Below are 144,179 nucleotides of genomic sequence, written 5' to 3' on the forward strand. Positions count from 1 at the left end.
ACGGTGCACGATGTGACTATGTCATGTATGTGTGGGGGCTTCCCATTTGGTTGATGTTGGAGCACCCTCAAAAGCTGCAGCTGTTGCAGCAACCAACATGTGTCTGTGTGTAGATTGACATCGCACACTGTTCCGCACACCATGCCACATGTGGTTTTGGATGTGAGGTGCGCATGTATGCATGGGACACGGAGTAGCGTGACAAGGACATGTCTGCATCCTCTCAATGAATGTGTGGTGAGTCATGACATGTGCACCTTCATGGCAAGGTGTGTGGGCTGTCCTAGTGTAATGTCATGTGACCTGTGGCTCTAGTGTTCCGCTACCAGTCTCTGCAATCGGCCTCCTACTTCTGCTGATGTGTGGGTGTATGTCACTCCTGTCTTGCGTCTGGCTGTTCACTTGCACTGGGACACAGCTAATCCCATGGCATGGCATGGGGAGGTTCTCAATCTCTGTGTGTAGCTGGGTCTTGGTAGGAGTGTCACCTGGCAGGCATACGTGTCCAGGGCATGTGGCACAGACCTCACTCTGTATGTAGCATATGTGTATAGACAGAATAACATGTGCTCGGTACAAATGATTTGTTGTTGTGGTGCACACACTCTTCCTTGTCACTTCCAAATTACTGCAGAGCGCCGCCTCTTCCCCGAGCAATGCCGGACTTGGCTGCCATGCGGGAGAATAATCGGATCCGGTGCTACCGCTTCCCACGACGGTTGATTCTGGAGTTGACGGCGAGACTGGCACCACACCTGCAACCGCTGCACAGGTATCCTACGGCACTGACACCCAAGCTGAAGGTAATGGCAGCCCTACATTTTCTAGCCACGGGTACCTTTCAAAATACCATAGCTCATGTTGGTGGCATGTCCCAGAGCATGTTCTGCCGTGTGCTGCATGATTTCTTAGAGGCCATGTTGCTTCACCTGGATGACTTCATCAAGTTCCCAACCCCTGAACAGATGACTGGGGTCAAGCGTGGATTCTATGCCCTGGGAGGGATGCCACATGTCATTGGGTCCATAGATGGGACACATGTAGCTTTGGTACCACCACACGCACGGGAGGTAGCGTACCGCAATCGGAAGCACTACCACTCCATCAATGCCCTTGTGGTGTGTCTGTCCAACATGGTGATTTCACATGTCTGTGCTCGTTTTCCAGGATCAGCACACGATGCCTACATCATGAGGCGTAGCAGGATGCCTGAAATGATGATGCAGCTGCGCAACGAACGAGCATGTGTTGTTGGTGGGTACAGTCTGTCTGTCCTGTATTTTGCATTGCCTACCAGCACGACCGCTTCACCACTTCTAACGATGTCCATGTGCTTCCCATGTAGGGGACGCTGGCTATCCCAACATGCCATGGCTGCTCACACCTCTCCGCAACCCCATCGCGCCGGCCCAGCTCCGCTACAACACCACCCATGGCCGGACAAGGCGAGTGATAGAGAGGACGTTTGGCCTGCTGAAGAGCCGATTTCGGTGCCTCCACAAGACCGGCGGCGCACTCCCATATGCCCCTGCGAAGGTCTGCAAAATCTTCATGGTCTGCTGCATGCTGCACAACATGGCAGTTGAGAAAGCTGTGCCACTCATCCTGGATCAAGATGACGAGTACCATCCACCCGTGGAGGACGAAGGGCTTGGCAATGGGGCTAGTGATGTGGAGGATGTGGAGCCGCAAGAGGACATCCGGACTCGGCTCATACGCGACTTCTTTGCTTAGTGGTGAGTACCAGTGTCTGAGTGTGCACGCATTGGTCCCCGTGTGGCATGTGTTGTGATGTGTGTCTCCACCTGCATGTATGGCACGTGAGTCAGAGGTGTGTGGGTGTGTCACTGGAGTGATGGTGCCAGTGATGGTTGTATTTCCCCAGTCATAATTGTGACCTAGCATGTTGTCATCCATACATGTGTCGAGTACATGCACATGCAAGTGGCTGTGCTTTTTGTGGCTGACTTCTTGTGTGTCTCTCTTCCCCAGGAACTTGCGCATGCCGTCTGCTGCTTGCATTGTTGTGGCACTGCTATTCCTCATGGACACGTCATCGTGGGCTGACTCAGCGTTACAGGCACGGACACGTTTGGAAGTCTCCTTAGGGTAAGGGATGCATCAGGGGTGTTTTGGGTGTGGCAGTTGTTCACGATGTATGCACACTGCCCCTGTTGATGTTTGGTTCCTCTGCAGCCATGTTGCATCACCATGGGACACGACATGCAGCTGTGTACACCTGAATAGATGGTCTGACTGGTTGACAGTCATCAGTGATGGGATAGTGGATTGTGATGATGGCATCAATGTGTGTGACACTGCCCTCGGACACATACGGTTAGCATTGGCTTGACATGGTGTGGGACTTCCACATCAGCGGATCAATGGTGTATGGCAGTCTCTCCGTGAGCAGCTGTGGGTGTTTAGCTGTTAGCCGACAATTGTGTGCCAGTTCCATGGCTAACACGCATTTGTGCTGCAGAAGGGGGGTGCCAGTGTTGGACCCACATGTTACTCCACAAGAAGTGTTCATGTGTACTTCAAGTTGCCTCTGCTATCCCGAAAACATGACTAATAAAGGTGTCCCTATGCCTCCAAGGTGTCTCTTCTGAGTCAATGCTGGTGTGTTGCCACGGTGCATCCAGCATGTCTGGCATGGTTTTCCCGGATAGTGGCTATGTGTCGATGTGTCGAGTAGCAAGATGCAAGCTGTGTGTGTGGGCTGAGACTGTGTATTGGGCATGATGTCCATGACTGTATGGGTATTGTGACATGTGCCATCCCCATGCATCCAATGTTGGCCAGGCCCCCATTCTCTGCATCCACCGGACTCAAGCTTGCAGGACATGGTTCTGCCACCTGTCTACACATACCTGGGTGCCCCCCAGGACCCTCCACATGATCCCTGACCTCTGCGCATGACTGTTGCTGTACTCAATGTGTCTGTCAGCACGGTTGTGCGGCCACCCCCTCAGCTGGTTGGGCCCATCATGGGTGTGTATGGTGCTCCATGTCAGTCTTGCCTAATACACTGTGACCCATGTGTCCTGTGCCAGACTCAGGCCCCAGGGTGTGGATGGTTGAAGTCAAAAGAGAACTCAGGCATGTTTAGACTTTACAACACACATGTAAGGTAATAATGCAACCAGCAGGCATCTTCTCTTCATGGTGTGATGGGGGGGTATAAAGTGAGGGGCTTTCCGGGAGTTTGGAATCCAAAGTTCAGTAGGGGAGTTGGTGTCCTTGCCATTGGAAATCCTCATTGTCCATGCCACAGTCTTTGTCAACATTGGTCAGACAGTGACCAGCAGGGCCATGTGGCAGAGAATGTCTCTTGATGCTGTGATGCTGTTGCTCCAGTGGGCCAGGTGCCAGGCCAGGTGTCCTGGGAGATGGTGATGTAGCGCCGACCCTCACGGTCTTTTCCGTGGACGACCGGCTCTCCTGCGGGGACCCTCAGAAGCAGGCCGTGACGACATCTGGGATGCTCCATCGGATGTTTCCTCTTCCTCCTCCTGATCCCTCCCTGTGGGTGGTGATGTTCTCCGCCTTCTGGCACAGGGAGGGTCGGCCATGTTGTCGGCCATCCGATGGAGTGTATCGTGAATTCCCGTGTACGCCGTCACGAGCTCAGCCTGTCCGTCCTCCATCCTCCGTTGGTGTTGCAGTAGACAGGCATGTAGCTCCGCATGTTGCTGGGCCTGCTGGGTATTGATCCCCTCGAGGACGGACACAACCTGGGCCAGGCCCGTGGTGTCCTGCCGGTATGTGTCCAGGATGTTACGGACATGGGAATATACCGGTTCCCCAGCCAACTGGTCAGGCTCGCGCCTCCGCCGTCCTCCACTCCCACCACCCCTGCCCACTTGCACCTGGCCTGCCCTTGTGGGTACATCGGGTCTCCGGGACCCCTGAGGGGTGGCATTGGCGTTGTCGCCTGCCTCCTCCTGGGTGCCCGGGACACCGTGTCCCTCCTGGCCAGCCTGGCTGCATTGTGGTGGTGGGGCAGGGATCCTGGGTGTCTCCTGGGATGTGGCAGGAGTGGGGGTGGTGGTTGGCACAGTTGTACCTGACGCAGGTGCTGCAGGTGGTTGGACACCAGAGGGGCCAGGTCGGTGGGGTCGTCCACAGAGTGGTGAGAGTCGTCGCTGCCGGTGGGATCGGGCTCCCGCAGATCCGGGTCCTGTGAGTCTTCCCCCCCAGTGTTGGGGGGTGAACCACGACGTTGACCTGTGTGTGAGAGAGACAATGTTAATATTGGTCCATGCAACATCCATGTTTCATCAGTTTCAAAGTTGGCACTTTTCCTCTTGGAATTAGGATCTGTCTTGCATTCCACTCACAGTGCACTTGTGCATGGGTGTGTCCCTTGGGCACCACTTTGGCCCCTTTAACTATGTGTGGCACAGTCTTACTTGCTGCGTCAAGTGTGACTGCAGTCAGCAGTGGAGTGGGCAGGTGTGGCGAGCCATGCATTGGCGCCTTCCGTGTAGCACTGTACATGTGCACATGGAGTGGATCCACACACTTATATAATGCAGGTAGCTGTCGTTGTGCTCGTGAACAGGTTGTGACATGGCCCTGTGTTTTGCCATGGAGAAGAGGGGGGGTTCTGGCACTGGCCACCCTTGGCTACATGCACGCAGTCTACCTGCTGACGAGCAGACATTCCCACACACCACACGGCTGATTTGCTCTCCCTGTGTCTCCCTCCCTCTCTGTCCCCCTCTCCCTCCCTCTGTGTGTCAGCCTCCTCCCTCTGTCCGTGTCCCTGTGTCTCCCTCCCTCTCTGTCCCCCTCTCCCTCCCTCTCTGTCCCCCTCTCCCTCCCTCCGTGTGTCAGCCTCCTCCCTCTGTCCGTGTCCCTGTGTCTCCCTCCCTCTCTGTTCCCCTCTCCCTCCCTCCGTGTGTCAGCCTCCTCCCTCTGTCCGTGTCCCTGTGTCTCCCTCCCTCTCTGTCCCCATCTCCCTCCCTCCGTGTGTCAGCCTCCTCCCTCTGTCCGTGTCCCTGTGTCTCCCTCCCTCTCTGTCCCCCTCTCCCTCCCTCTGTGTCCCCCTGTCCCTCCCTCTGTGTGTCACCCTCTGTCACCTCAGCCCAGCTTCCTGGGCACACACTGTTAGCAGATCTTTGAATGGCCCTTGGCTTGTTGATGTGAGTTTGTTTCTGATCTCCAGGCACCCATTGGGTGTAGTGTCTGTCTCTGCGCTGCTGCTGTGGTGGTGTGTGCTGCCACTCTTTCACAATGTTGGCTGTTCATTAGCTGCTGTCATGTGCAAAACAGTGCCTTCACCCCCATGTGTTGATGCAAGGCGCCCGCCATTTGCTGGCGAGTCTTTCCTGTGTGGGGACACAGTGTTTGTATGGCTGTGACCTAGGCCATATGGGCAGAGGGCATTGTTGTCTGCTTCTGAGTTGCACTATGTGAATTTTGGGGCCCACCCTCCCGCCATCCGGGTTACCGTGTCATGTGTTGGTGTCTTCTGTGGCCTGTGACTTGACATTGTCCAGCTGGGTGCATGGGGCATGGTGGCGGCAGTGGCATGGGCGTGTTCATGGAGTGTGGTTGAGTCATGCGATAGCTTGGGGTGGTTGCGTGCCTGTTAGTGATTTTGGTTGTGGATGACGTTCCCCCCAGGTGAGGTGCGTTGTTTGTGTACTCACCCGGGTCTCGGAGTCCTCCTAATCCTTCGACTGCCTCCACCGGCTGTATGGCCATCACCCTCTCCTCCCAGGGCTGGTAGTGTACGGGTCTGCGGGAGGGCCCTCCTCCAGTGGCGTTGGCCTGGTTGTGTTCCTCCAGCATCTTGGCTCGGACCCTCCTCCGCAGATCGTACCACCTGGCTTGGCATTCCTGCCTGGTCCTTCTGGTGTCCGCAACAGCATTCACAGCATCGACGATGGTCTGCCACATGGCTGTTTTTGCTGCCATGCTGGTCTGTCTGACCAATGTTCCAAAGAGCTGTGGCTCGACTCTGAGGATTTCATCAACAAGGACCTCCAACTCTCGGTTACTGAACTTTGGATTCTTGTTAGTGGGCATGGTGAGGGGTGTGGGTGTGGATGGTGGGGGGGGGGTGTGGATGGTTGTGGGTGTGTGGGTGTGGTTGTGCAGGTGTGTGTGTGTGAATGTGATGAGGGGGTGTTTGTGAAGGTGGTTGTGTGAAGGTGTGCAAGTGTAAGGTGTGGTGAAGCTTGTAGTATGGTTCTGTGGTGTCTGGCAGCAGTGAGTCTGTTGCAAAGGCTCATGGTTTGTGTGTGTGGGCCCTTTTTATTGATCCATTGGTGGGTGTGGCTGTGTTTGAAGTTTGGGTGGGTGTGTTATAAGGAGTGGTGGTGTTTTGGTCCTCTGTTTGTTTTTGGCAGTTGCAGGTCAGTGAAGGTGTTTTTTTAGTGTTTGTTGGCCATGTTTTGTGGCTTTGTGCCATTCGAATAGTGTATTCTTGTGTTGTTTTGTTTTGTCCTGGTTGTGTACGTGCGTTTGGAGCGTGTGTACGGTGTGTACATGGGCCATTTGGTTGTACGGTGCTGTCCTTGTGTGTGGCTTGGTACGACTCGTACATGCGGTTGTGATGTTGGGGCCTGGGGTGCGCTACGTACTTAGGAGGTTGTGGTGGGGGTGCGACTCTGACGTACTGGGGTGTACATACACGGTGGTACGACACGTACAGGGGTGGGGGTACGACGCAAACGTACTAGGGTGTACATGCACGGGTGGGGGTTCGACACGTACAGGGGTGGGGGTACGACGCGAACGTACAGGGGTGTACATACACGGTGGTACGACACGTACAGGGGTGGGGGTACGACGCGGACGTACAGGGGTGTACATACACGGTGGTACGACACGTACAGGGGTGGGGGTACGACGCGGACGTACAGGGGTGTACATACACGGTGGTACGACACGTACAGGGGTGGGGGTACGACACGGACATACTGGGGTGTACATACACGGTGGTACGACACGTACAGGGGTGGGGGTACGACGCGGACGTACTGGGGTGTACATACACGGTGGTACGACACGTACAGGGGTGGGGGTATGACGCGGACGTACTGGGGTGTACATACATGGTGGTACGACACGTACAGGGGTGGGGGTACGACTCGGACGTACTGGGGTGTACATACACAGTGGTACGACACGTACAGGGGTGGGGGTACGACGCGAACGTACTGGGGTGTACATACACGGTGGTACGACACGTACAGGGGTGGGGGTACGACGCAAACGTACTGGGGTGTACATGCACGGGTGGGGGTTCGACACGTACAGGGGTGGGGGTACGACGCGAACGTACAGGGGTGTACATACACGGTGGTACGACACATACAGGGGTGGGGGTACGACGCGGACGTACTGGGGTGTACATACACGGTGGTACGACACGTACAGGGGTGGGGGTACGACCCGGACATATCCTGGGGTGTACATGCACGGTGGTACGACACGTACAGGGGTGGGGGTACGACGCGGACATACTGGGGTGTACATACACGGTGGTACGACACGTACAGGGGTGGGGGTACGACGCGAACGTACTGGGGTGTACATGCACGGGTGGGGGTTCGACAGGTACACGGGTGTACATACAGGGGGGGGTGTACATTAACGGGGAGTGCGACTCGAACGTATGGGTGCTGGGGGGAGTGTTGGGCGCGTATGCGGGGACATGTCTCCATGGTTGCAATGGGAGTTCGGTGCGGACGGTGTTTTTACCATACGGTTGTGAGATCGGACGCACGGGTTGGATCGTGATTCCTCGGTCGGACTTGACTTTTCACATTTGTACGGTAAATCGTCCGAGGACGTGTCGGACACATTTTCCGACCCGAGGACGTGTGGGAAATCATTCCCGATGCGGTTCGTATGGACTTTTTACCATGCGAATCGTGATTGCCAGTTCGTACGGCAATTGTACGATTCGTACGGTAAAAAGACCGTATACGAGTCGCACGGGGAATTTTTTTACCGGATCGTAATTGGCACCTTAGTAGCTGCTACAACATATAATTCAATAATAGGAGGTGGAGGTGCAATTGAAATGTAGGTACACAACAACATGTGTTAATATGCGTAAAGTGATCTAACCCTTTTCCAACTAGACTAAGGGAAAAAGTTTGGTGGATGGAACTTCATCCTTCAAGGTAGCAGAGGACATTACATCTGTAAACTTGATGGATTGCAATCTGTCTCTAAAATTTAAAGATCCCCACTGGCCCCTGTCAAGATATAAAATCTTTGGTGTACAGCCACCATCAGTTTTAATGGATGCCCACCAAACCTTTATAAAGTTTTGGTTTTTCAAAAACAAACAATTTGTTATTGAGCTTATTCCTTAGGTGGGGGAGTGGTTCACAGTTTTTTTGTCATCACTGCCAGGATGTATCTGTCAGGCCATTGGAGGAAGCTTTCCATCAACAGTGCCATTGGGGGCTCCATTGAAAGGAAGGCGGCAGCCCTTCCAACCTTATTAGGGCAGGTAGGCCATAATTTTGGCTAAGAAGGCTTTCAGTCACATATGCAATGGAGTACCCTATCTGCCAAACTTTAAATTAGGCCTTAAATCAGGTTTGAGTTTATGGACACATTATGCAGACTTTCTTATCATTTGCATTTTCGTGATTGCATGTGATGAAGGGGTTCAGTTTGACATACATTTTTACTATATCAATCACAGAAAAGATGAAGGTGTTGGTTAAATTATGCATAATCACCCAATATTCTCGCAAAAAAACTGGGTAATTTAATAATTGAGAAATGATAGCTGAAAATAACTAAATAAAGCCCACTTAATCACAAAGGAAGTCCCTATTTTTGTCAAAAGAACGAAACCTCATGACAGATTCGACATCCATTGTCTGTTATCTTCTTGCCCTGCAAGAATTCATACTGAATAAAAGCTTAGACCTGGCCACCTTTGCTAAACAAAGAATAACGCATCAGCTGATCACATTGATGAAGTCTACCTATGTGAGTGTTTTCACTAAGTCACCCGATCATTGGTAGATTCATTTTGTCCCGCCCCTCCACTCCTCTCCTTCCTACCTCTTTTCCTCGTAGTCTGACACCAGGGCTTAAGGATTCTGTGCGCAGTCAGATGCAATAAGCACGGAAAGGTCAGGTGGGATAAGTGAGATCTGATTCTGATTAGTAGTTAAAAGGGGGAAGCCGACAGGAGATTGTAGCTGCTTCGCATCTCTGGCTTCAGAAAAGCCCTCCAAGAGACATCTTGCTATTTCCAGGCTCTTTAGCACGTGAAAGATAAGACTTTTAATGGCTTTATAATTCTTTTCTGGGTCTGCGCACTTTGGCTGCGGCTGTTCAAAAACGCTGTCATTATTTGTGCTTTTCTTTCAGCTCCAATGCACTGCCAGCGCCGCGCTGAGGGATGCGGAGTGCGTGGCCCTGGTAATTATCAGCGTCGCCATGAAAGCGGGCACGGTGCGGTGCGCAGGGGGGACTGGAGACAATCCCGGGGTCACGCTTTCTGGAGAGCGAGAAGTCAACAGTAAGAGCGAATAGCATACTAAATCATCTTTTTTTCCTCTGGCTCCTTCTGCACTCTTATGCTTTAAGAGCTGGGTGTGGGGCCGTCTGTGCTTCGGCTAGGGCAACCCCCTCACTCCTGGCACAGCATACATTTTGACCCTACCTTTACACCTCACGAATACACAACCTAAACATATTTCCTGTGTGGCCTAATGACATTAATATGAAATCAGGCACTTGATATTATTATTGAAGTGCATTCCCTGTTGAAATTGAGAATTCATACGTAATTGTGAGCCTTAACTCATCAAACAAGATTTCCTGAATAGAAACCACTCACATATGTAGAATGTGAATATTCTAGAAACAATAATAGATGTATGTAATGTGTGCAATAATTGTACACGATTACTTCCTTTGAAATGTAGTTCTTAGCCATACTTACACATGATTATTAAAAGATTTACTGTATGCCACATACAATATAAATTGAATGTACTGACAAAAGTTATTTTCATTTGTGTTTAAACATGTACACGCATATTAAATGTGCACCATTGTTTTAATAGTTTAACTTGCCCTTACTAGCCCTATGTTTTCAATCTGCATAAAATACTGTTTTCTATTTCTGCTAACATGACTTTCCCTTGCGGGTAGTCACGCGCACTGTTAGTTTGTGAATAGATACAACACTGTATTAGTGACAGAGAGACCCTGAAAAGAAGATCTTGACAAAAGAACATGGAGAGGCAGAGCGTTAACTGAAGAGTCCTATTCAGTAATATTACCACATGGGTTGGTGGAACAAGGAAAATGCCGTTCCCATGTTAAGTGTGGGATAGTTTGCTGATGTTTCTGTTTACAACATGAGAATGGAAAAGGACAATGGAACCCCTGATGATATGAACAGAGGGGTGTTACCTGAACAAGTTTAGTGTGAATAACTAGAGTCTACACTGTCTGATGCTGGAGCACTTTTCCTTGGACTTTGGTAGGTTTATTCCCTTTGATTCTTGGTGGGTGGAGTTTAGGCTAATACTCAACATTCCCCTGACCAAAGAAACCTCTTGACCTAGCTTCTGCAGTTCTGACACCGTCCCTTACTTCCTATACTTTATTTTTATCACTTCCCGTACCTCCTCAGAATTTCCTATTTTTCTGCAGTTCTCTGATTTCTTGACATTCCTTAGACTAATTAGCGGGCCTCTTAGTTTTAACTTTAACTTAGACGATTCTAGATTTACTCATGTATAGAAGAGAGGACTGAAAACTCTTCTCTGAGCATGAGATTTTAATGTTAATCTTTTGAATTGCTGTGACTGAGCATCTTGTTTGTTTAATGCTGGTACCCCAAAACTTCTTTAGGATGTTAGGTTTCACAGTTTTTGTTCTGTATCTCTATAGCATGGTACTAAGATTTGTGTACCTTAACTTAATTGATAACTCGTGAATAATCTTCTTAACCTTATTTACCAATTCCTGGTCTCACTGTGTAGCCAGATAGGTCACACAGGTAATTGAAATCGATTGATGAAATGTTAACTTTCCTCACCTCGCAGTCAGATAAAAAGTTCCACTGGAGGACAAATGGTAAGAGGGTAGGCCCAATACGCTGCATCAACTTGGTAGCTTGTAGGATGGGTCTCCACTGATGTGAGAGAGTTAGGGCGTTCTATTTAAAAATTACCCAAGCAGTCCAAACCCGAAAAAGCCAATGGTTTGTTCGAAGGATCGATGAAGTTCCAGCAGTTTAAAAACGAGCTGTAGCATTGGAGGAGTGTGAGTGTTTTAGGGTTGCATGCTGCAATGGCTTATGCTTGGATTGCAGTCTTGGTGAAAAATGCAAAAGCAACAATTGATGGACAGAATGCAGAACAATGTCATACATTCACCCCAGTACAGAGATCTAAATCTATCATTTTTTTGCTCACTATGCCATTCCAGTTTGGACCCAGCCATATGCAAATCAGTCTTGACCCTGCGCCCAATGGGAACAGTCCAGCCCGAACTGCTGGATTGCAGTCTTTTGCAGTGACTGTGTGGTGTTCTGCAGAAATGATTTAAGTTGTTGTGTGAAGTGGTGCTTGATGCAGAGAAGTTGAAGTGGTTATCGGGTCAGTTGAGCTCTAAGATTCTGGGGTAAATAGACAAAAGTAAAAGTTTCAGTGCAGAAGACACTGGGTACAGTTGGGTGCTGTGTTGTGGTGCTCATTGTGAGATGCTATCGACAGCATTATTGAGATAGAGATTTTATACTTGTGTGATTGGGAGGTGTGGTTTAAATAGTTGATCTCAATGTACAGGGAGGAACTTTATCAATCCAGGTGAGATCCCACAGGTCGGGGTTTCATTTGAAGTGAATGTCAGAGTAGGTCGGAAAGCATTGCTCCAAACTGATTCATGAGTGTATGAAAAAATTTAATTTCTTTAGAGGAGCATACAGTTAGTTTTGTAAATTGCTTGCATTTTATTGTACATAAATTGCTGGGAGAAAACACGCTCTTGAAATTGCAATGGAGAGTGAGCTGCTGTAAAGAGCGAGATTGACATCACAGTGCGCTACACAGGTATTGGTTGGTTGGTGTAAAGCAGCGCTGGCATTGGTTGGATACGTCATAGAGAGCACACTAATTTTGCTTGTAATCGCAAACAGAGGATTCTGGGAGAAAAATAATTTCCTCATTTAAATGAAAAGTAATTTCTGAATGTTGTATATTTTGATTGAAAATGACATTTTTCAAAGCCCTGCTAAGGCTAATGAAAGGAGATTTGACTGTACCCATTAGAAAGAGGGAAGAGGCACCATTCAATGGTATGCCAGGTCATAGTATGGGAATAGACGTGGGTCTTCACACATGTATTTCACTAATACAATGGCATAAGATCACTGAGAAAGATGGTCCTTTGACATTTCCACATTATGGGACATTTAATTTAAGAATCATTGAACATTTAAGGAGGACGTTGTATGACATGAAACCACCTCCTAGACATTCACAATATGAAATACTTAATGCCTGAGAACATACAGCCCATCTCAAGCAGAGAGAGAGATTTCAAGGAAGAGGCTAGAAAGCCATATGCACTTTGGATAACTGATATGATCGAGGGAGCTAGATTATACCCTGCATTAATGAGTAAGGAAAAAGGGAAAGGTAAACAGAAGGATAAGAAAAAGAAGAAAGCAACAGATGACACAGGGAATGCTCCTTCGAATTCTAATGCTCTACATGTTCCAGATGCACAGACAGGTCCTGTTACAATTGGCCCTGTAGTTCCTTGGTATAATCCTGTAGCGGTGGGAAATACTACTCATACTTTGGCTGTTGCTACTGAAATGAGTACCTTAGGTAGGAATCCTGTGGGCTCGGCAATTAGGGCAATTCCTCAAACACCTTTGGTCCCAATACAAGGTAATACCCCAGGTGCTGCAAGTGCAGACCATACATTGAATCAGACAGGATTTTACCCAAATAGAAGGTTTTCTCACAGATCTCCACCCTTTTTCATGCCTAACACGAATGTGCCTCCAAGTGCCAATAACAGTATCCACAAGACACAAATGCCTATGGGTTTGCTAAATTCTGACATGTACCTTTTGAATTCACCACCAGATGTAAATAGTGGATCCTTTGGCGGAGAGATAATTCATAATACACCAGAAGAACAACCAGGTCTTCCTGCCCGGGAACTTGATGATTGGTTAAGAGGTATAGATACTTCGATTATTAGCGGAAACCCCAGAACAAGTGGTGGGATACTCAGGTCCCAGAGAGGGAATGAACATTAAATATGGCTAGACTGAAAATATAATTTGAGGAGATGATACTGGAAATTCTGGGTCTTAACATGTCCCACTTAAATGTTTATCGGGAGGACAAGCTACTTTTCATGTGTAAAGATATCACTAGACATGCTGGACAAGCTCAGGAAAGGTTGTCTGAATTGGCTCATAGGGATTACATTGACTTACAGAAATCTATAGCACTACAGAGAAGTTACCGTTTAAGCTTTAATGACTGAGATATTACTAACAAGAGACCAATGAAGTTACAGATCAAATAATTAATTGCCTTTGTTTGAAAATTGAGTGAATTGGATATATGGGATGGTAAATAGGCAAATAAAAAGGAACCAAAGAAAGTTAGAATACAACTTCCTCCGTCTGGAGCTGAGGAAGATTAGGATGTACATATTACACATATGAGAGAAGTGCTTGGTGGAGATTATGTACTGGAGCAGGGCTGACCTTGCGTCATTCACAAATGGTTTTCAGACGTGGAGGGAGAACCCAGTAGAATGGTACAGACAGCTTGATTGATTTGTAAAGATATCAAAAGGTACTATTGAATGATTTGAATACCTTTTTTGGAATTGCAGTTGCAGGTGACTTGAGGGTCGATTGCAAAGTTGCTGTGGATTGGCCTGAAGAGGAGCAATTGAGGCATCCCACATCATATGTTCTGTCACCAGTGGTGATGAAAAAGTATAACCAGGTTATTACATTTTTTAAATCGAACATATCTCCTAAAGATATTGATTGGGTCATGAGTGACAGAATAACCCAAGAGTCAACAGAAACAATACATGCTTATTATGAGAGATTGTTGCAGGCATTTAAGCAGTATAGTGGAACAGAAACGATCTAGTTTAAAGGCCTGGGACATTTTGTGTACAGGTTTGTGCACGGATTGAAACATGAGATTGATTTGATGATTTAACAGCACTTGATTTGTTGGCAGAGTAAGCCCATTGAGAAGATACTGAGATAGGCTAAATATTGCTGTGACAAATTGGAAATGAAACATAAGAAATTGAAGGAGAAGTTAATAGTAGTAAAATGAAAGCTGCACAGTGAGGTCTGAATCATTAGTTTGTTGGGAACACTAGTCCCATGCAGGGAGTGTATGAACAGGGAGCTCCTGTGATGCAAGTTGGTAATGGGTTTCAACCAAAAGGTAGAGGTTGTGGCATTCCAATGCACCTGAGTACAGGGATTGATGTGCTGACTTTAGAGAAGTCCAATCCTTGCCACGTCTGCGGTAAGTTGGGACATTGGAAGCAGGAATGTTAATTTAATGCTGGTAACATGGCAAATGGGAATCATGTTCATAATGGTGTATTTGTGCAATCTCAAGGTAATATTATGGCTCCATCACAGCAAGTACAGAAACAGCGAGTGCCCCAGTACAATATTCCCCAAGCTCAGGTAATGCAGGTTCCACAAGTCCCGATGCCACAACAAAATGAAAATGTTCAGAGATATAATTTGAATCAAATTCCCAATGTAAAAACAAATCCTTTTGTGAATCATGGTGCGTCACAACAGTAAAAAAGCAAAACCAAAGGAGATGATGGACGGAGTGTTGAACATTGCAAGCACTCACCCCCAGTCAACTGATCTGGGTTTAATCCATCATTATTCTTTAGCTCACTCCGCCACCCCAGTTCAGACATGGCCATATGCAAATCAGCCTGACCCTGTGCCTCATGGGAACAGTCCAGCCTGAACTGCCAGGCCATGTCTTTCCTGGACCGGAAACAAGCATCCTGGGACCGGTTTCGGGTTCATAACAACAGTACCCATTATACAGAAAGATGAGGATTACAGCCCAGACCTGTTACAATGACAGGCCTGAGAGGGAAGGAGGATTGCGTACTTGGTGTAACCTTAGAGGTAAACCAGAGTGGTCAATTTGTGGATGGTGAGGTAAATAGTTACCCCATATCATTCCTTATTGACACTGGTGCTACCCACTCTACTGTGAAAGCAGCATAAGTTCCGAAGGTTCCTCTGCAAAAAGAATCCAAGTTGCAGGAGTTGCAAACAAACAAATGACAAGCCCTGTTCTAGAAGCAGTACCTGTCAAAATAGGGTCCTTCGAGGAGAATCACAGATTTTGGTGTGTGATTAGAGTTCTGAATATCTACTTGGACGAGACCTATTGTGCAAACTAAACTTTTCAATTTTCTGTACCCCAAATGTTATACAGTTCCAATCTAATGATGAGGACTTTGTCTTTAAAATTATTAATCAGTAGACGAGGATTGAACTTTACTTCATGTTGACAGAAGGTGATTTGCCATCAGAGCTAAGAGACACAGGGATTCGAACCACCTACGGGGGGTTTAGGGGGGTTCCTCCCTCAGAGAAAATTTTGAAAAAAGAGTGGCCAAATGGTGCAGAGGAGCAGAAAAAGAGAGAGGGGCTGCAGGAGAAAGGGAGTACGATGAGAAAGGGAGGCTAAGAAAGACATGAACGATTGGGAAGAGAATTGGGAACAGAGGGGCAAGTAGAGAGAGAGAGAGAGAGAGAAAGACAGAGAAAGGACAGGGCACGGAGATAGACAGGCTGAGACGTTTAGTTACGGCCCAGCACCGATAAAGAGATAGAAGGGCAGAAAATGAAGGAGAGAGACAGCAGAAAAGAAGAGGGAAGCAGAGAGAGGAAGAGAAAGTAGGGGGCGAGCACACAGTCAGGTTGAGACATCTAGGTAGAGACTGGCAGCGAGAAAGAAAGATAGAAAAGGAGGGGAAGTAACAGAAGGAGTGGGACAAGAAAGACAGAAAGGAAGAGGGAAGCACGGAGACGGCGTGAGAAGAAACATACAGCCAGACTTGCCTGAGAGCGCACCCCACACCCAACTTGACTGCCGACTGGGAGATCTCAAGACTCATCTGTACCCCCAAATAACCGGAAACGACTCACAGACTTTTGGTTACACAACAGGGCCTTAACCAATCAGAGCACATAACACTGTCAGCGAGTCACAGCCCCACAGTCATTACAAAATGCGGACCCTGTGGAAATGGAAGTGGGTACGCTCTAGGCCAGATTTAAACTCCGGGCTTTTTGGGAAGTTGCACATTTATGAGTTTGCATGTTTGTTTATGAGCTGAGTGGCGATAATCTCATCGGCTCTTTTACATTTTATGCTGTTCGGTCCTCGTCACATTGGTGACGTCACTGTCTAATCTTCACATCACTTGAACTTCTCACTGACCGGTTCACACTCTGGCGAGGACTTTTAAATTATGGATACCTAAAGCGCGCACTACATGTCCAATTCCCTTTAAGAGGTCTACAGTTCCCTACACATCACCGCGAGCTGCCTCACCTGAGCACAAACGTCTCCCGTAGATGGACAGAAACGATACAACACAGCAAGCGAGAGTGATTAGTGTTTTACCAAACAAGAGCATCATTAACAAGTTTATCAAAAGTGTCCTGTGATATTTTTGCGCTGTGCCATCAACCAGAAAAACATTTTACAATCACAACAATCAAGTGTACAGAGGCCTGGAAACATCCTGGAAGCCGCAAATCAATTCTGACACTAAGACCAGACATCCATATTCATGATGCTTGTATTCATGTAAATGCTAAGCTATCAATAATACTCGGCAAGGTGATCCAATCACTTGTTGCAGAATATCTGCTTTACAGCATACCTACGGATCTGAACTATTACTCTGTATTGTATTTTCAACAAATATGGATAACTACTTGGCAGTAAACCTACACACCTACAAGTCAAAAACATTATGGGGAACATATTTAGCAAAGGTTACAAAGACTACATTGCCAGTGAACCAAAAGAACTTCAATGCGGTGAAACACTCACACATCTCTCAGACTCTCCCGAAGGTTGAGGCGCATTTCTGCGATCCCTTTAATCACTCGTTTCACAAATTAAGACCGCATTGTTGAATATAAATGGTACGGTAACTCAACAAAGTGTTGGGACACACGAGTTCAACCAACACAGGCGGCCCAAAACACCAACAACCACTTCACATCACAACATGGGAAGACATCCGCACATCCCACAATGTTAGAGCACGCGTGTTTAAACAACACACAGGCAGCAAAAAAATGGCAACAACCACTTCACATCACGACACGGCAAGACATCGAATGCAGTATTTGTCTGTTGAGCATCGCAAAAAATATTTTACCATTCCTTACCGGTCCGCGCCGCCTCTGCAAGACTGTTGAAGAGCGCGGGACCCTGGACCAGGAGCAACAGGAACAGCCGCGACGTCACTGCAGTGCCAACCCCTCTACTGACGCTGCTCCAGCAGCGCCACCAGGATTGGTTGAGGGCAGGCATACTCCCTGCCTGTTAGGAGACCGGGGGCTGTGGCATCAAACCCTCGGTCTCCTAATGTGCAGCCTAGAGTGTGCAAGTTCGGGCTGATCGTAAAAATGATCAGCCCAAAAACAAACATGCACACTATTGCTGGGACTGCAACTGTGTGACTGTCTCTAGTGCGCTATTGGCCTGTCACTCAACTCCCTGAGAGCTGCCGCAGCCCCACCCCCACCCCAGCATCCCTCGTTCTACTTCTCCGGCGCAGAGACGCTAATTCCAATCAGGAGTCCTGATTGGAATTAGCGTCGGAGAAGTAGAACGAAGAATTTGGGGCCGTGGCATTAGTGGGGCAACACCCCAACTCCCCCAATGGACGCACCACCACTGTCACAAAGGGTGTTGAACCAGTCCACATAACTGTGAAACCTAATGCTGAGTACACAACAATCCCACAATCCAATCTGACCCCTGAAACTGTTGCTGGGATTGCTCCTGTAATTGACTCAATGACTGAGCAAGGCATTCTGAAGGAGATTATGGGGAGTCTGTGTAACTCACACATCATGGAATTACGGAAACCCAAAGGAACGTATGGCATTGTCCTAAACCTGCAAAAGGTCAAAATGCATTGTTGTTCCTTGTTGTCCTGGGATACCGAATCCAACTGTGATTTTGTTTCAGATTCCATGTGAGGCCAAGTGGTTTTCTGTCATCGATTTATGCCAAGTCTTTTTCTTCATACTGTTACATGACGATAGCCAATTCATCTTCACATTATGGTTTGGCAGCCGTGTTTTGGCAGGGTTCTGAGTCTCTCAAGGATATATGAAGAGCCCGTCAATTTTCAACCAGATAGTTACTTAAAGAAGAATCTGGAGTTCTTGGTAATTCCTTATACTCAGTTCTGGTCCAATATATTGATGACCTATTGGTGGCATCAAATACTGAAGAGGCTTGCAAATGAGACACGATTACTGTCAGAAAGAAGTCCTCTATCTAGGACATCGCAGTGATAAAGGAGCGAGAAAGGCACCACATGAGATAATTTTGATCATAATCCTATATTGTTACGTTGTCACTGTCTATAACTAACAGTTTGTTGTAGTTTGTTCAAATAAATATTGGTACAGTTTCTCCATTGGTTGTATGGGACGCAATGAAGGCCTTTATTAGGGGTATTACACAGCAGTTCATTCTCCATAAAAATATAAATAAAGAAACCAACACGCAGGCACTCTGTCGGTCAGTTATGGAGTTAGAACTCTTTCATTCTAGTGAAATCATGAGGGGGGTCATGACCAACAGAAATTATACTTTTCTTGGATTGAAAAGTGTTCAAACATGGGGAGGGCATTGAAGGAGAGGATTGAGGCTAATTATAGCAGACATTGGTGTCTTCAATACTAGTATAGTGAGCAGGCTGGGTGCTTGCTGGCACATCAAATAGAAGATTGGAAATTTAAGAGCAGTATTTATGCTATTAAAGGTGAGGATGATCTCTTACATATGCACTCATTGGCAATAGTGGATCAATTTTCTGTTTTTTACCAGAGTCTGTATAGTCAGTCTTATGTATTTGACAAGAAGAGCTTTTGCCTCGCTATTCCATTTATAGGGGCCACCAGGGATGTGCCTTGCTCATGGAAATTGACAAATATTGTCACCATGGGAGCGTGGCGCATACCGCCGTGTATCTCTCATCAACGCTGATGCTAAAATCTTTGCAAAAATCTTAGCAGGCCGGCTTGCTCCTCTTATGTCAGGGTCACAAGAATATTTTATTTGGGGAGGGTCATGTCAATATCGCAATTGCCACCATTGATGTTCTAAAGAAATCTGGCTTCTACATGAAAATTATACTGTTAGACGCTGAGAAGGTGTTTGATCGTGTTGTGTGGGAGTGACTGTGCACAATGCTGGTCTATTTTGTAAATGGGTACAGACCTTATATAAGAACCTCAGTGCTTAATTGTCCTATGCAGGGTTATTATCCACTCTTTCGTGGTACCCGATAGGGGTGCCCACTTTCTCCTTTACTATTCGCTTTATACGTTGAACGGTGTCTGCACTCTTTGGGGCAGATTTACAAGCCCCTTGCGACACTTTTACGCCACCGTTGCGTCACTTTTGTGACGCAGCGGTGGCGTAAACCATGCGCCACGTTGCGACTTATTTACAACGTGACGCATCTAGGCAGATGCGTCACGTTGTAAAGCCCTGCGCCACATGAAACCTGCATCAGGTTTCATGTGGGCGTTCTGTCTCAGGGTGGGCGTTCCCTCACAGGAAAGCCCTGTAAAACTGACGCAGTGAAATCTACAAGATTTCACGGAGTCAGTTTTACGATGCTGCTGCGTCAAATCCTTACGCCTGCTTGAAGTAGGCATAAGGACTGACGCACCACGTTAAGTATGGGCGGCCCCTGTGCATTGCAGGAGTTGTGTTGCGCTTGCGATGTGACTCCAGCAATGCGCCGCTCGTACACCACAAGATGCGTCATGCATCTGCCACTCCTTGCACCATGGTGCGCCACATTCTAAATGCGACGCATCTGTGGTGGCGCAAGGGGGCGATTGAGTGACGCATCTCTTCTGGTGCATCCCTGCTGATTTGCAGAGATGCGCCAGAAGTTAGAAATCTGCCCCCTGGTATTTAAATGATCCTATTCAGCCTATTATATCAGAAGATATGAACTTATAATTGCTGATTATGCTGATGGCATGGCTGTTTATTCCTCCAATGCTTCAGCTGCTTTGGATTTTATCAAAGACAAAGCTAATAAATTTGGTATCTTTTCTGGGTATAAGCTGAATGTTACTAAAGCATAAGTTAGTCTTAACTTTGAGCCAGAAATATCTATTCCTGGGGTTTGTCCATTGGCTACGTATTTAGGTGTTCAGATTACATCACAGGTGGAACAAGTAGTGAACTTATGTTTTTGAGCCTCTACTGCAGTCTGTCATAAAACATTTGAAAGATTGGTATAAGTTACCTATAAGCAGTGTCCGGCGATGTAATATTATTGAAATGAATATTTTATCGAAATCTTTATATCTCTTTCATGCAATTCCACAACGCATTCCAGATTTCTTTTTTAAACCGCTAGAGGACACTATTGGGAGTTTTATGTGGGGCTATAGACAGGCACGGCATGAGATTTTGTTTATTAAGTTTCCTTATAATCTAGGAGGGCTTCAGCTTCCTGATTTTTAACTTTATTTTTGGGCTGCATTTTCTGGATGCCTTCTGAATTTGTTGACCGTTTTAATCAAGATTCCACCGCTTTTTGTTATCATTTTGCACTTGGACTTGGAGTTTGATTCAAGGTTATCAAAGATAAAGTTTAGATATGGTGTGAGCTATCATCCAAATAATCCCTACCACTTATGCATTTGGATATGCCCTTTGTGGGATAACCCAAAGGTCCCAGATGTATTTTATGATTCAATTGGTAAAACTTGGGCTAGTTATTCGGTTGAGTGATTAGGACATCTTTATGATTTAAATGGGTTTCATACATTTGATGGGTTGCAAATTTCCTATGACTTCCCCCACTGGTTATTTTTTACATATTTACAGATTAGGGACTATTTTTGGTGCATTGTAGGTTTCTGGCACCTGTTAAGTTCTGTCTTAATTTTTTGTCGCTATAATGCATCTAAGAAATCACTTATAATCACGATCTATCAAAGTCTTTGTCAACATAGAATCAACAATAGTCCTAAACTTGCTGCTAAATGACGCAATCTCCTCTCTGACGATTTAGTCCCATTTGAAATCCTGGCTGCATTAGAGATTGTAGAGTGCTCGGTATACTCTATCAATTTAAGATTACAACAATTTAAAACTGTACGTGTTATATTACACCCCTGACAGAATAACAAAGTGGTCTGGGAATGATAGTGGGGATAAGACTAAGTGCACTAATGCGGATCTGTCGCCACAAATATTCTACATACATTTGTTACATACCCAAAACTGGGGAAGATCTGGGAAGCATTGAATTAGGTTATCGTAATGTGTATTGGCTATGATCCACAGTTCACACACAAAGAGATTATGCTAGGGCATGGGTACTCACAAACATTTTCCCGGGGGCTGTAAAGTTTGGTCTTTGACGTGACCAAGGGCTGCTTTGATGCCAGTGGGGGAGAAGCGAAGCATGTATATCTACTGTCTGAACTTAGTTGCGCAATGTGAAACCAGAAAACCTAAGATCAATCCTGGCTTCTCCACTTGACCAAATTGTGTGACTCTGGGCAATTGTTTTATTTCCATTTTCCTCCTTTTTTAGGTCTTGCCTGACCCAGCGCATGCGCTTGTCTGGCGAGACTTTTTGTGAGGGCTCAAAAATGGCCAGCCTAGAGCTACAGAGCATGTGCATGGGCACGCACTTAGGAGCAGAGGCTGGCAAACCTCGTCAAGCTCATTAAGCGCCCGCGATCACTTTCGCCTGTGATCACTTTCTCAGCGCCCCTTTGATGTTCTCGTTCAAAGAACATCAAACATTAAAGAACATGTTGTGCTAATGCTTTGCTGTGCCCGCTTGACTTACAATGTGCTTTTTCTTTCCACAAACTCAATGTTTGTGTTCCTTTATTTTGAGATGCTTTTAGTATTACTGTTTTGTGACTTAAAGAACATTAAGGAAATGTTACTGTGATACTTGACAACGTTCACAGTGTTTATTTCTGATCGCAGCGGCTGCTTCATGTCCGTTGCACCATTCAGGGAGTCCTTTCGTTGGCGCTTTCATGAGGACATGATGAGGAAGCTGGAAACTTTTGGCACATTCTCTTTAAATGCACAGCATGTTGGTGGCTAGTTAATCGATTAGACCTATGTAGTGCTTTAGATCTCAAAGCGCTATGGTGGGTGCAGCAGTTACAACTCATGAAATATGGGGTGCAACTCACAAGGAGGGGGCAGGTTTGAGTGCACATTGGCTGCTCTTAAGATGATGGGCTGTGTGTATCCATTATCAGCACTAAGTCTTCGCTAAGTGATCTTGTTTGTTTTGTTGTTGGGTTAATGCTTTGCTGCCCCCGTTTGACCTACAACGTGCTTTCTCTTTCCACAAACTCGATGTTTGTGTTCCTTTATTTTGAGATGCTTTTAGTATTACTGTCACATACACAACCACACACACAATCACACACACAACCACACACACCCAACCACACCCAACCACACACACAACCACACACACACAACCACCCACCCAACCACACCCAACCACACCCAACCACACACACAACCACACACACAACCACACACACAACCACAACCACACACAACCACAACCACCCACAACCACACACACACCCACACATACACACCCACACAACCACACACACAACCACACACATACACAACCACACACACAACCACACACACACAACCACACACACAACCACACACACACAACCACACACACAACCAGACAACCACAACCACACACACACAACCACATGCACACAACCACACACACACAACCACACACACCCACACACACACAACCACACACGCCCACACACACAACCACACACACACAACCACACACACAACCACACACAACCACACACACACACAACCACACACAACCACACACACACATTCCCACACACAACCATAACCACACACAACCACACACACAACCACACACAACCACACATCCACACACACCCACACCCAACCACACATCCACACACACCCACAACCACACCCGCACCCACAACCAAACCCACACACACACAACCACACACCCACAACCACCCACACACCCACACAACCACACCCACACAACCACACACACACAACCACACACACACACACAACCACACACACACACACAACCACACACACACACACAACCACACACACACAACACCACACACAATGAGAACCACACACAGAGACAACCACACACACAACCACACACACAACCACAACCACACACAACCACACACACACAACCACACACACAACCACACCCAAACACACATCCACACACACCCACAACCGCACCCGCACCCACAACCACACCCACACACACACACAACCACACACACACAACCACATACACACACACAACCACGCACACACAACCACACACACACACACACAACCACACACACAACCACACCAAGCATTGGCATAGTCAATAGGTCTCGCCTTTGGGACCTTTTAAGTGTTTAGCCACACAACAGTTGATGTGGTTGCACCAAGGATATTGTGCTGCATAACTAAATACTTAGAAGGTCCCAAAAGCGAGACCTATTGGCTATGCCAATGCTTGTCTTCATTGTCGCATATAAGAGGACCCTGAAATACATGACTTCAAGATGCGTGCTGTACAAAATTACCTTCTGTGCTTGGATGTAATCACTAATGGCATTGTCAGGGTGGGGGCGTGGGAGGGGTGGGTGGGGGGCTAGGCATGAATTTTTCTAAATTCATGTATGAAAACCATAACTTTAAAAAATACTTCTGAATGCACTGCTATATTTAGATTGACTAAGGTGAAATGGTTCTGCAAGTATATAAAATACACTTTTTGAATTTTGAAAAGAATATCCTATTTATACATCTTTACTGTCTTTAGAAATGAAGGTGTCCCTAAAGTTAAGGACCTAGTGACTTCCTTTTGTTTATCTGCAAATAACCTTTAAATCAGTGTTTGCTGTATATTTAATTTTTTTTAAATATTAGTGCTGAGTTGAGTAAACAGCAGCCCAGTGCTGCTGCTCCTCAGGGGGCCGCATGTGTGTGTCACTGTGCTAGGGTATAGGTTAAGAGCAGGCCTGGGATTAAAACGACTTTTATCTATCACTAATGTGCTGTCCAGGCTTTGTATTGCCAGTGCATTGATTTCTCTGTTGTCTCCCAGGGTAGCTGAGTGGTGGGTAATTATGAGGCAAATTTATGAGTGGGAACTCGCACTGGCTAAGACTAGGGGACTTCGCTCTATCAAAAAATGTTAACATATATGCGCCACGTTTAGTTGGGATCAGTAGCGTGATCTTCATTCTCTTTTTATTTCGAATTAGTCTGTTTGTACCATTTCGCTATTTGTGTTTAAATTGAGGTTTTGGATTGGTTCTATTTTGAATTTCAGTGATATAGCCTTAGTGGAACTACCTACTGAATTTACCCAGGTCTACATTATTGTATGTTTAATGTTTGTTGTTATCTGTCATCCTGAATACTTGAAAGATATTTGAATGTAAAGTTCAGGGTTACCCCCTCGCCCAATGTATTTATTGTACATGTGATGAAAATCAGCCAACCTGTGATCATGTTTGACATTATATGCTAATAAAAAATATTTTACAGAAAGTTCATAACAGACAAAAATTATGTAGGAAACAGCGAATGTGATCATGCATTTGAAGAAGTTTGTGGAAATTGCTAATTATATTGAGATGGAGCAGATCCTGTTTTTCCTGGAGTTTTTTACATTTGTGTGAAAAGGCATTTGACAGGTTGCCCATGAGATGGTGTGGAACATGTTACTTCCAAAAAATGACCATGTGGAACAACTTGATGAACCAACAGGGGAAGAGCATTTGAGAACAAAGCGAGGTGCAAGTGCAAGCGAAACTATAGGAGACATCTTTGGTGTTTTAATATCATCTGTAGGAGTGACACTGAACTCACACAAGATTAGAAAGATTTCTACTGTAGTTGATAAGTTGTCTGCTAGTATAGCAGGAGGATTTTTAATGATAGATCACCCATGCGCTTGTCAGCACCAGGCTCGACTACAGCAATGCACTTTATGTCGGCACCACCCAGAAACTCCTAAAGAAAATGCATAACATCCATAGCACCTTCACCAGACTCATCCTGAACATCCCACGCTGCAGCCACATCACCGGCCACCTGAGAGACCTCGACTGGCTACCTATCAACAAAATAATTACCTTCAAGCTCCTCATGCACGCCTACGAAGCCCTTCACAATGCCAGACCTGAATACCTCAACCACCAGATATCTCTGCTCCACCCAACTGGCCCTGGCCACCAACCCATGGATCCACAAGACCATGGCTGGAGGAAGATCCTACTCCTACCTCACTGCGAAGACCTAACACTCCTTGCCTCCTGTTCCTCAGGCAATCACCATCGCTGTTGCAATTCAGGAAGGACTATAAGACCTGGCTCTTCGACTGAACTGCAGATCCCCCCCCCCCCCACTCAGTGCCTTGAGACCCTTATGGTTGAGTAGTCTCGCTTTATAAGAAACATGATTGATTGATAGATACTGAAATGGTTGCTATAATATCTATGATTTTGCAAAAATTGACTTGAATTAGATGTCCTTGTCGCGAAGGAGGGCGGACTTGAATAATGTTGTACTTGCATTCCAGACAACAATAAAGACTGAAATATATACATTAAGAACATTACTGACTTAAACAAAGATTTGAAAGTGTTAGAAGCAACAGGTACCTGGAAAGCAATAGGGGATTTCTGCTATAGGCAGATGGTTTGAAAACTTAGGGATTGGAATTGTTGGAAGTATCTTGACACCTTTAGTGATAATTCCTCTTTGTGGATTATTCTTGTTTGTAATCTATAAGTGATGCAAACATGTACAAGTGAAAATAAGAAGGAAGAGAAAGAGAGCAGACACAGGACTAGATGATAGACAAACCGAATACTATGATGACATAACATTTCTGGAGGATTCTAGAAGAAAGCTGATGAAAAAAAACAGATTCTAATTTGATCATCTGATAAAAAGATTTTATCTTAGATGTGATGGCTTGATTCACCATCTGAGGGGGGATTGGTACAGCGTAAATTTTGACCCCCACCTTTACACGTCACAAATTCATAATCTAAACATGCACTTGGCACGTTTCCTGTGTGACTTAATGACATTATTATGAAATGTTGCGCTTTATATTATTATTGAAGTGCATTCACTGTACAATTTAGGAATTCACACATAATTGTGTGCTTTAACTCATTAAACAAGATTTACTGTTTAGGTGGTTGAATAGAAAACATTCTTGCATACATAAAATGTGATCACTGTAGAAACGATAATGGATTTATGTAATGTGTGCACTAATGTTCAATGTATACTTTGGGGTCTAGAGGTAAACACCTCAAAGACGAAGCTCTTACTGCTTAACCCACATAAGACATACAGAGGTAAAATGTATTTAGAGGGAGCCGCCTTGGAGAAGGTGAACACTTTATATAAAATGTAGTTCTTAGCCATACTTACACATGATTATCAAAATATTTACTGTATTCCACATTCAATATGAATCGAATGTACCGATATGAGATATACCTTCCCATGTAAAAAAATTCTAAAAGCAAGATATTGGGAAATGGTCCACCATTCAATTATGTTGGAAAAACTACCAACAAATCTCACGGGTCGTTTTCTTGAATTTAAGACCAGGCCCATGTTTGAAGAATATTGGGATGTTATTGAAAGGCCATATGATCACAAACTGTATTTTCAATTTAGGGCTGGTACCCTCCCAACTAGGCAGTTTATGGTGAAATGGGAAGGGTCTCCAAGTGACAGATGCCCCTGGTGCCCGGACCAACAAGAATCTGTCAGTCATTTTTTGTTTGGCTGTCCTCAATATCATGCACCTCGCCGAATGTGGATAAAACCCATTTGTCGGCTCATGGGCACTCGGAGGTATGTTGACGCCCTGAGAATTTTAAGAACAGATTCTAACCCTACAATTGCGATAGCAGTGGCGAAATTTCTCAAATGGACATGGTCAATTCGCTCTAAAAGCTGCCTTTAAACGGCTTTAAACGGCTTCTTAATTTGAGTAACTGTATAAAAAAAAAAAAATGGTACTTGAGGTAACTATATAGCTAAATAGCCACATGTGATTCATTAGACTAGTTGCTTCATAAGGTCTGTGTTTTTGTGCTTTGATGGAGATTGATATTCACTATTGATTTAAATGTGTTAGATATGTTGAATTTGTTATAGATTATAGAAAATTGGGAATATTTTAAAGATATCATAGTTCTATATTATCTTTGAGAGTTGTGTCATGGAATTTAATGTTAATTTTAACTATTTTACACTTTTTGGAAATTCGTCGTACTTTGAATAATTGATGTATTTTTATATGATGTACTTTGATGACTCAACCGTCGAATAAAGTTATGATGATTATGATATTCATTTGTGTTTAAATGTGCAAAACCAATTAAGTGTGCACCATTGATTTAATAGTTTAACTTGACCTTACTAGGTCTCTGTTTTCAGTCCCCATAAAATACTGTTTTTCATTTCTGCTGACATGATTTCTGCATGCAGGTAGTTACATGGATTGTTAGTCTGAGAATCGATACAATACTGTATTACTGTATTACTGTATTAGCGACAGAGAGTGACCCTGTGAAGAAAAAATTGACAAAACAACATGGAAAGCTAGAGGGTTAACTGAAGAATCCTACTCAGTAATGCTATCATATGGGTTGGTAGGGCAAGGAGGATGTCCTTCTATACACTGTGGGATAGTTTGCAGTTGTTTCAGTTTAGAACAAGAGAACGTAAAAGGACAATGAAAAACCTGATGATGTAAGGGGTGTTACTTGAATGATTTTAGGGTGAATATCTGGAGTCTACACTTTCTGATGCTGGAGTACTTTTCTTCGGACTTTGAGGGGTTTAGATCTCTATGCTTATTCCCTTTGATTTGTGCTTAGTGGAGCTTAGGCTATACTCAAAATGTCCCTGACCCAAGAAGACTCTTGGCTGAACTTCTGCAATGCTGACACGTTCCCTTACTTCCGATACTTTGTTTCTCACTCCCACTACTTCCCTAGATTTTCCTATTTTCTGCAGTTCCCTGAAATTCTTTAGACTAACAAACTATCCTCTTAGTTTGGAGTTTACCTTAGATGATTCTAGATTTACTCATGTAAGAGAGGACTGGAAACTCTTCTCTAACATTAGATTTGAATGTTAATCTTTTGCATTCCTGTGTCTGAACTTCTTGTTTGTTTAATGCTAGTATGCTAGTATCCCTAATCTTCTTTAGGAGGTTAGCTTTCCAAGGTGTTGTCTCGTGTCTCTATAGAATGGTGCTGAGATTCGTGTACCCTACCTTGATTGCTAATTTGTAGTAAATCTTCTTAACAATAGATACCGATTTATGGTCCCATTTGTGTAGCCAAATGGGTTAAACTGTTAAATGTAAAAACACTGTTGAAATGTACTGATGAAATGTTATCTCACCTCCCCTCTCAGTCAAATAAAAAGGTCCACCAAAGGACAAATGGTAGGAGTGTAAGCCCAATATGCTGCATCACTCCATTCCGTTACTCACACAGTTACCTCTCTTGAGGTTTTGCTTGTCAGCCTAATGCATTCTGGATGTTGTAGGAATGGGTTTCTTCCATTGAACTAATTCGGCTTATACCCCTGAGAGCTATGGTTTGTAAACAAAATGCTTAGGACTGGAATCTGTAAGTTTAAACGCACTAAGTAAAGTGGCCATCCTAGTTGATGCATAGTGAAATCTATACACAATTATGTTGCTTGGGGGTGATAATTGTTCTCTAAAGTCAAGGCCTACATGTCTTATATCTGCCTTATCTATATCTGCCTTTTTTGCATTATCGTAGGTTTGATGAACACATAAATCATCAAGTATAGAGCTCCTTGATGTGATTGTCAGCATTACCACATGCCAGAGCAAAAATTACTAAATTCAACTTGTATGTGAAAACTTCAATCTGAACATATTTATGATGTAAGATTGCACATATGCACCAGAGGCATCCAGACTCCTTCACCATGTCAGGAGACACCGCTAAGGGACAATGGAAACCATGCAATAGCATTTTAGGGGAACAAGTCATTGGTGAATTAAACTGTCTATTCCAAATCATGGACAAGACTAAGAAACTGCATCAAATGTAGACAGCTAATCAGAAGACCAGTGGTGGCTGCCGTTGGATAAAAAAATAAAATACATAAACGTACCTTCCCTTCACTGCAGCTGCCATCTCCGCACGCCTCTCCTCCACCCTCTTCGTCTGCACTGGCAGCACCGGAAGCAGACTCTGCCAGCTAATCCAGATGCTGCATGAGCAGCGTTGTGATTGGTCTGAGCGGCCTGTTTGGCTCCTCAGGCAGTGCCTGGGAGCCTCAGCATGTTCTCAATCGGGCTGTGTAACAGAGCCAGGTGGGGAACTTGGTAATTGCATAAGAATGTTTGGCCGGCCCAAGAGGGTCGGCCAAACATTCATGGGCACTTAGGGAGTGCAAACCACTCCTCACGGTTGGCCTTGGTACTCTGTGCACTTTACCACAGTTAACCAGTGCTAAATTGTTTGTGTTTGTGGTTTAGTTGGCATATTTAATTGACTTATAAGTCCCTGTAAATTAAATGCCACTATTGGACTTGCAGCACTGGTTGTGCCACCCACCCAAGAAGCTCTCAAGGCAGCCTGAATGCAGTGCCCCACTGCCATGTCACCATGGCATTAAATACCTCTTACCAAGCCTTAAACTATCTTTTTATTACATAATGCCCCCCTAAGGTAGGCCCTAAGTAGTCCATAGGGCAGAGTAATGTGTAATTAAAAGGCTGGTGACCCACTTTTAAGTTTTAAATGTTTTGGTAGTGAAAAACTCCCAAATTCATTTTTCACTACAGTGGATTACATTGGGGACTCCTTATTACATTTAATAAGCTGTAATTCCCAATTGGAAGGAGGTAGATCTGTCAAGTTTAGTTCTTTTGGAATTGTAATGATAAATCCTCTCTAATGGCTAAGACAAATTTATAATTGCAATTTAAAAAAATGGAATTTCACTGCTCTTAGCGCTGTATGCCTGCAGCCTGTCTCTGATACACGTCTGGGGAGGGTAACAACAGGGATGTATCTCTTGACCCCCAGAACCCAGAGTGACTCTGAGGGCTAGTTGGCTAGCCTCATGATCTGAAGTCTCAGGGCCAATACAGGCTTCCAACTATCCTGCTTCTGCGCCTGAACTCTGCCATCTGTGAGACTATCTTGCCAAGTGGTGCCACCTCAGTCCTGGGCCTTTGGAAGTAGACCTAAGGTGCTTGCTCAACCTTTCATCTCTGCTGTGGGGATGGGACTGGAGCAACACCGCTATTGCGTGGTCATCGCCACAGCATGTTTGACACTGCGTGGATCAGAACCTGTGCAGAACCAGTGCTGCATTTGCATAGCTCGCACCACCTTGAGAACCACCACTGTGAAACGCTTTTCCAAGTAAAGTCCTCGCATCTCCATTAACGACATCAAAGCTGCAACTCAGCATTGCATCGGAGTCGACGCATCACCACTGTTGTGCAACCAGGAACAGCGCATCGCTGCTGAACAAGTGGATTGACATTGCAGCATTCCTATCAGCAGGATCTTTGACATTGACGCAACAAGGACTAAGGTACTTTTGTTCAGCAGGCCCAGTCTTATCGGTGTAGCCGGCCTGCGCTCCTTCGTGGTCATCTTGAACATTTGACTTTGTCCTGGTCCAGCGCAACAAGATGTCCCTTACTGGTGCCTAGTGCTTTTTGGTGCTATTTTCACTTTATTCTTCAAAAATGTGACTTCTACCTAATCGATTTCTGTCCTTTTGGTTTTATTCAAACTATTAAAATATTGTCTATTTATCTAAACTGGTATGGGATCCGAGTTAAGTCTGACTGCTCTGTGTCAAGCTACCAGGAGGTGAGCAGGTTAACAGGTTAATTTGGGAATTGCTGGTATCTTAACCTGGCTGGGATTGTGGTTGCTGCCTGACTTGGGCTCATGTCAACTAACAACCCGATTTCTAACACTGATGGCAGCGGTGCGATAGGACTTGTGTTTGTGCAGTGCCACACAGTAATTTGATGTACACTACCATCCCATATCTAAGGCCAATGTGAGTCAATTCACGGTGATTACCATTTTTGATTTTTTCAAATGTATCCTCTCTTACCCTGCTTATTGCATATATGTGTCCTCACCTGCAAAAGATGGAGTTTGAGCAGGCCAACCTGGAGATTTCACTGTGGGCCAGCAAAAGGAGTTTTGCCAGGAGAATGGATTGCCTGTCAAGAGGAACAATAAAAAAGCAGAGCTTCAAAAGGGATTAGGCAGAGGCCCACCAGACTCCCACAGATGATGGGGAGGATGAGTTGGATGATAAGGAGGAATTGGACCAAGACCCACAGGAAGGTCTTGGACTGCTACCTGTTGAGGAGGGGGTTAACATCCTTCCATGATTGAAGATTCCACCCCGGGCAAGGATCAGTGTGTCATCAAGGAGCCAGCCCTGCAGAGTAGTTGGAGAACAGGTGGGAAGAGAGAAAGCTTACGTTAGAGCTTTCTAAGTTGGAGAAAGGGCTAGCTTTGGAAGATCGGTGTCTAGCCATGAAGGAATATCAAATGGCCCATGAGCTAAGCTACAGGCAGCTGTACATCAATGCCAGTGGAGTCTAGCAGTAATGGCAGCAGTGCACCATCATTACCCACTGCAGAAGAAAGGGTCTGCATACCCCAGGGTCTGGTGCCCAATCATGTGGTAGGGGATGGTATTGGCAAGTGGTTCTCAGCATACAAAGTGGAACTAAGGGTGCACAAGGTTCCTTCGGAGTACTGAGGGATAGCTTGTAGAGGTACATGCCCATGGTGGGGAGTGACACATTCCTAACCCTAGAGGTAGAGGATCAGACACAGTAAACTCCTATGAAGTCCATTCTTGTCAATACATTTGGACTGACCCCCGAGAGATACAGGTAGAAATTCAGGGGTAGCCACAAGCTTCTCAACCAGTACTGGGTGGAGTTTCTAGACTATTCCAGTAAGACACTAAAGGGCTGGGTGAGGGGCAGCATGGTAGATTATTATAATGTATTGTACAACCTGATTCTGAAGAAGAACATGCTTGATATTTGTTTAACAGAGCTGCGTCAGGACTTGGTTGACAGCAAGCTGATTGACACCAGGAAGCTTGCTGAGAAGTCAGCCCTCTGGGTCAGCACCAGAGTGTACAAGAAGGCTTCTGGGGGCATACCGAAAAGGGTAGTCAGAGTTCCCACCAGAAGAAGGGGGAGATCAAAATCTGGAGTTCTCGCAAGGCCCTCAAAATAGTTCTCAAAGGAAATGGTCTCAGTTCCAATATGGCCACCAGAAAAAGAGCTTCCTTGATAAGAATCAGAACAAGACTCCCAAGTGCTATGAGTGATATGAGTAAGGGCACTACAAGGGGGATCCCAACTGTTCCAACAGGGAACAGCCTCTTACTGGAGTAAGGACACCATAGTTGGCTATTGTAGCGCTTGGGGAGGAGTTATTCCTAGTAAGTGCGAAGAGGTTAGTGAAGTTACCCAAGTGTCCCTGGGTGACGTGGCGATGGCACCTAAAGCCCATATGCCTTCTAATACTGCACAGTATACGCAGTGGTACACCAAGGAGTGGAGGCACTGAGGGACACAGAGGCCAGTATATCTACGGTAAGGAGTCAGCAGGTGGCCCTAGAACAGATTGTACCTAATCCATTCCATCAGGTTGTAGTAGCTGATGACTGCAAGGGTTACTATCCAGTGGCCCTTGTTCCATTTGAGTGGGGGAGGGTCTCAGGTCTTCTGAAAGTTGCTGTGAGCCCTGCCATGCCTGTTGGGGAATGATCTTGAGCATACTACCTTGAAGGAAGTGGTGCTTAAATCACACCTGGATATGTTGGGGTTCCCTGAGTGGATCTGTGGAACCACCAGGTCCATGGCTGCCCAGGAACGGAGTCACGGACGTCTGTAGCCTGAAAAAATGTTCCAGACAACTGCCAAACGTGGGGAGGGCAGGAGGCATGGGAAACCAGCCCCTAAATGTCTCCCAGCTGAGAGGGATGGGGCACCAGAGGAGGTTGCCCCAGCGTCCACTGGAGACAACAGTGCCTACCTTTGTGACCAAGCTGAACCTGCTGGATAGCAAGTAGAGGGGGGACCCACCAGGGAGGAGTTCTGCAAGGCACAGGAGGAGGGCCCAACTGTGGGGGGGCATGAGGTAACAGGTTGAAGCCCAAGCAACTGGTGATATCCCTGGGAATCACTGCATCTATTGGGAGGATGGCCTTCTATATATTTAGTCTAAGGCATCTGTGCATGCGGCAACAAGGACACTGGTAGTTCCCCAGTGCTACAGGACTTTCTGGATGGAGTTCGCTCAGAAGATACCCCTGGCTGGACATCTGGGGCAGGACAAGACCTTTACCAGGCTTGTCCCCCACTTTTACTGGCCCCAGATGAAGATAACCTCAGATACATTCTGCAGGGCTTGCTTGACCTGCCAGGTCAGCAGGAAGACAAGACAAAGGCTGAAAGCTCTCCTGAATCCCATGCCTGTAGTTGGCGCCCCTTTAGAAAGGGTGGGCATCAACATTGTGTGGCCCATAGAGCCCCAGACAGCCTCTAGCAACATTTTTATCCTGGTACTGGTAGATCATGTCACAAGATACAAGTACTTCGGAGGACTCCAACTGCACCTGCAATGGCTAGAGGCCTTAATTGGCTTTTTTACCAGAGTGGGTTTGCTCAAGGAAGTGGTGCCTGACAGGGGCCCCAACTTCATGTCTGCTTATATGCAGTCAGTGTAGAAGGAGTGTGGAGTTACTTATGAGCTCTCCACCCCTACCACCCATAAACCAATGGGCTTTTTGATAGATTCAACAAGACCCTTAAAGCCATGATCAAGGGTATGCCTGAGCCCATTCAAGAGGGATGTCCTCTTACAATGCCTCCTCTTTGCTTGCAGCACGGTACCACAGAAGGGGGTTGGGTTTAGCCCTTTGAACTTTTGTATGGTCATCCGATAACGGGACCTCTCAGTTTGGTTAGGGAGGGGTGGGATTAAACTCCAGGAAACCTCCCCATGATGTGGTTAGCTACATGATAGCCTTGGGGAACCAGATGGGCAAGTTTTGTAAGCAAGCTTCTGAAAAGTTAGAGGCCAGTCAGTTTGTAATGAAACAGTGGTATGACCAAACAGCTACCCCTGTGGAATTCTAGCCTGGACAAAAAGTGTGGGTGATGGAGCTCAGCCCAGGGCCCACCAAGACTGTTGGACTGGGCCTTATGAGATTTTTAAGAGGAAGGAGGGGGGTCACCTACCTAGTGAACCTCAAGACCCCCAGACACCCCCAAATGGTTTTCCATATCAAACGCCTCAAACCACACTTTGATAGGTCTGCGGTCACCATGTTGTTGGTGACAGATGGTAGGGAGGAAGAAGATAGTGAACCTTTCCCTAACCACCTCGTCTCCCACAAGAAAGATGGGTCAGTGGAGGGTGTGAACCTCTACCCTACCCTGACTTCAGAACAGCAAAGGGACTGTCACCACTTACTGGGGCAGTTCTCCTCTCTCTTTTCCCTCACTCCTGAGTTTACCCATCTGTGTACCCATGATGAGGACACACTAGACATTCTCCATGTCAAAAATAAAATCGACAGGCTGTCTGACAAAGCGAGGGCCAACATCAAAAATGTTGGAGTTGGTTGTGATTGAACCCTCCAGTAGCCCCATGTCCAGCCCCGTGGTGCTAGTACCAATAGCTGCCCCACCGGGCACTACACCAGAACTACGATTCTATATGGATTACAGCGGGCTAAACTCAGTCAACAAAACTCATACCATTCCCTGGGCTGAAGAGCTGAATGACAGGTTAGTGTCTGCCCAGTTCCTCAGTACTTTTGATCTTACTTCAGGGTACTGGCAGATTGCCCTAACTGAAGGAGGCAAGGAGAGGTTAGCCTTCTCTACTCCAGAGTGCCACTGCCAGTTCAAAGTTATGCCCTTTGAATCAAAGAATGCCCCTGCTACCTTCCAGAGGCTGGTGACCCAGGTTTAGGCTTGTATGGAAGCCTTCAGTGCTGCTTACTTGGATGACATAGCTGTATTCAGGGGCAGCTGGAAGGGCCACATCTCTCACCTGTATGAAGTGATTGATGCCCTGCAAAATGCAGGCCTGACTATCAAGGCCAGTAAGTACCAGATAGGGCAAGGGTCTGTGGTGTTCTTAGGACACCTGGTGGGCAGGGATAATATGCAGCCCCTCAAAGCCATGATAGAAACCTTCATGGCCTGGGCGCTAAAATTGAGGTGAGAGCCTTTCTTGGGCCTCACAGGATATTACAAGAGGTTTGTCACAGGATATGTCACCATTGGTGCCCCCTTCATTGAGCTGACTTCTAAGAAGTAGCCCAGAGTAGTGATCTGGACAGAGGCATGCCAGAAAGCCTTTGACTCCTCTTGAGAGATTCCACTTTTATTTTTCATGTCTGCATCCATCAATCTATTTCATATGAAGGAGCTAGACCCCAAGGAATTAGAGATTTGTCGGAAGTGTGATGTTGTGACCATGTATTATAAGGAATGAAATACCATCTGCTGGAAGTTAAAAGGAGAGTCCGTGAGTGCCTGGAGACGTGCTTTACAGCCGCCCATGCCGGAACCAGTTTTTCTCCACCAGGGGCTGCGAGGACTATACCTCCCAGCAGCGTTAGCGGCGTGCTCGCCGCTCCTGTCACCAATCGCGCCAGGAGGCACATTTAAGGAGGTCAGGGCTCCCGCAGTGTGGGAGCTCATTTGTTCTGTTTTTCCTACCTGCCAGAGAGTCCGTGAGTGCCTGGAGACGTACTTTACAGCCACCCACGCCGGAACCAGTTTTTCTCCACCGGGGGCCGTGAGGACTATACCTCCCACCAGCGTTAGCAGGTGGCTTGCCTCTCCTGTCACCAACCGTGCCCGGAGGCGCATTTAAGGAGGTCAGGGCTCCCGCAGTGCGGGACGCGTGCGGGAGCCCTGGCCAAGGACGGGCCCGTCCGAGGCCATCAGAGGCAGAAGGCAGAAGGAGGCCGGGCTGGGCCAGGTTATTAAGATCCAGAGGACTGATGGCACCCAAAGGACACTCGCTGAATTTGACCCGGACTGAGTCTTTAAGGTACTGGGCCTGAACTTTGACTGTTATTGTTTTTTTTATTTATATCCTCAGCCAATACTCTGAAGAATGTATCAGATTGTATTGTACTGTATTGTACTGACCATCTGGTAGGGGAGGAAATTATGAGTAAGCGCACAGGGCAGGGTGTGGTGGGGACACTAGATGCATTTCTCTTAATGGCAGAGTCATCTTTAATTCATGAGATTGCCCTTACGGAGCAAAGACTCTCTTTAGAACCTGGTTGTCCCCCTTGCCGTGTGAGCATAAATGTTCCCTCTGAAAACATCAGCTCTGCCCATAATTCTCCCTTACTGAGAGACCAGCACATGTCGGCATCTGACGCTGAGAATGTTGACTGCATTGAAGTAACTGATAGCGCCAAGAGATCGAATGTATTCACAAGAGGTCAGAAAGTTAAAATCAGTCATGGGGCGAACTCAGCACCGCCATCTAAGAAAAGAAAGGCCCAGTCCTCTATTTAGAAAAATCTTCCCTCTTCAAAGGCCACAGGACACAAACATAAGGCTATGGAGAGGGAGGTTTGCACAGGAACTCCTATGACATCCATTGATACTGCTCAATTAGCCCCTATTTTAGGCCAGGCAAATGATAATACGGAGTTCTGGAAGAAGTTGGAAACAGTAGTATCTGCCCTTTTGAACCCACTAATGCTTAAGTTATCCACTCTGGAGACAAGTCTAGTAAAACTGGAAAAATGGGTAGGTGGTCTTCCCCAAGCGACCTGTCAATGCAATTCAAAGGGCCATTCAACAAGTAAATCTGTGGGTCTAATCCACAAGGAGATAAGAAACCCAGGGAATGGGGCCATGCTCCGGCAGCATCAACAAGATCCCCCCCATAAACCCAATGCACCAGCTGGGCCATTCCCCTCTAGAAAATCACTGCCCATCGATAATCAACCACAGCCTGTACAGGGTTTGAATCGAGGCAGCAAGCGGTCGCCAAATATACAAAAAGAGTTCCCTCTCAATAGGGGCAATAATAAACAGGGAGCCCAGTCTGTAAGTGATTTAAGACAACAGAATCCAATGAGGGGTAATGTGGCAGGCCGTGGTAATTTGCACCTCCCTCCCGAAGCAAAACCATACACGGTTATACTGGCCAATGTTCTCCCCCCTGTTACCGGGGGAGATGCAGCACTGGTCAACTCTTAGGAATAAGTCTTTGCATCTATTAGGTGCCAAAACAGGTATTACAAACCCGCTATTCGCAGAGTTCAAAATGGCTCACCGGAAGGGTTGGGAAGGTAACTCTAAAAAGAACCTAGATGGAGATTGTGTAGTCTTAACTTTCAGGCCCCAGCACTGTTTCGAACCATACTGGCGAAGGTGGGTGATTGGCCAGTCAGCAAAACGAGGATAAGCATCTTACCCCTGGGCTTTTTCTACCAACCAGATAGATCCTTACAGTACATGCCAGAGGAAAATAGATCATAATAATCCAACTTCTATTCCCCCTACATTTAACGGGAGAGGTTTATCATCGACTATAGTCTTTATCCTTGCATCACGTAATTATGCACTGAGGATACATTCCTTCAAAGTAGGGGATAACCCCATGAGTGACCACTTTCCCCTTTGCCTAACGATTAGTTTGCCATTACATAGGTGACAAAGGACAGTCAATCCCACAGTAGGTGTCAGAACGGTAAAACTGGATAAACGGAACAGTTACTCCTTACGGTGGTCTAAGATTGACCCTGAAGCAGATATGAAACAACCAAACAGCATATTATCATCGTTCCAGACATTATCAGCTGGGGTAAGGGAGTTACTATTTGTCCAACATCGGAATAAAGTTAAGAGCCAGGGATGGTTTGATAATCAATGTATGTGAGCCTATACCAACCTTAAAAATGAGACACATAGGCAGCCCAGAATTCCTGACAATATTAAGAAGGCAAGATTGGATTATAGGTGGGCTATCAACGAGAGAAAAAGCACCCTGAGAAAGGAAGCATGGGAAGCCCTCCACAGTGCGGTATTACAGAATGATTGTGCCGCCTTTTGGCAGGTAGTGAACGCTGATTTAGCACCAGGCAACACAGAGACACCACACCGTAGATTCTGGAGTACGTATGCTTTATCTAGAAATATCAGGATCTTTATGATCCGCAGAGGCGTATGTACAAGTAGAGCAAGGGCTCACAAAGTCTCGGTTGGGGTAGGGGTAGCGGGACAGTCTTAGGATCGGGGTCAATGCGGGAGCGTATCCGGCACACGGCTCTTAATCCTCGAGCCGGGGGATACGAGACGATCTTTGGGGCCCAGCCGGACCGGAATGTCTCTTGAGGGTGTCCAAATCTGCAGGACTTGAGTCCGGGTGTCGGAGGTCGGACAATCTTCCAGGAGCCGCGAGTCGCTCAGCAGGGCTCAGAGTTCTCTAGGGTGCAAGGTGAGCCGTGACCACGTCAGCAGGGCTCGGATGTTTTAGGCAGAAGTCCGTCTCTGCCAGGTGGAGCCGCGACGCTGTCTGCAGGGCTCACCGAGGTTCCAAGAGTTCCGTCGGATTTTGGGAGGATGTTCTTCAGCCGCGACCACGTCAGCAGGGCTCGTTTCGTTCCAGGATTCAGCTGCCGAGAGTCCCAGAGCACCCCTTGTTATAGGAGGACTCCTCTTTGATGTCCGTAGCCCTCACGGGCAGGGGTCTTAGCGCCTGGGGGTCATTTGTTGGGGGGTTCCTGCCACACGGCCCTTTGATCCTTTCAAAGCAGGTTCGGGAGGGATCCCAGACACGCAGCAGGCGTGGAGCCAGCCCCCAGGTTGGCCGGAGGGCCGATCAAAACCATCTCTTGGGAGGAGGCCAGGTGTGAAGGAAACCCCTCCTCCCTCTCCTGCTCACCAGGAGCTCTCTCTCCCCCCAGCCGGCATGGCGCGACTAGGCCGGGGTTGCGCTTGGGTCGAGGGCGGCCATCTGGGGTGCTGGGCCGGGTCACTGGAGGCCGCGAGGCCGATGGAAGGGGAAGGATGCTCGTTGTCGGGAAGATGGAGGGGAGGACGTGGGTAACCCCGGGTTCTGGGTCGGGTAGGCTACGCTAGTCAGTGTCGTGTGGGGTGTAGAGGTTAGTCTGGTGTCGCTAAGGGTCGGGATGGGCCACGCCATGAGGCCGGGTCCAACATGCGTCCCCCCCAGCTGAAGGCCGGAGAGAACTACCCATCCTCTTGGGGGTTCTCTTCGCTGAGGCGGAAGAATCTGGAGAGGCCGTCATCGTTGGCGTGGTCGTTGCCAGGGCGATGCTCTACTGTGAAGTCCATCCCCTGGAGGGAGATGGACCATCGTAGCAATTTGGGGTTTTCTCCCCTCATCTGCATGAGCCACCGTAAAGGTCGATGATCCGTCTGGACTCGGAAGTGGGTTCCGAAGAGGTAGGGTTGCCCAGACTACGGCGAACGCCTCGCGTTCAATGGTGCTCCATCGTTGCTCTCGGGGCAGTAACCTTCGTCTAATGAAGGCCACGGGCTGGTCTAAGCCCTTCTCATTTAGCTGGGATAGGATGGCTCCAATGCCATGCTCGGAAGCATCCGTTTGTACCACAAACTCTTTGGAGTAATCGGGGGCTTGGAGCACAGGGGCTGTACACATGGCGAGTTTCAGGGCGTCGAACGCCTTCTGGCAGGCAGGGGTCCACTGCACCTTTTTAGGTTGTCTTTTGGACGTGAGCTCCGTGAGGGGTCCTACGAGGCTGCCGTAACCTTGGATGAACCTCCGGTAGTAACCAGTGAGGCCCAGAAAGGCGCGGACTTCAGTTTGGGTGGTTGGTGGTTCCCAGGCCAGGATGGCGTCAATCTTAGGTTGGAGGGGGGCGACCTGCCCGCTGCCGACCTGGTGCCCCAGGTAGACCACCGATCCTTGCCCAATCTGGCATTTGCTGGCTTTCACTGTGAGGCCGGCTTGGCGCAGGGCCCTCAAGACCCTCCGGAGGTGCTGGAGGTGCTCACCTCGTTCGGAACTGAATACCGCAATATCGTCCAGATAGGTGGCGCTAAACTCTTCCAGCCCGGCCAGGACTCTATTCACCAGTCTCTGAAAGGTGGCCGGGGCATTTTTCATCCCGAATGGCATCACTCTGAAGCAATAGTGCCCATCCGGGGTGGAGAAGGCGGACCGCTCCTTGGCGCCTTCCGTGAGGGCAATTTGCCAGTATCCGCAGGTCAAATCGAAGGTGCTGAGAAACTGAGCAGACCCAAGGCGGTCAATGAGCTCATCTGCGCGGGGGAGATGGTGAGCGTCGGCCCGGGTGACCGCATTGAGACCCCGGTAGTCCAAGCAGAACCGTAGTTCGGGGGCAACACCAGGGGCAGCTGCTTTCAGGACTAGTACCACTGGGCTGGCCCAAGGACTGTCTGTGGGCTCGATCACCCCTAGAGATAACATCTTCGATACCTCCGCCTGGATGCAGGCCCGGACTCGGGGACGCGGTAGGCTTGGTGATGTACCGGTGTCCACGTCGTGGACGCACCAGTCGGTGACCTTGGGGACGAGGGAGAACAGGTCGGAGAACTGACCCAAGAGCCGGCGGCAGTCCTTGTGTTGTTGGGGTGTGAGGGAGGGGGAGAGGATCACCCCCTCCACGGAGCCGTCCTCTTCTGTGGCCCGCAGGAGGTCAGGAAGAGGCTCCGTTTCCTCTTCCACCCCGTTGTCTGTGGCCAGGAGTAAGCTCAACTCCGTCCGCACGAAGTGAGGCTTGAGGCGGTTCACGTGGAGGACCCGAAGGGGGTTCCGAGGGGACTGGACGTCCACCACGTATGTCACCTGACTTTTTCGTTCGACCACTTTGAAGGGCCAGGTCCATTTGTCCTGGAGGGCGCACGGCTTCACTGGGGCCATCACCCAGACCTGCTGGCCGGGCTGAAACTCGACCAGCGTGGCGTTCTGGTCGTACCAGCGCTTCATTTCTTCTTGGCTCGCCTCGAGGTTGGCCTCGGCCAGCTCTCGAAACTTCCAAGTCTGGTTCCTGAGAGTCAACAGGTACCGGAACACGTCCTGCGGGGGGTTCCGGGGTGCCGTCTCCCATCCCTCTTTGACCAGGCTCAGGGGACCTCTTACTGGGTGCCCATACAGTAATTCAAACGGGCTGAACCCCAAGGACTTCTGGGGGACTTCCCTGTAGGCGAACAGGAGGCAGGGGAGAAGGACGTCCCACTTACGCCTCAGGGGCTCCTCGAGGCCCATGATCATTCCCTTCAGAGTCCGGTTAAACCGCTCCACTAGGCCATTGCCTTGGGGATGGTAAGGGGTTGTGAATTTATAAGATACTCCACATTGTTGCCACAGGGATCTCATATATCTGGAGATAAAATTGGTACCTCGGTCGCTCACAACCTCTCGGGGGAACCCTACCCGGGAGAAGATCCCCATTAAAGCCCGGCCCACCACGGGGGCCGTGACAGTGCAGAGGGGGATGGCCTGCAGGTATCGTGTGGCATGGTCCACTAGGACGAGGATAAAGCGGTGACCCTGGGCGGTCTTGGGATCCAGGGGCCCCACTATGTCAATTCCGACCCGCTCGAAGGGGGTACTGACGACTGGGAAGGGTTGGAGGGGAGCCTTGCGCTTCCCTCCACTTTTACCACTGGCCTGGTACGTGGGGCAGGACTTGCAGTAGGCCTCTACGTGGGTTCGCATTTTTGGCCACTAAAAGTGCATTACTAGGCGGTGGTAGGTCTTGTCCTGGCCCAAGTGGCCAGCCAGGGGTACATCATGGGCCAAGCCCAGGAGGAAGTCTCGAAAGCGTAGGGGTACCACCAGCACCTGGGCTGACCCTAACTCGGCAGCCCGCTGTTCGCTATACAGGAGGTCATTCTCCCAATACAATAAGTGGGTTCCCGTTTGGTCGCCCGTGGCTTGGGCGGCGGCCTGCTGCCGGGGTCCGACCAGGGAAGGACAGGTCGCTTGTTCTCTGCAGAACTCCTCTCGGGAGGCTCCCCCTTCGTGGCGCCACTGGGCCAACTCGGGCAGATCACCTAACTCCGTGATCTGTGCGTGGTCGGGCTGGACGAGCCCGTCATCAGTGGGGGGCTCTTCTCCTGGGGATAGGGCATGAGGTTCAACAGGTTCGTCTCCGGTTGGGTCAACGGAGGGGGTGCTGGGGGTTTCGTCCTCGACTCCCCCGTTGGGGGTAGTCGGGCCGCCATGGATTGGGTGGTTGTGCACACCCATTCTGGTAGACCCATCATCCCGAAGTGGGTCTTGCGCTCGACCTGTCTCCAGGGGGAACTTTCCAGGTCATTTCCCAGGAGGCAGTCTACAGGTTGTGCGTTTCGGACAGCTACCCGCAATGTTCCGGTTACTCCCCCCCATTCGAATGGTACCAAGGCCACCTTACACAAACTCTCAGTGTTGTCGGAAGCTATCACAGGGCAAAAGACATGTGGGATGATCTGGTCCGCCTGGACTAAGTGGCTGAGGACACCAGTGATGCTCGCCCCGGTGTCGCGAAGGGCCTCCACTGGGTGGCCGTTAACCTTTACGAGCTGGCGGTACTTCTTGGTGTTTGCGGGTAGGGGTGCCCCGGGAATCATATCTCGATCTCCTAGAGAGACTAGGGCCATGGCTGCAGGTTCCCATCCCTCGGGGTCCTCAAACTCCTCCCCTAGGGTTACGGTGGCCATGTGTCGGGCTGGGGGAGCTGTCGTGGGGGGTTTCTGGGCCATGGGGCACTGAGGGTCGCTGGCGTAATGCCCTAGCCGTTGACAGCGGAAACATGTGATATTCACCCGGGGTCCTTGTCTGCCTGGGGTGGCGGTACTGCCTGGCGGAGGAGCTGGGAACCCTGGGGGTGGGTTCCTCGGGGGCTACGCGGGGCCCCGGACGGGAACTCCCACTGTTTCCCTTGATTCCCCCCCCTCTCTGACGGGGATGTCCTTGATGGCTGCGGGCGTAGTCTCCTACTGGGTTCCGGGGGACCCGGGTGTTTACCCAGCGATCTGCTTCGACGGCCAGCTTCCTCGGGTCCGCGAGCTTGCTGTCGAGCAGGTGCTGGCGTAGTTCTACAAAACAGTTTGTGGACAAGTGTTCCCAGGCAATGAGGTCGGTCAATTCTTCGAAGGTGGTTACCTTGCTGCCCTTGATCCACCCTTCCAGCGCTTGGCTGTAAAAGTTTACGTATTCCACCCAGGTGGTGCCTGGGATCTTTCGGCAGTCCCGGAACCGCTGCCGATACATTTCGGGGGTGAGGCCGTATTTTGTGAGGAAGGCCTCCTTCATGTGGCTGTAGGATGTTTGCATAGAGGCCGGTAGGTCGAGGAGGGTGTCTCGTCCTTCGCTCAAGAATCGCCCCCACAACCCGGCCCCCCAGTCCTTCTGTGGAACGCGGTGGGAGGTCATGGCTACCTCGTAGGCTTTGAACCACTGCTGGATGTCATCATTTCGATAGTACTCTTTGACCACATCCTTAGGGATGTGGACTTTCGGTTCCCCCAGGGGTGCGGGTTCTTGGCCCCCCGAGGGTCGAGCTCCCTCACTCCTTGCTCGGAACTCTATTTCTTTCAAGCTGCGCTCGTGCTCCAGCTGAAGTTTTTTTTCCTCGTGCTCCCGTTGCAACTTCTTTTCTTCTAGCTCTCCTTGTACTCGGAGTTGTTCCACCGCTAGCTTTTTTTCGGCTAGCCTTATCTCGCCTTCTATTTTCAGTTTGGCCATTTCAAGTTCATGACTTCGGTCCCTTTCCCTGTCTGTAACGTCTTCCGGGGACCAGCCCCCACTCGCTGCGTTGCTTTGCGCTTGGGGGTTATTGCTTGTTCTCGGGAAGTTCCTGAGCTCGTCCGGCTGCTCTGTCTCCTCACCGACTTCGTCCAGTCGGGGAAGGGAGGCTCCGGACTCCACCCAGGCTTTCAGGGCTTGTTGCATGTCTTCCTTGGCGTTCAGACCAGTGGTAGCGATCTTCCGTTTGCAAAATTGTTTCGGCTCCTTGTGTGTGTATTCTTCTAACTGCTGTACACAAAACGTAGCACTCGCGTCGGTTTCAGTGGTGCTCATGGTGGTTTCTTCTTGCCGTCTTTGCTCGGTAGTGCGTCAGCCGTTCGTTGTACGATCTCTAGATTGTGGGCTCAGGTCCCGTCGCTTGCCACCAGTGTTAAAAGGGCTTGCCTCAGAGAAGGACAGAATATGTACCTGACCACCCTGCGCCCCACCCTTCCGGGAGAAATAGCCGAGCACTGGCCGGAGACCCCCTCAGGGCTGGGTCTCGTACATAGGATCATACACGCTGATTTAGCACCAGGCAACACAGAGACACCACACCGTAGATTCTGGAGTACATAGAAATATCAGGATCTTTATGATCCGCAGAGGCGTATGTACAAGTAGAGCAAGGGCTCACAAAGTCTCGGTTGGGGTAGGGGTAGCGGGACAGTCTTAGGATTGGGGTCAATGCGGGAGCGTATCCGTCGCACGGCTCTCAATCCTCAAGCCGGGGGATACGAGACGATCTTTGGGGCCCAGCCGGACCGGAATGTCTCTTGAGGGTGTCCAAATCTGCAGGACTCGAGTCCGGGTGTCGGAGGACGGACAATCTTCCAGGAGCCGCGAGTCGCTCAGCAGGGCTCAGAGTTCTCTAGGGTGCAAGGTGAGCCGCGACCAGGTCAGCAGGGCTCAGATGTTTTAGGCAGAAGTCCGTCTCACTCTCTGCCAGGTTGAGCCGCGACGCTGTCTGCAGGGCTCACCGAGGTTCCAAGAGTTCCGTCGGATTTTGGGAGGATGTTCTTCAGCCGCGACCACGTCAGCAGGGCTCGTTTCGTTCCAGGATTCAACTGCCGAGGGTCCCAGAGCGCCCCTTGTTATAGGGTGACTCCTCTTTGATGTCCGGAGCCCTCACGGGCAGGGGTCTTAGCGCCTGGGGGTCGTTTGTTGGGGGTTCCTGCCACGCGGCCCTTTGATCCTTTCAAAGCGGGTTCGGGAGGGACCCCAGACACGCAGCAGGCGTGGAGCCAGCCCCTAGGTTGGCCGGAGGGCCGATCAAAACCATCTCTTGGGAGGAGGCCAGGTGTGAAGGAAACCCCTCCTCCCTCTCCTGCTCACTAGGAGCTCTCTCTCCCCCCAGCCGGCATGGCGCCACTAGGCCAGGGTTACGCTTGGGTTGAGAGCGGCCATCTGGGGTGCTGAGCCGGGTCACTGGAGGCCGCGAGGCCGATGGAAGGGGAAGGATGCCCGGTGTCGGGAAGATGGAGGGGAGGACGTGGGTAACCCCGGGTTCTGGGTCGGGTAGGCTACGCTAGTTAGTGTCGTGTGGGGTGTAGAGGTTAGTCTGGTGTCGCTACGGGTTGGGATGGGTCACGCCATGAGGCCAGGTCCAACACTATTTATGAGGAATCCTGGGTTAGTCACTATTCCAAGATTAACGCCGAGCAGGAGCCTACTAACGTAACTCACACTGTTATCCCAAGAGAGAAGTTGGATAAAGTGGTCCTGAATTTGACATTGGAGGAGGTGTGGAGAGCAATTGCAGTGATCAAGGGAGGCAAAGTTCAGGGTCCCGATGGAGTACACGTGGAACTATTCAAGACAAACATTGATCATTGGAGCCTATAGTAACCCAGGTTTTCAATGCCAGCTGCATGGAAGTAATGCCAAAGTCCTGGGGGGAATCTATTATAGTGCCAATATTTAAAAAGGGGGACCGTAATGACCCCGGATGTTACTGCCCCATTTTGCTGCTGGACTCCTTGGTAAAGGGAGCTGGCCAATTCATACTGGAGCGCTTTCAATCGTGGGCAGAAGATAGACAGGTGCTATCAGGCATACAGTATGGCTTTCGTGAGGGATTGGAAACAATAGAGCAGGATGTGAACCTTGCTTTACTTGTGGGGAAATATGTTAGAGTAAAGAAGGGCACCCTGTTTCTGGCATTTGTGGACCTCACGGCAGCCTTCAACTCCTTGAGACCCGATAGATTGTGGGATATACTAGCGGCTGTAGGGGTGGATCCCCATATTATTCTTTTTCTTTGGCATTTGCATAGGGGTGGTATAGGCGCTTCGGCATAGGGGGTGAGTGCACAGCCTCCATCCCCATTAGGAGCGGGGTCACACAAGGTTGCGTACTGGCCCCCTTCCTCTTTAATTTGTATACTAATGGGTTGGAACAAGCACTCCTTGATAATAATCAGGATGTCTTCTTAGTAGGTGGCTGATCCATACCTGCTCGCCTTTATGCGGATGACGCAGTGCTGATGTCCAGAACACAAATAGGCCTAAAGAGGGCCCTAGACAGTTTTACAGACTTTATGAAGATTCTAGGCCTCTCAATTAATAAGTCGAAGACTTACATCATGAATTGAGGTGGGAAAAGAAAAAGGTTAAGGGCTGTGTATGTGGACGGGCAGAAGTTGGCTACAACCATGAACTATTCTTACCTTGGTATCATGTTTAATCAAAATGACTCATGGGCTCAAGCAATATCAACAAATAAGCTGGCATTTGCAAAGACAACTGCTGCCCTTACCTCCTTCTCTAAGAAGCTAGGCAGGAAACCCCCAGCAGAGCTGATAAAGATTTTTAAAGCCAAATGTATTACATCGGCAATTTACGGGGTGGGAGTGTGGGGTTTTGTTGATGCCCAGCCGATCCAAGTAGTGGGAAATTCATTTTTAAAATGCCTTTTATCAGTCCCCACTAGCACCTCTTCCTTTGCTTGCCATGACGAGCTGGGTCTTCCGTTTATTTCTGATCTCATAAAACTTGAACCTATCCTGTTATGGCATAGAATCTGGTTAAAGGAGCAAACCAAGTTAAATAGAGAGATACTACAAGATTGCTTTAAATTAGAGGGGTTTTTAAAAAGTCCTTGGGTTAGGTATGTGCGCAATTTTATGAACGATCTAGGGCACGCAGAATATTTTACAGACCCAAGCACATTGCAAGAAATCCCCAGAAAGAAATTAAAAAAGGTTGGTCTTCAGCACCTCAGTATAATAAGAATGTCAGAAGAGTTTTTAAAGTCTACTGTAAAACAACATCAGCTAATTTTAAAATCGTTCGACATTGAACCGTATTTACCATTTGTACCAGGCAGTTTTGATAGGCAGCTTTTAAGTTGGTTTTAGGCTAGGTATTGTTCATAGATTAGTGACTTTTCCAAATATGAATGATTGTTCACGGACACTGCAACCCTGTTCCTGTGACAATCAGGCTGAGCAGTCCACAATACACCTAGTCCTATTTTCCATTTTTTATACGGCGTTAAGGAAAGCGTGGATTCTACCACTTTTAAAACCAAGGGGGCTATGGCAATGTCGCCCGGCCTTGAACAAACTCCAGTTCTTTGAGAATGATCACGTAGCTTGACGCTTAGCAAGCTTCCTGAAGAAAGCACTGCAATTTAGAAAAAGTATGATATGTGATGATCCATAATTGAGATGAATTACGACTGATGGGGCATTTGTTGTTTTTTAGATCGATTCTTATTACTGCTGCTTTTAACTTTTATACGGAATTTTACTCCCTGTTATTTTTTACATGTGTAATATTAGGTATTGTCTATATTTTATTGAATGTCTCATGCTTTTATGATTGTCAAAAATGCAGTTGAATACAGCTTTCCTTGACTTGACTCTCTAAAGCAGGCTATGTGCACAGGCCCTGTGATCAAGGTTCCTGACTTTTCCAGGAAATTCATTGTACAAACTGATGCCTCAGAGCATGGCATATGGACAGTTATTTTGCAGCTAAATGATGAGAGCCTAGACCAACCTGTAACTTTCATCTCTAGGTGGTAACTTCCCAAGGAACTGAGGTGGAGTGCTATTGAAAGGAAATCTTTGTTGCGGTCGGGGACTAAAGGAGCTGAGACCATACCTGTTTGGGACTCACTTCTGGATTCAGGTAGACAGCAGGCCCCTAAGGTGGTTAATGCAAATGAGGGGTGAGAATCCAAAACATTTGAGGTGGTCCAGCTCCCTACAGGGAATGGAATTTATAATGGAACACAGACCTGGGGCAGATCACATCAATGCTGATGGTATCTCCAGGTTCTTCCACCTTAGTGATGAGAACTTGCAAGAAGTTTGGTAGTTCTCCCCTCTTTCAGCTGGAGGGGAAACACATGTTAGACCTGTCAGCCTTAGGGTGGTCTTCCCCAGATGTTTTGCCTGCTTGCTTCCAATTTTGCTGAACTCAATTTTGTTGGCCTTAGGACTCTGTGCACTTTACCACTGCTAAGCAGTGCTAAAGTGCTTGTCCTTACTCCCCTACACATGGTTTGATTGGCATATACCAAATGAGCCTATTTAATTTACTTATAAGTCCCTTGTAGAGTGGTATAATATATACTCAGAACTAGTAATTTGAATGCTACTAGTGGGCCTGCAGTACCAGTTGTGCCACCCACCAAAGTAGCTCTCTAAAACATGACCCAAGCCTGCTATTGGAGCTTGAATGCAGTGTTCCACTGACATGTTGATGTGGTATTTAAAACCACTTGCCAAGCCTTAAACCCTCCTTTTACTACATATACGTCACCCCTAAGGTAGACCCTAGGTAGACTATTGGGCAGGGTGCTCTGTTCTTAATATTTAGGACATGTACTTTAATATTTTACATGTCCTGGTAGTGAAAAACTCCCAAATTCATTTTTCACTTCTGTGAGACCTACCCGTCCCATAGGATAACATTGGGGGATTCCTTATTACATCTAATAAGCTGTAATTCCCAAATGCAAGGAGATAGCTCTGTCATGTTTAGTTCCTATAGAATATAAATCATATATCCTCTTTAATGGCAAAGTCAAATTTATTGTTAAAATGCCACTTTTAGAAAGATGAAAAGAAGACTGGAGCGTAATGCCCCAGACAGGAACTGCACTACCATAAACACTCAAAATGAGTGTAAAACATTGTATACATCACTATTAAAAGTTTAGGAAATCTATGCAAAATAGAAAACAATTTTGTTCAATTGCAACTGAAGTAAACAGGACAATCCAAAGCGAAGACAGACTCCTTCTTGCTGAAGTAATGTTTTAATCACAATACTTCTGGGGACTCCAAGTATTCAAGACAGTGCAAAATAATCCAAATCATAACATTGTGCTGAGGCTTAAGATGCGTTCCCAATGCATTTCGGGTGAATCTATCACCCTTCTTCAGGGGATATCTATGAACAAAATGAAATGAATATATTTACTTTACATGTCATTCTGGTATAGGTATAAAGACCAATTGAAGAATGGAGGGGCTTAGTGCCACAGAGGGATTAAAATACTACGATGTAAGGTGGATTAATAGAAAACTGCAGACTAGTAGCCAGTGGTTAAGAAAACAGATAATGGGAGAATAGCCACACAAGCTAATGCGTAGGAAGCTGGAAGACTTCAGATCACCATAGTGTGAGATTGCCCAAACACCGTGAGTGCTGTATTGACAAAACCTGCTCTACCTCAAAATAAACAAGGGGATGTCAATCTGAGGAGCCAGACGGGTAAAATATTCAAAACTGCCTGTAAAATAAACGGGAAGATAAGTTTCCAGTAATTAACAAAATTACACCTAACATACTGCCAGCTTAATCTAACAGAAAAGAAGCAACTCACCGGGCGTATTATAACGCTATGGTGCTCAACTGTCGGTAAAGTCACGTACACTGAAGAAGCTGATCATGAATGCCGTGTTGTGTGGCAAAAACGGGATGTTGTGTCGTTTCCTAAAAAACGGAAATAAACAAGGAACTATACCTATGAATCTCTAAAGTATATGTCTGCTAACATATAAATATGTGAGTGAGAAAGCCTCAAGTAAAATTCTGACTGTGAACTATACCAAATGATAAAGCAATTACCTGGGCTTACTTGCAATCAGTGGACGCGGTCATACCGGAAATGCTCGTGCGAGCACTGAAAGCATGCCGCTGTTTAAGAAGTTTAACTGTCGGGACTGGCAAACCAGAGCCGGTACCATAAACAGAGTAGAGGGACTCGTGTAAAGGCTGAACAAGAGGAGCAGCCATCTTGCAATGGTGAAATGTACTAGTGAATCTGATGGTGTCAGGGAGTATTAGTATAGCGTGGAAGATAGTTAAAGAAGAGGAGAAATATAAAAGCACATAAAGAAAATTCGCAACAATAAAATTGCGGGCTGGTTACTGAAAACAGTAAACAGTCTCGGCAAACAAAGTATGCAAACTCCATGAGTGAACGTCAAGAGTGGTGCAAAAAATTGCATCGCTAGTACATACTACTACTGGAATGGTAAACTCGTCCTGGTGTGATTCAATAAAGTTGCAAAAATACTATTCAAGTGCTCATCAAGAAAACACTGTTCAAAATGCTGTTTCTAGCAAGATCAATACAGGAATAGCAAACTAATGCCGAAATATTGAGCTCTACCACATGCGTCAGTAATTCCTTAAAAGTGAACACGGTAAACAATGACATAACTGGAGATTACAGAAGCTCCATAAATTAACATCAAAAAAAGGTTAAAAAAGTTACGAAGATTACATTGCTTATACATGCAAAATAGAAAATAGAAAACTCATCCACATACAATGATAGTTATAACCAAATTCAGTGAAGTTTCAAAGGCTGTTTGAATGCGCGTAAGAGTGAGGCATGGTAAAAAAATTATGCACAAATAATATTACTTTCAAAATCGATACAGAGATAATGAACAGACAAAATCAATACAAAAATAACAAGCTCAACCACGTACAATGCTGGATATAATCAATTTCGACACAGAGTTCTTGATACTGTGAAAGCACTTGTTATAACTAAAAGCGTGACATAAAGTGACCTAGGTGTAAACACATACTAATACAATGACGACTCAACAATGTGAATGTAAGGTATCATAAAGCAGTGGCTATTGCAACATTGATCGTTGAAACACACAGTTAAACCCTGCAAATAAATGACGAAACCCATTAAACTGTGCAAAAATGAAGGCCTACTGAATGAGCTAAAACCCAGTGACTTGTGTGGATGTGTGTGAAAGTGATAATCACAAAGAGTGTGAAAAAAAGTTGATAAGACTAAACCTGCGCATAGCTGTTGGTCCTGACTCCCAATGTTACAGGATTACTATGAAAAACATGCGAATTCGATTTTGTCGTGCAAACCTCTAGGGCTCAAGGTGTTCAGATAGCGAATCCAAAAAGATTCCCTTTGAGTAATGAACTTGGTCATGTCATGATCATTGTGTGTTTGTACAACTTCTAACACGCTGAATCTCAATTGCGCTATGGAGTGATGTGTGTCGCACCAGTGGCTTGCTAATGGTGAACTCAAAGTTTTGGTTCGGATTCTACTTTTGTGCTCTGTAATTCGAGTACGTAGCGACCTTTCGGTCTTTCCTACGTAATACAAGCCACACGGGCATCGTATTGCGTATATGACGTTTTGTGTGTTGCAGTTCGCGGTGAAATGGAACTTGATTTGTTTACCCGAGCAAGGATGCGACATAGACGTACCGGTAATGACGTTGTTGCAGTGGGAACAATTGTAACACCTTAACATACCCTTCGGTACCTGAATGTCTTGCGATTCGCACTTCTTCAAAAGTTCCTTAAGATTATTGGTAGGTTTATCTGCAAAGATCGGAGGATCTTTGAAAAGGTTCCCAAAATCTGGTTCTGTTTGGAGTAGGTCCCATCTGTTCAATATGATTTTTTTGATGGCAGGCGAGTGGGTTGAGAATTTAGACACAAAAACCTCCCGGGTTTGAGGAGTTTTCAAACGTTTGTCCAGTAATGAGGATCTGGAAACCTGCTCTAATCGTGTCATAGAAGCTTCAACTATTGCACTCGGGTACCCACGTGTCAAAAACTGTTGCTTAGTTTCTTCAAGAGTTGTGTGTAATTGAGAAGTGTCTGAAGTAATGCGCTTAATTCTGGAAAATTGCGAGTATGGTAGATGTCTCTTCAATGATTCAGGATGGAAACTACTATAGAGTAGCGTGTTATTGCGGTCTGTCGTTTTTTTGAACAGTTTAGTGGTAATCTTGTTGGACTTTAATTCAATATGTACATCCAAATATGAAATAGAGTGACTGTCTAATGTGTGTGTAAACTGGATCCTGGGGTTATGTTCGTTCAATGAAACAAATTTGGTTTCTAAAGTTTGCCTGTTACCATGCCACATGATGAAAATATCGTCGCTGTAACGACGATATATGATTAAGTGATCAGTCCATTCAGTATCACTCAAAATGTGTTCTTGTTCGAACTTCATCATGAAGATGTTCGCGTAGCTGGGAGCACCCGCAAAACACATGGATGTACCATGTGTTTGTAAGAAGTATTTGTCATGCCATTGGAAATAGCTATGGAACAAACAAAAATGGAGCAATTCAAGAAGAAAAACTTTGTTGGCTGAAATTTGTCCCATTTGAAGCAGAGCCCATTCAATGGCTTCAATACCTTCAACATGGGGGATCGAGGTGTATAAGGATACTACATCCACTGTCAGTGACCATATTTCATCATCAGAAGGCAGTTGAAGATTGTTCAGTAATGTGAGGAAATGCGTTGTGTCTTGCACATACGTGGATCCTGCTTGTACAAATGGTTGCAGAAATTTGTCTAAATATTGTCCAAGTGGATCATGAATAGAATTACACCCAGAGACAATAGGGTGAAATGGAGGGTTAATCAAACTTTTGTGAATCTTAGGAAGTGCGTATATGGATGGTCTGCGTGGATGCTTTGTGTACAAGAAATCAAATGTTTTGGAGTTAATCCATCCCATCTCTTTGGCATGTTCAAGTATGGCTGCTAGGGTGGTCTGAAATTCTGCCGTTGGATCCTGGTGCAAAGATAAGTATGTGGATTCGTCTGACAACATCTCATTGATAGAGAAATCATAGAACCTTGTGTCCATTATTACCAAAGCACCCCCCTTATCTGCTGGAAGATATGTTAGTGACTCATTGGCTCTACAACTTTTGACTGCTATTTTGCCCTTAGGTGACAAATTGTGTTGTTTTTTTGAAGGGATTTGAGAGTGCGTTAAATCTTGTTTCACAAGCATCTCAAAAGTATCAAAAACCTTGTGAGAAATAGGGGAGACAAAAGTGCTTTTGGGTCTGAACTCGGTGTATTCAATATCAGTAAACACTGAATCTGCATGACTCTGAATAGAGAAAAAATTGCGTAATCTCAATTTTCTCATAAATTTATAAAATTCTATTTCCGTAAAAAACGGAGTAGTGTGGTGTGTTGGAACAAAAGATGTTCCTTTATTCAGAACTGCGATTTGTGACTCAGATAGTTCAGTGGAGGAAATATTTACCACTAGTGTTTTTTCTGTCTCCTGCCGGAGGTCGATGGTTTTGAACTTTCCACTACCTCTACGGGTTTTGGGGTGGCTGTCTCGAGTGTGGATAGGTCTGTTGGTGGATTGTTGGCCGCTGATCTGGTCTCCAAAAAAGAGACCTTGGTGCTAGAGGTGGATGGTACTGATGAAGATCCTGGATCTACTAAAGAAGATACAGGAGGTCTGGTAAGACGTGTATCACTCACAGAGGCTACACTCTCCTCGGATGAAGCATTTCCAGGTTTTGAGTAAGAGCGTTTTTGGGCGTACACCTCCGCCCAGGAGTAAACTTCATCCAACTTATAGTCAATTGTGTCGCGCCTGAACTTGCGCACCTTGCGCTCATGGATATCTTTGGCGTAGCCACCTAGTTTGTTGTTGATTACCTCTAGGGAGCTGGACCAATCTTCTCCTGTCATGCGTGCTTTTAAGGAATTTTGCAGCTCTCTAATTTCCTGCTCTAAGTCAGCTAAAACAATGGAAAGTTCCTCGACAATCAATAACTTGAGGTCTAGTGAACATTTATTTAGTATAGAATACCATTTGTCCATGAATTTTTTATTCCTTTTGAACATCATGGGTTTGAGTGGCAATATCAACCCCCTCGGGATCCTGCTAGCCTTATGATATTGAACTAAAGTAGTGGCATGCAACCGCTGGTTAAACTCACGACGCATCAAATATTCTAATAGGCGCAACTGTTGTGGTACTGGACCCTGTGTGGCATCAAAAGATCGTGCCTCCCGGATAAGCCCATAAATCTCTTGTGCTTCAGAAGCACTGTATGCTTTGGTTTCTGCCTTATTCTCGGTAAGGTGTAGAATATCTTCAAAAGACATTATGAATGGTGCTACTTGATAGCTGTTGTGGGTAGAGGAATTGAAATTTGGTAAAGAAAACAGCTGGCGTGCACTCATATTCAACAAATTTACCCAGTAAACGCTGTAGTCATGAACTAATTAAAGCTTGGTGTGCTGTTCCCGAGGTGGTTCCACCCTCCCACCGAATTCAGAAATGAAAGAAGAGATTCATAGATATAGTTCCTTGTTTATTTCCGTTTTTTAGGAAACAACACAACATCCTGTTTTTGCCATACACCAAGGCATTCATGATCAGCGTCTTCAGTGTACGTAACTTTACCGCCAGTTGAGCACCATAGCGTTATAATTTGCCTGGTGAGTTGCTTCTTTTCTGTTAGATTAAGCTGGCAGTATGTTAGGTGTAATTTTGTTAATTACTGGAGACTTATCTTCCCGTTTATTTTACAGGCAGTTTTGAATATTTTACCCGTCTGGCTCCTCAGATTGACATCCCCTTGTTTATTTTGAGGTAGAGCAGGTTTTGTCAATACAGCACTCACGGTGTTTGGGCAATCTCACACTATGGTGATCTGAAGTCTTCCAGCTTCCTACGCATTAGCTTGTGTGGCTATTCTCCCATTATCTGTTTTCTTAACCACTGGTTACTAGTCTGCATTTTTCTATTAATCCACCTTACATCGTAGTTTTTTAATTCCTCTGTGGCACTAAGCCCCTCCATTCTTCAATTGGTCTTTATGCCTATACCAGAATGACATGTAAAGTGAATAAATTCATTTAATTTTGTTCATAGATAGAAGGGTGATAGATTCACCCGAAATGCATTGGGAACGCATCTCAAGCCTCAGCACAATGTTATGATTTGGATTATTTTGCACTGTCTTGAATACTTGGAGTCCCGAGAAGTATTGTGATTAAAACATTACTTCAGCAAGAAGGAGTCTGTCTTCGCTTTGGATTGTCCTGTTTACTTCAGTTGCAATTGAACAAAATTGTTTTCTATTTTGCATAGATTTCCTAAACTTTTAATAGTGATGTATACAATGTTTTACACTCATTTTGAGTGTTTATGGTAGTGCAGTTCCTGTCTGGGGCATTTCGCTCCAGTCTTCTTTTCATTTCTGAATTCGGTGGGAGGGTGGAACCACCTCGGAAACAGCACACCAAGCTTTAATTAGTTAATGACTACGGCATTTACTGGGTAAATTTGTTGAATTTGAGTGCACGCCAGCTGTTTCCTTTACCAAATTTCAATTCCTCTACCCACAACAGCTATCAAGTAGCACCATACATAATGTCTTTTGAAGATATTCTACACCTTACCGAGAATAAGGCAGAAACCAAAGCATACAGTGCTTCTGAAGCACAAGAGATTTATGGGCTTATCCGGGAGGCACGATCTTTTGATGCCACACAGGGTCCAGTACCACAACAGCTGCGCCTATTAGAATATTTGATGCGTCGTGAGTTTAACCAGCGGTTGCATGCCACTACTTTAGTTCAATATCATAAGGCTAGCAGGATCCCGAGGGGGTTGAGATTGCCACTCAAACCCATGATGTTCAAAAGGAATAAAAAATTCATGGACAAATGGTATTCTATACTAAATAAATGTTCACTAGACCTCATGTTATTGATTGTCAAGGAACTTTCCATTGTTTTAGCTGACTTAGAGCAGGAAATTAGCGAGCTGCAAAATTCCTTAAAAGCACGCATGACAGGAGAAGATTGGTCCAGCTCCCTAGAGGTAATCAACAACAAACTGGATGGCTACGCCAAAGATATCCATGAGCGCAAGGTGCGCAAGTTCAGGCGCGACACAATTGACTACAAGTTAGATGAAGTTTACTCCTGGGCAGAGGTGTACGCCCAAAAACGCTCTTACTCAAAACCTGGAAATGCTTCATCCGAGGAGAGTGTAGCCTCTGTGAGTGATACACGTCTTACCAGACCTCCTGTATCTTCTTTAGTAGATCCAGGATCTTCATCAGTACCATCCACCTCTAGCCCCCAGGTCTCTTTTTTGGAGACCAGTCCAGTGGCCAACAATCCACCAACAGACCTATCCACACTCGAGACAGCCACCCCAAAACCCGTAGAGGTAGTGGAAAGTTCAAAACCATCGACCTCCGGCAGGAGACAGAAAAAACACTAGTGGTAAATATTTCCTCCACTGAACTATCTGAGTCACAAATCGCAGTTCTGAATAAAGGAACATCTTTTGTTCCAACACACCACACTACTCCGTTTTTTACGGAAATAGAATTTTATAACTTTATGAGAAAATTGAGATTCCGCAATTTTTTCTCTATTCAGAGTCATGCAGATTCAGTGTTTACTGATAGTGAATATACCGAGTTCAGACCCAAAAGCACTTTTTTCTCCCCTATTTCTCACAAGGTTTTTGATACTTTTGAGATGCTTGTGAAACAAGATTTACCGCACTCTCAAATCCCTTCAAAAAAACAACACAATTTGTCACCTAAGGACAAAATAGCAGTCAAAAGTTGGAGAGCCAATGAGTCACTAACATATCTTCCAGCAGATAAGGGGGGTGCTTTGGTAATAATGGACACAAGGTTCTATGATTCCTCTATCAATGAGATGTTGTCAGACGAATCCACATACTTATCTTTGCACCAGGATCCCACGGCAGAATTTCAGACCACCCTAGCAGCCATACTTGAACATGCCAAAGAGATGGGATGGATTAATTCCAAAACATTTGATTTCTTGTACACAAAGCATCCACACAGACCATCCATATACGCACTTCCTAAGATTCACAAAAGTTTGATTAACCCTCCATTTTGCCCTATTTTCTCTGGGTGTAATTCTATTCATGATCCACTTGGACAATATTTAGACAAATTTCTGCAACCATTTGTACAAGCAGGATCCACGTATGTGCAAGACACAACGCATTTCCTCACATTACTGAACAATCTTCAACTGCCTTCTGATGATGAAATATGGTCACTGACAGTGGATGTAGTATCCTTATACACCTCGATCCCCCATGTTGAAGGTATTGAAGCCATTGAATGGGCTCTGCTTCAAATGGGACAAATATCAGCCAACAAAGTTTTTCTTCTTGAATTGCTCCATTTTTGTTTGTTCCATAGCTATTTCCAATGGCATGACAAATACTTCTTACAAACACATGGTACATCCATGGGTTTTGCGGGTGCTCCCAGCTACGCGAACATCTTCATGATGAAGTTCGAACAAGAACACATTTTGAGTGATACAGAATGGACTGATCACTTAATCATATATCGTCGTTACAGCGCCGATATTTTCATCATGTGGCATGGTAACAGGCAAACTTTAGAAACCAAATTTGTTTCATTGAACGAACATAACCCCAGGATCCAGTTTACACACACATTAGACAGTCACTCTATTTCATATTTGGATGTACATATTGAATTAAAGTCCAACAAGATTACCACTAAACTGTTCAAAAAAACGACAGACCGCAATAACACGCTACTCTATAGTAGTTTCCATCCTGAATCATTGAAGAGACATCTACCATGCTCGCAATTTTCCAGAATTAAGCGCATTACTTCAGACACTTCTCAATTACACACAACTCTTGAAGAAACTAAGCAACAGTTTTTGACACGTGGGTGCCCGAGTGCAATAGTTGAAGCTTCTATGACACGATTAGAGCAGATTTCCAGATCCTCATTACTGGACAAACGTTTGAAAACTCCTCAAACCCGGGAGGTTTTTGTGTCTAAATTCTCAACCCACTCGCCTGCCATCAAAAAAATCATATTGAACAGATGGGACCTACTCCAAACAGAACCAGATTTTGGGAACCTTTTCAAAGATCCTCCGATCTTTGCAGATAAACCTACCAATAATCTTAAGGAACTTTGGAAGAAGTGCGAATCGCAAGACATTCAGGTACCGAAGGGTATGTTAAGGTGTTACAATTGTTCCCACTGCAACAACGTCATTACCGGTACGTCTAAGTCGCATCCTTGGTCGGCTAAACAAATCAAGTTCCATTTCACCGCGAACTGCAACACACAAAACGTCATATACGCAATACGATGCCCGTGTGGCTTGTATTACGTAGGAAAGACCGAAAGGTCTCTACGTACTCTAATTACAGAGCACAAAAGTAGAATCCGAACCAAAACTTTGAGTTCACCATTAGCAAGCCACTGGTGCGACACACATCACTCCATAGCGCAATTGAGATTCAGCGTGTTAGAAGTTGTACAAACACACAATGATCGTGACATGACCAAGTTCATTACTCAAAGGGAATCTTTTTGGATTCGCTATCTGAACACCTTGAGCCCTAGAGGTTTGAACGACAAAATCGAATTCGCATGTTTTTTATAGTAATCCTGTAACATTGGGAGTCAGGACCGACAGCTATGCGCAGGTTTAGTCTTATCAACTTTTTTTCACACTCTTTGTGATTATCACTTTCACACACATCCACACAAGTCACTGGGTTTTAGCTCATTCAGTAGGCCTTCATTTTTGCACAGTTTAATGGGTTTCGTCATTTATTTGCAGGGTTTAACTGTGTGTTTCAACGATCAATGTTGCAATAGCCACTGCTTTATGATACCTTACATTCACATTGTTGAGTCGTCATTGTATTAGTATGTGTTTACACCTAGGTCACTTTATGTCACGCTTTTAGTTATAACAAGTGCTTTCACAGTATCAAGAACTCTGTGTCAAAATTGATTATATCCAGCATTGTACGTGGTTGAGCTTGTTATTTTTGTATTGATTTTGTCTGTTCATTATCTCTGTATCGATTTTGAAAGTAATATTATTTGTGCATCATTTTTTTACCATCCCTCACTCTTACACGCATTCAAACAGCCTTTGAAACTTCACTGAATTTGGTTATAACTATCATTGTATGTGGATGAGTTTTCTATTTTCTATTTTGCATGTATAAGCGATGTAATCTTCGTAACTTTTTTAACCTTTTTTTGATGTTAATTAATGGAGCTTGTGTAATCTCCAGTTATGTCATTGTTTACCGTGTTCACTTATAAGGAATTACTGACGCATGTGGTAGAGCTCAATATTTCGGCATTAGTTTGCTGTTCCTGTGTTGATCTTGCTAGAAACAGCATTTTGAACAGTGTTTTCTTGATGAGCACTTGAATAGTATTTTTGCAACTTTATTGAATCACACCAGGACGAGTTTACCATTCCAGTAGTAGTATGTACTAGCGATGCAATTTTTTGCACCACTCTTGACGTTCACTCATGGAGTTTTCATACTTTGTTTGCCGAGACTGTTTACTGTTTTCAGTAACCAGCCCGAAATTTTATTGTTGCCACTTTTCTTTATGTGCTTTTATATTTCTCCTCTTCTTTAACTATCTTCCACGCTATACTAATACTCCCTGACACCATCAGATTCCCTAGTACATTTCACCATTGCAAGATGGCTGCTCCTCTTGTTCAGCCTTTACACGAGTCCCTCTACTCTGTTTATGGTACCGGCTCTGGTTTGCCAGTCCCGACAGTTAAACTTCTTAAACAGCGGCATGCTTTCAGTGCTCGCACGAGCATTTCCGGTATGACCGCGTCCACTGATTGCAAGTAAGCCCAGGTAATTGCTTTATCATTTGGTATAGTTCACAGTCAGAATTTTACTTGAGGCTTTCTCACTCACATATTTATATGTTAGCAGACATGTACTTTAGAGATTCATAGATATAGTTCCTTGTTTATTTCCGTTTTTTAGGAAACGACACAACATCCTGTTTTTGCCATACACCACGGCATTCATGATCAGCGTCTTCAGTGTACGTGACTTTACCGACAGTTGAGCACCATAGCGTTATAATACGCCCGGTGAGTTGCTTCTTTTCTGTTAGATTAAGCTGGCAGTATGTTAGGTGTAATTTTGTTAATTACTGGAGACTTATCTTCCCGTTTATTTTACAGGCAGTTTTGAATATTTTACCCGTCTGGCTCCTCAGATTGACATCCCCTTGTTTATTTTGAGGTAGAGCAGGTTTTGTCAATACAGCACTCACGGTGTTTGGGCAATCTCACACTATGGTGATCTGAAGTCTTCAAGCTTCCTACGCATTAGCTTGTGTGGCTATTCTCCCATTATCTGTTTTCTTAACCACTGGTTACTAGTCTGCATTTTTCTATGAATCCACCTTACATCGTAGTATTTTAATCCCTCTGTGGCACTAAGCCCCTCCATTCTTCAATTGGTCTTTATGCCTATACCAGAATGACATGTAAAGTGAAAAAATTAATTCCATTTTGTTCATAGATATCCCCTGAAGAAGGGTGATAGATTCACCCGAAATGCATTGGGAACGCATCTCAAGCCTCAGCACAATGTTATGATTTGGATTATTTTGCACTGTCTTGAATACTTGGAGTCCCCAGAAGTATTGTGATTAAAACATTACTTCAGCAAGAAGGAGTCTGTCTTCGCTTTGGATTGTCCTGTTTACTTCAGTTGCAATTGAACTAAATTGTTTTCTATTTTGCATAGATTTCCTAAACTTTTAATAGTGATGTATACAATGTTTTACACTCATTTAGAGTGTTTATGGTAGTGCAATTCCTGTCTGGGGCATTTCGCTTGAGGTATTCAGGTCATTATGGTATGATTAGCGCAGTATATCTAATGATGGTATGCTTAGCCACGGTGCATTGGAAGGATCGAAATCCCCGTTACGTTTAGCATGACAAAATGGCCGAGAACCGAACTGCCTCCATCTTGGATTGCGGCTCTTGCTCTTAGGAGTCACGTGGTCCTCTTACACACCATCTGCCTTCCCTTTTCACGGTAATAATTAGGAGACAGACAGAGTTGCTGAGAAGCAAGGTCACATCTGCTAAAAGGGAGTATCAAGCGAATTCCTCCAGACCTGGGACGAGAAGGGAGTCACCCTTCCGACCTTCTCTGTAAAGATAGTAACCCTTTGTATGTGTAACCGAAACTAGAAATAGGCATGAGCTCATTAGGGGCGCCAGGACTAACTGGTACTTTTCCACATATAAGGTTTTGTATGCTGTGCTGAGAAATGTATAAAAGTGTGTTACTGTCAAGGAGCCAACAGTCTTCCTCGGCGCACCTGATGGGTGAGGATCGACGAGGCTCCTCTATATAGAGATCTATGATGACAATAAACGTTTGAACCTTCCACGTTGCCAACTGCTCCTTATTTAATGGATATTGCGGGTCAATGGTAAGTGTGGCCCTTGGAATAATTATTTGAACACAACAGTTGGCGACCACGAAGGGACCCCGTGACAGGGTCAACCCCCCCCCCGTATTCGGGTGGTGGGATTGGGGGCGTCCTGACCGGTCGACGGGAGAAGGAGCCTGAGGATTTCTCCCACCCTGCGCGACTTTTCGGTACGTCCCCTGCTGCTAGTCACCCTTCACCGGGGTCCTACGGGCTTAACCCAGAAAATGGACTAAGTTGGTCAGGAGGAGTTGGCAGCGGAGAATGAACATTCGTATCTGGGTGCACCCGGTGAGTATAGATTGATTTGATTTGATTTGACGCACGCGTTGTAACGGTGCATTATGTTGTGTTGAAGCACGCGTCGAGGACGGTGTGCTGTTTGATCGATTTTAAGAGCATTCGTTGAGAACGATGCATTTGTCTTGACTTGAGCACTGGTTGCGTTTGTTTGAAGCTCGCGCTGGACAGCGGTTCGTTGATTCGAAGACACGCACCGGAGAGTGATGTCTTGTTTGATTAGGTTCGCATTACAGTGATCTGATTCGAAGTACGTACAGATGATATTGGATTGATTAGAAATAGCGCGCCGAAGGAATATAGACGGATTGCACGTGGAAGGACCTGTGACCTGGACTGGGTAGCCACAGGCCATACTCCCGACGGGGCAAGTCCTTGTTGGAGAGGGGTCGGTCTTAGTGGTGAGCCAGAAGGGTGACCAGAATCCCCGCGTGCAGTTTGAAACGTGGATCGTGAACCAGAGTCGACGGGCTTGGTTCTCGGATATTGATTGTATGTTGTGTCTGATTGTTGTTTTATGTGTACATGTCTAAAAACTAACCAAAATGTCCTGTTTCAGTAAATTGAATTGTTTTGGCTGCTGCTGCCGCACAAGTGAATCCAGGTTAGCTGAGAGCCAACCCGCCCCACCGGAAGGCAGTCCGAGCCATTTTATGTATGTTAAGCATGGAATCTCTCCTTTATTGCACTTTGTGGCATAAGTATACTAAGGGTAATGAAGAATTGCGGTGGCCCAAGACTGGTTCGTTTGATGAAAAGAAAATTGCGTTCCTACAGGAACAATTGTTTTCTAGGCGGAGCAGGCAAGCCATGTTCGATGCTCTAAATGCGTGGCAGAAGGAGGCTAAACAGCGGCGAATAAGGGAAGAGAAAGTAGCTAGAGCCAAGGCAGGACAGAATGTTACTCAGAAGGCTATGGCCTATGACCGAGAAAGAGTAGAGAAAGGATTGGATTGCATGAATCGCGAATTCAGACTAAAAGTTGATAAAAGTTATGTGACCCGCCCGAATGCGGAAGATGAAATAGAGGATCTGTTGGATACGAGGCCACCGCCCCCTTATGTGCCCCAGAGACTATACCCCGAGGTGTCAAGAGCCTCGGCCCCGACCCCAGATACGTCCCTGGGGGCCTCGGCTTCGGCTCCCCCGGCCAATACTACCTCTCCCTCCCTGCCAAACCTCTCCCAGTTGTCGGCATCTGTGTCCGACGTTATAGCCCTGTTACCTAATTTACTTTCGACAGCTGCAGCCGGGACCCCTCAGCTGCCGACGGGGTCAATGTCTTCCCCTTCTGTTCTACCCTCCTCCTCCGCTAGCACAACACCAGTAGCAGCTGTGACTACTCCGGTACATCCAACCAGTCTGACGGAGGGGAGGAGGTTGTTCACTCGTTCTGCTTTGGGAACAGAGGAAAGGGCAGCTATTGCCACACAAGCATCCCAGTGGATGCGACATTCTATTTATACCCTTGCTGATATCTGGAGTACCATGAGAGACTACGAACCGGTAATGCAACAGCATGCCCTGGAACATATGGCTAACCGTCTCATCTCTGTATGGGAACAGATACACCGGGAAGGGAAAGCTCCGGCCATATTGTATGATATCCTTGATCAGACTCACAAATCTCGACTGACACCTGAAGACGTGTATGGGAAGGTGCAGACTTTGGTTTCTTATAGAACTCGTCTGCAGTCCGCCCTTCCCGCCGGATCCTCCCAATTCCCCAGGCGGGAGGTACACCCTATCTTCCACCCAGAAGTGGCCGCAGTGGTGGATGACCACGGTGTCATTACCCGTCCGGGAATAGATGCCCGGTTCCAGGAACAATGGGTCTATACCCCTTGGAAGCGGAGTGAGGTATTATCCTTGAAAAGTCAGTTGCCTGATCCTAGAAAAAACCCCACTGTCTATTATAAAGAACTGACTGAAGCCGCCTCGTCAGCAGTAATGACGTTGGCGGATTTTGAATTTTTCTTCGCTCTACTAGTACCGGTGGATATTTGGCGCCAGGTACATGACCAGGACCATGTCACGGAGTTTGTTGGGACATGGGACCAACTGAGAAATTGGGATAGAGATCGCAAGCCGGGGAATAAGCCCCGACCTGAGATATTGACTCTACCTGACAAAATAATAACATATATGCATTCCTTGATCCCGCCCAGAAAGGTAGATTGGGACAAGCTGACGGCCTGTAAACAAAAGAAGGATGAGAGCGTATCTGATTTCTTCACAAGGTTTGAGGGAGTATTCATTGATTTCAGCGGGCAGGACCTGGCTACGGAGGGGGGTGTACGTTTATTTGTTAATAGATTTGTAACAAATTTGCTACCCGAGGTATCGGCTAGGCTACAGGCAGCCGAGAGTACCTGGACGACCACCACGCCTTCCACGATATTAAGCATGGCTCAGTACTATGAACATAGGGAAAATGAGAGCAAGGATAAGACAGAAAGAAAGTCAAAGGATCTGAAAACACGAGTATTGTTACAGCAGGTGGAGAGAGGTAGAGGAAGGGGGAGAGGGGTACAGAATTTCGTTCCGAGAGGGGCGGGGCCCGTGCACCCGACTGGACGAACGGATCTCGGCATAAATCAATGTGCTTTCTGCAAGGAGGAGGGGCATTGGAGAGCTCAATGCCCGTTACTGCATGAACAGAACGCTGCTTCGAGGGGACGTGGAAGGGGTAGAGTAAGTGGACATCGAGGTGGATACACGAGACAGGAACAGGCGGCACGAGGTGAGTGCAGTCAGAATTATTTCGATCAGAGTCAGGGTAAACAATATTACCATGACGGACGTGTGACGGAGGGAGACATTGGGTACACTCAAGCATAGGATAGCCAAGGGCAGAGTAAGGGGCATGTGTCAATCCCGATAGATCAGGCTGGACCTTATGTCCATGCACAATTGCTGGAAGCATCAGGTAAGTTTTTGGTTGACACAGGGGCTATGAACAGTTCTGTTTCACGTGCCTTGGTCCCGGGGGCTGCTCTGTCTGGCCAGACTAATGTGTCCGTGGGGTTCTCTGGAACTCCAGTGGTAAGCCCCATTTCAAAACCACTTTCCCTTACTGTGGGACCAGTAACGATTGAATCACCTTTCCTCCTCACCTCCCAGTGTGGGGAAAATCTCCTGGGTATGGATATACTAAAAAGATTACATGCACGCATCTTTTGCTCCCCCGATGGAGTTTACCTAACCATTAGGAATCCCTCTGTCCCCTCCATTCAATGTTTTGCAAAAACTGACTCCTTACCCCCTGAGCTTGCGACACTCCCGAGGGACCTTTGGGCCCTGGGGGACACTGATGTGGGGTACTTACCAATTCCACCGGTGTCCATCACTTTAAAGCAGAATGCTCAATTGCCAAGGATTCCGCAATACAAAATAGCCCCCGAAGGTGAACGTGCCTTACTGGCCATTATATCCGACCTGATTAAAACAGGGGTGGTGGAAGAAACGGCGTCCAATACCTGCAACAGTCCAATTCTCCCGATTCTTAAACGAGCCCCTGTACCCCAGTCCCCTGATTATGCTAATACCTATCGATTTGTGATTGACCTACGAGAAATCAATAAAATTGTGGTACCCCAGTATCCTGTGGTGCCGGACATTAATTCCATCTTAACGATGATTCCTCCCACTGCCACATTTTTCTCGGTGATTGATTTAAAGAATGCGTTCTTTAGTATTCCCATTCATCCAGATAGTAGACATTTGTTCGGTTTCTCATTAGGAGGCCGCAGTTTTAGATTCTGTCGCGCCCCCCAGGGGTACACCGAAAGTCCTAGCATATATAGCCAAGCCCTGAAAAAGGTATTGGACTCTTTGCAATTGCCGCCAGGTAATGTCTTATTGCAGTATGTTGACGACCTCCTTGTGGCTTCTGATACAGAACAGGGTTGTCGCGACGCCACGATAACAGAGGTGACCTATCTCGGTCATCTCCTGTCGAAGGAGGGAAGACGGTTGACTTCTGAGCGTATCGCAACCATAACTAACATGCCTGTCCCCCGCACGCAACGTGATGTCCGCGCTTTGCTTGGCATAACCTCCTACTGTCGCCAATGGATTGCTAACTATTCTCTCTTGACTAAACCTTTCCTGTATCTAACTACGAAGGATGTGCATGAACCTTTACCGTGGACTGACGAATGCCAGAATGCTTTTTCCGCTCTGAAAACTGCTCTTTGCTCTGCTCCTGTGCTTGGCACCCCTGACTACCGGAAGCCTTTTGTGCTCTACGTGCATGAGGTGGACGGTTGTTCTCTCTCAGTGTTGGCACAAGACTTTGGTGGTAAGCAAAGGCCTTGTGCATACTTCTCGGCGGTTTTGGACAATGTCGCCAGAGCACTTCCCAGCTGTCTGAGGGCTGTAGCGGCAGTTGCCATAGCAATCAGACAATCGGAAGGGCTAGTCCTGAATACGGACCTGACAGTGATGGTGCCTCATGCTGTGGACGTATTATTAAACAAGACGCAGACGCAGCACTTAACTAGTGCACGTCTTACAGGGTACGAATTGACCCTGTTTGCACCTCACATAACGATCAAACGATGTGTTAATTTGAATCCTGCCACGTTGTTACCCCTCCCTTCGGAAGGCGGTGGACAAGACACGCATGATTGTATATTTCGAACTGAAGAAGAAACCAAGGGTCGGATAGACCTGACTGACACCCCACTATCTGATGCCCAAGGGGAGTTGTATGTAGATGGGTCATGCTTCAGATTACCGGATGGTAAGACAGCTGCGGCTTATGCGATCACTACTCTACAAACGGTAGTTGAGGCGGCGAAGATACCATACCGGTCGGCCCAGGCAGCCGAATTGGTGGCATTATTCAGGGCTTGCGAACTAGGAAAAGGCATCAGGCTGAACGTCTACACCGACAGTCAGTACGCGTTCGGTGTAGCGCACAGCTTTGGGAGGGTGTGGGCGGGATGGGGATTCCTGACATCCCATGGTGAGAGAATAAAGAATGGACCACTAGTTGAACGGTTACTAGCCGCATTAACATTGCCCAAGACCCTGGCTATAGTCAAATGCAGTGCACACAAAGTTATCACTGATGACGTGGGGAGGGGAAATTTCTTTGCAGACCAGATCGCGAAGGAAACGGCCCGGTCTGACACCACTTCCATGCTTGTAGTGACAAGAATGATAGAAGCAGAGGTTTTTAATAACACCATAGATAGCGTGAAAGAACTGCAGAAAGAGGTGACCCCGGAAGAACTGAGATACTGGCAGGAGCAAGTGGGGAGGCTTGATGAGAATGGGTGTTGGACCGATCTGTCAGAAAGGTGTAGATGGTTGCTGCCGAACGCTTTTGTAAATGCGGTGGTAACTATGGCACACGGACCTTCGCATGTAGGAGTTCAGGCCATCTGTGCCATATTGGATTCTGTTTGGTATAATGTCAATATCCCCAAGACAGCTAGGAACTTGGTCCAGCATTGTATAATTTGTCTCCAACATAATCCTGGGGTTAGTATCCCCGTCCTAGCAGGTAGTTCTGCACCGCCCACCTTGCCTTTCGAAGTACTCCAAATGGATTACATACAGCTAGAGCGAGTTAACAATCTGAAATACGTGCTGGTGGTGATTTGTACCTTTAGCAAATGGGTAGAGGCGTACCCCACGAAGGAGAACACTGCCTTGGCAACTGCGAAAGCTCTGGTAAAAGAGTTCTTTCCTCGATATGGGTTGCCACGGGTAATTTGGAGTGACAATGGGACCCATTTTAATGCTAACTTAGTTAAGTATGTATGCAAGGGCCTGTCCATCCGGCAGAAGTTTCATGCCGCTCGACATCCCCAGTCAGCGGGTCTAGTTGAAAAATATAACGGAATCTTAAAACTGCGATTGGCTAAGCTCCAGGACACGACAGGATTAAAATGGCCCGATCTCCTCCCCCTGGCCCTGTTGTCCGTAAGAACTACTCCCCATTCACGGAGTGGTATCTCCCCTTACGAAGTCATTTTTGGCAGACCTGCCAACGTCTGGGGAGTACCCCGGCCCAAGTCTTTCAGGGACATTGAATATCCTATGTTGACTGATTACTTGTATGCTCTGACTAAAGATCTTCGTTCCATTCATCAACAGATATTTGCCACACTGCAGCCCCTGCCGGAGGGTCCTGGACACGGTGTAGAACCAGGACAGTGGGTCCTGGTCTGAAACTACCAACGGAAATCGAGTTTGGATCCGCGCTGGTCCCGGCCTTACCAGGTGCTCCTGGGCACGCGAACAGCGGTGAAAGTCGAAGGAAAGCAGCACTGGATCCATATCTCCCATCTTAAGCGAGTTCCTCTCCCATTGCCAAGGGAGCAACTGGACCAGGAGGAAGGTCAGCCGACTCAAGGGGAGCCCAGCGCAGAAGAGTCACTTTCCCCGGACACCCGCAGAGAGGTTGACGGGCGAGGGGAGAGTGCTGAGGGCATTGAAACCCCTTTTTGTCGCCACCCAATCGTCCAAAGTGAAGCATCTGGTTGGGAGCCCAGCTCCTCATCTGACCCCACTGTGCCCACCTTGTTCACGAATCCTGAAACCCCTGGTCGGGATCGATATCACCTGCGGCCCCGAAAATAGACGAATCCCAGGTCTAGCCCCGGCAAGTGCAGCTGGAGGCCGCCGCAGAGACCTGAGGATTGTCGGAACACTGGACTGAACTCGTTGAGAGCATGGAACTTTAAGTAAAGCTCTGTTCAGAACGAAGATAGAGACATTGATGAGACGGACAGGGGCCCAGGTGGAGATCTCTTTTCAACACGAGTTGCGTCAAGTGTGACTCCAACGCGAGAAGTTTTTGCCTTTTTTCCTTTTTGCTTTTTCTGAACGATAGGAGTCTGCCTGTGAGGCTCTAAACGGACACAGGGAAGAAGCACCCTCCGGCAGGACGGACTGCTTGTAGACCCCTTTTTGCCCGAGATTATATTGGACTTTTAGTGAGGAAAATGTATCCTTTTGCTCGTTTTGTCCCTGAAGACGGGCGTCCCATAGTACCCCGTGCTGTTCCCCCGCATTTGCCAATGTTCTCTTCATGGAGCTTGCGTGTTAAAATTGTTTTCATTTTTATACTGATGATATCATTCGTACTATGCTTAGGTTTGTTCATATATTTAGAGCTTCGTCATCCTGTGCACACCCTGATAATGTCTACTCCTGCCCCTAAGGAACATCATTTCCAGACTTTTGCTCCTCATAAAGAAAGACACCGACAGACATATGTACATAATGCTTTTATCGAAATGCTGCACCAGACTCATAGCTCCACAAACGTTACTGATTGTTGGGTCTGTGGGCTTCTCCCGTCAGTGATGCATAAGCAAGATTTGTTTATATCAGTGCCTCTGTCTTACTTAGGTAGTTGCGAAGCTTGGTTCAAAATGTTATCTATGTTGTACGAACATTATACTATAGATGAACGTCGATTCTCAGAGAAGGATTACGCCTTGATTTTAGCATATATAGAGACACACCAAGGTTTTACCCCTAATGCTGAAGGAACGGATGGTACCCTTGACACCACCGCCTGCATGAATGTATATACCGATCATGAAAATGATACCTGGCTGAGGGATGAAGTACTGGATTTCATGACCTTCAACTTTACTGAATATTTCAAATACTTCCAAGAGCGAAATGTCTCAAATGAGAAAATCATTCCGGTCCCGGTATTGAATACATCCTCCTCTTTCTGTGTGCAGGGGATGGGACATTTGTTCGTAGGATATAGCAGATGTAATTACACTTATAGGTTGCAGACATACAGTAGCCCCCCTACACTCACCCCTCCCAATGTCTACTTTGTGTGCGGTGAAAACGCCTACACCTGGTTACCCAGGGGGTGGATGGGTAGGTGTTACTTGTCTTTCCTTTACCCACCGGTGTACATAGCTCCTTCTGATTATCATAAATCTCATTCCTTAAATCGGCGGAGCCTAACAGCTGAAGTCGCCCGTAATGATGCCACTGATCAAACTGACACTCCAGCACAACATTTTGTTGATATTATAAAAGGGGCGTTGCCCATATGGGGACCCATCCTCAATAGTAAGGAAGTTAGGAGGTTATCCAGAGTGGTGGAAGGGGTGGTTAACACTACTGCAGGGATATTAACTAATATCACAGTAGAGCTCCAGGCGACCCGGCTCGTGACCCTTCAAAATCGCCTTGTTTTAGACGTTATCCTAGCAGACCGTGGTGGAGCCTGTAGGGTCATCGGCAGTTCCTGTTGTGTATATATACCTGACTCCGCCCCTTCCGTCCATCTAGCTATCCAGAAACTGCATCGACTAGCCTCTGAAATTCACACTGACACTGGTACTTGGTCCTTGTCCGGGTGGTTCTGGGATTTGGTGACCGCCTGGGGCTGGAAGTTATTTATGATTCTCTTGGGGGTGGTAGGATTCCTTTTCACCTGTTGCATTTGTCTACAATGCGGGCCGGCCTGTTGTGCATATTGTGCTACTCAGGTTCGCCGATCCATCCCTAAGCCCCCGTCCAACCAAACCCGGATCGATGCTCAGCGGACTCAGAAGGAGACGCATGATTTAATGCAGATTGATGAGGGTATTTTTGAAGACTGACTTTGTCATTAGTTATACTGCACTAAAAGGGCCGTTCTGAGGTATTCAGGTCATTATGGTATGATTAGCGCAGTATATCTAATGATGGTATGCTTAGCCACGGTGCATTGGAAGGATCGAAATCCCCGTTACGTTTAGCATGACAAAAGGGCCGAGAACCGAACTGCCTCCATCTTGGATTGCGGCTCTTGCTCTTAGGAGTCACGTGGTCCTCTTACACACCATCTGCCTTCCCTTTTCACGGTAATAATTAGGAGACAGACAGAGTTGCTGAGAAGCAAGGTCACATCTGCTAAAAGGGAGTATCAAGCAAATTCCTCCAGACCTGGGACGAGAAGGGAGTCACCCTTCCGACCTTCTCTGTAAAGATAGTAACCCTTTGTATGTGTAACCGAAACTAGAAATAGGCATGAGCTCATTAGGGGCGCCAGGACTAACTGGTACTTTTCCACATATAAGGTTTTGTATGCTGTGCTGAGAAATGTATAAAAGTGTGTTACTGTCAAGGAGCCAACAGTCTTCCTCGGCGCACCTGATGGGTGAGGATCGACGAGGCTCCTCTATATAGAGATCTATGATGACAATAAATGTTTGAACCTTCCACGTTGCCAACTGCTCCTTATTTAATGGATATTGCAGGTCAATGGTAAGTGTGGCCCTTGGAATAATTATTTGAACACAACACGCTCCAGTCTTCTTTTCATTTCTGAATTCGGTGGGAGGGTGGAACCACCTCGGAAACAGCACACCAAGCTTTAATTAGTTCATGACTACAGCGTTTACTGGGTAAATTTGTTAAATTTGAGTGCACGCCAGCTGTTTCCTTTACCAACTTTTAGAAAGATGGCATTTTTCTGCTCTTAGCCCTGTGTGCCTGCAGCCTGTCTCTGATACATGTCTAGGGAGGGTGATAGCTGAGCTTTGTGTATTCCCCTTAGACAGCTACACACAATGGGAACCTAGGTGTGACTTGACAGGCCATCCTGTGAGAATGAGAGGGAGGAGCTGTGCTCAGCCTCACACTTGTACTTGAATAGGTTGTGTCCTGTCCCCACACAAAGGTCTGCATTCCCCCATGGTAGTGAGTCTGGATCCATAGCAGAAATGAAGGATCTCTGTGCACTTCAAAGATTCAACTTTGAAGTCTCCCCCACTTAAAAGGTGCCACTGGGTATAAGAACTGGACTCTGCCAGGAAGAAGGACTGCTAGGCTGATGAAGGACTGCCACTCTGCTGGTCTGCTGCTTTGGAAGAACTGCTTTTGTGCAATGCAGACCTGCTGCCTACTGCCCATCTAGTCTGGGTGAGAAGGACTGGACCTGCATCACTTGACCCCACAACCAAGAGTGACTCCAAGGACTAGTTGGCTACCCTCCTAATTTGATATCTCAGGGCTATACCAGACTACCAACTAGCCTGCTTCTGCACCTCGACTTTGCCATCTCTGAGTTTACCCTGCCAAGTGGCGGCACTCTAGTCCTGGTCCCATGGAAGTGGGCCTAAGGTGCTCAATCCTTTATTGCTGCCACGGAGATGGAACCAGCCCATCGCCACAACGTTGTGGTCAAGAAAGAAAAAAAACACACAAATGATGGACGGAATGCAGAAAAAATCAAACATTCACCCCAGTCACCGATCTGGGTTAAATCCATCATTTCTTTGCTCACCACGCCAACCCAGTTTGGACCCAGGCATATGCAAATCAGTCTTGACCCTGCTTCCCATGGGAACTGCAAGGCCAGGTCCTCCCTGGACAGGAAAACAAGCCTCCTGGGATTGTTTCATGGTATCACCCATCATCATTCAGGCTAGCTTGAATCCAACGGCATAATGAGCAAGAGACCCATGTCTGGGCATGCCCCTCCCACAAAGGGTGACAAAGCAAACACACACACAAACCTGTGTGGTCAGCTACACCGCATCTTTGACATTGTGTGGATCAGAACTGGCACATCGCCCCTGTTTGCATGGATTAGAACCAGCGCATCTCTGCATTTGCGTGGCTTGGAGACTCTAATCCACCTGCAGATCCACCACTGTGTGACGTTCTTCAAGTACAGTCCTCGCATCTCCATCAATGACAACATCAACGCTAAAGCTGAAACTCCTTTTCGCATCAGAGCTGACCAGCTCAATGCCACCGAATGCATGGATCGACATTGGCGAATTGCCTCTTCTGCGCTCAGCCACCTCTTTGTCAACAGGATCTTTTACGTTGACGTGAGCTGGACTAAGGTTCTTTTTCTCAGTATGCCCAATCTAGTCCCTGTAGTCAGTCCGTGCTCCTTCTCAGTTGGCCTGAACTTTTGACTTTGTCTTGGTCCAGCACAACAGGCTGTCCCTTGTTGGTACTTAGTGCTTTTTGGTGCTATTTTCACTTTATTCTTTAAAAAATCCCATCTTGAGTCCTACTCATTGATTTTTGTCCTTTTGGTCTTATTTCAAATATTAAAATGTCTATTTTTCTAAACTGATGTGGGATCTTTTTGTGTGGTGTTTTTACTGTTTTTATTCTTTGAAGTGATACTTTACGCTTTGCCTTCAACTTAAGCCTTACTGCTCTGTGCCAAGCTACCAGGGGGAGAGCAAAGGTTAATTTGGGGATTGGTGTTGTTTTACCCTGACTTGGACTGTGGTTGCTGCCTGATATCGGCTCATACCTTAGTCACCCAACAATCCAACTTCTAACAGTCTCACCACCAAGGGAGCATCAATAACATCAGCTTGCAATTCTGGCTGAAGATACCAAAAAGCCATCTTTTTACCCCACTCCCGGCCAACCCCTTACACCGACCCTCCTTTGTGTTCTGTTCAGGCTCTGTTTCTGAAGGTTCCTCAAGGATGAGAGTAACATTTTACTCTTGAGCATTTAATTTAAAATGAGTTTGGTCCTTCTTTGGTCTACGGGTGAATTCCACGTAGTCTGGAGATCAGATCTCTATTCCTCAGTTTAAGGGTGACCTGAGATCTTTAGGATATGAAGGTGATGCTAGCAGGTGAAATAAGCAGACCAATATCTCATGTGTCTATGTTAGGTATGGAACATAAATGGTTCATTAGTAATATTACTGCTGACTATAAACTAGCTAAGGAGTCAGAAAAGTACCAACATAAATCTCTAATTTTTGCACTAAAGTGAATAAAATGCTTAGCTAAACATAATGCCCGAAATACCATGTTTGCTAGGGGGTACTTTTCCCTGCTCAGGAGTCCCACCTAGCTAAGACACTGATGCAATGCAGAGTTAGTAGTGTTCGAAGCCAGCATGCAGGGCGAGTAGTATTCTAAGCAGGGCATAGTTTCATGGGTGCAGTAGCACCGTGGTCCAGAGGCCTGATGAGCCCACTGAACCCTGATTTTTGCTCTATTTTACAGTTCAACCGGAGGGCGGCAGCATTTCCTTCCTTGCACCAGAGCCCTTGACCAAGTGGCTACTCTACTGTTTATAAGCTATACTGGAAGGCCTCTCCTGCTGCAACATTCTCCCCAGATCTGTCTTTTAGACTTTTGAATCACATATCTTTACTGTGACTGGTCACTTTCATACAGAGATAGTTGCAGTGTTTCAAGCAGTGCTGGAAAGTTCCCCTGTCTGTCACACTATACAAATAATAATGCAACACAATTGGGTTAGCATGAGTAAGAACTGGTGGTTTTCAAACGGCCTTGGGTGCTTCTAAAACACAGAAGAAGCCTCCGGCCAATGTGGGAAAGTTCTTGAGGGACAATCCAATAATCCAATCCATAATATTCATTTTTTTGCGATTTCACACACCTCAAATGGCAACAGAGCTGCCACAAATATGTTACTATTCAACCACAGACATCTGGAAAATACAAACAAATAATTATTTACTGTCTTTCATATAACCACACTCTGCTATTCTCAAACAAATGCAAATCTTCTTCCATACCAAACTGTTGGTGGGAAAGACAGCAGCTTTCTTTCTGTCAAAAGAAGAATATGCCTATTTGCCTGTCTGCAGAAAGTCATCATTCACCCAGTGATAGGCATCATGAACTGACCAATAAAAAAGAAACAGTCACTGTCTTTCTGATAACAACATGTTCTAAATAGAACATAAAAGAGAAATCTATATTATCTGACATTGGGAAAGATATTGCCAGACACCTGATAGCTCACTCATGAGTTATTGAGCTGGGCGCAGACCCTCCAAAGTACCTTTTCAGAAGAGTTTTCCCTCACTGCCTACATCAGATACATTCCCTAGGTCATGATTATAAATGTCCAGGCTCTACCTTTGACCATTGTCCTACAAAAGTTCAGAAAGCATCATCACAAATCTTTACACCTTGAGAAGTATTAATAAGCATGTACTAATATCTCTTTTGGGTCTAAATTGCTGTGCCTACAATTTAAATAGATCACTGTTAATAACCCCCGCACTGTGCCCACTCCAGTAAAGCATGCAATCTTCTATCACCTGTATTTCCATAATAAACAGCCAACATGCGTTGTGGTTCTAGTGGTCATTGTTGGCCACAGTTTTATTACGAATACATGCATATACTTTGGTCAAAATTTTATGACCCATGGCCATAAATTATCATTGCAAATTGTCATACTTTGTTTGTCATAAATCATATACTTTGCTTGTCAAAACACATTCCTTGTCGTAAATCATTTGTACATCATAAATTGGTAAATTGCACCGACGGTTCATTGATCAGTTCTTTGGCAGACTTATCTCCTTTCTTGCCCCTTCTGGGTCATAAAATTGTTCTGTTGGTTTCCACACTCCTTGCGTATGGAAGGTAGTTTCTCCCCGTAGTTAGGCCCCAACTTGCTACCTTTTTAGTCTAACTTGTGCCCTGCCTTCCGGCGGAATCTGGGCTGCGAGTGCCCTCTCCGTTTGCTTCCCCCTTTTGTCAGGCCTACTTACCCTGCCGTAAGGCATTCCAAAGTGAGTGCCCTACTCCTACACACTGCCCTGTTGGTGTGTCTCCATAAACAACCATTGTACGCTTACTTATCCGCTATCCGCTTGCCTGTTGTCCAGCTCTGCGACACTGCTGTTCCTTAGGTGTGGGTGTGTCAAAAATCCTTGCTGCGCCGCTCCCCCGCTCCACGATGATAAGGAGATGCACAGTTTGAGCGGCAACTTATAACACCCCCTCAGTTTTCCCGCCTCTGCTGGCGGTTTCCCCCCAGTGGTGGGTTTGTACCTTGCCTGTCCCCCATTGGATGGGGGTATGGCGCCTCTCCTGCGCATTTTGGGTGCGAAGGGCTACCCCCATCTGCTTCTGGGCGCTTTGGGGCAACCAGAACCGGATCCTTCTGGTGGCTCTGCAGCAGTTATGGTGCCTGCCCTCGAGGTCCCCTTTGGGGGCAGCCTCTGCAATATTGCTTTGAATAAACCATCTCTTAACCTCTATAATGCAAACCACTTTTCGAAATTTTTTACTTTGCGTGTCCAGACATGCTTAGGTAAAAAACCACAGTTAATAACTGTAGGCTTTTTGAGAAACATAATTTCCTCTATCTGCTCCAAGTCATCTCCTGATGAACTAGTGCGTAGGGTATGTTTTTAGAGTATGGATGATGTACACAATGAACAGTACAACAGTGGTGTCAGTGGACTAAAACTGATAGATCTCTTGGTGGCACAGAGGCATTTCAAATGATCAACCATGTCATCCCCTTGGAACATCTCCAGAAGTCACAGGGCTTTATTTATGAGAAGTGACACATCGCTGTGTGAAAACAGCGATACATCACTTCTCAGAGCGCCCTCCTTGCGACACGATGGATACGTCATATTTACTGTACGACGCATCATGTTGCAAGCAGTTACAGATACGTCAGGATTTCTGACATATCTGTAGGCGCAAAAGTGATGCATTGGTGGGGTGTGTCTGAAAACAGATGCAACTCCAGCAATGTGTCCTTTCACATGAGGCAAGCCCCATGTGAAGGGGCCTGTGTCAGTCTTATGCCTGCTGTGAAGCAGGCGTAAGATATTGCCGCAATGGTGTCCTAGAAGTGGCGCACTGAAATCTCATAGATTCAATGTGCCACTTCTACGAGGCTTTTTGCAGGGGAACGCCCACAGTGCATACATTATACCTGGTGCAGGTATAAGGTGAAGAAGGGGTTTACAAAGTGACGCCCCTGCCTAAATGCATCACTTTGTAGATAGTGCCCAACATGGCACATTTTTTACGCTACCGGTGCATCACAAAAAGTGATGCACCGACGGCGTAAAAGTGATGTAAGGCCTCATAAATAAGGCCCACAGTTTCAAACATTTCCAATCACCCAAATCATTTTCTACTGGCGTGTAATTGGTATATTTAACTATGTCCCTTGCTCCACTGATGTGTGAAGTTTCCCAGTGGTCTTCCTTTTTTGTGATATTAAATGCTAGGTCTGCCCTTTGGCTGCCCCAGTTATGTTGTTCAGCTTTACAAACAGCCTTTCTGTCACTAGCACATTTCATACAGAGGTTTGATGAAGATAATTATCTTCTCTGCTAAGAGAATCAGAGCTTGCCTCAGGACAATCAATGATCGGATGTGCAATAATTAGCTAAAAGTAAACATAGGAAAACAACACCACAGTTATGGAATGAACAGTCAGTTTCCACATACTGGGCATCACCCAAAGAGTGGAATCTTGCCCCAGCGACTAAATGGTGTGTTGTGATGGGAATGACCCCCCCACACACACATGCCTGACATGCATGCGTATCTGGTGTCCTGACCTTTATTTTACCCATAGTGTCATACTAATATAAGTGTGAGCACAAAGCCGCAGTCCCATCCCTGACTATGCAAGGTCCTGGACCAGTCCTGTGACCTGGAGCGGCACACAAAGTGTGTCATCATAATGGACTCAGGACTACTGTCCCTGTCCTAAGTACAGGACATAAAGTGGCGGTGACAGCAGACTGTGTTTAGAGGTTGCTGATATGACCAGACCTTTTTATTTGTGTCGCTGAAAATGTAGCCTACAGGTCCCTCTTCTGTGAACGTGCACTGACATCCTTTGTGTATGTCAAGTGCTTAAGCCTGTGTAGGGTGTGGGTTTCATATATGCATGAGTAGGGCTTTGTGTGTGAGTGAGTCTGATTCATGCTTCTTCCATAATTGCTGGGGAACAGGCTCATCAAGGGTCCTCTGAGCAGGAGATAATAGCACGAGGTGGGATTAGTAGAAATAGCACAAGAGAATTGTGATAAGGATCGCTGCCCTGTATACTGAATTGTATTGCCTGGTGTTCAGTACTCCTGTGGAATCAAAAACGACTTTTTTTTAAAAAGACAAGTAGTGTGTGAGACATTGAAATTATTGTATCTGTTGATTGTTAAGTACTGAGCTTCTGTCCCACCACGCCATGTCCCTGAGAACCCAGTGGCTGCTCTCTACCCTGAACGTCAAGCGCGATAGGGGTTTTACTTGACCCAGTTTGCAGAGCCATATTGGAATGGACCCCAGAAACCCAGTGACAAATGACCTCCCAGTACCCCTTCTCTTCCCTGTGCTGCCCACTAAATGGCGACTGACATCAAGTCACATATTCTGGAGTCATTTGGATTCCAATCTATCGTGGACTTCACTGAACAATGACAGGACCTGAGCCCGTTTCTTCCACCTGACTACGCTACTCACATAGGGGCATATTATCAAGAAACAGCGTTAACATTATTGCCGCTTTAGCGGCAGAAAACTGCCGCTAAAGCGGCGATAATGGGCTTGATAATATGCCCTTGAGAATTCCCATAGAAGCCCATGTTCTGGTGTCAACATGGGCTTCTATTGGAATTCTCTGCTGCATATTCTCAAGCCCATTATCGCCGCTTTAGCGGCAGTTTTCTGCCGCTAAAGCAGCGATAATGTTAACGCCGTGCTAGATAATATGCCCCAAAGTTACAAAAAGAGCTCTAGAGCATTTAAAATATGCCTTCCTATTATTTCATGGGAATTTCCTGTTTCTGACCACTCCTCAGGAACTTCTACAGCAAAATGAGGCTGCTCACCCGTACTGTGGTGGCAATGATAGACCACACATCTCACTAAACCTGAAACAAGGTCATTCATTTCCAATTAGAACGCAAATTGCCTTTTAAGGCTCAATGCATTGTTCATATATAGTCATCTACTTCGGCCATATAAAATCAGGAATGCTTGAAGATTTGTGGAGTATGAGTGTAATACCACCCACCTCTCACAAACATTTACATATTTTCATCGTTCGTATTCCCTGTCCCTACTTGTCTGCATTATTAACAGGCTGCCAAGGGGGATGGTTCTGTAAAACTCAGGAATTCTGCATACAGAAATCGTTAAGCACACAATTTACAAAGCTTGATATGGCGACCCATGGCCTGCTTTAACTTCTAAACCAACGTTGCGACTCCTGACCTCAGAAGTTGCAACAGCAGTGCAAAGAACAGAAGGTAATCAGTGCTCTCGTGAGCACTGTTTGCTCTCTGCAGCTTCCACTCATACATTACACTGTTTAGTGAAATAAATACACTGGGCAGTGCAAATCTCTGTAGAATACATAATGAAATAAAACGAAAGAGTACATGTAAAAGAAGGATTGGTGAAGCCATTACATTTTGCCCGTGCAAGCTGGTGATATGGGTATGTTTTTTTTATTATTGCAAGGACATGCCACAAAAAGAAAACACCATGCCATCTAAATATGGTACTATATACTTACAGAGACAGAAATGGCAATAGAACAGTATGGGTTCTTCCTAGCAGGAAAGTGTACTTAGAAGAACATGTATAAATCCCTATTTAGAGGGGGGCTTTGGCTTCGCCCACTTGTTGAGAACCAGGAGTACATGCTTGGATTGGGCACGATTTGTGTGCTTCCACAAAAAAAAGTGCTTCCCTCCCCCAGCTGTGATTATTTTGTTTATTTATCCAGCTGCCTAAGCTTGAGGGGGCACTCAAATGACACTGGAATGCTATTAAAGTGCATTAGATAACTAAATAATATTTTTGAACCCTTTCTATTGAGGATTTACTTGACCTCTTTGCAAATCGTTTTAGCTTTGGGATGCTTCTTTTTAATCTTTTTAATACATTTTTATTATAATATTATGGATTTTAAATATTGGATGAGACTTGTATTATTGGACTGTAATTTCTCAAACTATTCAGTATTACCTAGAAATAATTTGTCAAAATGAATTTGCATGTTTTTATTATATCTCTGTTCTAATTGTTTTATATTGTACCTTTTATGGTTTGTAATAGTTGTTGTTTTTCTTTGGCAGCAGCACAGATGGGAGAAGGGCAGTCATTACCCTACATAATGTTTTAGGTCCGGATTTGCAGTGCAACTGTCACCTGACCTTAATACCCACATCAATATTATTCTACAGTTCTTTGCTGGCACACAAATGCATATATATTCCCGTGCCATTTACTTGTAATGCTTCACAATTACTGTACAACATTCCTTGCAAGCCAGAACTATTTGCATTGCAAATGCTTGTTACCTTTCATGCACACCACAGGAAAATATGAGTATTTTCAGTGTAAAGAAAAGTTATTATTGGCTTTGAATTGCTGTGACATGAAGACATCATTTAAACACTCAAGCATGACAAAAAAATAGAAAAAAGGATAATCAATGGAAATAGAAAAAAACATTGGAACTGTAAAATATCCTCCCACTTTTCCTGGCACTGAAGTGCACAACTTTCTAGATAGCTGTGCATATGTGATCAGGCAAAATGCTGCCACTCACAGCACAAGCCAGCCAATGAATGAAGTGGGCTGACCTGTTGATCCACCCTGTATGCTGCAGTGGGTGAAAATAAATTGTAAATGACTGTTCAACAGATCAATAGAAAACGAAAGCTGACGCAAAACCCCTCGATGTATGTATATCTAGATAGATAGATAGATAGATAGATAGATAGATAGATAGATAGATAGATAGATAGATAGATAGATAGATAGATAGATAGATAGATAGATAGATAGATAGATAGATAGATAGATAGATAGATAGATAGATATTTTTACACTGCTCGAGAGTGTCAAAACAACTAAAGCGGTCTCCAGGTCATGCCTAATAATGTGTTGCAGTAAAACAGTCACCGTCATACTTTCCAAGTGTAACAGTTCCGTACAAGTGATCATAAATCAAAACTTGCTAACAATGAGAAACAGTAAACCAAACCAGTATCATAGTTCATATTCAAAATTTGGTCCATATGGACTAATACCAGTGGGCGTGACCACTATTTTATTCTGGCACTTCTTGTTTTGTGAATCACTCTGCGATTTTTCAATACATTTTCTCTGAGTTATTAACTAGTCTTGAGTAACATACATTTTTGAGATATCTTCATGTTCAAGGCCATGTGGAATCACTACCTGGGATTCAGGATCAAAGGTAACTTGTTGATACTTCCTATGATGTCATTGGTGGCAAAGGGTGTGTTGATGTTACTCCTGCTACCCCTGGTATGTTAGATAATCGACGTCTATGGACCGTGTATCAGAGAAGGTGTAAAAAATGGCACAGTTGGAGTATAACTAGTTAAGGTGTTCAGTGTGTAGACCTGACAGTCTTTTACTGGTCTCTGCCCCCTCCCCCAACTTTTTGCCTTCCTCTCCCACTTTTTCTGACCTTGTTTTTGCTCGTATTAGGATTCTGCACACTTTACCACTGCTTACTAGTGCTTGTGCTCTCTTCCCTAAACATTGGTTCATTCCCAATTGGCATATTTCATTTACTTATAAATCCATAGTAAAGCAGTACTCCCTGTACCCAAGGCCAGTAAATTAAATGCTACTAGTGGGCCTGCAGCACTTAAGTAACCCTTTAACTATGTGTCAGGCCTGCCATTGCAGAGCCTGTGTGGACAGTTACACTGCCATGTCGACCTTGCAAAATAAACCTTTTTCCTGGCCCAAACCTTCTCTTTTTATACATATAAGCAGGCCAGCTTCAGGGCAATGCAGCCGGTACAACCGCTCTGGGCGCTAACCTGGAAGGGGGGCACTGATCTCAGGGGGGCGCTGTATTTAGCAATAACTTACAATTTAAAAACACCTGATGCAGAGTTCCTTGTGCGTCCAGGTTTCAGGCAGCAATGAAAATGTGAGGATATCTCCTCTGATTAATGTTCCTGCTAGAGAGAGATCTTAGGTGTGTCCAATGGTAGTTTGGACTCACCATAAAGTAGAACAGAAGGTCATATGTCTGCTGCAAAGAACAGATCTCTATTTGTAATGTCAGCCTGTACCAGCGCTTTTAAACAAATTAAATGTATGTGAGAGTGGGGCTAGGAGAAATGAGGGGCACTTTTGCCGGGAGGTAGCTAGGGAAGGGAACCCGTGGGGGGGGTGCCCCAAAAAATTGTTGCATCAGGCACCACCAGCAGTAAAGCTGTCCATCTATATAAGTCACCCTAAAGTAAGCCCTGGACAACCCAGAGGGCAGGGTGCAGTGTACTTAAAAAGCGGTAAATGTCCTTTTAGGTTTTGCGTGTTCTGGTAGTGAAAACACTTACATTTGTTGTTCATTACAGCAAGGCTTACATCTCCCACAGGAAAATATTAGGATTACCTTGCTACATTTTATAAGAGTAATTTCCAAATGGGAAGATATAGCTGATTCAAGTTTGGTGTCTCTGGAATCATAATTTAAAAACCAAACTTATGGTGAAGTTGAATTTTAAATTACCATTCTGAAAATGTTACTTTTAGATAATTGGCATTTTCTTACTTTAGCCATTTAGTGCCTGCTGCCTGACTCCAATACCCTGTCTGGGGGGGGGGGGGAGTGACAGCTGGGCTTTGTGTATTCGCCCTAGACAGGCACACACAATGGGAGCTTAGGTGTGACTTGAGGGCAGTGCTTAATTTGTAAAATATGAAGTGCAGGTGCTCAATTTTTTTTAGGAGGCCACACCCACTTCTTAGCTCCACCCACTTCCACCAGTGGCTCCACCCACTTACTCTAGTTGCTCCACCCCAGTGCTTAATTTGTAAATAAAAATAAGTGACAGGGCCTTTTTCGGGAGATCACGACAGCCTACACCACCCATTACCCCTGCCAGCGCTGCCAGTGATAGTACCAGCACAACTGCATACAATCTCAGTCCTAAAAGTGATACAATTCAGACTATTTTTATGTATTTTGACTTATTAAACACAGGTGTACTCTTGTGGGCAATATTTTACAGGCATTGTTGGGATTTTAATTTCAAGGTAAATAAAAATTAAGAAAAAAGTGACAGAAAGAAAAAAAAATACTGAGGAAATCATCCAAACGCGGTGTTTTCCCTTTTGTAACATACACCTTAGAAAATATATATAACATAGGGGCGTTTTTTCTGCAGAATAAGGAGAGGTTTAAAATTCTGACGGCCTGCTCCAGAGTTCCAATCAGAAGCACTTTTGGTGTCGATTTGTCAAACAATTGTGCTGAGGAACCCCTTCCGATAAACAGAACCTGTTGCAGAAATACTTGAACCCCTTGGAGTATAGGGCTGGCACGGAATGAATTCATAAGAGCAGGGTCTCAAAGACAACTTGGCTTTACGTTTCTTTAATGGTAATTGATTTAGCATGTTATGGTGCTCGGTACAGGGCTTTGCTCACAGAACTCAGAGATAAAAGCTTTGCTGAACTTTCACCCAAGAATCCATCAGGCGGAGCCACTGGCTTTCCCAGGAATACATCTGACAAGAAGTGAAATTCGATCAAAGAAAAGTACGGTGGTGCCACTTAAAAAATGCAATCTGTTGAGTATAGTTCAAAATGAAAAACATTGACCAAATCAATAGGGCTGGTTTTTGTATAGCCTATGTACAATATACATGTAAACAGGGGTACAGAACATATATGCACACCTTTACGAACAGATCACATAAAAGAATAAACGTGTTGTATGTAATTGTTTATTTACTATGACGTTTTATAACTATACAACAATTGACACAAAAAGCACAGACACTCAATCTCACGCAACACACATACAAACACACTCACAGTAAACACATTTACCCTCATACATGGATGGACTGATCGGGACAGTTAAGTAGAATGATTTATGGACAGAATGAACACAGATACATAACAACACATACCAATGTGCCCAAACTAACAGACCAACAGGTACTTATCTACACAGACCACTAAAAACGTAGGTGTCCATGCACAAAGATAAACAGACAAACAATATCCATGCATGCAGCCGGGAGATTTGGAGGCATCCTGAACACAGAGCAGAGGGCATATAGGCATCCATGTACACACACCAGCATGCAGAAAGGTGTTCATGCACACAATGACTTGAGTTAACAAAGAATAAACAACCAGCATTGGCAAAGCCTGTGGGTCTTGCCTTTGGGATCTCTTGTCTTTGCCAATATATTTTAGCCATGCTGTACAGCATTCCGATGAGGTGCACCATGGCTAAATAAAAAGAAAATCCTACCACTTCATTTGCCTGTGCACGTGTTTTTTTGGAGGCAGTTCCTAATTCACAAATGGGACCAGCTCATGCACTTGCATTCTCTGGGCAGTCCTTCATAAATATAGGAGCAGGCGGCACTTAATCTCTGGTCTAATATGCATTGGCTACCTTGAGCCACATGAGTATAGTTAGAGCCTGAGGGTGTCAGCAGGTCTCAACCCCTACACCCACGTCACCTATAGGAGTGGTATTGACATGTATGGACTTTAAAGGGTCAATTGATGTCATTTTATTGAATTACACTTCTACCCCAAAATTAGGAGCAGAAATGTTCTCATGTACTCACTTTCTGGCCTACTTGAGCACTGGAATACACAGGGCCTGTAAGTATAGCAAGGGATATTACTTTCCCCCAGTGAGCATTGCATATTACTGCACACTACTGTGTCAGCTTTGCACCAAGTAGGACTGAAGTCGGAAAAGGCTACCTGTAGCAGGCACACATTCTATTAAAACCTTCAAACATGCAAACATTTCAGAAGTGGGAGATCCTTTAAAAAAAAAATCGGGAGAATGGGGCCTTGAATCGATTTACTGTCATGTATGGGCTTTGGAAGTGTGCTGCTGCAGGATCAGGCATTTGAAACGCAAATGCACGTCTTTTTCTTACCTTTCAGAATCATGGAGCGCAATGGCAGGCAGAGAGAAGGTGATGCAAGTGTTCCTCACTCACTGGCCTGACAGGTTGCTGGCAGTGCATATACCACCCCCCCCCATGCGGCAGCCCAGGCACACACACAGCCGCCCCCGAGTACTTCACCGGTCTTTAAAAGACCATTCGCTTGTTAATGGGGCTTTGTTGGTCTTTCACCCCTTCTAGAGCCCCTGCATCGCCACTCTGACTATTGCTGTAAGAATGAGCACGTTACACAATACCAAGCCCTGTCAGCTGAAACCCCGAGGAAACAGGTTTTTGCTTGCAGGAATCGGGAGGCGGGAGACTAGCCTTCAAATCGGTAGTCTCACGCCGGAATCGGGAGGGTTGGCATGTCTGTACATATCTTTTCAACCAAGAATACAGCGAGGTCTAGTCCGGCCTAACTGTGACATGCCTATAACAAGATCAAAGCCATTCTACAGTATTGCTAAAAAAGTACTTTGAGGTGTTTTCAAACCATGTTTAGGTCTCATCTGAGACAGTGCATGCGCTGTTGCTTGCAAGACTTTCTTTAAGTATGAGGGTTTGAACCCCACTAATTGCATAACATTATTTGGCTGAATCATCACTTCTTATATCCTTGCTTCTCTTTGGTTAGCGCTGGCCTACTTTACTTTTTTTTCTTACACTTGCTCCTTTCCTAAAGCATGGTCCAACTACTGCTTCCTTTCCCAGTGTGTGTCCTTCCACTGCTCATCAGACTTTGGAGGTACTTTTTTTCAGTACTTGTGACCATGACAGCACTTTTAAAAAAAACTTTGAGCCAAGCTTCACAGCAGCCACGCTGCTGTACAACATGGCTAAAAAAACATTGACAAAGCCAATAGTTTTCGCACAGGAGAGACCTATTTTCTTTGCCAATACTTATTTTGTCTGGCAGTCATTTAATTAGTGTGCACACAACCCCATCCTCTTCTTGTCTGAATTGCTGCTAAAGAAATGTGGGCAACCCCGTCTTTGAAGAGCTGCATACATTCTTATGCGAGTCTGCCTGCGAGTCAGGCAGGGTAGTAGAAACAGCCTGAGGCTGCTTCACAAATCTAGGAGGTCATATTTGGCACAAAAGCCTCCATGTTAGCTAAATCCCCAAAACGATCCTATGAGCCGGAATGAGTTCTGTGTGTCTGGCTTAGGTGTGAAAAGGGCTGCACAGCCGCCAGGCCTTCCTTGCTGATGCTCTCCCCTTGCTGTTTGCCAGCCTTAACCTTATGCACGTTAGCACTTCTCAAGGAAACGCTGCTCCGCCTGTTACTGTTGTACATGCCAATCTGGTATTCCGGTGTTTATAACCACCCATAGAAATTGAACCGATGTTTTATGACTCCGTCTTTCTGATACATCTTGGTGATTTTCTTATGTTGTGTCCCTTGTTTAGGTCCTCAGCTTGGGAGATTTTATTGAAGGTTTGGTTTTGTTTGCAGTCTGTTCGTAATAAACGACACAAAATAAATAAAATGAAATCCCAGGAATGTGCATCCAAGTGCCAAGGACGGTATTGTTCGACGGATTGTTCTTGAGATCAGTGCTTAATTTGAGGCACTGGTTTCCGGTGCTTGGCAACGGCACCTAATTGTCAGTACCGGGGCTAATGACAGTCTGCCATGTGGTGGCGCTGTCTGGCTGATTTAGGTATGAGCATAACAACAGCCGTCTATTAGTTCAATTGACATTTACAATCACTAATACGTTCCTCTAAAGCCAGTCTTCTAGCTTTGGGGGCCTGGCATAGTATGAACTGTCACACTTGAGAGAGTGTTATGTTTAGTAGCTGTGCTTGTACTGTCATTGGCAGCTGGCAGGGGCAATGTGTGGTGCAAGCTGCATTGGCCTCCAGACGAGTTCTCCTTCAGTTATTCTTTTACAAATTTGGCACTGCTTGAGGTGAGGCACGCGGGAGGATTACTCTCCTAGATACCAGTCGTTCCTATTGCTTACCGATCAGCAACTCGTGACAGACGTTGACGATTCGATGCACGTGACTTTCCTCTGACGTAACCTTCTTACACTCCATGATGTACTCTACCTGGGAGCATCTGTATCTCCTGTATCGAATATTTTTAGGAGGCTCATTCTGTATTGTGTTGTGTTTGAAATATCTCGGGACGTAGCTTAGTCAGTGAGGGTCAGAGTGGGGGAGGTGTAAATCTACATTTTCCGAATACAAACTTGTGGGCCAATTGGTGGAATGACTGAGGTTCGGGATGGGCTGTTCCCTAGAAGAGTGAGATCAGCACATGTTTGCATTGGGTTGATCTCTGGGGCCGATTTAGAGTTTGGCGGCAGACAGGTACTCCATTGAAGTGGTTATGGAGTGCCCTGTCTACCAAACTCAAGGTCTGCCCGCCCAATTTTGAATCAGATGGACAGCAACTTTTACGCTGACAGTACGTGCACATTTCATACTAGTGACTCCTGCCCAACAAAAAGCAAACGGTATACCTACAGGCCCAGGGCCTTTAAAGTTAACCGGAGAGCCCGACTTTATCACCGACACCGAGCGGGAGCTGGCGTACGCTTACAGTACCACACCCTTGACTTGCAGTCGCAGACAGTGTAACGCCACCCACCATGCCCCAGTCCAAAAAAAACAAAAGCACGGTTGCTACTTACGATTACTGCTGGTGGTGGGCGGCCGGGCCCTGGCCGGCAGGCCTGTCTGCCTGCCTTTATTCAATAGGCGCCCCAGGACTGCTGCTGTCTGCACTCCACGGCGGGCTAACCAACTGCCCGTGAACTTTAATTAGTGATGGCGAGGGCGTGCGTGTGCGTGCACGTTTGCCGGGGCGTGGCATACCCCAAAAAATACACGCACACGCTGCCTGCCACACAGCACAGCCCTACCCCCATATAACTAAATCCAGCCCCCTGCCCAATCAGTGTTCTGTGCCCGCGGCTCACCAATTGACAGCAACACCATCCGCCACGGCGCTGCGGCGCCTAAAGCAAATTTGAAATGCGTCATATGCATCATGGAAATACGTAAACTGAGTCGGACGGACGGTCGCTAGAGTTAGTATTGTAATATGAACAAATTACAATTAATAATTGCATATGTGAGGCGCGCCACGTGCCGAGTCTGAGGTAATTAAATTTTATTTACATTACTGACTGACACACATTGCCGTGTTATGTAGACCCGGCCCTATCAAGCACCGGCACAAATTAAGCACTGCTTGAGGGGCCATCGTGGCAGATTGGGAGGGAGGAGCTGCACCCAGTCTCACTTACACTTGAATGGACTGTGTCCTGTCCCCACACAAATGGCTGCATTCCCCTCGTAGGGAGTCTGGAACCAGGGCAGGAAGGGAGGATCTCTGTGCACTTCAAAGGCATTTCATTGAAGTCTCCCCAATTCAAAGGCACAAATGGGTATAAGTACTGAATCCCTGACACCATCACTCCAGCACAGTTCTGGATCTGTGAAGACTTTGCTAGGAAGAAGGACTGCTTTGCTGCTGCAGGAACGGCCATTCTAGTAGACTGTTGTTTTGCTGAACTTCCGCCTTGCTGTGCTGACCTGCTGCCCTTTTGTCTGCGTGAGAGGACTGAGCCTGCATCACTTGAGCCCAGAGTGTCTCCAAGGGCTAGCTGGCTGGCATCCTGATCTGAGGTCTCAGGGACATTAAACACTTTCAATCAACCTGCTTCTGCACCTGGACTCTGCCACCTGTGAGTCTACCCTGCCAAGTGGTGCCACCCCAGTCCTAGACCATTGGAACTGGGCCAAAGGTGTTGCTCCAGCAGAATCGACACATCCTCTGCTGAGCGACACATACCGAGCAGAACCAAAGCATCTCCTCAGCTTCGCGCTGCATCTATGAGCAGAACCAACGTGTTGCTGCTGTTGCATGGATTGGACCCGTCCCAAAAGACTTGCATTGCTGCTGCATCTCACATTTCATATCTCCTTTGGAACTGAAACTGAGCAATAGTTTTTCTCAGCAAAACCTCCTCCCATCCCTCGCTGACGGCAGCCTCAATGATGACATCCAAATGACACATTGCAGCTTCACTGCTCATTGGAAACGATACATCGTCTCAGCACCGGCCTTAGTGTCGCAAGCCCCATCACAGGATCCCTGACGTCGATGCATCAGGACCTTGCACCACAACCTCGTTGCATCTCAGAACCAGCAGATTGCCTCTGTCGCACGACGCATCTTCAACATGGATCCATGCAAATGCTCCGCAACCAGGATTTAAGTACCGTTTGCTTTTATGAGGATTTACACGAACAAAGACAAGAATGAAAATGAACTATTGAGAAGAAATCAACAAGCAGAATAAGAAAAGAAAAACAAAGGTACACACAACGAAATCATGAATACAACTTCTACCACAGGCTCTATCTAACATCAGGCAAAATTTATAAACACAAAATAATTAAATCTCACTAACGGAAAAAAGAAGTTAGGCGTCATTGGGGTTAATAACAAAAAATAAAAGCACATGTAAGATAGAATATCTCATTTGGAGGGAAAACAACACCCACTATAAAGTCGAATATAAGAAAAATTTACAAAATATTATTCTTAAATGCAGACAATAGGCAATACAATTTTCAGAGGATATGTTTTGTGTTTTTGTAAAGCACACTGTTACGCACAAGAGTATTTTGGAGGTTACTCTGTACCTACACCATCTTAATGTATTGATGTTTCAATATTTTCAATTGAGTATGTGAAATAACGAATGAAGGCAGATTCATAATGAGTTAGAAGGATTTCACAAGTGACCTTTATAAAGGTTGGATCGATTACAAGCTTGAGTGCAGGCATCATGCATGGTGTCATGCATTAAAGAAAGGGTGGGTAAAGTACCAAGCCAAAGTGTGCATTTAATAACCTCAAAAAAGAGCAGTTAGGGCAGTATGTCAGCGTTAAGAAATAGTTTCACGTTGTGTGGAGAAAAGGTCATAAACAAGAAACAAATGGGCAAGTAACATTTTACCAGGAGTAGATTTTTTTTGGAGCGTGATTAGATAGGATGTGCTAATGTAAGTTTAATTATCATTGTGTGCTGTAATGTAAACAGAGCGGTACAAAAGGGGGTGGTGATGGACAGAGCATCAGAACCAATCAAACACTCACACCCAGTCAACAGATATGGGCTTGATCCATCACTGTTCTTTAGCCCACTCTGCCACCCCAGTTCAGACATGGCCATATGCAAATCAGTCTGACCCTGGGCCTCATGGGAACAGTCCAGCCCGAACTACCAAGCCATGCTTTCCCTGGACCGGAAACGAGCTTCCTAGGACCGGTTTCTGGCATTTCAGCCGTCTTCAGCCAGGCTTGCTTGAATCCAGTGACAAAGCGGTACAAAAGGGGGTGCTTTGTTCGCCATAAGTTGGCAGTGTATGCTCAGACGTGAGTCCCTTGCTCACTTTGCCTCTGGATTCAAGCAAGCCTGGCTGAAGATGGCTGAAATGCCAGAAACCGGTCCTAGGAAGCTTGTTTCCGGTCCAGAGAAGACATGGCTTGGCAGTTCGGGCTGGACTGTTCCCATGAGGTACAGGGTCAGACTGATTTGCATATGGCCATGTCTGAACTGGGGTGGCAGAGTGGGCTAAAGAACGGTGATGGATTAAACCCAGATCAGTTGACTGGGGGTGAGTGCTTGCAATGTTCAACACTCCGTCCATCATTTCCTTTGGTTTTTGCTTTGTTCGCCATAAGTTGGCAGGGTATGCTCAGACGTGAGTCCCTTGCTCACTTTGCCACTGGATTCAAGCAAGCCTGGCTGAAGACGGCTGAAATGCCAGAAACCGGTCCTAGGAAGCTTGTTTCCGGTCCAGGGAAGACATGGCTTGGCAGTTCGGGCTGGACTGTTCCCATGAGGTACAGGGTCAGACTGATTTGCATATGGCCATGTCTGAACTGGGGTGGCAGAGTGGGCTAAAGAACGGTGATGGATTAAACCCAGATCAGTTGACTGGGGGTGAGTGCTTGCAATGTTCAACACTCCGTCCATCATTTCCTTCGGTTTTTGTAATGTAAACAGAACACACAATGTTGTAAGACTTTGTTTCTTAACCCCTTGCATGCCCGCCCCTTTCCCCGCCCAGTGCCGCGCCTTCCATTAGCGGGCGGAGTTCATGACGAGCTGGACTCGTCATGGGCACAGCGCCACCGCAGCCCATGACGAGTCCAGCTCGTCATGGGCACTGAAGGGGTTAAAAAGGATTACAAAAAAAAAGCACAATGCAGGGAAACAATTAACAACGAGCAATCATATCCAAAAAGGAAAGAGAAAAGCAGAAACGCTGGATATTACCCATAATAAAAAGCATGTAGTGTGCGGGTACCTGTAGGGCAAGGTGCTAAAGTAAATTAAATGATAGTAGATATCCCAGAAGTTAAACTTTATTAGATCTCCATTATCGTTAAAAAGATTAAATGAAAGTTAACTAAGAGCTCACCCTAAGGCATGATAATATTCTTGTGAGAAATGCCAAGAGGCAGGAACGTTGCAATATGGGTTTGCCGACTGCTTTAGTACCTGTTTTAAAGTGGCAGACGCCAATTTGACTAAGGGTGGGCGGAAATTGCGTAATTGCGTTATGCAAACCTTTACGAAAACGCTAAAAATGATCGCGAACGCGCGGAAATATCGTGAAGACGCAGAAGTTCTTGTCCCGCCCATTCGCGATGTTTTTTGCGTGATCGCGTTGGAAATCTGTTGCCAACTTGCCCATGCGGTCGCTAATGGGCGCAGCCATCTTGTTTTCACTTGTTCCGCCTGCTCGCGATGCTATTTTCTGTTCCGGGTCGCACAAAGCATGCTCGCGCTTGTTCGCGTTAGGTATTTCCTGTTCGGGAACGCGTATTGCGTGTCCGCGATGCTTTTTGCGAGCTCGGGGGGAAAATATCTCGCGAACTTGCCCATGCGGTCGCAATGGGCGCGGCCATCTTGTTTTTCGCTCTATGCTATGGTTCTGGGGCCTGCTTTTCAATCCTCCATATATCTTTTCAATCCTTTGCTTCTGAAAACTTTTTTTTAATCTTTTTTATTTATTATCTCACTTTCTATTTTCCTGACTCTATATTTTTTGTTTTTGTCTACTTTTTTGTGTTTTTTAACTACTTTTTCACTCTTTTTCTATTACCTGCTTTTTTCATTTCTTTTACTTACTTTTTTAATTTTTACCTTTTCTTTTCCGCCCCCGCCTACCCCAGAACCATGGGAAAGGGCCACAGGTGGCCTCGCAGCCTGAGCCGCGACCGCCTTCCTTGCGGAACGCGGCGCCCACAAGGGGTGCAGGCACGGGCCTTATTTGGGGAGGTGGAGTTGGCTGCACTGGTTTTTTTTGTGCAGCGCCACCTCCCCTTAACCCTGGCAGCAGGCGGCAGGCCTGGGTCCGGATACGGCTCCGGGAGCGTCGGCAGCGGTTGGGGAGGTGCACCAGGCAGTGTTTCGCTGCTGGGGTGTCTGGCGCAGCCAGAACCAGCTGATGCACCGGTGGTCCGATATTCTGGACCGGGAGCAGGACCTGCTGGACCTGCTAGGAGTGGAGGTCCCGGGTCTTGGTGAGTAGTTATTTAATTATTACTGCTTTGTGTCTGTTCTTCTGCTGTGTTATATATTGTGAATATATTTTTTTTTCGACCAGCTAGAATGCTGCTGCTTACATACATTACAGGTAATTTACGTTTAAAAGTCTTCTGTGATTGTTATGACACTGGTGCTCTGCGCTATTAATCTTGTTATTTGCAACTTTGCGTTTGCGCTCGTTTTGCTTGATTATGTAAGAGTTTATTTTAGAAAACTTAAGTTAGGTAATGCTCGAGTGACTCTAGTCCTTCCTTTGTCCGGTCACTAAGAGATAGGGGTGGATTGATACTTAGGTTTAGTTACTTATTATAAGTTTGTAATTTTTTAGTGGTCTGCGATGCCCCCTCTATTACGTCACGTGTTGCTGAGTGCTGCTACTGTGTTACCCCAGTCCTTAGTAGAACTTTTTGTAGTTTGTTCAGTGAGTGCTAATAGGCTTAGCACTAGCAGAACATCTGCATCAATGAAGCAACAATTTTGTGTATGCAAAAATACAGGCATATGTCCTCCATTGATGCATTTTTGAGGACTAAAAGAAGTGGAAATGCTTACTTAATGTACAATTGGCACGCCTGGAATAGGTGGGCTCGGTCATGTGGTACGTACTACTTAGGCTTAGTTAGTATTCTGTAATCACAATGGAACACTGGATTAGTGTAGATAAATAATAACTAGTCGGTCCACGAATCCCCAGACGATACTTGTCGACCAGATTAGATAGGTCAATTTTATTGCAATTGTTGTTTACACAAATGTTTTTTTGACAGTCTTATAAAAATATTTTATTTGTTTCACACCAATCATCAATGTTTGTCTCTTCCTCTCTTATATCTTTCATGATCAGCACCCAGGGGCAAGAAGACGGGGGCAGAGTCGGCGGGAGCAGTTCCAGTCCAGGAGGACCAGAACGAGGGCTCTTCTGCTGGCCCCAGTAAGTCTTCCTGTTTCTAATATTAATTCTTATTCACTAACTTTTAGTGCACCGTATTTTGTTACCCGAACTATTGTTTCCGTTTCCTAATTTTTTTTTTATACCAACAATTACCCTTCGATCTAGAATATCTGTTTCTAGATTCTTGTTGTCCCTGCCTCTAACTGCTTCTGCTATGACTCTCTGTACTACCACTATTAGTCTGTCTGTAGCTAAGCATGCCCAGTTGGCCACTCTTTATTTAAAAGGTTTTACATAAAAATCAGATTCACCAGTAGCTCTAGCCATTGATGAGTCCAGTCCTTTGGGTTGTCCTCTTGTACTCCTTCTATTCTTCTTAATCTTTGAGGCTTTATTAATCTTGATGTTTTTCGACAATTCCCACCAACAAAATGCCCAACCAGATTTTACTATTTTGATAGGATAGAACATACTACTATGGTTGTAGGGATTTTCCACATACAGAACATTGCAGTTGCACAAGAAAATAGGATGTTGGTGATGGGAGGTTGGACCTTCCTCACACTCACACCTCAGTCAGAACAGAACCCACCACAATCCCCTGCCCGACTAGTTATAATAGTGTTTTATTACTATTAGCTCTCCGAACCCCCCCCAATACCCAATGAGTAGACAACCCAGAACATAACACTCCCGACCTCTCAGTCGTGGAAGCAATGCACAAGCACAGTTTTCACACCCTTCCTTTCGCTCACTCACTCGTGTAAGTCCATCCACACCAAATACCACCGAGTCTATGTAAGTTCAAAATTTATTTTATTTGCAACTGACAAGCTATGTACGTTGTTCTATAATCAACAGCAAAATGCATAAGATTAAAACTATACACATTGTTGCACTTAGTTACACTTACAACAAGTACAAGTCCATAGAACAAAGAAAAAAAAGCGAAATGAGGATTAATAAATAAGTGAACAGTTGTAGGATAAGGAATATAGTTTATATAAAATTATAAATGTAGATCTGAGCGAATTATATGGACCCCTCACCTTAGAAGAAGCTAGTACTGGTTAAATCATAAGCTCTGCAAAGCTCTGGTTCTTAGAATGGAATCTTCCGTCTGTTACGAGCAAAATGGTGCGTGTTAGTATATTGCAAGCATTTCTCAGTCGTGGCAAAAAGTGTAGCATTTTGGATAAGCAATATGGACTAACACTAGAACTCCATAACAAATTGGCTTGTTTTGAATGACCTTGTACGCAGCGCTTAGACAGTAGCAGTATGAGCTCATGTGGGCTCAAAGGCGACACTCTTTATACAACAAGCTGCGAGGTAACGAGTCGACGCGTGTGCTAAAATAAAAGACACAAAGGTAAAATGGTAACATGGCTCGGGCTAACTAAGCAAAGACTAGAATGACTCTAGGGACCATATAACTACTAGTGTCTACTCTACTACTACCTGATTTGTACTAGTGATGTATGTTGTATATGTATGTATTGCTATTAACTCACTTTTCAATCTTGCTAGTGAAAAATAGGGGGAGGTGGATATGACACCTAAAAAATGTGTAATGATTTTATAAGGCGCACTACCAACCACCAGTGCTGGGGCCAGCGGCGAAGCGGCTGCTGACGGAGGAGAGGAGGAAGCGGCAGTTTGCAGGAGGAGCTGCAGGGGGTGAGCCAGCAGCAGTGGCGGGCGGTGGTAAGTTAGATATCTATTCCTTACTTATTGACATTACACTCACTGCAAGGGTGTACTGTATGATACTGTACAGTTGACTTACTAAGTAAGAGGTTGTTGTGAACGGTTGAAGACACCCTTTACTTAGCATTAGTAAAAGCATTAGTGGCGGGAGTGTTGTTGAGTAACCAATGGCCTCTTCTATCTGATGATTTCACCTCTGCTGTGAAGGTTTTATGGAGAAGACTACAAGACAGATCAGATGACCTTGATAGATGGGTTGAACGAAAAGGGAAAGAAGAGTGGAAGGAAGAAGGACGGGCGAGATTTAAGATTTATGACTGACGGAGAAGGATTTGTGGGATGCATGCAGCATGCATACTGGTGGCTGATAGGAATCAGATGCATGGTTGGTTGAATGCCTGAAACTCCCACAAATGTTAAAGTCCAAGAAAGTGGGAGGATAGTACATACATACCACAAATGTTATGTGGTTGCTAGTGCTACCGTGACACTATGTGTAGAAATATTTGTCTTACTGCTTTGCTAAGAGTATATTTTACAATAGTGTTGTTTTTTCTTCTTCATATATAGCTACTCCTTCCAAGGGGAAACCTGACTGGAAGGAGTTGGCAGCCAAGGCCCGGCGTCGGAAACTGGAGGCAATACAGAACGAATATCGACGGCTGGTGGTCCTGGAAGAGGAGGAGGCGGTAGCAGCTGCAGCCTCCTCCAATGCCCCGGACCCCATCCACCGCCCTCCAGTGGTACTGCACCACCGTCTGGCAGCCGCCTGCCGCCGCCCCTCCATCAGTGCTGCCCCCCTCCCCTGTGAATGCAACTGCCGCGCATTGAAGTGCCGTGTTGCCCGCCTGGAGGAGCAAGTTCATGTCCTCCTGAAAAAAGCCCGCCGAACTTAGACCCCGTTCTTATTGCCCCTTTTTAAATTATTCTTGGGGTGGGTGGGATCCGGGTGTTGGGTTTCCTCTTTTGGACAATATGACATTTTCTTTACGGACATTGGTTGGGGTTAGGGAAAGGGGTGGGTCAGGTGTGGGATTTTTTTTTACATAGTTTCTTTTTGTTAGGGTATTAAATAATATATTTCTACTTAAGTTTACATACGATGTTGTTAATGTTTTCTGGGTGGGGTTACTGTTTTACATCACACTGTATCCTTCTTTCCTTGCTGGTGCAGGGCCGCACACAGCCAGTGTTTGATTTTAATAATTGGATGACTTTGTAAGACAGAAACAGATAGATGCGGCACCCCTCACTGAATGACTTATCCTACTACTAGTACTGTCAGTCTCTTCTACTCTAGGCACTCTGCAACTGGACTCAAAGGGGTGTGTGAAATTGAATTAATGAAAACATGTCAATTATTAATTATGCCTCCCCCAAACTTCTCTTACCTTTGCTTGATGTTGAACTTAGGCACAGAGATGGCTGCATGGTTATGATGGTTTTCTTTCCTAACATGCCATGGTTGTGGTGGTGGTAGTAGTAGACACTGGCAGCAGCATTTGACAAAATAGAAAATGAGACAGTCAGTAGCCTGAGAGAGAGTCTTCGAGGAGTAGTAGAATGAAGTACAGTACAGAACAGAACTTACTGCCAAACAATAATATGCCCAAATACAACAAAACATAATGGCGGTGGAGATAGCCTAGTAGTACACAGCAACTCTAGTTGTGTCGAGTCACTTGACTAGGCCTACAGCACACTTACACAAGCGTAACTGTTAGTGCTGTGTAGGAGGATGACAACGAATAAAATCCATTAATCCAATCAATGCCGTGAATTAATGCTGATGTGTTAGCCGGTTCCCTTGGTAAAAAAATTACCTCACAAATATACTGCTCAGGTGGGCAAGCAGAAGAATATCCCCGCCCTGCCTTGAAATTGAAGTACTGTTGCTTTTGCCACATCCGCCCCAGCAAGCGTGTGATAAATTATTGATGTACATTTAATGTAGTCATACCTCAATAGGTCACACAGCCCGGGGGAAGAGGGTTAGGGTTTGTTGAATGGTTGGGAAAGGGGTTTGGGGAAAGGTTTGAGAAAGAAAAACAGTATGCATGGACAAACATCAAATGACAGAATCTTTGTAGACTACCATATCCATATCAATATGTTAAGGGAGAAAAAGGAAATAAGGCATGCATGATGATTGATGATAAGGAGAGACCCGGATTACATACAGTTTGTGTTCAGTGTTACCAGGCTTACTTTTACAGACAGCAAAGAACATTTTTAAATATCTGTAGGGATGAATTATAGACAGAGAGAAAACCTAATAATAACAGTAATAACAACAAGAACACACTGTTGTAATGATTGTAGACCAAAAAATGAATCAAATTATTTAAAAGATGAAAATTGATACTGTTACTGCGTTATCCGGGTCAAATGGTGAGTTGAATCTCGGCATTCCTCTTGGTCCTTCATTCCATAGATGCTCCGTCCAATCTTGGGTGACGCCACTGCTTGCCTGGCAGATGTAGATTCATTGGTAAGGTAAGTGTGCATTGTTGTTTTCCCAAGTATAGCACAGGGTAAGGCCCGGCCTGTAATTGTAGATGCAAAAACAAAAGGGATATTGAGATTGAAACCAAGTTGAAAAAAATGGACAAGTTAATGTTGTAGTGCAACAAGAACACTTTCCGAGGCGGCATGGATGCATCATCTCTTCTCTAGTATGTTTCCAGCATTAACCTACAATACCAACAGGACAGAGCAGGCCCACGGTGACAGCACCCTTTGCACATCCTCCATTTAGCGTACATTTTTTGAAAGAGTTGGACAAAGCAACATAGCATTTTACAATTTACTGCAGTCATACCACCGCTGCACTTGACTCCACCACTACACAGACATTTAGGTCTGCTGTGGCTGTTGTTTACTTGTTTACCTTATATGCCACTCATGAAACGGCTTGACTTATTTCATCAATCATCTCCGATCCATGGACTGAGTGACTGTGAAGATACTATGTCACTGTGGTCATCATGATGGTGTTGTTCAACTCAGTCTGGGTGTACCGAGTGAGTCCCCTTCCTATATTCAAAATGCAATGTATCAGCCTGCAGTAGAAGTACAAATTTGGTATTAACAAAACAAGAAGGGAAAAGTGACTTGAGTTAGTTTTAGTGTGTAGATTATTACATAAAGTACACAATGAAGTAACTTCATGCACAACAAACAAAAAAATCACTCAGTCAGCGTCCAATGCATGGCATCATTCAGTACCTGTTCCTTCTCATTTTCAGTTAATGGGCAGTCTCTCTCGGATCACAAAGGAGGATAGCTATAGTAGTCATCATCAATCATGTTCCACTTATTTTGGAGGGACTTGGAAATATTTTTTCTTTTTTTTACTATTTTGCATTATCCAATCACCATTATCTGCCTTCTTGAGGGCAATGGACTTAGGGAGATTCAGGAAGATGGAGGAGCAGGATTTTGAGGAGTGTACTGTGATATGCAGCGCAGACAGCCAAAACTTGTATATGGCAATAAAACAATTAGAAGACGGTGGTGATGGATTTGTTGTGATTCAAATTTTCTAACCAGAAAGACAGATATACCAATAAAAGAAAATAAGTGAGGAAGACAGTAAGAACTGGAAGTGCAAGCCTAATTGTCAGGGGGTTCAACCAGAAGTAGGAAATCATCATCTAACACACCAGTTCCGTCACCTGAGCCGCTGTCCTCATCTTCCTCCCTTGATTCATGTATTGTGTAATTCGGTGGTATAAAGTGCTGATTCATTTTGATCATTGTTAACCTCTCCACGTTTTTGGGTGAGAGACTGGTCCTTCTCACTGTTACAATGGAACCAGCAGCACTGAAAACACGTTCTGAAGAGACACTTGCGATAGGACAAGCCAGATAGTTTATCGCCAACCTGCTGAGCACTGACCATTGGGCCCTTTTCCCATACCAATACGTCAATGGGTTTTGATCAATGTACACCTCTGTTGGGTTGTCCAGATAGGCCTGAACCATCCGCTCAATGTTCAGGGGTGCAAAACTTTTTTCGGGCTCTTTTCTTGTTGTATCAGCACTGGACTTACCAATGCCTTGCTGTAAATACCAATCCTGTAACGATTTTACTGGGCCTGAAGATACAGCTCTTGCTGTTGTAGATAGTGTTGGTGAGTGTTCTGAGCCAAACGCACAAGTTGAACTTGACGCCGGATGCCCTGCTGCAGTACTTGTTGTGGGTTTATCTAGCGGGCTTTTATTTAGCAGCCGTTCATTTTCCACCTTCCTGACTCAGCTATCCACGTTTTGTACCGGGCAACATCCATTTCTGAAAAAGGAATTAATGTCTTCAGAGCCCATTTTGTCCGTGGATCCAGAATTGTGGCACAAATGTAATGTTTTAGTGACAAAATCTTATTTTGCACCCTTGTATTGTCAGCTAAGCGACGAGCTAAACTCTCCACCAACTCATAGGCTTCTTTTTCTTCCTCTACATCTTTGTATGCTTCTGACACCTCCTTCAGCTGATGCTTTAGCATTTGCAACAATGGGATAGCTTGGCCCATAGTACAGTCCTCCTTGCTGACTTCACGTGTGAAGACCTCGAAAGGAAGAAGCATCTCAGTCAGGCATTTAACTAGGCACCATTGGTCCATCTGAAGGCTCATGCCTTTCACAGTAGCATCCCCTCTACACATGACATATTCACTGATTGGCCTGTACTGCTCAAACAGACGGTCAAGCATGTAATAAGTTGAGTTCCAACGTGTTGCCACCTCCTGGACGAGTGCTTTGACTGGCTTTCTATAGTCACGTTGAATGATCCTCAGCTGCTTCCGAGCTTTAAAAGAATGGCTGAAATGAGTGCATATTCTTCTGCAGATGGTCAATAAGTTGCTGACTATGGCTTCTTTTTACAGAAAGTCTTGAACAATAATGTTAATGCAGTGTGCCAAACACGGAACCCTGAAATAGCTCCATGGCCTTAAGTACATTACTGCCATTATCCGTGGAAACAAAACCAATCTTAAGCCCTCTTGGGTGCAGCCATTCAAAAACCTTGCTCTGAAACTCTTCCAATATGTTTACAGCAGTATGAGATTTCTCCATGGCGAACATGGAAACAGTTGCATTTTTCCGAGTAGCTTTAAAAATCTCAGCTGCGTCAACAGCACCTTCGGATGGCTTATCTCTACCCCCACAAATGAGACCCAGTGTGCAGTGATGAACATGTAATCAGTGGCTTGGCAACTGGTCCACATGTCTGTTGTTAGGTGGATATTGTGAACAGCACTCTGCTGCAAAGCTTGTCCAACCAATTCCAGCACATCATGACGTAGTGCTGGAACAGCAACTCTTGCAAAATAGAACCGGCTGGGAACCTTCTATTTACGGCAGATGGTTGACACAAATTCAAGGAAACCCACCTGTTGGACTTGGCCCTTCTGGCAAGTTCTCCCCTGAAACTTTTTGCTTTTATTGGTGACTTGGTGATCAGCGGTGGGATTTGGACTTGCGTTTGCGCAGTACCGCAGCAGCAACTGGCTGCACTACAAAACTCTGCATTTAGATAAATCACATGGTATAGGGATTATTGTTCTTAAGTGTCATTTCTGTGGAAATGTGTTTCTTGTGCACTGTGAGTTAGGTGTCCCTAGCTCGGGAGGGTAGATCATCCCCCTAAGTGCATTGTGTTTTCTGGATTCACCAGAGGGTGGGATCCAGTGGTGGCAGCAGATGTGTGTCCAGTGTATGTATTCCACTTCCAGTTCCCGGGGTAATGGTACCTGTGTCACGTGGTGGTCAGGTTGAGAAATCAGGGGCGGTAGAAACTGTCTTACCAGTCTTGGGAGGGGTTTGGGGATGAATGTGTAATGCGCTGGATGAATGTGAATGTCCCATTCCCAGTTCCCAGAGTAATAGTACCTGTGTCACGTGGTGGTCAGGTTGAGAAATCAGGGGCGGTAGAAACTGTCTTACTAGTCTGGGGGGGTGTGTGTATGTGGATGAATGGTGTGAGTTCTCTGAAATAAGGAGCTTGCTGGTTGATTGGGTGTGAGTTCTCTGGGATAGGGAACTTGCATTGGGGAGTGATTCCAAAAGTAGTGGCTGAGGTGTCTTCCAGCCCAGCGTGGTGGAAGAGGTTCAGAGTAGCCCAGCTAGGTCTCGGTGTAGGGGCTCACGTCCTGTCTCTGCGGAGAAGGAGTGGGTGGGACTGCGTGTCTCCAGGTGCCCAAAACCCAGTGTCAGGGCCTGGATGGTTTCTTTAGGGAACATCAGGTCGGGGGCCTAGGCTGTACCAATAGGTCATTTGAGGAGGATCTCCCAGTGTCTAGAGGACGTGGAGCGTCTGTAATCAGAGCTCCAGTAGTCCTGGTGTCTGGCGGTACCGCTCCAGTTGGGAGGGTGCGGAAGTCCAGAGGGAGGGGTGAGAGGGGGAGGGATTCCCCAGTGGGAACCAGTAGGTCAGGGACCAGCCGGGAGGGCTGAGTCGCCACTGAGTGACCGTGGTGTCGCCACTTCTGTCCTGGGGGGTCTGCACGCACTGTCAGATGGACAGGAGGTCGTGAGATCAGCGCCAGGCAGACTGTCACACGACCCATTAGGTATGTGTCACCCTCGTTAAGTCCTGGTTCGCCAGGCATCTGACCAAAGGGTACGTCCCTCGGTTGGACAGCCAGTAGTCGGTGTTTCCGGATCTGGACGTAAGGGCAGCTGTAGTCCTGAGGGCAGGTGGGGCTCATCTTAGGTGAAGATACCCTGCTCTACAGTGGAAGGGGGTGCAGAGGGAGGGAGTCCTCGCCTCTGACCCCTTGGATCCCAGGTGGTAGACCAGTTGGTGGAGAGAGGTCCTGAACTGGTGGGAGAGTTGTGTTCTGGTGGCTGCTTCCCTGGGAGGGTGCGGAACCCCAGAAGTAGAGGTAGGGTGGGGCATTCTTGCCCGTGACCTCTGGTCAGCCTCAGGGTGCGGACCCTAGGTTGAAGGATCAGTGGTAGTTGGGAACTACACTGAGAGGGAGAGTGGAGAATGGCTTGTATGCCAGGGGTTACTACCCCCCACTCTGGGTTTGGCAAGGACCAGTGGTATCTGGGTGGCCTAGGGCCTGGTCCTGGCCGTGGACAACTAGGTAGTACCAGTGGGGTAGCCTAGTTGGGCCTGAGTTCTTTTCGGTTGTTTTTTTTTCCAGATGGAACCATGTTGATTGGGAATGGCGTAGAACCGGAGAGTGTCCCTGCAGTGCGGGCCTGCGTCCGTGTTCTATTGCCCCAAGCAGGGAAGTCCATCGCGGTGGTGATTGGTCTGCCCTGCGTTTTGGCTGGAAGGGGGTTGTGTTGGACTTGGCCCTACTGGAAAGTTCACCCCTGAAACTTTTTGCTTTTATTGGTGACTTGGTGATAGTGGTTTTTGGTTCCTGCGCACTTTCCCTAGGTCCCAGGGTAAAGTGCGTGCGCACTCTGAGTGAGGCCTGCCCTCCCATAGGAATGCATGGGGAATGTATGTGTCCCTGGTAGTTCCTGATGCGTGGGGTGTGCATGGTCGAGTCTGGTATGTACAGATTCGTGTGGTTAAATGCTGCGCAATGATGCGTGCGGCGTGCGTGTAGCTAGTGTGGAAGTGCCACTTCTAGAAGTGGGCACTTCGGTGTGCAGTGTAAAATGTGTGCCTTGTCTGGCGATTGGCTGGTTGAGGTCATGTGACGGGCCAGGGACTCCCCAGAGTCAGGATGGGTCTGCCCCGGTGGTGATTGGATAGAGCTGCAGGTAGATGGGTGGGAGGAGTACACCTGGGTCCTGAATAGGGCTGGGTTTTCCCCACACAATGCTGGCTCCGCCCCCTGTGGTGCGACTGATGACCCTGGCCTGCTCTCTGAATAGGGAGAGGGGCTGAGCAAAACAAAGTGCTCAGGAACCAGTTGTATCTGGTTCGCCCCTTCCCTGCACCTTTGAGACAAAGGATTTGGTGTATAAAAAGGGGCTGTGTCCCCTTAGAAAATGTTCTTGTTCTTGGACTAGAAACTACCAGGGGCGTGCTGCTGCTGGGGCTCAGGGGAAGGCTTGCCTCCCTGGGCCCTGCCCAGCCCCTGGATGCCTGATGGACTCCTTGGACCTATTGCTTTATTTTTGCTTTTGCCAAGGCTTGCTTTGATCTTCCAGCGCCTGGTGAGAGCTCTGTTTCTTTTCCTGGGTTCCAGCACCCTGGCAGCGCTACCTTCGAGGAGCTGCCCAGCTGTTGGAGAATGTGGGGCTGCGCAGTGCGGCGCTGCTGCCCCTGCTGGGGGAATCCCCTACCTAGGGATTCCCCCGGGATACCTGTATCGTAAGGGCGGGAGCCTACCCCGCTTATGTGAATACCTTGAATGCGGGTGCCCACCCCGCGTTGTGTGCCTTGGCGGGAGTCCCCGTCACTCTGATTGCATGGAGGGAGCCTACCCCTCTTTGCCGCTCTTGTTACTTACGGTGGGCGGGAGCCCACCCTGCCTTATGCTCATCTCGCGGGTGCCCACCCCACATTGGCGGCTGTTACGGGTGCCCACCCCGCCTGTTCCATTATTTAATGCGGGTGCCACCCCGCATTTTGTGGCCGAGATTCACCGCCGCGGTCCGAGCCGCACATTGAATTCCTTCCGGGCCGCTGCCCAGCGCGACCCGGAATGTAGGGACTCCATGGGCGGGGCTTCCGGGAAGGGAAGCCCAGCGAGAGAAGAGTCCGCGTTGGGACGAACCGAAGAGGAGTCGACCAGGAGTCCAGAGGGTTCTCCCTGCTCTGCAGCCTTCTGTTCACCCGGCTGCTGGAGCGAGGGAGAGTGCCTCCAGTGAAGCCGAGCCTGCCGGGAATCCTGCAAACCGGTGAGTGGGTGCTCCGTGTGGGCGGATGTTGGTGCCGGTTCGAGGCACGGTGCCCAGGCTGATTTCCTGAGTGGCCCCCGCCTGATAGGGGGGGCCGCTCCAACAAGGCTGGCATGGGTTGTTTTCAGAGCCTGTGTAGGGTTCTAACGTCAAGGGCACAGATGTGCCAGGCCCCCCGCTTCCACTTGTGACTTCAGCTGCCCCGCTTGCAGAGGGCAGCTGCACCGAGGGGGCAGTGTTGCTTTTAGAGCGCGAGTGCGCTCCAACCAGGGGCATAATTGTTATAGAGCCCTGAGGCTCCAACGAGAGGGCCAGTGTTGGCAGTGGCGCCGCCGTAGCGGGCCACTGTAGTTCTTGGGGACATGATGTGTGTAGAGCCCAGAGATGGCTCCTACGTTTGGCGCATATTGATTTTAGGAGCCCGTGTGCTCCATGGGGGACATGTTGTTTTTCGAGCCTAGGTGGCTCCAACGTTGTGGATATTGTTCCAGGGGCTAGTGAGAGCCCATGCCTACTATTTGCCTCCAACAAACAAATGATGGACGGAATGCTGACAATGCATACATTCTCCCCCAGTCAAGAGATCTGGGTTAAATCCATCGTTCTTTTGCCCACTACACCACCCCAGTTTGGACATGGCCATATGCAAATCAGTCTTGACCCTGTGCCTCATGGGAACAGTCCAGCCCGAACTGCCAAGCCATGTCTTCCCTGGACCGGAATCAAGCATCCTATGACCGGTTTCTGGCTATCAGCCGTCATCAGCCAGGATAGCTTGACTCCAGTGGCGTAGTGAGCACGGGTCCCACGTCTGGGAATACCCATCCCACTTAGGGCAAAAAGCGTTACAACAAACAAATGATGGACAGTTCGGGCTGGACTGTTCCCATGAGGCACAGGGTCAGACTGATTTGCATATGGCCATGTCTGAACTGGGGTGGCAGAGTGGGCTAAAGAACAGTGATGGATTAAACCCAGATCAGTTGACTGGGGGTGAGTGCTTGCAATGTTCAACACTTCGTCCATCATTTCCTTTGGTTTTGCTTTGTTCGCCATAAGTTGGCAGGGTATGCTCAGACGTGAGTCCCTTGCTCACTTTGCCACTGGATTCAAGCAAGCCTGGCTGAAGACGGCTGAAATGCCAGAAACCGGTCCTAGGAAGCTTGTTTCCGGTCCAGGGAAGGCATGGCTTGGCAGTTCGGGCTGGACTGTTCCCATGAGGCACAGGGTCAGACTGATTTGCATATGGCCATGTCTGAACTGGGGTGGCAGAGTGGGCTAAAGAACAGTGATGGATTAAACCCAGATCAGTTGACTGGGGGTGAGTGCTTGCAATGTTCAACACTTCGTCCATCATTTCCTTTGGTTTTACTATTTGCCTCCCCCAGCTGCGCAGCACTTAGTGCCAGCTGCAGCGTTTAGGCCCTGTTCTTGTCCTCAGCTGCCCAGCAAGTAGTGGGCAGCTGCTACGTTTAGGTTCTGGCGCAACCTGGACTCTGATGTGATTTTGGTGCTAGGAAATGTACGGTGTAGTATGTTTTGCGCACCCTGTGTTCATGCTTATGGTGCTAGGAAATGTACTGTGTATAGTATGTTTGGCGCACCCTGTGTCTGATACCTCTAAATGTGGGTATTTCTGCCTAGAAGGTTGTTTTACCTGCTTAGGTTGATGGTAGGGAAAATGTACTTCCCTGTGCGATGTGCGCCCCTAGTATAGTTATACTTAGGTGGTTAGGTCTAATGCGTTAGACCAATGAGAATTGCATAATGTGATTTATGCCCCTGTGATAGATGCAGGATAGGTTTTCTACCTGATGCTAGTGTGATGACGCTGAGGTCATTATTGCGCTAGTAGAGACTGGTTGTGCTCTACAGTTACTTTGTGTTATGTTCTACGTTTACTATTGGTGATTTGTGCTATGTTCTAAGTGCTAATTCCTGACAGTGGTCCATGTGGCCCTGTCCCCTGTACATATAATCCCTTGTAAATTCTGCCCGTGCCTGTTGGCACATTGTAGAGTGTGTGTTTTTATCTAATGTGTTGTGGTATAATACAAAGGTTATTTTTATACAATACCTTGTGTGGAGTTTCTTTTGTGGTGGGCCTTGGGTGTTGTTGCTGGGTGCGCGCGCAAACGCTTTACACATCGCCTCAGAGATAAGCCTGACTGCTCGTGCCAAGCTACCAAGGGGGTGAGCAGGGGTTATCTTTGGCGTGTAACTTCCTTGCCCTGACTAGAGTGGTGGTTTCTGCCTGGCTTTGGCGCAAGCCCTAGCCAACCAGAAATCGCCAGTTCTAACACCACCCCTTCCACAAATGAAAAAAGGAGAAGGTCCAGCACCAACATTTTAGCCAGCTTCGCATTGTACAACCACGCCGTTGGGCGGTTGCGTTGGTACTGCCCCTCCAACTTAATCATGCTGTCAATGGTAGTCAGGATTATTTTCCTTTGTGGTGCAGTTTTCTTCAACCCAGTTAGGCTCAACAATGCACTTTGTTTCATAATCATTGCAGTACTACTTGGTCGCCTTGGTGTCTCAGCCTGACTCAGACTCTTACTACGGTGCCACTGAGATGTTGCTGAGGAGGATGTGGGCGGTACTACTACACTACAGGGGCCAGGGCTAGAATTGTCTCCCTCTTGTTCACCTTCCACCGCGATAATATCGTCCCCTGATTCTTCATGCCCAACAACAATGGGTTGAGTCTTACTTTGTTCTAAGCGAAGTAGGTGAGCCTCCCACACGTTAGTATGGTGTATTTTGAGATGACTTGTTTGGCCTCCGGTACCATAGTTTGTACCAAGCTTACCCCGCCGAACAGCATGGCGACAAATTGAGCATATAGCAATGTTCTCCTCCTTACTGCTAACCGAAAAGAAGTCCCAAACTGGGGAGGAGAACTTTCTGGTGCTGCTGGATGTGCCACTTTCAATACCAGATGACCTGGAGGGTGTGCTTGGAATGTGACTCTGAGCAGCTACACTCCGACTTCTACCACTACCTACTGAGGTGGTGGTTGAGCTGGATGCAGGTCCCTGCCTTTCCTTTGCAAATGAAAATATGGAAGCTGGAGGTCGTGGTGGTGTTACCTGTGTTGGTGGTATCCGTGCTACATCCCTTGCAGCCATTTTGGATAGGGTAATAATATTGGTCTCCATATCCTTTGGGCTGGGAGTGATGTCCGTGATGATTGGCTCGTCATCATAATCATCATCTCCCTCTTGTACATCTACCTCCATAACTCTAAGGCTTTCTGGAACTTTCCTTTTCACTAGCCTTGTCTTGTGGCGTGCATCACTTTCAGACTGAGCTGGTGGCTTCCAAGTGGCATCAAGATCATCAGAAGTGGGGCATGAAGAAGAAGATGATGGAATAACACTCCTTTTCCTTGCTGGGGGTCTGGAAGACAATGGATCTTCTGAAACAGTGGCTTGACCCTCTTTGTCTGCAGGAAGCTCGATTTCCTGAAATGCCCCTACTTCAGGAGGAACAACTACTATTGTGGGCTGTTTTGGCGGTTCTTGCGGCTGCTGCGGTTCTTGCAGCTGCTGCAGTTCTTGCGGCTGCTGCGGTTCTGGCTGCTGCTGCGGTTCTTGCGGCTGCTGCTGTTCTTGCGGCTGCGCCTGCTGCTGCTGTTCTTGCGGCTGCGCCTGCTGCTGCTGTTCTTGCGGCTGCGCCTGCTGCTGCTGTTCTTGTGGCTGCGCCTGCTGCTGCAGACTTATCTGCTGAGTTGCAGCATGCGTTGATTGTGTACTACTTTGCTATACTGACATTTCAACATTGCTGCTTGTTAGTAGACTGGCTACCTCTGCGACACTCATGGGCTTGGGCCTAGGTTGGTGGGGTTGGCCCGCTGGTGCGGATGTGCTGCTCCCAGCTTGGTTCCCGCCGGACAACGATTCTGCAGGCGTGTGTTTTTTGGTCCCAAAAAACACATTTGCCGGCACACCAATCGTGGTTAGTGCCTCTTGCTTTTTCTGTTCCTTCTTCTCACCGGCAACTTTCTTGGTACTGGAGGACCTGGTACCTTTCTTTGGGCCCATTTTCTTCAGAGGTCAAACAGGACGCAGGTGCACAAGTTGCAGAGATGTCTGTGGTCACAGTTGGACGTGATGTGGTCCGCAGCAGGACTTCTGTCTGGCAGTAAAATGGATGATGTTGATAGTTACCTCCTCCTGTGTCTTTTTGTGCACCTACAAGCAAATAAGCCAGGAGAAGAACATCAGTGAAATGTTGCATTTGTTGTTGTGGTTCAATTCCTACTAGTACAAACAAAAAAATAGATGATATAGTGTAGCCATTTGTGAGACTTTGGCAACAAGGGCTATGGTATACTACTTACTGTGTACAGTATGCACACACTACACTCTCAGGAAGGATAGGAAAGAATAAGAACAACCACAAAAATACAAATGTAATGGAAGGGAGCTGCTGCTGGCAAAGGGGATGGATGGAAGCAGTATGCCAATAGGAAAACCATGCAGGCCCATAATAACTCCCACCAGAAAAGGCCACAAGCCACATGGACACTCACAAGCAACAAGCTGGAGGTCTGGCAATCAATGAACTGCCAAAAGGCCTATAAAGAATCCAGGCAAAAGAATGCATGCTAAACCACACTGCTGTGCCTTTTCAATGCAATAAAATGCAAAAACGACAATCCACAGAGCAAAACAAGGTCTGCAGGGTGCACACCAACACACCAGGCACACACAACAAAGGCATTTCTTTAACACACCCCCAAAATACACATTTTCCAACTCAATCCAATGCCATCCATGCCCTAAATGATGTTTAAATTCAACAGGACACGCAGATAAACACTTGTTTAATGCACTTGTGGCTACCTGCTCTGAGCCTACTGGATAAAGGCAGGCCCGTGGGCAGACAAGGCCACACAAGCTTGCAGGCCTAGGCTTCAAAATGGCCGCCAGACACATGGCCAGGCCCACCCAACTACAAAAAAGAGAAGACAGACAATGCAGGCCTGTTGCAAAAAACACACTGCCTGCCTTCAAAATGGCTGCCAGCCTCATGGCCAGGCCCACAACAAGCAGCCTAGGCCACAAAGGAATACCATGCAGGCCTATATATATATATATATGGCAAAAGCTGCACACTAATAACTCCCACCAGAAAAGGCCCACAGCCACATGCACACTCGCAAATCACAAGCAACAAGCTGGAGGCCTGGCAATCAATGAACTGCCAAAAGGCCTATAAAGAAGCCAGGCAAAAGATGCATGCTAAACCACACTGCTGTGCCTTTTTGATGCAATGAAATGCAAAAACGAAAATCCACAGGGCAAAACAAGGTCTACAGGGTGCACACCAACACACCAGGCACACACAACAAAGGCATTTCTTTAACACACCCCAAAAACAGAAATCCCCCCCAAAAAACACATTTTCCAACTCAATCCAATGCCATCCATACCCTAAATGATGTTTAAATTCAACAGGACACACAGATAAACACTTGTTTAATGCACTTGTGGCTATCTGCTCTGAGCCTACTGGATGAAGGCAGGCCCGTGGACAGACAAGGCCACGCAAGCTTGCAGGCCTAGGCTTCAAAATGGCCGCCAGCCACATGGCTAGGCCCACCCAACTGCAAGAAAGAGAAGACAGACAATGCAGGCCTGTTGCAAAAAACACACTGCCTGCCTTCAAAATGACCGCCAGCCTCATGGCCAGGCCCACAACAAGCAGCCTAGGCCACAAAGGAATACCATGCAGGCCTATATATATATGGCAAAGCTGCACACTAATAACTCCCACCAGAAAAGACCAACAGCCACATGCACACTCGCATATCACAAGCAACAAGCTGGAGGCCTGGCAATCAATGAACTGCTAAAAGGCTTATAAAGAAGCCAGGCAAAAGATGCATGCTAAACCACACTGCTGTGCCTTTTTAATGCAATAAAATGCAAAAACGAAAATCCACAGAGCAAAACAAGGTCTGCAGGGTGCACACCAACACACCAGGCACACACACAACAAAGGCATTTCTTTAACACACCCCCAAAAACAGAAATCCCCCCCAAAAACACATTTTCTAACTCAATCCAATGCCATCCATGCCCTAACTGATGTTTGAAAAACATTCAACACACACCAAAGGAACGGTTGCTTCATCATGCACCCACCCATGAATAGCTCTGGGCCTACTGGCTACCCCCAACAATTTAAAAAAAAGAATGATAAGTACCAAAATTGTAGTTGCAGCAACTGTAATGCCCCAATCAAACAGACACAACACCAACTTACTTGTAAAATATCAAATACAAAAGTCCTCAAATCCAATGATAATGATGCAGCAGACACAAAGAGTGATCCTTCCAGCTGAAATCCAAAGGCAGAATGAACAGGAGATGGACAAAGCACTGGGATGAGCCTGATGGACAGGAACAGGAAGTTGGAGACTCTGTGGCACTTCCTCCTTCTCCCCTCAAAAGGTATTTTTTTTAAAAAGGACTTCTTGCACAAAAAAGGACAGCCAAATGTCAATCAGAGGAGTTTTTCCTTCCAAATCATCATTTAGAGAAGGTTTTATGCAGCTAGAGTTAATATTCTTCTCCAAATCGAAAATTTGGCGACCTTCACCACACTTCTGCCGGATGTCGATGGCACGTCCAAAACTACGTGTTCGCGATCTCATGGTCTTTGTCGCGGTAGAGATTGACGTGTTTGCGACCTCACACTCTCTCTCGTGCTGGAAAATGACGTGTTCGCGACCGCAGACTCTCGCGGTGTCTGATGGCGAAGAGAATGACGTGATCGCGATCGCGAACTCTCACGGGATAGCGCAACTGGCTATCAACATCTCGTGGCACACGCGAACGGATTGGAAAACTCGTCGGCGAATGCAGGGATCCCGGTAAGGCGATCGTGCGCATGAGAATGCATTTTTAAAGCGTGAACAAGAAAAATACTTCCGTTTCGCGGCAGGTTGCGAAAGTTTTGGCATTTTCGCGCTCTACGCGGAACGCAAAAATGTCAAAATATTGCAATTCCGCGAGCGGAACGGAATTTGAAGCCCACCCTTCATCTTGACCACACATGCTCATAATACACTTGCAGTGAGGATCTACTTTTGACGTGTGAACTCTATGGTTTAGGTGCGCCTACACATATTAAAAACGTATATAAATGAGTTAGTATGCAAGAAAATATCAGATTCAGAATAAACATGATTTAATAATCTGCTGCACATATATAAGTTATGGAGAAACTGAAACAAACATTGTATTTGAGAATAACAAGAAAAACAAAGTGTTAATTGTTTGCTGTTGAGGGGCAGTCGATCGAACCCTGTATTGCTCTGAGTATAGTCATGCAGTAAGCCTAGTGGTGCTAACAGTTTGTAAAATAAAATACATAGAAGGACAACTTTTAGAGTTGTGAAATGAATTTAAGTGGTGGAGAGTAACAGGGATAAAACTGAAACCAAGAAAATATTTCATGGTTAATTGATAAACATAAAAGAAAAAGCCTGGTATTTCTTGAAAAAACTGACCTACGAACTTAAGATTGAATCTTTTTGGAAAACATTCATATGTGGTTATCTGCATAATGTGCCTATATATTAATGTACTCCCATTAATGGAATACAGATAATATTTATTTTACATCTTCACATTTTGAGTATGGTAAATATTGAGATTCTTTCACTGCAAGTATCGACTTGAAATTGTTAGTTATTTCTGTTTGCTCCTTCACCATAGACCTCCCCTCCGAGACCTCTCTGGACGGTACTACAAGACCAGAGCATCGGGAGTGCTGGAGCCCGTGCATGAACGTAATGCGGCCTGCGGTTCTGCCCGAGTGAGTCCGGGGCACTGCCCCGCATCCACACTCGCCATCACTTGCCGTGGGAGGCAATGGAGACCTGAGAAACTCCCGTTGAGGTTCACCGACTCCTTGGGCCTGACTGGGCCCGACTGACCAGGATTAAGGAACTCTACTCCTCCAGCAATCTCCGGGACCCCCAAGCTCCATAATCCTGTGATGCACCAGATGATCACAGCTGCACAGGCCTGGGCCCCGAGGGAGAGTGAGAATCATTGGAGCCTTTTTGATTAGTTCTTTTGTTCCTGGCGCTGGTGGTGTGAGTAGTGTACAGTGTGTGGCCTAGACCCACTTTCAGGGATGGCGCAACTCTTCCCCTCAGCGACCAGAGTTGAGGTGCCTCACTGCCACATCAATACTTACCACTCTCTGCTTCACTCCAGTGTCCTCAATTCATTTTACTTTGGAAGCGGTTGGCGGGCCCGCATTCTACTTGGCATTTATAAGTGAGTGGTGGTGGCTCTTGATCTTGCGCTGCCTCTGCTGGACTCCACACTGGCCTGCATTTATTAGACTACCCCAAGAGGCATACTCTTTGGCCTGGCCCTCCTACCGTGCCTGCTTGGATTTGCGGCTGCTATGCTTCGACCTACCCACCATAACGCCTAATGTAACCATCTAGACTACTGCATTGCACCTTCTCCTCTGAGCAGCAGCCAGGCTGGGGTGCTGCAGATCGCCTTCTCTCTTTGCTCTGTTCGTGCCCTGCCTTGGGGGGGACCCTGTGAGAACCATCCATGCTGATCTTGGTGATGCCCGATGATCTCCTAATTCACCACCTACCCCCTTCTCCTAGTCTCGGAGGACACTCCCTACCGCAATGAGATCAGCTGCTCATGCTGCCACAGAGCTGTGGCAAGCGGGCTTTATCTCTATCACAAGAAGTGCTGTGTAAAGCCCCTGTGCCAGCATCATCAGTAAAGATAAGTCTGCCCGCCCAGTGACCTCACATACTCGAATGGAGCAATACACCACTGGACCTGCCAACAGACATCCTGGAAGCACCAGGTCGGGATCTTGCCATTATCCTTCAGGCCATTCAAACCTCACAAGCATCTGTGGAGACCAAAATTGGTCAGGGGCGCATAGATGTGGCATTGCTTCCCCAAGACCTCCGAACTGTCATGGCCTGGATTACTGAAGTGGAGTCTCAGATATCCACAGTAGAGAATGAAGTCACATCTCTTAAATCTCATATCTCCAGCCTTCTCACAGTTTTGCACCACCACACCGATCCAGGTGCTACAACGTACACATGATTGGCATCCCCGAACCATGGAACCTCAGCAAGTTGTTGACTTTCTGGAAGCATGGATAAAATCCTGGATGTCTGTGGACCAACTGTCCTCCTGGTTCGCAATAGAGAGGGTCCACTGATCTCTGACCTCTAAATCTCTCCTGGGTGCCTCTCCGAGACTGATGATTGCACACATACTGAACTTCAAAGACAGGAATGCTATCCTGAATGAGGCCCACTCCTGGCCGGAGCTTTGCTGTGGAGATGCCAAGGTCCTCTTATTTCTTGGCTACACCTGGGAAGTTCAACAACAACTCTGCTTTTACATCAAGGTCAAGCAGAAACTCAGGGCCATAGGACTCCAATATTGTCTCCTGTTTCCGTTCAGGTTCTGAGCAATCCATGCCAACAAGTTTACTTCTTTGAAAATCCAGAGTCTGCCTGCCTGTGGCTCATAGAGAATGCCCCCTGCAGGCCCATTTGGAGGCCTTGCTGTGAGGTTCTGGACACACCAGACCTGCTGGGAACACACCGGCAGCTAAGTTGCTCAGATATCACACTCGTTCCCAGAGTAAGCCCCACGCCACTCGCTCCAAATCACCCTCACAGTCTGCCCAAACATGAGGACACTCTCCTTCCTTGTTGCAAAACCCCAGGCCTCCGGTGAGGGGGAGCAGAGATCAGATCAAGAAACTCTCATGGATGTAGTGTCCTCATTACCTACAGAGAACCAATCGGACACAGGTGTCTTTCAGAGTCCCACACCATAACCCTTACACTACATAGGGGCCGATTCCGATCCTGGAAAAATTTTCCCCGTACGAATCGTATCCGGATTTTTTTCCGTACGAATCGTACAAGTACCATACAAACTGGCAAGTACGATTCGTATGGGAAAAAATACATACGAATCGCATTGGGAAAATTCCCCCACACGTCCTCGGGTCGGAAAAAGTGTCCAACACAACCCCGGACGATTTTATGTGCGAATCGGAAAACAGAAGTCCGAGCGTGCAAGTACGATCCGTCCCGTCTGTTCGATTGTACAACCGTATGGAAAAAACACCGCACGGAGCGAACTTCAATAGCAACCATGGAGACATGTGCCCGCATACGCGCTGTCCCCCCCAGCCCCCCGCATGTATGCGCCGTCCCCCCCTGCCCCCCCGTATTGTACTCGCCGAACACCCCCCAGCCCCCCGTATGTACGCGCCGTCCCCCCCAGCCCCCCGTATGTACGCGCCGGACACCCCCAGGCCACGGATGGATGCGCCGTACCCCCTGCCCCCCCGCGGATGGACGCGCCGTACCCCCAGCCCCCGCCGTGGATGGACGTGCCGTACCCCCAGCCTCCGTGTATGTACGGAGCGTACCCCCACCCCACCTGTGTATGTACGGAGCGTACCCCCACCCGTGTATGTACGGAGCGTACCCCCACCTGTGTATGTACGGAGCGTACCCCCAGCACTGGGGGTCCGCACCATACATACACAGGTGGGGGTACGCTCTGTACATACACGGGTGGGGGTACGCTCCGTACATACACGGGTGGGGTGGGGGTACGCTCCGTACATCTGTGGGGGGGCTGGGGGTACACTCCGTACATACACGGGTGGGGGTACGCTCCGTACATACACGGGTGGGGTGGGGGTACGCTCCGTCCATCCGTGGGGGGGCTGAGGGTACGGCGCGTCCATCCGCGGGGGGGCTGGGGGTACGGCGTGTCCATCCGCGGCCTGGGGGTGTTCGGCGCATACATACGGGGGGCTGGGGTGTTGTTCGGCGCATACATATGGGGGGCTGGGGGGTGTTCAGCGCGTACATACGGGGGCTGGGGGGGGTATGGCTCGTACCGGGCCCCCAATTCCACTCGCATCGCGGCGTACTTCGCTTTTCCGGCACTTTTTGGGTGCCGTAAAAATATTGCCGTCCGGACTGCTGTCGGTTCGAATCGTACTTCCTGGTTCGCGAAACACAGCCTGAATGCATCCCGACGCCACGTCGGCGCTGTCCCGGATCACATTGGTATGTATTTTTTCGTCGGTCGGTGTTTTTTACGATTCGTACGGAAATGGTGTTTCCGTGCGAATCGTACTTGCATGTTTGTAATGTTTTTTTCCCGGGTACGAGTCGGACGGATAAAACGCTCCGACCGACGGTTCGTACCCGGTTTTTCCAGGATCGGAATCGGCACCTTAGTGTCTATGGGACATGCATGCATTCTCAACAGAATATTGTTCAACATTCTCCAACAGCAGTCACTTATCCCTAAACTGTGGAGGGGTCCATCACTTATTTTTCCCCCTTTATACATTTTGTTTTATTTTCTAGTTTTCCTTTTTAGGGCAACATATGCTTCTGTGTTAGGAGTATGGGGTGGGGATTCAGTACAATGTCAATGTTACTTCAGTTGTCAGTTTTAACTTGTTTCAATGCTTGTTTTTTGTTTCTATTTATGCTCTGACACACCCCCACATTATATTCCATGCTGCACATGCTAAAGTTTGGCTACCACTCATGCACTGAAGAGGCACACTCCTGTCCCCGTATACGACAGGGCGTCTCCCGCCACCGCCTCCTTATTACACGTGCAACTTTCAACCCCCATGATGGCATCCTTTCACATTTTTTCCTGGAATTTAATGGCCTCCCGGACCATGTGAAGCATACCGCAGGCCTTATTTTTGCCTACCGACACTTCGCCGAGGCTCTCCTGCTACAAGAGACTCGCCTTATGAGTAACTGCTGCCCCTTCCTGGCACACAAAGGATATGATAGGGTCTTTCATGCAGGTTATACGTGTGGGTCCCGAGGTGTGGTAATCCTGCTGTGGCGTTCCTTCCCCCTTTTGTTCTCCCGCGAGGTCCAAGACCCACGGGGCCACTTCCTTGCACTCACTTGGATGCTTGAAGGCCAGACCATCAACCTAGTGAGTGTTATGCTCCAGCCATGGCCCTTGGTGGCTTTCCCTGCGATCTGTCCTGCTGGACCTTCCACAAGGGTTTACAGTAATCAGAGGCGACTCTAATGCGGTCCCTGTTCGGGAGGACAATGCCGTTGGACCTCCCTCTGTATCCAGGCGCTCATGAGACCATTGCCTATCTGACTGGGCCACCATCCTAGACCTCTGCGACACCTGCAGGGTATGGAACCCGAGTTGCCTTCGGTTTACACACACATCAGCTGCACATCACACCTACTCATGTATAGACCTTGGCTTCATGCCTGCCCTTGATTATCACGCCATCTCCCACACCCAGATTCTCTCTTGAGGCATATCTGACCAAGCACCTTCCCTCCTTCATCTTGGCTCCCCCAAGGATGATTTCTGACCTATGCGGTGTCTTAATGCCTGGTATTTCCATGCCAAATCTACGTCCAAGCACTGAGTGCTGAACTACAAGCAAACTTCCACAATAATGAGGGCTCGTTCGCAGCTGTTTGCATCCACTGGGCTGCCGACAAGGCAACTATATGGGGGAAGAGCATGTCTGCACCCTTCACATCACTCAGGCGGCCGCACATGCCCTCTCACAAGAAACCCTTTAGCAATCCCACCCGACAACTGAGTGTTCTGTATGAAGAAATTTGCCACCAATCCCAGGAAGCCGCCAAACATCTTTGGCGTGCCACAGCGGCCAGAGTCTTATTGGTGAAGAAAACACGAACCGTAAACAACTGCATTGGTTGGCCACCTGCAATCAAGTGACCAGGGTCATGCCTGAAATCATCGATGAGCATGGTAACTCTTGCCATACCATTCCTGAAATTACACAGGCGTTTGCCCACTACTACCACCATTTTTACAGAGCTCCCCCAAGAGGTATGCGACCTACACCGCTCAATTTCTCAATGACGGTGCTCTCCTTTGCCTATGTTCGAATGAAGCTCGAATGTTGGTCAAGCCATAGAGGTAGAGGCAGCCTTGTCAGCGGTGGCTCCTAGAAAGACTCCTGGCCCCAATGGCTTTCCCAGAGAGTACGCAACACAAAAAATATATTACACAATATCCTGACCCCACAACTCTTTACCCTCTATAAGGAGGCTGCTCAGTTAGGTGCCTTTCCCGCAGAGTTAGACACTGCCATGATGATGGTGATCATGGTGATTCTCAAAACTCAACATCCATCTACAGCATGCGCTGATTAATGTCTAATATCCCTCATTAACGGGGAAGATAAGATCTTTGTGACCCTGCTGGTCAGCCGGCTAAAACAAGTCCTATCCAGACCGTGTGGCTTTGTGCCGACCCATGGCACAATACATTGCCTCTGAGTCTTCAAATGGCCCTAACCCATCGTCATCTTCTATCTTATGATTTACCCTTACTTTTTATTGATTTTGAGAAGGCGTTTAACAGGGTGAACTGGGGCTACATCCAGCTGGTCCTGATACTGCCCGGGGTCGAACCTCGCTCCTGTGAATGGTCAGACCCTTTACTCTAACCCCACAGCGAAGGGTTCAGATCAATGGTGTCCTCTCTCATGCCCTCACCATCTGCCGAGGGACAAAGGAGGGCTGGACCCTGTCCCCACTCTTCTTCAGACTTGTGATTGAACAACTAGCGCAACTCATTTGTACCAATGTTCAGATACGTGGATGGAGATGGAGTGACGGTCTCGAAGATCGCATAGCCTTATATGCAGACAACGTCCTCTGAGGGCCGATCGGTCCGTCTAAGGAACCGCCCTTATGGTCACCAAGGGGGACATTGCCACTTGCTGGAAGTGCCCTACCCCTCCCAACCTTTCACAATGGTGCCGGGGGTGTACTGGTGCACGCAAAAAGAAAAGCTGTGACGAGGCCAGGGGTTGTCCCCTTAAGCATGGTCGGGTTTGGGGGAAATGGCTGGGCCAGTCAATCTAAGGTCCAGACTAGAGGCAGGAGTGCAGCTGTTGCATTATGTCATTTGAATGCCAACACCTTGAGAACATACCTTTATATGACAATCTATTTGTGTATCCTATTGTCAATAAAATCTGTGCATAAGGCCTTTTCACAGTTTTCAGGCATTTCAATAAACTATAACAAATTAGCTGGAAAGCGAGTGGTCAATCCCAGGCGAGGAGCAAAATTGACCCTCTAAGCAGCAGGATTTACAAACATAGCAGGACCATTGTGTCATCTTGGAATATGGCTGCCATCTCAATGCGCCTCCTCTAAAATGTAAACCTGCCACCCCACTCCCATTAGATATACTTTACAAGGCCTATACAAAACAGTAACAGAATGAATACACTACAAAAGAGACTCCACACAGTAGTATATAAAAATATCTCATAAAAAACATAGACCAAAATCACATCAATTATAAATCACTTTGTCAACCATGCAATTTTCATAACATCACAGTTAGTACAATAAGATAAAGACATATGTTGCACACGTCACAAAAATACCATCTCTGCACACCCAAGGCGTATCCTGAAATAATGCTCGTTATCCTGATAATGTTAGGCAAAAGCGACATACATTAGAACACATCAGGGACGGTAATACAGGTTATATCATACATAAATCATGGCTGTTGGGCATAGTATGCAAGTCCTGGAAATGTGAGGAAAACCACATATATCACACATCAGTGCATAAATATGAAGCAGTTAGGTAATGCACAACACGTAAATCACAATGCATCGTGGTACATAAATCACCATATGGCCCTGCGGAAACAACCAGTATCACCATACATTATAGAGCACAGTGCCTCTGTGCTTCTAATAAACACTATACGGTAATGTTACTCCAAAACATAGGCTACCGGGCCACCTGCCCACATACAACAACGATTGCAGTAATTTCCATGATTTTCCCACTCCAGGAACGGGAGGCCTCCACAAGGCTTTTTGTTGCAGATTTATATAGCGCGAACTCGACCCGAAGGTATTGGAGCGCTTTACATAGCACTGTATTTCCATTACACATTCAGGCACGGGGAGATTAAGTGATTTGCCTAGAATCACAGGGTGTGGACGCAACCTCGAGGCTCGAACCCTGGTTTTCTGCACCAGAGGTGGCAGCGTAGCCGACGGACCACATCCTCTTCCCGAGGTTTCACCTAATCCTGAGAACCAGTGCCTCCACGGTATGTGCAGAACCAGGGAAAGTGGGGGCACACACCCACACTATCCAATCTAGTGGGGAGACTACGGCCGCAAAAATGAAACAAGTGTCAGTCCCTTTGGGAAACCAATGCAGGAAGAGGCAGAGCCAAAGTGAAACCAGCCCCCGTTCCAGGCACCAATAAACCACTGCTAGCCCCCAGGTATGTCACAACAAGGGGGACAAGGCCACAAACGAGGTACCTGCCCGCTTCACACAGCCTCAAAGTTACATGCCACAAGAAAAGGGGTGGGGAACGTACACCCCTCCTCCATGCTCATCTTACAAGGGAAGCAAGGTGCAGGCGTGTACAGCACGTCTTAGGTGCTTTGGCAACTGGACGGGGCACCTCTGTCAGCAGTGCCCATAGAGCTCAGGGAAGGCGTGCTCAGCCTGTCAGAATAGATGAAAACATCCAGATTGCCTTACAAGCTGCTCTCATTGGTGGACGAGTGCTCACCACATGCTGGGCTTTGAGACCCCCCTGACTAAGGTCTACGCATCAGAGCAGATAAAACCAAGTGCTTAACATGAGCTGTCTGCATAAATAAAGTGCTCACATGCATCAGTGAACGCACTCCCTCAGCTTAGGGACCAAAACAAAGTGCTCCACGCATGCTGGTCTGAGAAATAAAGTGCTCACCAAGCGCTAAGATTTCATATCACACAGGGCAGGCTACCTAGTAGATCACTGGGGATACCAAGCAGGAATAGATGCAGCAGCAGGCCAGCACACAGAGTTCTTCTAGAGAAGGAGGCAAGTCCTTCTGGCAGCCCAGCAGGCCACAGGTCAGCACAACAGACAAGGGAGTTCAATAGCGGTTCCTCCTGGCAGCATAACCGTTTTTTCTGACAAGGTGCAGTCTGTATGGAAAGCAGCGTCTGGTTACAAGTCCCACACAGTGTCTAAAAACAAAGGGTCAGAGCCCTTGTACTTATACTCAAAATATTTTTGATCTGGAGGTAACTTCAATACAAACTTTAGAAATGCACCACACCCCCATTTAATCCCCAGACCTGACTCCAGACATTCTACAGAGAGGCAGAGACAGCTTGTGAAAGGCAGGCAGAGCCCTATTCAGGTACAGATGAGAACTCCTCCCACCACTCTTGCTCAGGAAGACCCATCAAGATATGTGGGGCACATTGCAGCTCCCTTTGCGACTGTATAGAGTGAATGCACACAACAGGCCTCTGTCAGTCTAAACCAGACGTTGATTGGAGTCAGGTTGCAAAGGGTCATAAGGAAACAGAAATACCCACTACTAAAAGTGGCATTTCTAAAATAGTAATAAAACAAATTCACTTTCACCAATAAGCAGGATTTATCACCACTATTCCAAACATACCAAACATGGCATGTGACTCCTTTCATATCAGAAATGACCACTGAAACACATATCAGGGAATTCCTAATGCAAACCTATGACAGGAGCTGCTTCACAGCACTGAGAAACCAAATAGGCTGTTTGCCACTACTAGGACATGCCACACAACAAAGGCACATGTCCTACCTTTTACCTACACAACACCCTGCCCATAGGGCTATCTAGGGCCTACCTTAGGGATGACCTATATGTAGTGAAAGGGGGCACCAGACTTGGCAAGGAACTTTAAATGCAAAGTCACTGTGGCAGTAAACTGCACACGCAGGCCCTGCAGTTAGGTTCGGAAGACTACTTCTGTGGGTGACGCATGCAGTGCTGTTGGCCCACCTGTAGCATTTAATTTGAAGGCCCTGGGTATATGGAATACCACTGCACAAGGGACTTGCTGGTAAATTAAATATGCCAAACAGGTGTACACCGATCATTCCAAGTTTACAGGAGAGCGCACATGCACTTTAGCACTGATGATCAGCAGTGGTAAAGTGCATAGAGTCATAAAGCCAACGAAAACACGTCAGAAAAAACAGGAGAAAGGCAAATATTTGGGAACAACCCTACACAAAAGGCCAGATCCAACGCTGGATTACTGAGGATAAGACAGAATTTACCCAGTGTCCTCCCCTATGGGACGCTTGCTCATACACTCCTTATTAGCAGTTAGGGTCACAAGAGCACACCACTGGAAAAAAGCAACAGCCGTCCCACTAGGCCTTTGGTGGATCAAAATCTGGCACATGTTCACCTTTGGGAACCTAATAGCTTTACTTACTGAGAAGATGTCCGAATAAAAAAAAGTCCACTTAAGACCTACATAAAAACCCAGGTGGCAGGCTGGAGAATGGCTTGCCACGTCCTGAATATAGGCCCACAGAATTGGAGGCCCCTGATGAGACTAGAAACATGTGGCAATTCTCTCACTGAGTGTACTCCCCTACTCCGATTCTTAACAGGAGATGGAATCACAAGCACACTGATGGTGTCATACAGAAAATCGAAACTTGGGCGTTCCATCAAAGCTTTCACTCTCCTCCCTCCCGCTCAGCCCCCTCTCCTATCTCTCGCCCTTCCCATTCTTTAGAAGTATTTATGAATCAACTTGTACTTTGTGTCATGGAGCTATTGTTGTTTTGCAGTAGTGTTGGAACCAAATATGTTATTGCCATGTGACAAATAGAAGTCAATAAATAAAATGTGGATAAAAAAAGGGATACATACGAGGTGACAAAGCTAAAGCTTGAAACCATTGCTCTTCCCCTAATTGGTTGCAACACGATATTTCATAGAAGAAATTGTTGTGTGTTAGAACAATGTCTGTAAGTTCAATGAGAATTTCACTCTGGAACAATAAATTAGATGGTCATACACTGAATTCCAACTTTTTGCCCAATGCAAGTACATAGCATGATATAGCATTGACAGATTAAAACAGCGACCTAAGTAGAGGTGATATGTGAATGGAAATGAAATCTGAAATAATTTTTGGGAGTGAATTATTCCCCAATAATATGAATCTCCCGGGTGGATTTTCAAGACTTTTATTCACTTTAGGGGTAAATAAATGGTTTTTCAGCATCAGAAACATTTAGGTATCTGTATTCATCTTTTCCCAGAATACATACATCCTTTCATTTTGTGAGTTTGCCTTTTAGGGTCTTAGAGCATTGTTTAAGTTAATGAAGGCATGTTTAAACCCCTTTACTCCATGCATATCTGGTGATTCGGTGCACCTGAGTGAAATCTATATCTGTAGTCTGCCTGTGTCTTGGCATTGGTATCAATCATGATCTCAGCATTTAAAGGTTTATATTTCTGCTCAGGATTAGTAAATCAGGATTCACAGACTCACAGCGTCTAGTGATCCTATAGTTAATATTGGCCAGAGTGAATTAACCCTTTAAGTTGCTGCTTCCATTGTATTGCATTCCCTATCCAAAACTCAGAGTACAATATAAGACTATTTAAGAGTTAAGATTGTTCAGTTCCCATAGGTCTATTTTTTATTAGAGTAAGATACAGTTTTGCTGCTAGGTTATAAAACATTCTGTCAGTCAAATTGTCCCAAACTTTTGATACACCTGCTTCTTGCTCTCTTGTTTCCATGTTAAGACCACCTATCATGTGCCACTTCAGTAAACAACCTTAAAAGTGCCCCTTTCAATGCTACATCAAGCAAGATTAAACACCAAGAATCCGCTACTGGATCATCATAGATTACTTAGAACACACCTGACGTATGGAAACCAAATCATTTAATGGCATTATCCCAGTTTTAGTGACATTAGTTCCTGTGTGATACAATTTCCTGCTTTAACTCAGGTCATTAGACAAATTGGACCCCATAGAACGTAATATTATGTAATACCCTCACAAACCGGCCTTCAGATGCTTTTATTGTCCAGTGTTCTTTCTCTGTCTAGGCACATTCTCATATAGAGCTACCTGGTTACATACATTCATGGACCATGCATGAACCAATTATTCAGCAAAGTGTTTCCCTAGTGGTGCCATCAATAATGTGTGATCTATAAAGCAACTCTTAAGAAAGCAAGACGCTCTCACTACTCATAAATTATTTCAGAGATATAATGGCAACTCTTTAAATAACCTCTGAATTCCATGACAAGGACTGTAACTCAAACTGTGCAACTCACTCTCAGGAGATCTGTGACTCCCTGTCAGATCACATTGTCAAAAAAGCGACATCCTTGATGCACCGTTCAAGTCTAAAGAAATATGTGTCATCCTCATGACACTCAAGCTGTATTCTCTCTCTGAAAAACCTTGCTGCCAAAACTCTTTATGTTCAACATACTTTCTATCAAATAAACTTTTCAATAAATCTAGACATTTGCATTGCTGGATCACCGACTGATGGTGTCCATGTATATATCCCAAAACATCCATCTGGCATTATCTTCAGCATTACCATATTTGAATAAACCAACCTACTCTTAGACTAACTGACTAGTTTCCATTCCTATAGAGGCACTAAATATGTGGTAATTACAACCTAAGACAACTTCAGGAACACTGTAAGCTCTACTGGTCTCTCCGCTCTCATCCACTTCAACCGGTAATCAGTCTTTGACTGTCTAGGCCATCAAAGACTGAGTGCACCATCATAAGTATCTGTTATGGAAGGCCACTCGCCCCATACAGTTGTGCCTTTCACTATGAGTTGGTCCACTCTGGAAACAAGAGCTTGTGCCTTATAGCCAGGACACTGAGTTCTTGCAAAATGTGTGATTCTGAAACTCTAGCATGCAGTAAGAAAGCATGCTAAACCTTGGAGTTTGCCTATTATAACAGAAATGCTAGTGATGAAATATTGCATAATCAATAACATATCACATGAGAAATAAAGTGAAATTTATAACAATCAAACAAACAACCAAACACTTCCCTTTGCAGTCGCAACATGTTGCATTGCGTTACAACATGTTACAATGATGTGAAGAGACCCACACAGCAGTCAGTCCAAGGCTTGACTTTGAACCACAGCAGTTAACTGGAGCTCCAAAGTGACTTGGGAACTTGGCCCAGGCCAACATTATATCTAAACACTAAGGCCAATTCAAAAAGAAAAATACACATGTGCATATGTACTCACCTGTATATTCATACCCTTTTCAGGGCATTAACTAAAATATTTAACAGGAATTGGAGCATTTTCCCTGGAGCACAAGAATGGTGAAAATGTGCTCTTTTTAGTCTTTGTTGTGTAGAAGCACAAGGTCTTGTGAGATCTTGAAGGTCTAATGGGCATCTTAGATGGCGCCCACTCATAAAATATCAAACTTTTGTGATCAGCCAGTTATAAGAATCACTAGTGAGTGCAGGTTGTTTTGGAGCATAGCTTCAGAGGCGAAAGTTCAACATTTGACAGGCTAGACTTTGAGAACTCATGATTTTACTATAACTCATGGTGAAGGTTGGAATAAACTAAACCCAGCAGGGTTCTTAGCTACATTAAAAGTATGCAGGCATTTCAAGGTGGATTGCTTCACCCTTTGAAGAGGGGCCTAGTCTGATGTTGAGTATTCAGGAGGGAACGAATGCTCGGCCTGGGTTTTAATAGTAAATATTTCTCTTGGCTTAATAAGGAAATAAGAAGGTCTGAAGAAACATCTTTGTAACTGTATCTTTAGATAAAAAACATCAAAAAGGAATGAGAAAGAAACGGAAAAAGGCAAGCCTTGCTTACTGTTTCTGAGCTGTACGATCTGAAAAAAGCTGTCACTCAGAGAAATATCAGGAAAAAGATATTCACTTAATATCCAATCCAATTAAGGACGGAGTACAGTAACTAAATAAATAAATAAAACAAATTACATTGCACGCTGCAATATACTATTTATAACCTTATCAACACTTGCAACACCCTGCCGAGCAGGACCCTGCCGAGGATAATGTGAGCCAGGAGAAGCCTACATGCATGAACGAAGTGTGCTGAAGTGAATCACGCATTGAGGAGGAGGGCTGAAGTTTGTTGTGTGTTGTGCTGGTGGTGGAAAATATGGCTGAGTTGTTAGAGCTGTGACCCTAGGATAGAGCTGAAGGTGCACGAAAGCAGCCGGGCTAGGATTCCCGGTGTGGCTTCCTCTACTCTGCAAGCTTCCCCACCTTGCCCTCCAGCCCGCCACTAACTGCCCTCCTCTGTTCTCCTCTACAGTTTGACTAATCCCCCAGCAACAATTAAAAAGGAAGATTGGCCTTTCACAATCCGCTCGTCTCCGTAAACATAGTCTGGCAGTTCATTTTTCTTTGCATCTACTTTGATTCTACTGCTCCTCCCCCCAGAGAGATGGTCAACAGGTCACTGGCCACTGGGGGGGGCATACCATAGGCAAGCCATCACCATAATAAACACATATGACAAAGGAGGAAAGGGCCCTTGCTCCCAAAAAAAGGGTACAGCGTGGATTCACCCCAGGGACCAACCCCCAAGCGAGGAGAAGAGCAGAGAAACGAGGCACCATCATCTCCCCTCCCTTAATCAATGGTACCCGATTCAACGCTATCCTCCATTTGCATTACACCCACCACTTTCAGGGGGCCTGAAATAGACTCCTTCATTCAACACAAGACAAGCAGCCACCTTCTAGTCAGTTGAAAGCTACCCTACAAGCTACCTTACAAGGCTTACAGTCTGCACAGTCTAAACAGCCTGAGGCACATGCCTGTGATGACTAGAAGGAGAGCTGGGCCCAATAGAAGCCCTTTCAAGAGCTTAACTGCAAGAAGATCTGCCAAGGACATGCAAAACTAACTACCATAGCCCTCACACCAACCTCCATAAGTTGATACTTCACAAAAACGTCCACTCTAAACAGAGAAAGCTCCATGGGAACCCAGGATAAACAACAAAGAATTCCGCCTCTACCGCATTAACAGGCTGATCTAGTAGAACAGCCCCAGAATCAGTCTCTGGATCAAAACCCTTTTACTATGGCAAAGCCTAAACAGATGGAGTCAACTTTCAGGCAACCCCCCAAGCCAGGTCCCCCACCCAGGCAACATGCTATGGACAAAGAGATGGACAAAGCGCTAATCGAGATAATTGAGATATCCTCGGCACTCACTTTGACACCAGCTACTAAAGCCAATGACAGAGATCTCTGTGAATACTCACCACAACTTGGCAGTTGTTTTCATGGTGACCAGTTCAACGCACATGCCCCTTCTTCACAGCGCTTTCTCACTACCTTCTAGCCACTGGAATACAAGGCGGTGAGCACAGTTGGGGTGCAGCTTCACTGTGAAGCGACAGATGAAATGATGGAGGGAGGGCCCACACATTCTCGTTTAATATACATGGACGGTAACCACGACTCATTCCGGGAGAAATCACCTACCCTATTAGCTGCATGTAAGCAAAACTGACATATGCTAGTAGCTACAATCAACAGCCCGGGGAGTGATCTAGACCAAACAACCAACAGAGTCAAATCTCAGTTTCAAACTAGCCAACCCCGGCAAGATTTGCATCTAGCATCAATAAATACGACATTGGCCACCGCAATCGATGCGCTTACATGGCAGTCACACAAGCTGGTGCTCCAGATGGACACCACTGTAATATCTGAGATGGTAGTCAAAAACGACAAACTAGAAGCTAACAGCTTCTCTCCAGGCAACAACTGCTCATGCCTCCCAATCATGGAGAAACTCTGTACACTCCAGGACATTTTTACATCACTAGTAACTGAGCTGAAACTCCGGCAGACACTCCCAAACTCACCCAAGCTAAATCAGCCGTCACTGCATGTGGGATGCACGAACATCTCCAAAGTCACCCCAAAAGAGATACTTGAATTTGCAAACTGTGGCAACATAGATACATCCCCCTCCCCTTCACAGCTGGCCTCACTGGGGAAATGTAAGCAAAGTCAAAAACAATTCATACCCTCTAGCCAAACAAAATCAGGGTATACAGCCCCCATGGGCATCCTAGCTGACACCAAAGTAAAAGAAAAAACATTGTCAAGAAGAGCAAAGAAGTGCCTGAAGAAGCACTTGAAAAATGACAAAAAGTTTATCACTGCCTTTCAACAGCAATCCGCATTCACCCAGCCTGGCCTGACCAGGGTCACGTAGTATCCTAGTTGGAACCAGAGTCCATGCCTCACTCGGCTACCGAAAACAATAAAGAAGTTCTTTCCAAACTTTCAGAATAAATTGCTCATCAATAATCCACACGTCAATCAGAAATCATAACCTTCACTTGTGCGCAAGCAAAGCGCAAGAGCAAACAGTCCAGCTAGTCCAGAAGCGACGGGCCCAGAACACTCTCCATCAGGGAATAGGCTTACCACAGCTCAAACTTCCCCAGAAAACAGGACGGCAAGCACAAATGCCCCACCTCCAAACCCGCTTGGACAACCAGCATTACTACGCATCATGGAGGCCACAGAGGCGAGGACACTGCCTACAATGAACAACTCTTCATAGGGATCATCCTTCTAATCAGAACACTCTCAGCCAATCTGGAAAACATACAAACCACCCCTCCAACAACAACATCATGGTATTCATACCAGAGTATATTTCACATGGGAGCATTGACACTCTAAACAGGGCAAACCTCCTGCAAGTTCTGAAACACATGAGACACGTTCCACATCAGATGACCTGACACAGGTACAATTGAAACTCCTGAGAGGCAACACTTCAAAAGAATCAACAATATCCACCTAGTGTTATTGCCTACAAGATACTAGCAGAAACCGCTCAATTTGCTAGCAGAGGGATTCAGGTACAGGCGCCAGAACAAGAAAGGTTGCTGATGGGAAGCCCAGTACAAAGATACCGCAACAGCAAGGAAGGTGCATATTTAGAGGTATCCCCTCAGCCCCTCCCAATAACGCCATTCCTAACCTGAGAATACGGTGTGCTTTCTCCCTAAAGATGCCTATGGCAACACATAGAATTATAGCTCACTCACAAACTTTGCATTGAACAAGCGACTGGTTAGCTGCCAACCTGGCAGGGATCAACTCAACCCATTCCTAGCACTTGGGCATCAAATCAGATGACAACCCACAATAAAGCCCCAGCAAAGCATATCATGGAATCTTTTTGGGCTCAGGTCTACCATAAATGCTATTCTGAAACCCGCTAAGACTGTTGAGGAGGGGGGGCCGATGATCCCTCATTGGAAGCTACAATGGCGGCAATTAGAGATGTCACGGGCTCCCTAGAGCCGAAAATAGACTCGGTTTTGACCGAGGTCACGCTGATCAGAGCAGACCTCTCCAAATTAAGTGGGAAAGTCTCTACTGCCGAGACCCAAATTGCCCAGCTCCAGTCCACGTCAAAATGCCTGAAGGCCCAGGTGCGCACGCTAACATAGCAGGCCATGCACATGGCTAGAAGTCTGGAGGACCAAGAAGGGAGTGCACGAAGGAACAACAAAAGGGTGGTTGGTGTCCCCGAAGGGGCCGAGGACCCCAGCGATAAGCGATTTCTGGAAGATTACCTTGTTAAATATCTACAGCCCTTAAGAATATCTAAGTTTTTTTCCCATCGAGAGGGCCTATAGAGCTCCGGTGCCACTCCCCAAACCGGAGGTCTCTCCTCGCACGATCATTGCGAGAATCTTTAATCATCAAGACAGGGACGCAGTGCTCCAAGCAGCCAGGGCGAATGGGGACATTCACTACCAAAACACCTTGATCAGAATCTTTCCAGATTTCACTCTTCAGGTGCAGCGAGAAAGGAGAAGCTTTGAGCCGGTTAAGTACGAACTCAGAGACAGGGACCTAAACTACATGATGCTCTTTCCTGCGCAGCTCGAGTCGTGGTGGACGGGAAAACGTGGCACATTGCATCTCCAGAGGAGATCTGGGAATGGCTGGAGGGCTGGCATACGGTCGGCCGGGACAAAGGCAAAGATCCAAATCACAAACTAGGAACGAGCAAGTGTGGTAAGGAGGTAGACGCAGGGGGTGGCCAGTGCTCGAGGTCTGAAAGTACACCCACAGAGGGGGTGAGCCAAGAAATATAAGTCAGTAAAGTCAATGCAGAGATAAGACTGAGTGAGCCAGGGGGTGCCCCCCTGAGGGGGACTTTACTAAAGGCAGCATAACTAAGACACTGGGATAGACTTTAAGCGGCACTACAAGCCAGGTGCCCGCTCCCACCCCATAAAGAAACTGTCATTTGCTACTGGGCTAGGATGGGAGAAAGAGAAATTGTGTTTTGTTTTTTTGCCTTTCTTGGCGGGACGAGTACCTCCCCAGTTGAAGTTCTGAAATGTTAGGTGATGGGCAACAGCTTCTCTGGCAGCTGGGTAGTTGGGGAATAAACATCCAGGTTATCAGGGTGGGGGAGGAGTGGGTGAGTGGGGGGAGGAGTGGATGAGTGGGGGGAGGAGTGGGTGAGTGGGGTAGTTTTGTTAAATGACAATGCAGTGTGCAGCTATCCTGTGAAAACTAGGACCAGGATGAAATGGGAGGAGGTGAAGAGGGTGGTTCATGCCCCCACACAGCCAAAGAGATCCAACAAAAAGGAAGTTCTGAACAACAATGCCCAAGCCTAATACTCTAATTCAATCCATGACGATATGGTCCTGGAACGTAAATGATTTAAATGGCAGGTTGAAACGCATGATCACCCTGCAATTCATTAAGCGGCATACTCCAGACATGATCCTACTCCAGGAAACATCTAAAAGGAAACCAATGTACAGCATTGGATAGATATGGTTATGCTCTTCTGGCGCACGCAGGATACACCACGGGCTCTAGGGTGGTTGGGGTGTTGTGCAGGAAAGCATTTCCTTTCATTCCACAGAAAACATGGATAGACCACCTGGGCAGATATGTGGTGTTAAGTGGCCAATGGGAAGGCCAAACAATCAGTTTATGTTCAGTGTATGCCCCGCCAAAACTTCAGGCCACAAAGCTGGATGCACTGTGTTGACTCCTGTTAGAGCTCCCGCAAGGGATACTAGTCCTGGGGGTGACATGAACAACATAATCTCAGATGAGTGGGATGTCCTGGGAGGTGTGTGCTCTGGGAGGAAGGTCTGGTGGACTTCCCTACAACTATGGGGCCTTGGTGACATCTGGTGGCATCATCCCCCATGACTTCGGCAGTACACTCACCAATTTGCGGCACATGGCAGCCTCGCACAACTAGACCATTTGATAACACACATGTACACCATGGGCCAGTTCAAGGAGGCAAAACATGTGGCCCGGGGAATATCCGACCACTCTCCAGTGGTGGAAACAGTAGAGGGTCCTACGTGGGAGAACGCTGTGCCCCCACAAATTGCCCCCTGGCTCCTCCGAGACCCACACTTTAAGGATAGTGTTAGGGAATGCCCCTACTGCTTCTTTGCAGAGAACCTGGGATCAGTTGACTCGGGGTGACACTATGGGAAGCATTCAAAACAGTCATCGGAGGCCATGCACAGGCGCAAGTGGGGGTTTCCAATAAAGAAAAGAGGCTGAAAAGTATGCAGCTAGAAAAAGATCCTTGACCTGGAAGCCCGGGTGATAGGGCAGGAAGGAGCACAGAGTGAGGTGACGCATCGCCTTTCCCTTCAGACAAAGAGAACTGAGAGAATTGCTGGAGGGGGAAGCCAGGTCTCTTGCTAGGACCTCGAGATTTAGGGTCTACCAGATAGGAGATAAAGCCAGCAAGAGTTTTGCCTGGGTTGACAGGTGTGAGACTTCAGCAAGGTGGGTTCCAGAAATCCTGTGGGACGGGGGGGATACAGATATGTGACTGGAGGGGAAGTCTCAGAGCCGTTTGCCTCATATTATGAAGGCATACACACTTCCACAGCGGGATATACTGAGGCGGACTGCCCAGACTTTCTTAGGGATGTCAGGTTGCCAGAACTGTTGGTGGGTGAAAGGGATAGTTTAGAAGAAGAACTGAGAGTGAAAGAGATAACAGCACCGCCCCTGCACTATGTTTGGGGAAGGCCTCTGGTCCCAACAGTCTCCCAGTAGAGTTGTTCAAATGTATGCCTGGCACGACGGTGCCGCACCTTCTATCGATGTTTCAAGCGGCGAAGCAGACAGGGATGCTGCCCCATGACCGGAGGACAGCAATGATACCCAAGGAGGGTAAGTCCCCAACATGTTGCGTGTCGTATCAACCGATATCACTCAATTTTGAAGTAAAGGTACTGGAAAAGATGCTCGCAATGTGACCAACTATGGTGCTCACCTCCCTGATGCACACTGACCAATCGGGCTTTATGCCGCATAGGGGTACTACATTTAATCTCCGTAGATTATTTGGAATCCTCCATGTAACGCATCTAAACCCATCTGTACCAACAGCGCTCCTATTCCTTGACGCTAGAATGGTGTTCGATAGTGTGGAGTGGAACTATCTGTGGGCAGTGCTGGAGCGCATGGGACTTGGACCGAGGTTTATTGGTTGGATAAGGTTACTATGTCAACAATCACTCGCTAGGGTGAAGGGTAACTCAACAGTCTCCAGAGAATTTCCTTTACAGAAAGGGACAAGGCAGGGGTGCCCTCTATCCCCTATTGTATTTGCCCTGGCCCTTGAACCGCTGGCGACATGGGTCTTCCAAGATCACCTGATATGGGGTATACCTGTGGGTGACGAGTGGAAAGACCGTATATCCCTAGATGTGGACGATATCCTGTTGTATGTAAAGTGCCCACAGCAATGAATAGATAGAATTCTGCAAATATTCCACATTTTCAGTGATTTCTCAGGTTATTGCATTAATTGGGATAAATCTTTACTGTTTTCACTGGCAGGGGAAGTCCCTAAATTAACATCCAGATATGAGGTCCCGGTGGAGTTAATGGGGTTTAAAAACCTGGGGATACATATAACGAGAAATCCTAAAAATTATTATGATCAGAAAGTATTGCCCCCAATTGAATAGATCTAGTCGCAATGCCTAGAGAAGGAAGAAATTGCTGTTGACTCTGATGGGCCGCGCGGCATTATTTAAAATGATGACTCTTCCACGACTGATTTATGTCCTACAGAATGCCCCCTATCACATCCCGACACAATTCTTTTGCTTAATAGAGGCAGAGCTGCACTCCCTGCTGTGGAACACAGTACCGGCACGTAGAGCACTCCATAAGTTACAAGGGGGCGTCTACGATGGGGGGCTGGCAATCCCGGATGTAAAACTTTACTATTGGGCATCCCAATTTATCACAGTGAACGGCTGGGCATTTGGGGACCAGACGGAACCAGCTTATAGAGTCGACAGGCTATATGTGGGACGCAGGGGTTATTACTCCCTGCTTTAGGACAAAAGTGGCCAAATTTGGTGGGAAGCGGCGAAGTACCTGGGCTGGAGGTGAGGAAAATAAAAATTATGAGGCCTATGTGTCCCCATGTGCCCCCCAACGCTTATGTGCACATGCATGTATCCTGTGTATTTCCCCTCCATGGCCTGTCTATCATGACGCTTATGCTATAACGTGGCCTGCCATCGTTCAGTCTCCCATGAGAGAAACGACAAGTCTGTATCGAGGCCTACACGTTTTTCATCATGTTTTCCTGCACCACATAAAAACCCGTGTTTTGTGGCTCAGCCAGACCCGAGAAGAGGTTTCAGGCCTCAGCTGTAGCTGCGTATCCTTGGCCTTGCACACTTGGGCCTCAGCCAAAGGGGCCCTGTCAGAGGTGCCGAGACAGTATTGAGCACGGTTATCTGCTTACTCCTACAGAGCCGCATTCCTGCCTGGAGAAGGAGGGATCAACATAACCCATCAGCAAAGGAGAAAGCCTAGCCTTACTGTCTCTGTTTGTGAGATTGCAAAGCTCACGTCAGTAAAAAGCCCATAGCCCCCATGTAAGGCCTCTGCAGTAAATGAAGTAAACGAAGAAATAGATGCCACATCGGCTCTTGGTGATGGGCAACCTATGTCACAAATCAGTCCCTGCTCCAGACATCGGATATCAGATAAAACAAGATGTGCTGGTCGTCTTGACACTGAAGGCCTCACTGAAGGCCTAACTTCCAGATTCCCGGTTGCATAGCAACCCTTCCCCACGTCAGTTGCACCACGTCATGCTCGAGTTGAACACAAGTAAGGCAAAGTTCCAGTAAAGTTCCAGCAGATCACGCAACCCCCTCCAGGTATCCACCCACCTATGACAAAATACCCATTATCATCAAGTAAACGCCCACTAGGACGCCCACCTTCACACCTTCTTACACACCCACATGCTCTTATCTAATTCTCTTTTGCTCTTTTCGCTTACGTACATTATGGAGATGTATATATAGTGTACTCTGTGAATAATGTTTTGAGAATACTTATGAGACCCTTCCAGATCCCTTGTGGTGATGGTAATATTCTCCCTATGACTCGAGTTATTGGAATAAAGCCCTTTTTGAACCTGATACCACAGACTCAGCCTCTTGCTTTATGCATGATCTTATTGATATTATGAAATTATGAGAGCGTAATATTTTATTTACGACATAATGGCGCCCGAATAGGGACAATTCTCTTTCCCCACACGCCGGAGATGAAGGTGCAGTTTTGCCCCCTTCCACAGCTGTGACGGACTTCAAGTACGTACGTCGCGGGTTTTCCCGCCAACTCCCTCAAGCCAACGAAGGAGACGGACTGCGACCAGGCATCCATACGAGGCGGTGAGGAACGCAGATTGTCCTAACCCAGAGCCCACCTGCGAGAGAGCTGTGTCTGAGGTTTCTGGAGATCCACCTAGGATACGCCATTCCCCGCGCAGCGTCAAGTTTCGGAGGCCTTCGACTTCAAGTTCAAGTTCAAGTTCATGTTCAAGTTCAAGTTCCGCTTCCCGGTGAGTTTTCTCATGGGGGTTGCAATCAAGACGGGTTCTCACTTGTGAGACCTGTATGTTCAAGTGCATGCAGCTAGAGTTATAGGAAATAGAGATCTCAAAGTATTCAAGGTGCACCGATATACCTGTATGAATGTTATTGTCCTAGTCAGGTTCAGTGTGGTTTGAATGTGTCAGGTTTTATGTAAGTTTGTTTTATTATAGTTTTTGTTTTTACAGCGCTATTGTGATTTTTGTTTTTTTTTGGCTACATTCCAACATGCCGTTATTTTCGAAACTACGTACAATATGTACCAGAAAAGGTGTACTAGAGGAACCAGTTAACATTCCGCCTAGGGACACACCTGGACATTTCATGTATTGTAAGCATGGTTTAGATGCCGTATTGTTTTTAGAACTATGGGTAGATTACACGAAGGATTTAGAGACAAAATATAGATGGCCTATCACAGGAACATGGGATGCGGAAAGCATTATGAAAGTAGAGGAAGAGATATGGAAGAGAAAATCTAGACCTGCTCAGAAGGATGCCATTGAGTTGTGGCGTAAGGAGTCACATAGAAGAACAGAAAAAGAGTTCCACAGAATAGAGAGAAGTAAGGATGAATCTGAAAAAGCCAAAGAAAAGAAATTACGGGAGGAAGGGGAACGAGTAAAAAGAGAGCAGACTGAAAGAGAAATGAATACTGTCGTTGCTGGTATTTACCCCGTCCTTTCAGAGGAACTAGCGAAAGTGACTCCAGTAGAAAGACCCATTAGAGTGCCTCCGCCAGTACCCCGAAAATTAAAAACAGCATCCGACAGGTTTATTGACACCTATCTAGAGGAATCGCCACCAGCCTACGTGGACGGATCTTTCCCTGCACCCCCAACGCCAGAACAGCTCCAGGAGCTCGATGACGGCGGGGAGGGGGGATCCGGGACAGTGTCAGGAGGGGTGTCGACAGTAACAGTAGACATCCCCAAATGTATATATGATCCAGACCCAGGAAAGGGCGGGATGCTTGTGTTTTCACTACGGCTTAGAAGAGCAGTCACAGATCTGGAAAAACTACCAGATATGGATAAGCATCTAAAGAAAATGTACACATTCATAAGAACAGGGGAAGGTCCTGAGAGCATAGCAGATGCTATACAAAATAGAAAAGTGGTTGTTAAGAATTACATCCTTCGCTTCCTAATTAATTGTCTGATCAGAGAAAAAGACGAAGGAAACGGGGATGTAGACCATCGTTATACTGGTTGGAGTGATCGCATAGATGCCGGTCAGCATGATAAATCAGGACAGACTGACAACATGTTGACCAAAATCCGAAAAGCAATAATAGCGTCACACGAAGCAGGACCGCACGATGAAGCTGCTTTATCATCTGATGATGAAGCAGGGGACCAAGATAAAATACAATACGTGGGCCATGCCCGACGATTCGAGAAACCTAAAGGCCTGAATTACCGTAAACAGGGAACGGATATAAAAAAGAGATTTGCCCTTGAAAAATTGTTCCAAATCACCGACAAAGCGGTGAATGAATGGTTAGGTAATGAACAGCCCTTAACCCCAACCGAACTTGAATTAGCACGATCAGCCACCCTGTGGGTATCCCGATACGATCTATATAATAATGATGTTGTAGCACAGACGTTTTTGAGCCTTCCACCGAATGAACAGCGCTTAGCTGGTGTTTACATGGTCCAACATTTAATAACGTTATATGAAAGTCAGTACTCTGGTCCTGGTATATTGTATAGGTTGCTGGACGACATAATACTAGACAGATGGATGAACTTGGGTACTGACCTGATTAATGTCATCTTGGATCAGCGACACTAATATATAGTATATGTAACTAGATCCCTGCTTCCCGTTCCACCCCAGGTTAAGGGGCAGGCATACGACAAACTGAACCCCCTACGAGAGGTACATCCTGTAAAGGATGCAAATAATGAACTACAACGGGTGTATGTCTACACCCCTCTGTCAAAATTAGAGATACTGGAAATGAAAAAGATGTTGCCCTCCCATGACAAAGACCCGGGGGGTTTTCACAGGGAATTAAAAGACATTCTCCGCTTAGGGGAATATACATATGCGGACGTTTTAAAGTTATTAAAAGTACTATTGCCTGCTGGTATTTACGAGAAACTCAAAGAAAAAGACTGGGAGGTGGGAGAGAGCTAGATTAGCTGGGATGTGTTGCAAACAGAAGAAAATGCAAGAGGCCCGGGGGTTGGTCTGGGTCCCCGAGCTAAAGAATTACCTGAACTCCTTGTACAAGTTTTGCCAAGATTATTAATTACCAAGAAAGAAGACTGGGATGCTATTTCAGCCTGTAAACAGAAGCCAGACGAGGACACTAGCGATTTTTATTCTAGGTTTGAGAAATGTTTTACTATCAACAGTGGCCTTAAGCCCGGTAGTGATTCATATCCCCATCTTTTTGTGAGCAAATTAGTAGAAAATTCCATACCTGAGGTAAAGTATAGAGTACTGAAGGTTGAGAGTACTTGGCAAGCAAACAGCCCTTCCCAAATGTTACAGATGTTACAGTATCACCAGAACAGAATTAGAGAGGAACATGACCAAGAAAAGAGACGCATGAAAGACACAAAGATGAAGATGCTGGTGGCACAATCGACGCCGGCAAACACAAATGCAAGCACGAAAAAGAATAGCACGAAACAAAATGGTGGGACTTGTAATTATTGCAAGAAGCCAGGCCACTTCGTAAATGAGTGTGCAGTGCTGAAAAACAATATAGCGATAGGTAAAACAAAGCCTCGTCAATATCCTCCCAAGGACAGTAACGCACATCAGACATCAGACACGTTTCCACCGCCGCCACTGTCCGTCCATGCATCTGCACCAGTCCGAGCTACAACACAAATGTATGAGCATGCTCAAAACAACTATCCAGAATACCAAGAATATTCATGAAGGTGCCCAGAGAGGGAATTCGACCTGCCCCTCATTCCAGTTCCTGTGGACCAAGCGGGTCCCTATGTACATGCACGGTTACTGGGACAAAATAAAAGGTTTTTGATTGACACTGGGGCTAGTAGAACTACCATTAGTCATTCCGAGGTGCCCGGGGCACCCCTCTCGGGCTCAAAGAGTGTATCCCTGGGATTTTCGGGTAGACCTATTGTTAATGAGGTTTCGGAACCAGTCTCCTTAGGAGTTGGTCCACTGATACATACTACTGACTTACTACTTACTAAATCATGTCCGGAAAACTTGCTCGGTATAAAAACATTAAAAGAACTAGGAGCAGTAATCTGTTGCTCACCAGAAGGAGTGCGACTGTATTTACGTGATTTCAAGGGACATTTTGTAATGAAAGATATTGACATCAGGCTCCGAGACGTACCACAGCACCTATGGGCACAAGGCCCAACTGACGTAGGTTACATGAACATTACACCACACCAGGTCACCCTAAAGGAAGGTGTAGTGCTACCACAGATTAGACAATACAAAATACCACCCGAAGCTGAAGTCGGTTTACTAAAAATAGTAGATGACCTGATTGCACAAGGGGTGGTGATTGAGACTGATTCGAATATATGTAATTCACCGGTCCTTCCTATTCTTAAAAGAACTGACCCCAATATACCACCTGTATATAGATTAGTTGTGGACCTGCGAGAGTTAAACAAATGTGTGGTACCACAGTACCCTGTGGTCCCGGACATCTCTTCGATATTGACTGCCATTGATGCGAATGCTACGTTCTTTACAGTGATAGATCTGAAGAACGCATTTTTCAGTATTCCAATACATCCGGACAGCCAATATCTTTTCGGTTTCAGTTTAAAAGGTCGCAGCTTCAGATTCACGAGAGCACCACAGGGCTTCACGGAAAGTCCTAGCATTTATAGTCAGGCACTGAAAAGACAACTAGACGGTATTCATATGCCTAGCTCTACAGCACTTATACAGTATGTCGATGACATTCTCATCACTGCACGATCGGACCATGATTGTGAAAATGCTTCCCTGATGGTTTTACATTTCCTGGCTGACAAGGGGCACAAAGTGTCCCCTTCGAAGTTGCAATTCTGTGAACAGCAAGTGGCGTACCTTGGGCACTTGCTATCCAAGGAGGGTAGGAGACTGACACCTGAGCGTATACAATTAATTTCAGGTCTTTCACAGCCCACGACGCAAAAGGAGGTACGTGCATTCATTGGCCTCACTTCATATTGCAGGCAGTGGATTCCCCAGTATGCTTACATAGCCAAGCCCCTAATACAGTTGACGACACAGGAGGCAGCCTCTACGAAAGTCCTCCCTTGGACACAAGAACACACCGTGGCATTTGAAGAATTAAAGAGAGCTTTATGTCAAGCACCAGTTTTAGCGATCCCTGATTACAACAAATCGTTTATGCTTTTTGTGACAGAGCGGGATGGAACAGCACTATCTGTCCTAACACAAGATCATGCAGGAAAACACAAGCCCTGTGCTTATTTCTCTAGTACATTGGACCCAGTAGCACAGGCTTTGCCTGCGTGCCTAAAATCTGTTGCAGCAACGGCCTTAGCCATAAGACAAAGTGACTCGATAGTGCTGGGCCACCCCCTGACAGTACAAGTACCACACGCAGTGGAGGTTCTCTTGAACCGGACACAAACCCAACACCTGACTGTAGCTAGATTGACAGGCTATGAGTTGACGTTATTCCAACCACACATAGAGATCAGACGATGCAACATACTGAATCCCGCTACTCTATTGCCCTCCAGTACAGAAAGCCTTTCCCCACACGACTGTGTTGAAGTAATACATACCGTGACTAAGCCAAGACAAGACTTGACAGACGTTGCACTGCCAGACCCTGACCTAACACTATATGTTGATGGTTCATGCATGAGGACAGGGGCGGGAGAATTAGTGGCAGCATATGCAGTGACTACTGATACTGAAATAATAGAGACTAAAAGAATAGACATATTGTCAGCACAAGCAGCAGAGCTCATCGCCCTAACACAAGCATGCATAAGAGCTGAGCACCTGAAAGTAAACATTTACACCGACTCCCAATATGCATATGGGGTAGTTCATGATTTCGGGGTACTCTGGCGAGAAAGAGGGTTCTTGACCTCTCATGGGGCCAAGATACAGCATGGTCCCCTTATTCAAGCCCTTCTGGAAGCGATACATTTACCAACAGCCATAGCTATCCTGAAATGCAAAGCACATACTAGAGCCACAGATACCATTTCCCAAGGCAATGATCTGGCAGACCGAACTGCTAAACAGACAGCTCAGACCCCACTAGACGTGACAAAGTCACAGGTACCATCAGTGTCCAAAGCCATGACAGTTAGGGATCCTTCCAAGGATGTACAAGACATACAGACACATGCAACTCTAGACGAACTAAAGAAATGGTCGGAACAAGGAGGGGTACTGACTGATCAGGGTTGGATGACTAAGGGCAAATCCACATGGTTTCTTCCTGATTCGATGGTACAAGTGATCATAAATACCGCACATAGTCCTGCACACTTAGGAGAGAAAGCAATGCTAGACAGCCTACAGAATATATGGTTCAACAAGCACCTGCGTGCAGCAGCGAAACAAAAGGTCAGGACATGTATGATCTGTTGCCAATTCAATCCAGGTAAAGGCATTCCGATGGAACAAGGTGGATTCCATCCACCTGACCATCCTTTTGAGGTCCTCCAAATGGATTATATCCAAATGAATAGATGTAGAGGTTACAAGTATGTCCTGGTAGTAGTATGTTCATTATCAAGGTGGACCGAAGCCTATCCAGTCCCTGATTATACTGCTGTAACTACCGCCAGACAATTGGTACAAGAGTTTTTCCCACGTTATGGATTACCGCGTGTCGTATATTCCGACAACGGTCAGCCTTTCTCCTCTGAACTCATGAAACAAGTGTCCCTTCTGTTAGGGTATACCTGGAAGTTCCATTGTGTGCGACATCCTGAAGCAGCAGGCCTTGTAGAAAGACATAATCAGACATTAAAAATAAAACTAGCAAAGATTTGCGCAGACAAAGGTGTAGATTGGATGGTAGCCCTACCGGTTGCCCTCTTTTACATGCGAATGGTAGCCCATTCTAGAACAGGCTTATCTCCCCATGAAGTAGTTTTCGGTAGACCACCGAATATGTGGGGCACTCCAATGCCTAAAAAAATCACTGATGTTGATAGCAACATGCTGACAGATTACCTAGCTTCCTTGATGTCTGCACTACTCTCTTGTCGTTCGCAGGTTGCCGCCGCTTTCCCTGACAACACCCAGGTCAAAGAATACTCGATCGCTCCTGGCGACTATGTGCTGATCCGGAACTTTGATAGATCAAGCCCTCTTGAGCCGAGGTGGAAGACGCCGAAATTGGTGTTGCTAACCACAAGGACCGCCGTTAAAGCCGAGGGACGGAAAGGATGGATACATCTTCACCATTGTAAACGTTACTTTGGGAATAACTGTACTTTCAAAAAGAACACTGACTGCTCGGATTTTGAGCCCCCTTTGCTAGAGGAGACTCCGCAGCAGACGTATAAAGCTAAACTTAGATCTCATAAGTCAGAACCCGTTTGATCGATTAAGTCCACTAGGTGGTGAAGCGGTTGAACATGCATTCTGGCTTGCATAAGATCTCGAACAAAGCGAACGAGAGAAAGAGCAAGATGAAAAGCAAATACTGTAAAATATTACGTGGCAGATGTATAGTTACTTTGATTTTTCTATCTCTTCTGTGTATCACGATAATATGTATCAGCTTAATACTACATGCTATTTTTCCTCCTATTGCTTCACTCTTACACTCCTCGTCTAATGATACCACAAAACACACATTTAGTGATCTGCCATCCCATGAGTTATCGTATCGACTTGCTTTGCGCAACAATACCTTTATTCAGATGCTGCACCATTCACATCAGACTAGTAACGCTACAGACTGCTGGGTCTGTGGCCGACTTCCCCCGTATCAGAAGGTAAAGGGAGTGTTGCCTCTTTTCCCTTTTCCGTTCTCCCATAATGGTTCTTGCGGAGCATGGTTTGCCTTAATGACATCCATCAACGGAGATGCCAAAGAATGTCAAGAAGAGGATTGTAGGGGCGAGTGGGTATGGGGTAACTTGAATAAAGTCATGAACGAAGCATGTTTCCCAGATGAAGAGGGTCTTCCCCAAATGAAAGGTACCGATCTAGAAACTGAAGAGTATCTGCAAGGAAATGCGACCCTCGATTTCATAGTGTTGAACGTAAAGCCCCTACACATGTCAGGTCCATCTTCAATTACTGTTCTGCCAGTAAAAGGGAACTTGTGTGTCAGAAAAGAAGGCTCAGTACATTTGGGGCACAGTGAGTGTGATACTGTAATAGTATTCAAAGACAAAGGAAAGTTCTATTTCAGAGCATCACGACACACCTACTTTATTTGTGGCCAGACAGCCTATGTGCAACTGCCCTTAGACTGGGGTGGGACTTGCTACATATCATTTCTTCTACCACCCGTTTTCCTGGCCCCATCGAGCTATCATCAAGATCTTCGGCTCACACTTGTCAGACACAGACGAGGGCTCGATGCCTCTGGCATTGACCAAACTGAGACAGCTTGGGAGCAATATACAGATTTCAACAAAGGATTCTTTTTCTTCATAGGTCCCGTCCAGAATAGTAAACTTATCCGAAGGTTAACAAGGATTCTAGAAACAGTTGCTAATGTGACTGCATCGGCCCTGGGGAATCTGACCCAGGAACAGTATGCTATGAGACTGGTCGTTCTTCAGAATCGTCTTGTTCTTGACGTCATCCTGGCGGATAGGGGCGGGGCTTGTAGGGTCATCGGTTCTAGCTGTTGCGTTTTCATACCTAATAACGCACCATCTGTATACAAAGCAATAACGAGGCTCCACAAGATTGCCCAAAGCATACACCAAGACCCAGGCACGTGGACATGGTCCAGTTGGCTCTGGGGATTAATATCGGCATGGGGATGGAAAGTATTGACCGTCTGTGGGTTGGTACTATTAATAATATTCAGTTGTTGCCTATGTCTGCAGTATGGCCCGGCCATTTGCGGCCTGTGTGCTACCGCATGTGTTCCACATCCCCATTTACAGAGCATTGAAAATGGAAAAATAATGCTGCAAGAACAGATCGACTGTCTCATGAAAATAGATGTTACATAAGGGGTTCACTAGGGAACAAGGAGGGAATGAGGAAAATAAAAATTATGAGGCCTATGTGTCCCCATGTGCCCCCCAACGCTTATGTGCACATGCATGTATCCTGTGTATTTCCCCTCCATGGCCTGTCTATCATGACGCTTATGCTGTAACGTGGCCTGCCATCGTTCAGTCTCCCATGAGAGAAACGACAAGTCTGTATCGAGGCCTACACGTTTTTCATCATGTTTTCCTGCACCACATAAAAACCCGTGTTTTGTGGCTCAGCCAGACCCGAGAAGAGGTTTCAGGCCTCAGCTGTAGCTGCGTATCCTTGGCCTTGCACACTTGGGCCTCAGCCAAAGGGGCCCTGTCAGAGGTGCCGAGACAGTATTGAGCACGGTTATCTGCTTACTCCTACAGAGCCGCATTCCTGCCTGGAGAAGGAGGGATCAACATAACCCATCAGCAAAGGAGAAAGCCTAGCCTTACTGTCTCTGTTTGTGAGATTGCAAAGCTCACGTCAGTAAAAAGCCCATAGCCCCCATGTAAGGCCTCTGCAGTAAATGAAGTAAACGAAGAAATAGATGCCACATCGGCTCTTGGTGATGGGCAACCTATGTCACAAATCAGTCCCTGCTCCAGACATCGGATATCAGATAAAACAAGATGTGCTGGTCGTCTTGACACTGAAGGCCTCACTGAAGGCCTAACTTCCAGATTCCCGGTTGCATAGCAACCCTTCCCCACGTCAGTTGCACCACGTCATGCTCGAGTTGAACACAAGTAAGGCAAAGTTCCAGTAAAGTTCCAGCAGATCACGCAACCCCCTCCAGGTATCCACCCACCTATGACAAAATACCCATTATCATCAAGTAAACGCCCCCTAGGACGCCCACCTTCACACCTTCTTACACACCCACATGCTCTTATCTCATTCTCTTTTGCTCTTTTCGCTTACGTACATTATGGAGATGTATATATACTGTACTCTGTGAATAATGTTTTGAGAATACTTTTGAGACCCTTCCAGATCCCTTGTGGTGATGGTAATATTCTCCCTATGACTCGAGTTATTGGAATAAAGCCCTTTTTGAACCTGATACCACAGACTCAGCCTCTTGCTTTATGCATGATCTTATTGATATTATGAAATTATGAGAGCGTAATATTTTATTTACGACAGAGGGACAGACTGACAATGATGAACCCCCTGCGTACGGGTACCAATTGGCAGAAATGAGCAGATCAAGGGTTTCCCCAAATGGAAACTACTTGGGCTTGAAACATTGGGAGATGTCTGGAGAGGCCTGGCCTTTGTCACTTTCCAGGTCCTTCAACAAGAGTATGAAATGGGTTCAGGAGAGTGGTTCACTACCTGCAGCAGAGCCATGCGTTGTGCAGACCTATCAGTGTAGGTGAGGAACTGGTGGAGGTGTCCACTCTGGAGGACAGGCTGTTGACAGACCCCTGGAAGGGAAGGCTATCTCGTTAATATAGAAAAAACTAGTGAATAATGCCCCAGATCCCATGGGACCACTGCAAAGAGTGTGGGACGGTGAAATAGGTACACTGGAGCACTCAGATTGGGTGGAGGCCCTTCAGAGCCCCAGAGAAGTTGCTATAAGCTCCCGTTTGATTCACTTGAAGGCCCTGCACAGAGTATTGTGTTTCAGTGGGCTGCTGTGCCGATTGGGCAGGACAGACTCATCCCTATGCCACAGGGGGTGTGGACAAGAGGGCACATTCTATCATCTCTACTGGAAGTGTCAAGAAACACAGAACAAGTGGGGAAGAATCAGAGATATCATGTCACATGTGACTGGGCTGAAGATTCCTCTGGTGCCACGGTGGTTCATACTGGGGATAGCTGGGGAGGAGGACTGGCCCAGATATACCTAATTATGGCTGGCACTGGCACATGTGTTGGCAAAGCGCAACCTGACCAGGTGCTGGGGGCAAGGGCACTCCCATGAGTGAGGGACTGGCAAGCAGACATGGATTGGTGTCGGCTAGTGGAGCGTACAGCATACCAAAATAGGGGATGTCCCAAAAAATGGGAGAAAATCTGGAAACAGTGGCGGGTATTTCGAGGGCTGCGAGTAAGCTCTGTATTAGTGAGTTGGGCATTGTATCCATAGGGTAATACTCTCCCAGAGGACTAAAGACAAAATGTAAACAACTGGTCAAAAGATCACTTATATTACTTGTTTCACTGATGTATAGCTGTTCTGTGTTGTTGTATTAAAAAGATTTATTAAAAATAAGAAAGGTCTACCAGAAATAACTCTGAAACAATGAACTTTAT

This window comes from Triturus cristatus, chromosome 4_1 (genome assembly GCF_964204655.1).
Source record: "Triturus cristatus chromosome 4_1, aTriCri1.1, whole genome shotgun sequence".
Taxonomy (NCBI): Eukaryota; Metazoa; Chordata; class Amphibia; order Caudata; family Salamandridae; genus Triturus; species Triturus cristatus.